At 56.5% G+C, this 139,104-nt stretch overlaps 5 protein-coding genes across 34 annotated transcripts; 2 read left to right on the top strand and 3 right to left on the bottom strand.

Moving 5' to 3' along the window:
* Positions 1-38,193: 38,193 nt before the first annotated feature.
* On the bottom strand, positions 38,194-46,671 carry LOC109439277 (uncharacterized). Of its 4 annotated transcripts, none has more exons than XM_088794871.1 (4): positions 46,402-46,668; positions 46,076-46,214; positions 44,927-45,593; positions 38,194-42,462 (listed from the first exon to the last, which is right to left on the bottom strand). In XM_088794871.1, exon 4 carries the CDS (start codon positions 41,635-41,637, stop codon positions 40,561-40,563), a length of 1,077 nt encoding a protein of 358 aa, XP_088650997.1. In that variant the 5' UTR covers positions 41,638-42,462; positions 44,927-45,593; positions 46,076-46,214; positions 46,402-46,668; the 3' UTR covers positions 38,194-40,560. The 4 variants fall into 4 exon arrangements, with proteins under 4 accessions (XP_088650997.1, XP_088650996.1, XP_088650998.1 ...); XM_088794870.1 differs by lacking the exon at positions 46,076-46,214 and having other exon boundaries at positions 44,927-45,110; positions 45,269-45,593; positions 46,402-46,657; XM_088794872.1 differs by lacking the exon at positions 46,076-46,214 and having other exon boundaries at positions 44,927-45,527; positions 46,402-46,671.
* A 7,998-nt stretch (positions 46,672-54,669) lies between these two features.
* PPP2R3B (protein phosphatase 2 regulatory subunit B''beta) lies at positions 54,670-92,052 on the top strand. Of its 3 annotated transcripts, none has more exons than XM_074323889.2 (13): positions 54,671-55,353; positions 71,097-71,282; positions 82,626-82,729; positions 82,952-83,054; positions 84,387-84,461; positions 85,640-85,726; positions 86,192-86,348; positions 87,760-87,808; positions 88,273-88,362; positions 88,771-88,946; positions 89,819-89,937; positions 90,036-90,142; positions 91,286-92,052. In XM_074323889.2, exons 1-13 carry the CDS (start codon positions 55,024-55,026, stop codon positions 91,434-91,436), a joined length of 1,734 nt encoding a protein of 577 aa, XP_074179990.2. In that variant the 5' UTR covers positions 54,671-55,023; the 3' UTR covers positions 91,437-92,052. The 3 variants fall into 3 exon arrangements, with proteins under 3 accessions (XP_074179991.2, XP_074179990.2, XP_074179992.1); XM_074323891.2 differs by lacking the exon at positions 54,671-55,353 and adding an exon at positions 62,609-63,412; XM_074323890.2 differs by lacking the exon at positions 71,097-71,282 and having other exon boundaries at positions 54,670-55,353.
* LOC109439282 (uncharacterized) lies at positions 91,542-97,766 on the bottom strand. 14 transcript variants are annotated; one of them, XR_016019965.1, is made up of 7 exons: positions 96,445-96,861; positions 96,067-96,202; positions 95,249-95,400; positions 94,675-94,977; positions 94,481-94,534; positions 94,324-94,402; positions 91,694-91,942 (listed from the first exon to the last, which is right to left on the bottom strand). XR_016019965.1 is itself a non-coding variant. In XM_088794958.1 (5 exons), the coding sequence occupies exons 3-5, from the start codon at positions 95,254-95,256 to the stop codon at positions 91,586-91,588; spliced, it is 444 nt and encodes a 147-aa protein (XP_088651084.1). In that variant the 5' UTR covers positions 95,257-95,400; positions 96,067-96,202; positions 97,626-97,766; the 3' UTR covers positions 91,542-91,585. The 14 variants fall into 14 exon arrangements, 7 of the variants coding, with proteins under 7 accessions (XP_088651084.1, XP_088651083.1, XP_088651082.1 ...); XR_016019963.1 differs by having other exon boundaries at positions 94,481-94,977; XR_016019964.1 differs by having other exon boundaries at positions 94,324-94,534.
* Positions 97,671-108,116, top strand: GTPBP6 (GTP binding protein 6). Of its 5 annotated transcripts, none has more exons than XM_088794951.1 (11): positions 97,671-98,091; positions 98,462-98,599; positions 99,216-99,286; positions 99,439-99,569; positions 99,883-99,950; positions 100,750-100,908; positions 102,515-102,723; positions 105,458-105,606; positions 105,987-106,139; positions 106,388-106,553; positions 106,918-108,116. In XM_088794951.1, the coding sequence occupies exons 1-10, from the start codon at positions 97,671-97,673 to the stop codon at positions 106,509-106,511; spliced, it is 1,623 nt and encodes a 540-aa protein (XP_088651077.1). In that variant the 3' UTR covers positions 106,512-106,553; positions 106,918-108,116. The 5 variants fall into 5 exon arrangements, 4 of the variants coding, with proteins under 4 accessions (XP_088651077.1, XP_074179995.1, XP_074179994.1 ...); XM_074323894.2 differs by having other exon boundaries at positions 106,888-108,116; XM_074323893.2 differs by having other exon boundaries at positions 106,735-108,116.
* A 3,353-nt stretch (positions 108,117-111,469) lies between these two features.
* PLCXD1 (phosphatidylinositol specific phospholipase C X domain containing 1) lies at positions 111,470-123,548 on the bottom strand. 8 transcript variants are annotated; one of them, XM_074323896.2, is made up of 9 exons: positions 123,469-123,514; positions 123,250-123,375; positions 122,932-122,947; positions 120,185-120,334; positions 118,054-118,190; positions 115,501-115,629; positions 115,079-115,234; positions 113,847-114,030; positions 111,470-111,916 (listed from the first exon to the last, which is right to left on the bottom strand). In XM_074323896.2, the coding sequence occupies exons 2-9, from the start codon at positions 123,274-123,276 to the stop codon at positions 111,681-111,683; spliced, it is 1,035 nt and encodes a 344-aa protein (XP_074179997.2). In that variant the 5' UTR covers positions 123,277-123,375; positions 123,469-123,514; the 3' UTR covers positions 111,470-111,680. The 8 variants fall into 8 exon arrangements, with proteins under 8 accessions (XP_074179997.2, XP_074180001.2, XP_074180000.2 ...); XM_074323900.2 differs by having other exon boundaries at positions 122,894-122,947; positions 123,469-123,500; XM_074323899.2 differs by having other exon boundaries at positions 122,894-122,947; positions 123,261-123,375; positions 123,469-123,499.
* Between the last annotated feature and the right edge of the window lie 15,556 nt (positions 123,549-139,104).

The following is a 139,104-nucleotide window of genomic DNA, read 5'->3' as shown; positions in this document are numbered from 1 at the left end:
TTAGAGACATCCAAGAATAATAATAAGCTGGGAAATGCAGCCCCGTGTAATTGACATGGCAACAGCTTCCTTCCACGGGCTGCCGGGTCCCGGCGCTTTATTAACACCCTGATAACAAAAGTCGCGTATCAAAAAAGTGAGAAAACTTTTTTGAGGGGCATATTGAACTACGCCTTCAATCCCAAATAAGTCTGTAATGTTAGCTCATCCTGCAGTTAAAACTACCAAACGGCTGCAGCACAGACGAGACTGCCCGCCCGCCCTCCGAGCACGTCCCCCCCGAGCTGTGCCACCTTCTCAGGCGTCAGGACTCCGTCTCCCATCCTTCCCGGACGCGCTCTGAACCCAGAATTCTCCGAGGAGGAGGACGCCCAGGGAATCTGGGCTCCCACGTCCTTCCCCGCGTGTGGCACGCACGGCCTGGCTCCGTCCACCCACACTGGCTCGGCCTGAGCAGCACCCAGCGTCTCCAGCAGCCCCTCTTCTGGCCAGAACGCCCACTCAGCCCCCAGGAACGCCGCCCGCCCCTGCCTTGCCTTCCCCCAAAAGCCCCCGTCTGGACTGTCTGCAGCGCCTCCTGAGGCATCAGACACCCAAGCTCAGCTGGACCCATCTCCATCCTGAGAGCCGGGGCACAAAGGGACCCCGAAGAAACGCACCCCCATCGAGTCAAAACAAGGCTTTGGGACACAGTTAATGACATGTATATCTACTGATAATGTCATAGAATAATATTAAGGGGTTCGTAACAGTGGCATTGTAAGAATTAAACTATCTTACGTTGCCAGTGGCTGACAAATGGATGTGTAGATAGATGGGTGACAGATGGTAGAAAAATGTTAGATAGATAGATATAGATAGATAGATACATTGATGGACGACAGACAGAGACAGATGGATAGAGAGAAAATGGTATTAGGTTGGTGCAAAAGCAATTGTGGTTTAAAAGGTTAAAAATACCTGCAAACACCGCGGTTACTTTTGCACCAACCGAACACATTAGCTACACAGCTAGTCAGACAGGTGTGGGAGTCGATGGGGCTGCAGACGAGGGAATTAAATGACTGCAAACAAACACAACAGCTTTCAACACGTCACCTGAGTGCTCGATAAAATTGAGCAGCCGGGCCGCAGAGGGGAGAGGAATGATTCCCCTGCAGAGCGGGGGCTCCCGTGTGGGATGCCGGGGTCCCGCCCCCGCGGACCCCGCAGCACGGCCGGTCAGCAGGCCGACTTTACAGTAGGTAATTGCTGCTTATTTCCCTGCCACCTGTGTTTAGGGCAGCACCCCCGACATGTGGAATTGTAATTAAACATCGTGAGCAGTGATTACCCGATGCCTGGGCCTGGGCCTGGAAAAATGGGCTGGGACGGGTCCCCCGGGGGGGGGGTGGTCGAGGAGAAAATAAACCACTGTCCGTGACAGGCTAGGGGAGGTCTCCGAGCTGGTGTCCCCAGGACAGGACAGGTGAGAGCGGCCCCGCCGAGCAGATCGTTAGGGAGAAGCCTGTGCCGTGTCCCCTCCCGGGGGGTTGGGGGGGGCGAGGGGAGCAGGAATATAAGCAAATGGTCGGTGTGTGCAGTGCAGCCTGTGAAGCTCCTTCTCAGCCGGAGGAAAGGCTTCCTGAAATGAACCCCGCGGCGGCGTGGAGCTTCCCTAACCTCCAGGCCGTGAGGGCACAGCCACGCTGACTATCTTCCCGTGCTTCCCCTCAGAGCCCCACCCAGCGGGTTCGGGAGGGCGCTCGGCTGGCAGCAGCAGACACGTCCGCGTGGGTAAGAGCACCGCATGGAACGCTGCTCGGTTCCTTGGCACATTCTGCTCCGAAGCCCAAAAGAAAGGGAGGAACGGTTCCTGGCGTGGAAACGGCCAGAGAGACCTCGGCCCCCGGACGCTCCTGAAGGCTTGTAGCCAAAGCCACCGCACACAACGCTCCTTTGATTCTCCCGAGTCTGTCGGGACAGTGCAGGAGCCACACCTGCAACCCCACACACCTCGGGTCTGTCTCACACGCGACCCTTTTCTCTCCATGTCCCAGGGCCACGTCCCAGACCAAACGGAATGGAAACCAAAGCCGGCGTCTCCTTCCCAGGAGGGACGCTGTGTTTCCTCCTGCCCTCAGCCTTCACCGATGGAAGCTCGGAAATGACAATGGGCTTCAGGGCGGTGGGGGTTGGGTGGGTGTGTGTTGGGGATACGGGGGTGACACTGGCCCTCCTGGTGCAATAGCAACAACACAGGCGCTTGGCAGGACCAAAATCCCAACCGGACAGTTGAGCACGGCCGTCAGCTGACATCTGATACCTTCCCGGAAGTGTCACTGGGCACCCAGGCTTCCAGCATGTTCTGCCGTCTGTGCTGCAACGGCAGCCACCCACCGTCCCCCTAATGAAAGGGGCCACATGCGATGGGCGTGGGTGAGGGCGGAAACCCTTAGATGCTTCCGCAAAGCGGACAGAGAACCATGTAGCTTTGAGCATCTTAGAAAAGCATCTTGCTCCCCCCACCTCCTGTGTCACCGCTTGGCAATCACCACAGCTGCTGCTTTTGTTGTTGTCACCGCTTAATTATTCTACGTAACTGAGGTGGGGTGAAGAGGGTCCCCCCCCCCGAAGTCTATTTCCACCTGGAAGCTCAGAATGGGAGCTTCCCGGGACAGTGGGTCCCTGCAGATGTAACGAGTGAAGGTGGGGGCACGCTGGGGGGCGTGGGCCTCAGTGCAGAGCCGTGACAGGTCACCCTACAGGAACAAGGCCCTCTGCACAGACACACGTAGGGACAGAGGTCAGGGGCACGGAGGCAGGTGGGCAGGAGACTGGTGGCTACGAGGCAAGGGGCGGAATCATCGCTGGTTCTGGAAAACCTCCAAAGACTTCCCGCTTCCCAGGGTCCAAGACGCTGGAAGGGCCGGTTCTTCTGTGCAGACAGTGAGCTCCCACCGTGCATTTAGAATTTCCCTAAGTTTATAGCTATGCCACAGAGTCCTCTGCTGGCTGAACCCCTGGACGAAATTCTGCAGCACAAAAAGAGTCTTTGTTTCCACAGGGTCTTTGTAGCAGACCTGAGCGTGCCCCATCAACCTGCCTGTCCCCTCGTACCTGCCGCAGGACACGCCACGTGGATTCCCGGGGTCCCAGGCGGAAGGAGGCAGCGGGAAGCCACCGTGGGGGAGAATTAGGGGCACCAGACTGCAGCGCCTTCCGTCCCAAAGAACAAACCGGAGCAGAATGAACAAACACAGGCTCAAGGCAAAGCATGAGGGACTCGTGTCAGACACGAAGAAGAACTTCCCTCTTCGCAAATACTGGGTCACAAGGGACCCGTCCAGGAAGGAGGCGAACGTGAAGCCGGCACCCGTGCGTGCTCAGTGCAGACAGGATGGGGACAGGGACGGCTTGGGTCCCGCCTCCCCGTTCACCACCTACACGCCTGCCCTGCTCCCCTGGGAAATGGGCAAAACAGACGCGCACACTAGACGCCGCATCTAGTTTGGAGTGTGATGGTTCGTGGAGTGGACGTCGGAGGGATGAGAGGGGCAGGGACGCTGCTGGTTCCTGCCAGGCTGGTCGTGCCCTCCCTGGGGACAGGCGGGCGCCTGCGCGGGGCACACAGGGGTGGCCCTGCTCGCACACAGTGCCCTGTGCGGCCGTGGGACGTGGGCGCTGAGGACCACACGCTGCCGGCCTGGCCTGCGTTTCATCTACTGAGGGGGGGGCCCGGCCTCCAAATCGGGGCCATTATCCTCCTAACGTTCTGGGACGTGATGGAAGGAGCAGAGCCACGAGCGTTACCTGTTGTGCTGCAGAACCCTTGGGGATAACGTCTCAAGGTCCCACACACCCACATTCGGTGACAACCGTCCAAGTAGCACATGCGTGGGGTCAGCCTCCTTCTTCTCACCCTCTCGCTCCCGACTGAGGCTTCCCCCACCACCCAGAACAAAGGGGGCGCCCCGTTCTCTTCCCACCCACTTACTCCTGCTTCGTTGCACTTGTCAAACATTATCGATGATCTCCTTCTAGTTATTCTTCATTTGTCTCGGGGTATCATGCGAAGGTGCTGTGATACATGCAGTCAAAGCCCCAGGAAAGATACGAGACGCGCCCAGTACACACACCTTCAGTGCAGGTGGCCGAGAGTCCCTTTGGGTCCCCAGGGGAGAGGGGCATTAGGGGAGCTTGTCTGAAAGGTCGGGCAGGGGGTTTGCACGAAACGTCCCACGCACGTGGCTCCTGCCACAAGGTCTGGTGCAGGCAAGCCCTCCTCACACTCCGTGGACTTTCAAGGAGCGCCGTGCGCCTGGTAAGCTCTCAGTGGCTTTTCCTTCATGGATGAGCTGACCAACGGGACAGCACTGTGCCGCTGGGTCCAGGGGGTTGTCAAGCATTTTTCCAGGTGCAGGAAGTCTGCAGTCAGAAGAAATGTGCTTGGAAGTGGCCAAACAGGGTGGGATAACGCAGGGCTCCTAGGAGAGGGTGGCTGCATCACGACAACGCACCAGCTCACAGGGCACTGTCTGTGGGGGAGTTTTTAGCCAGTAAACAAGTAACTGTATTGGAACACCCTCCCTCCTCACCTATCTGGCCCCCAGTGACTTCTTTCTTTACCCGAAGATAAAGGAAATATTGAAAGGAAGACATTTGGATGACATTCAGGACATCAAGGGTAATACAACAACAACTCTGATGGCCATTCCAGAAAAAGAGTTCCAACATTGCTTTGAAGGGGGGACTAGGCGCTGGCGTCGGTGCATAGCTTCCCAAGGGGAGGTGGCCCCACAAATGTGGTCAGTCACCCCTGCAGGACCAGAGCCCCCACGGGACCATAAACTCTACGTTCTGGGAACGCACAAGACGCCTGGAGGACGCACACGCAGGCAGGCATCGCATTTTCACACCCACAGCGCTGATTTTGTTAACAGTCATTATGCAAATGTAAACACTTAAAACCTGTCACCGCTCCCCGGGATGTGCCGTTTGGCACATTTAATTCCTTCAACTGGAAAATGTGACAATTACAGGCTCAAACTGGGAATCCACGTGTCACAACAATGGCAGGCGGGCGGTAATCACGGTCTCCGTGTCGACTCTCACCATCGGTTTGTTTAAAAGATGCAGCACGCTCGGGCTTCGCGACTGTCACATACACGTGTTCCAGACACACGCTCTTCTCGAGCCCTTCAAAGCACATCCCCGGCACAATTTGCTGTCCCTTAAGCGTCCTGCTGTGAAGAGGTGATTCATCTTATGGGGGGGAACGGCAGGTTTTGACATCACCCCTGCAGGTCCGAAGGTTAGCCCAGGTCTAGCTGAGAGTCTCGCGGTCTCGCGACACTGAGCCCCTCAGAGGGACACGTGCCAGGTGGCCAGACCCTGTTTCCTGATGAACTGAAGGGCTGACATGATTTACGAAAGAGCCACTGGTGTCCAGGCGCTACCTTCTCTTATCTTCCCTTGTTCGTCTTGTGACTTCATACCCCACAGAGGTCACAGCCGACAGTTTGACCTGGAAAGACATCCTGCTGGTTTTCCTCAGACCCTTGGGGAAATGCCGGCAGAGCGCTTTGGTGCAATTTGGGGTCAAAGGACAGAGTTTCACAAACATGCGCGAACAGCAAAGACCAGAGTATGGCTGTGGTGCGCAGAACGACGTCCCCAAAGGTCGACACCCTAATCGCCGTGTGCTGGACAGAATAACGCCCCCAAATGGCCACATGCGTCCCCCCAGAACCCCCAGATGTGGCACCTTACCTAGCCAAAGGGGCTCTGGCAATGTGACGACAGGTCGGGGGTTACTCGCATGCAGGTGGGTCGTGAGCACCATGAGAAGGAGGCCGAGGGGTGTGACCATAGAGTCCGAGGCTGGGATGACGAGACCCAGCAATGGAGGACGGAGCCACCAGCCAAGGGATGTGGTGCCACCAGAACCTGGGAGACTGCAACATAGCCCTCCCCCCCGGCATCTCCACAAGAAACTCAGCTGTGCTGACACCTTGCTTTGAGCCCCCCGCCCCAGCACTCGTTTCAGATTCCCGGCCTCCAGACCTGTAAGTGAATAAATAAGTGTGGGTTGTTTCCAGCCACCCAATCTGAGGCAATTTGTCCCAGCAGCCACAGGACACACGTGCACGATGGGTGAGGTATGAATCCAAGACACGACATTTCCTTGACCAACCCCTGTAGCAACCACACGATGTGGGTACCCGCAGACGTCACGCCCATCTATCGAGGGGGAAACTGAGGCACAGAGCGGTGCGCCGGCTAGCCCTGGGCCACCTCCCTGGGACTGGCACCCAGCAAGGTCACCTTGTCGCTCCACTGTGGGCCGTCTCAGGGACCTCTTGAGCACGAAATCCACCCCAAGCATACTGTTCCGCTAGGTTACAAAGACTTTTAACTTCCAGAGTGCAAATCCTGGTCTCTGGGACGTCAAGATGCCGTCAGACAGTGACAGGCAGCCATGGGAGCTGGTGACGCCGCCCACTACACAGCAGGGCAGGGCGAGGAGACCCCACAGCCAGTCACTCGTGGAAAGCCACCTTCGGGCACAATTAAGACCAGTGTGAGCTGCGGGCAACCTGGTCGGGACCCCCTCTCGTTCCCGGAGCTGCGACTCGTTTTACTTTTAATAAACTAACCCCTTAAAAAAAAAAAAAAACAGATCAGCGTGAGTTGGGCTCAGCTCTGTGGACGGACGTGGAGCAGCGAGCGAGCTCATGCAGATCTTTGATCTTTCATCGTCTCGTGTCTTTAGGTGATTCCACAAAACAGACCTCTAGATTCTGGTCATTTTCCTTATTACGTCTTATTTCAACTTTGAAGTTAAACTCTCGGAACGTGCCTGACTGCCAAGGCTTCCAGGCAAATCCTGAGCTCCTCCCGAGAACCATCCTCGTAGCAACCCGCTGACTGGTCCCCAACGGAAATAAGGACACAGCTGTCTTTACTTTCCTTCTTAGATAACGTCTTCCCCGGCCACCTGCACCCCTTCTCACACCACCTCTCCCCAAGAACTTGCTTTGCGCCTCCTTGCTAAACAAAGATCACTTCTTGTTCAAGCGGCGTGCTCAGCCACGTTGTCGCAATTTCACTGCCGATTGCTTCCCACCGGAGCAGCTTACGTGTAGCACGAGTGCCCGTCTGCCCGACACAATCTGGGTATAATTTTACTGCCACCATCACCAATGCATGAAGCACGTGGGACTGGAAATTCCTATTGACTTTGGGTGGAATGGATTGAATTGCGTCTCCACCAGCACCACCAGAAAATTCACACGTCAAAATCCGAATCCAGCACCTCCGAATGTGGTCTTGTTTGGAAATTAGGGTCATTACGGATGTAATCAGTCAAGAAGAGGCCATATCGGAACAACATGACTGCTGTTCTTATAAGAAGGGGAAATCTTGAAAACGAGGCGACATGCACACAGCCTCGGAAGACGGATGCAGAGACGGGGTGATGTGTCGAAAAGCCAAGGAACAGCAAGGATTGGCGGCAACCAGCAGCCGCTGCAGACAGGCCTGGAACAGACCCTCTCCTGGAGCGTCCAGAAGGAGCCAGCCCTGCCCACACCTGCATCTCAAACGTCTGGTCTCCAGAACTGTGAGAACTTACTGTGTTTCCCCGAAAATAAGACCTAGCCAGACCATCAGCTCTAATGCGTCTTTGGGAGCAAAAATTAATATAAGACCTGGTATTATATTATATTATATTATATTATACCTGGTATTATATTATATTATATTATATTATTATATAAGACCCGGTCTTATAGTAAAATAAGACCGGGTCTTATATTAACGTTTGCTCCCAAAGACGCATTAGATCTGGTTGTCTGGCTGGGTCTTCTTTTCGGGGGAACACGGTACACTGCAGATGCTTCGACCACGAGTGTGTGGTTGTTTGTCACAGCAGCCCCAGGAAACCTGTACAGGGAGGAACAGAAGCAGAGGCACAGAGCCCCGCTCGGAAGTCATCGCGCCTAGGCAGCGAGGTGAGAGATCCCTGAGCTAAGAAAGTGAGGGAGGACAGAGTCAAGAGGTGGCAAGTGACAGGGGTAGCAAGGCATGGTGAGTGCAGAATGGAAGGCAGAAGGAGACAAAGAAACCTAGAGTGATTCCTGGAATCCTGGCCTGGGCAGCTGGAGAGATGGTGACATCAGCGATGGGTGTTCAGGGGAAGAGAAGGTAAACTGGGAAGGAAGATGCTGTCTCGCTGATTTTGTAACTCAGTAGGTGTTGTGTGGATGGGTGGTGGGTGGGTGGATTGATGGATGGATGGATGGACGGATGGACGGACGGACGGACGGACGGATGGTGGATGGATGGATGGATGGATGGATGGATGATGGATGGATGGATGATGGATGGATGGATGGATGGATGATGGATGGATGGATGGATGGATGGATGATGGATGGATGGATGGATGGATGGATGGATGATGGATGGATGGATGGATGGATGGATGATGGATGGATGGATGGATGATGGATGGATGGATGGATGGATGGATGATGGATGGATGGATGGATGGATGGATGATGGATGGATGGATGGATGGATGGATGGATGACGGATGGATGGATGGATGATGGATGATGGATGGATGGATGGATGGATGGATGGATGATGGATGGATGGATGGATGGATGATGGATGGATGGATGGATGGATGGATGACGGATGGATGGATGGATGATGGATGGATGGATGGATGGATGGATGGATGATGGATGGATGGATGGATGATGGATGGATGGATGGATGGATGGATGATGGATGGATGGATGATGGATGGATGGATGGATGATGGATGGATGGATGATGGGTGATGGATGGATGGATGATGGATGGATGGATGGATGGATGGATGGAAGGGTAAAAGGAAGGAAGGAGAAGGAAGGAAAGAAGGAAAGGAGAGAGGAAGACATTTTTACTTGTCAATTATACATCCATAAAGCTGAAAAAAGAAAGAACGTGAGAGTGAACAGAGAAAGGAAGAAAGATGGGAGGGGGCGTGGATGGAGGAAATAAAGGAAGGACGGAGGGAAGGAGGAGACGAAAGAAGGGAGGAGACGGAGGGAGGAGAGGGAGAGCGAGGGGAGAGGGAGGGGAGGGCAGACAACTACAGGTGATACTAAAACCCCGCACACCCTCCCCAACACTGTCCTAAAGAAGGCAGAGCGGACGTCTTTGCGTTAGTCCCGGTGCCCTGATTCTAACGGCTGCATCTGCTACTGTCAGGGGCCTTGTTACCCACAACATTTCCTGAACCACAGGACAAGCCCCCCCTCCCAACACTGTGTACATGCAGACGCCCCCAAGGGCTGTCACCCTGCAGGAGCCGACAGCCGTCCAGCCACCCCCAGGAGGGCTCCGGCCAACAGCATCAACGCACAGAAGAATGATTTTAAGGGGCCTGGACTGTCTCAGGGGTGTTTCCACCCTTGGACCCCCAGCAGCTTAAAACACCCCCCTCTCGGATCCCCAGCTGCCGGCCTCGCCAACGCCCAACGCACACGGCCAAGCCTCCCTTGCATTTCTCACCCCCGAGCCTTTTCATGGAAGGTGCTGCCATCTGTTTCTCATTTGTTGACACCGGGCTCACGCACAGGTCTTCCTGTACCACCTGGTCTCCAGAAGCTCACGGCCTCTCGAAAACCCTTCCTGGCTCATTCGGGGGCCGTTGTGCAGGCAGCGGGGTTGGTCTTTCCCCAGGAGCAACATGTTTGCACAGAGCCAGACACTGACGGCTCCCTGGACGTGCTTGTACACTGCCCCCCAGATACATGTCCACACAGCACCTGGGAACGGGACCTTGTTTGTAAACGGGGTCCCTGCAGACGGGACTGAGTGAGGCATGTGAGATGAGGTCGTCCTGGGTCAGGGGGCCCTGAACCCAATGACAGTGTCCTCATCAGAGACAGAAGAGGAGGGACACAGACACAGAGGAGACGCCACGTGGAGACGGAGGCAGAGATGGGAGGGAGGCGGCCACCAGCCCAGGGATGCCTGGAGCCCCCAGGAGTTGGAAGGGGCAGGAGGGACCATCCCCTGGGGCCTCCGGAGGGAGCACAGCCCTGGGACACCTTGAGGTCAGACTCCTGGTCTCCAGGATGGGGGAGGATGGGTGTCTGTTGGTTTAACTCCCCAGTGGTGGGCACCTTGTTACACATGCCCCTGCAAATGAAAACAGGGGCCTAGGGTTACATTTTAAGCCTCCAAGAACAGACACACATACACAAGACCCTTGCTCTGTCCCGGGCAGCTACCCCCTGGCCACGGTGGGGGCCTCTGTGCTGTGTAATGAGGCTGTAAGCCCCTCCGGTTTGGGAGGCTGTAGACCCATTTTCAGTTCATGCAAACCGAGGTGGCCCAGCCGAACTAAAGTCTGCTCCTGCGTGGTCGTCACCGCCTCCCCTGGGGCCAGGAGCCCAAGCTCCGTGGAATCTCAATGCAGAGGAAGAAGAGACCCTGTGCGGCTGGTCGGGGAGAAGTCACCAGCGACCGTCGACTTGGACCAAACCTCCATCACTCAACAGCGACCCACATAATTCGTGACGACCTGGGATCCCCATCCCCACAGCCTCAGCAAGAGTTCCCGCACGTCTGGGGTCCTCAGAAAGGGGTGGCAGTGATTAAAAATCCAAGACACGAAAACATCGTCCACGCAGAAACGTGGACATGCATGGTCCTAGGAGCACTTGCCCACAACGGCCAAAAGGCAGAAACGACCAAATGCCCCATCGGTGGATGAACGGATAAACACAAGGGGTCGGCCACACAGGGGAACATTACACGGCCCTGAAAAGGAGGGAGGCGCTGACATTCGCCACCACGTCCAGGGCCCCTGAGGACACGATGCTCAGGGAGTGACAGACACACAAGCCAGCGTGTGACTCTACTTATGTGAAACGTGCAGAACAGGCTCCTCCACAGACAGGCAGCGGGTGCGAGTTGTCAGGGGCTGGGGGAGGGGATGGGGAGTGACAGCTCATGGGGACGGGCCTCCTCGGGGAGATGGAACGTTCTGGAACTAGTTAGAGATGGTGCTTGCACAACACTGTGTCTACTCAACGCCATTCCATTGTTCACTTGAAAATGATAGACTGCCCATGTCATAAAAACAGCAAAGAATAAATAAAATTAAAAAAAAAAAACAACCCCACACTGACTTCAGCAGCCAGGACGGAGCCCGTGATGGAGATTCCTGGCAGCTCGTCCGCCCGAGCTGAGTTGGCCCCTGGCGTCTGCCGTCCCCAAAGATGGGAGTCGCAGAGGCTCCGTGTGACAATCTCTGCCAAGTGCGCCAAAATCGCCAAAGGGTTTGCGACACGGCGTACAGCACCCGAGTGAAAGAGGAGAGCCGGTTGTTTCCACCACGAGACAAACAAAAGGGCTTTTGGAGTAGAAAATGGGGGCCGCCCGCTGCTGTGCCGACACTGCCAACAATGAACAAACCGGGGGAGACGGCTGGCGTCTGGCGGGTATGAAAGGAGCACAGAATATCGCCCAGGACGGCGGCCTTGCCTCAGGCATTCGTATCTCACCAGGCGCCCGACCCCCCCAGATTACAAATGAACGGTAATCAGGTCTCGGGGGCTCTGCCTCCTCGTTCTCCCAATCCCCAACCCAGCATCGCTTTCCTGAAACAGATTCTAAACGTCCCAGATGTGCCCCCCATCAGCCCAGAACCCCCTGTCTTCCTGGACAGGAGACTGGCTACCAAACCACAAGTGCTGTGGAAACGATGGGAGAAGCCCACGGCGCCTCCCAAACTCGCTGCCTCCCCCCTCGTCCCAGCACAGGGCCAGTCTCTCCTTGGACGCCAGTCTCTCCGTCACCAACCCGAGCGCCTGTCCACCCTGAATCGGGGCCAGGGCACCTGCTAATTACAGACACCTGCCCAGGATGCCCGAGCCCGGCTATCACGTCCTCAGAGGACTGCCCTCGTCTGACCTCCTTCCGACTCTGACAAAACATCTCCTTTAGCCCGGACACTGCTCAAGCTCCATCTCAGGCTGGGAAGCTTGAAGCAAATTGGACGAGCCATTTTTGACTTACAAGGGCTCTGAAAAATTAATGTGTTTCTGACTTTTGTGAAAAGTGTCCAAACTTTTCCAGCTCATCACGCGAGAAAAGGGGCAGCCTCAGAGAGTTCCAACTCTCTCTTCACTGGCTCAAAAGGGGAATTTGGGTTTGGGGTGGTTTTTTTGTTTCTTGTTTTGTGTTTTTGTTTTTTGTCTGATGCACAATGTTTGGTGGTCATTGCACGGAGAGTCGGAAGGTGCGCCTGAGTCCCGGAGGGAAGGAACACACTGTGACCCCATTATCGTCCCCTCACGGCATTAATTACCGTTTCTCGGGACCTGGAACACAACTGCAAGCAGGTGTGTGAGATTCTGGTTTAGATTCAGGAAAGAAGAAACGGCACCAGCGGGAGATCTCCAGCTCTGTTTTCCAAACATGCCCCCTCCGTGCCAACTACAGCAGCCACCCCCACCCCTGCCTGCCCACGCTCGGCCAGTACACGTTTCTGCCTCTGGACCCCCTCGAGCTCATCTGTGTCCCCAGAGACCCCACCCCATGTCTGCTTTCCACGGGCTGGTCCTGAGCGGCCAGCAGGCCCTCCCCTCCCTAATTTGACACCCTTCTGATTTCTTTCAATCAGTAGGGTTCCCCCGTGGTCCCTCAATGGACACGTTGCAATTCTGCAGTGCCCTTGTCCTGCGAGAATCTGGACGCTCCTTAGCGTGGGTTCATCCTGGGAGACTTGGCACGTCTTGGTGGGAGGCAGCACCCCCACCCTCGCCCACATTCTGGGGCTCAGACTCGCTCCCTCCCTGCCTGGTCTGTCTGCCCAACCCTTGGGATCTTGAGGGAAGGACGCACATTGCGGGTGGGAGAGAGATTCAGCGATGGCACCAGAGTCTGTGGTGGCTCGGCGAGCTCTTCCTCCTCCCTCCCGGGTCTGTTTCCTTCTGCGACACGGCATCTTCACGCTTCCCACCAAGTGTGTAAACTCAATATTCTTACTACACAGCCCGGCCTCTTTACGTCAGTGCCAAGCTTGTGGGTCTTGTGGGTTCTCGGCAGCGGAGCCAGCCCCTCCCACCGCTCTGCCCCCTCCCCCGTCATAGGTGTCCTCCTTCCCCGCCTTCCCTACTGTGTCCCGTCCACAGGGAAATGGCCCAAAGTGACACTCGGACCTTGGTGTGCCTCGTCGACAAGCTCTGGAATCATATTTGCAGTTGCCCAAACAACTCCTCCATTCGGACCCGTGATGATTGACAAGTGAAGCCATAACACATCGCAAGGGGCAGGGCCAAAACTTAGCAGAACGGTCATAGTTTTCTCAACGCCCTAGGAACTCCTGCCTGCGCAATGGGGGACATGTCGTCTTACATGCAGATTTAAAATAAAGGTGCTTCTGAAGGTGGCCTGAGGAATGTGGGGAGAGCAACCATCATCCATTCAAAGTTGAATCCAGTGAATGACCGAACGCACGCCAGGCTCTCTCAGCACCCAGGCTGAGGAAACTCGAACCGATGCTACAAACACACCAGCCACTAAGTAACCAAGTAAGTGGGCAACTTCTAGTGGCGCTGATACTTCAGCTGGGAAGACCTGTTGTCCCCTTAACTGCACAAGCGACATTCCTAAAACAGAGACTTCAAAAGGCTGAACTGAAGGAAAAGACAAAGAAATCCCAGGCAGGTGGAGACAGGAGGACAGCAGAGGTTAGGATTGCGATAAAAGACAAAATAGAATCAATCCAAAAGGCATTAGATTAGACAAAGGACACTTCAAATGCTGCCAGCGGCATGTCACAATCACGATACCACACTCACAAACATCTATACGGCAGACGAGTCAGTAGCCACTGTACCTTCTCAGAACAGGATGTGCCGGGAGAAACAGAAACCCATTAACCCTAAGAGACTTTGACACACCACTCAGGGCACAGGACAGGGCAAGGGGACAAACAGTCAGAATAGACAAAGGCTAACCACCTGTCCCGGGTCTATGAAAAGCAATTGGAATGTTTGGATGGAATGTATAGCGTCTTACGAAGACATAATGTTCGAAATTAACCCCGGAAGAGATTTAAAAGTGTAAAAATACCAATTTCTACAAAGGAAATAGAGAAAATCGGTCAAGAAACGAGCTCACCCAACACACCAGGACGCTATGGCGTCCAGGAGACGTCCCACCACGCCACCATGGAGCAGACACTCCCAATGCCCCACAAATCGTTCCAGAACACTGAAAACAGAGCAAATGTCCCAAAGCCTTTTATGAAGCAAGTCTATCAATTATACCTAAACTTGATAAAGGTAGCAAACTAGATAAAGATCAAAGGAAATTACATCTGACAATCACTGATAAATATTAACCAAAAAATCCTACAAAAAAAAAAAAAATTGGCAAACAGACCCAAGGCCACATAAGAAAATAAGACACTGGAGAGATCCAAGATAGCAGACTAGACAAACACTGTGCCTGCTTCCTACCGTGAACACATTAAATTACAACTAAATTATAGAGCAATCAACCTGGAGAACCATCTGAAATCTCACTAAACAGAAGCTTTATACCTAAGGCTGTAAAGAAGGAGCCAGGCTGAGGCTGGTAGGAGGGCAGAGCCGCGAAACGGGCCCCACACCTGTGTGTGGTGGATGGGAACCAGCTGGGATATCTCAGCAGCGGAGTTTTCCCCCCAGAGGAGCGAGGGTTCCCAGCCCCCCACACCAGGCTCCCCAGCCAGGAGCACTGGTGCCAGGAAGATGAGCCCCCACAACATCTGACTGAAAAACAGTGAGGTTCCCACCGGAAAGTGGCAGGAAACCCAGCGTCCTCTTAAACAGCCGCGCACAGACCCACTCACTCGCAGGCACTCACCTTGGGCTCCAGCGGAGGGACGGTCACTCGGGGGTGTCGGAGACACACGGGGGGAAGGCTGAGGTGTGTTGCTTCCGGGCGAGGGCTGGGGGACAGTTGGCATTTTCCCTGTGAGGACGCCCTCCTCCCAGGCAGCAGGCTGCCTGACGCCATCTTTCCTGTGTTGAGCCCGCCCCCTACGCTTAAGGCCAAATCTGAATCTGATTGGCCTGGTGAGCTCTGCAGCTCCGCCCTGCTGACTCACTGGGACCCCACCCCACCCAACTCCCCCAATGCCAGAGGCGCTTTCTCCAAGTTGCCAGCTCGGCCTGCATTGCCCTGGTGACTGGCCTTGGTGGTGCTCTGAGACCTTTGCTGAATCACTCCAGGCTCAGTCCTGGCACCAAACCAGAGTCTATGTTAACCTGGTGACCACAACTCTTCCCACTCTGGTGACTCCCTGAGACCCTGCCTCACCCAACTCAGTACTTGCACGAGACTCTATCAGGGGCTGAAACTTAAGGGAACCAGCAGGAGGCAGCTGGCCTCAGGGGGTCCTGGCTTCCTGCACAGCTACCCCAGGCCTGGTATTTGTGGCAGACGTCCTCAGTTCACAGCGTGGCCTCTCCTACCCGCCTCCAGGTACAGAACAGGCAGCAGATCATATTGTAGCTCCTGCCAGGTAGCCCCTGGCTGGTCACAGGCAGCAGGTGAGCTGGGCCTGCACTAGAGCCCCTCCCAAGAGGCCCCAGAACCAACATACTTGGAGGTTGGCTTCAGACCACAGCACAGCTCTGCCCAATGAGCCCCACAGGTGGCACACGCAAAGGGCGGTCTCAACAGGCACCAGGGCCCACTGGGGGGAATCCCCTCAGTGGGGTAAAGTCTCCACACAGCAGCCCATAAGCTGTGGACATGGCCAAACCCCACAGCCAGTCAGCCTGAGGGTGACTCCCACCCATTTATGTGCCAACAGCAACCAAGCCTCAACTATAACACTAGGGGACACACAACACAAGGGACACTCCTGGAGCACCCAGAGCGGGTGACCAGGGAGACTGTGCCAGGGCCCCACAGGGCACCTACATACGGCCACCCGGCCAAGGCTGGGAGACATAGAAGATCTACCTCATACACAGAAACAAACAGAAATGCAGCCAAAATGAGGAAACAAAGGAAATGTGTCCCCAATGAAAGAACAGGAGAAAATTCCAGAAAAAGAACTAAATAAAATGGAGGCAAGCAACCTACCAGAGTTCAAAACAATGATTATAAGGATACTCAAGGAACTCAGTGAGAACTCCAACAGAGAGATAGCAGCATAAAAAATGACATAGAAACCGTAAAAAAAAAGAACCAGTCAGAGTGAAGATCACAATAACTGAAATGAAGAATGCACTAGAAGGAATCACCAGCAGACTGGATGAAGCAGAGGATCAAATCAGTGATTTGGAAAACAAGGTAGCAGAAAACACCCAATCAGAACAAAAAAGAAAAAAGAATTTTGACAAAAGGGAATGGTTTAAGAGACCTCTGGGACAACATCAAGCGTAACAATATTCACCTCATAGGGGTAGGAGAAGAAGAGAGAAAGCAAGGGACTGACAACCTATTTGAAGAAATTATGACTGAAAACTTCCCTAAGTTGGTGAAGGAAACAGACATGCAAATCCAGGAAGCACAGAGTCCCAAACAAGATGAACCCAAACAGGCCCACACCAAGACACATCATAATTAATATGGCAAAGGCTAAAGACAAATCCTAAAAGCAGCAAGAGAAAGGCAACTAGTAACTTATAAGGGAGCTCCCATAAGACTGTCAGCTGATGTCTCAACAGAAACTTTGCAGGCCAGAAGGGGGTGGCACGAAATACTCAACGTGGTGACAAGCAAGGACCTACAACCAAGGGTACTGTACCCAGCAAGGCTGTCATTTAAAATTGAAGGACAGATGAAGAGCTTCCCTCCATTGAATGTAGGAGAAAATGTCGTTTTCTATTGGAAGATAAAATACTTAGGAATAAACTCGACAAGAAAGGCTCCCAACCAATATGGAATGAAACTACAAAACACTCCTTAAGTAAACAAAAGTAAAATGGCACAAATAGAAAGACATCCCTTATTCCTTAGGACATCTCCACATCATCGAATGTTACTTCTCCCTAAGTTAATATGTAAATTTAATGTGATCCCAATAAAAGCAACAGCAAGCTTTCCCCCCACCACGCTACCCCCCGGAGTTAGGCAAGTTTATACTAACATTTATACCAAAAACAGTAGGAAAACACTGAAAAAGAAGATATGGGAGGCAGGAGTTGCCCTACGATATAGTAAAACGTATGACAAAAATCTGTCATTGAAACAGTGAGCTATTGGTGTCTGAATAAACAGACAGACCACACCAGGGTATTACAAGAAAGGATCCAGAAAATGAACACACTTGGAAACCTGGTGTCTCAAATTACTAACAGACATTTCCAATATATGGGAAAGGATAATATTAGCTCCATTTCTGATACTATACACAGACTAATTGATAGAGACCTACATGTATTTGTAAAAAATGAAACTACACAAGTAATAGTAGAAAAAATGGTTCAGTTCCCACGGAATCTGTGTGCAGGAAAGGCTTGCTCACGATGATCCAAAATCTAGATGCAAAAAAATTTTAAAAAGCAGTCACAGATTTGACAACATAAATATATTTTTGGTCTAGTTGACCAAAAGAAAGAAAAACAGCATATGCAACCTCAAAGGCAAAAGATAATAGAGGAAAAAAATATGTGCAGCATATATCACAGGTAAATGGCTGATATTCTTACTATGATAATTTCTTGTTTAATGAGGGAGAGATTTTTTTTTAATTGTGTAAAAAAATGGGAAAATTACAGACAAATAAAGAAAACAAAAACATAAAAATAGTTCTAAAATGTTTGAAAACAGAGATAGGTAAGTGACAGATGAATGGATAGATGATAGATTATATAAATAGATGATGATGATAGATAGATAGGTAGGTAGATAGATAGATAGATAGATAGATAGATAGATAGATGAGAGAGAGAGAGAGAGAGAGAGAGAGAGAGAGAGAGAGAGAGAATGGAAGGATGAATGATGGATGGATGGATGGATGGATGGATGGATGGATGATGGATGGATGGATGGATGATGGATGGAAGGATGGATGGGTGGATGGATGGATGGATGGATGGGTGGATGGATGGATGGACAGAAGGACAAATGAACAGATAACAAAACAACAAAAGAAAAGCATAATGATGTTCACCATTGGTGTATTTGTTTGGCCAGTGACCAGTGGCCTCGGGGGGGCCAGAGGTGAGTGATGCACGTGTCGTGTGGCTGTCTTTCCAGAGACACTGACACGAGCAGAGCTGCTCACAGTCTTTGGGGCCAGTAAGGCCTGGGTTGGAATCCAGTCTGTGACTGTGGGAAAGTTACTAACCCATCTACGTTGTCAGGCATGGTCATGTGTTTTTAAAAACCAAGACAACAAGGGGGTGGGGGGGGAATCACCAAAATGCACAAAAGTATTTGTGTTACGATTTCTCCTCTTTTCAAATTTTTACTTTATATATTTTTTATTTTCATCATGAAAAATTAATTAGTAGGTTTTGCCTCATGGGCCATTGTGAAGCCAGCCGTAGAAAAACAACAGGAAATTAGAAAAATTCCACACTTCTCTGCCATGGAAAGCACGAAAATCTGACAGCGTCAGGACCTTTTATACGGAAAAACGCCAAAATTAAAATTCTGAGCTCGAGCAGGGAAGACCAAAGGGAAAACGCCCTGGAGCGTTTATCTCTTCATTCTCAGGAATAATGACTTGTTGTCGGAGACATATGTGTGTTGTGCAAGCGTCACGTGGGTGTCCACAGACGCACGTCAATCAGCGGCCCTCGCAAAGCCTGTTTGGGCCCCACGAGTCTCCTTCACACGTAGCTCAGCGGAGCCTTCAACAGAGCAGCAGACAAGTCCAAGCGTGACTTCCCAGGGTGCCTCTGAGGTCACGGCCGGGCTGTGGTTGGACTGGACAGATCTTTGGTGATTCAGCTGTTCTGGGCCCGTAATAGCCAAAGTAATAGTAAACGTGTGTGCCAGTGAGCGGGTGGCTTAGGGCGGCCCCTCCCAGAAGGAGGGGATTGGTGGCCGAAAGGAGAACCCGGGCCCAGCAGAGCCAGCCCGTGGCTTCCTGGTCCCACCCTCAGCTCCGTCTCGGCAGACTGCCCTGGAGTGAGTGTGCGTGTGTGTGTCAGGCGTGTGGTAAGTGTGTACTGTGGGTGAGTGTGTGTGTGTGGATATGGGTGTACATGTGTGCATGTGTGTGTACACGTGTGTAAGTAGGTGTATGCATGTGTGGGGTGTTTATATATGTGGGAGGCATGTGTGCACGTGAAGTGTGTATGCATACGTGCGTAGCGTGAGTGTGTATGCTCGGGGGTGTGTGTACGTACATGGGTGAATGTGGGTGTGCAGTGTGAGTTGGGTATATGTGCATATGCGTGCAGAAGGGTGGATGTGGTGTGTGTGTGCCTGTACATGGGTGTGATGCATGGATGTGCACACGTGTGTGTATAGGGGGAGTGTACGTGTGTGTCTGGGTGGGGCTGGATGGTGCACAAGGTGGGGTCACACCTGCCCAAGCGTCTCCACCTTTCCTCCCAGAACCCCCCGCCGGGTGGGTCTGGGCACCCCTGCCTGCTTCCTGTCCCCTGGACGCGCCCTGAGACCCGGGTGTACTGGCTCCCTCGTCACTGTCAATATTTGTTCTCCACGCTCCCAGGGAGGCAGCTTCTCCATGCAAACCAGCAGGCGACCCCAGTGCCCGCTCCCGTCTCCACGGCCCCTGCCCGGCGTCTCTGGGACCCTCCTGGCCGCTGCGTGCAGCTCCACGTCCCAGAGGCGGCACCAACTTCCATGTGACAGCCCCGGCCCTGCGACAGTGACACGGGTGGTCGGTCGGGGAGGCGGCACCCCTCCCCCGGCCCTGCCCCCGCCCCGCTCTTCTTCACGCCCACGTCTCTGCTTTCAGGAGCAAATATGGTTTCTGATTGAACATCAGTGTGTGTGCGGGAACTGTGGGCTTCCCCTGTCTTGTCCCACGTTGCTCAGGCTTTGTGGTTAAATTATGTATTAAGGTCAGTGTCAAAACAGAGCAGATCTGTAACCTACAGGGAACTGGCTTTTATTCGTGATTAGGGGAAGTGTGGGCCGCCTGTCAGCCAGCCCGGCGAGCGCAGCGTGGGGGCGGCCACTCAGCGGGGACGCTACAAAGGCAGCCGCTCCCGCACGGCCGGCCGAGGGCCCCACTCGCCCGCCCGCCGCCTCCCGCAAAGCCCGCTCGCCGAGGCTTCCATCTGAGAGCTGTCAGCTGCACCTACCGAGTCGTGTCATAAATCAAACGCAGAGTGTGTACGCTGGGGACAGCCGGATGTCATGTACCCGCTTGTAGTTGGAGAACTTCTAAAGGAAAACGGTGTCAGGATAAGGAAGACTGGGAGGAAAGTGGGGTTTGGGTTTTTTTTTCCTTTTTCCTGAAAAAAAAAAACAAAAAAAAAAACAACGACAGGACGACGCTTGAAAAGACGGGCTGTAAACTTTCTTGGAAAACGCAAACTTCTGCTCGGAGAGCTGGTTTCTGCCCATGGTAAATACACCCGGGGGTGCTGGGGGCACCACAGGACCTAAGACGGGGGCTTTATTGATTTTGCTTCTCGCATTTGCATCTTGTGGACCCGGGTTTGTCTGGAAGCCACGGATTCTTCTCTACAGTAAGAGGATCGTTTCAGGGCATAGAGACCACAGGTCTTGCATCGGGCCCCCGCCCCCGAGCGTTCTGCACCTTCATTTATGCCCCCTCCCCCCAAAATCCATCTGTGCTGAGGTAAAAAAAAAAAAGATATCACTATGCTTTGTCTAAGCTCTAGTGTCTTTTCGACGACGTCAGCCTTGGGGATAAAAAGGGGCCTTTCAGAGCAGAATCTAAATTGCCTCGTCATCAGAGAAGGTGTTGGTGGTGGCAGCTGCCTATGCAGACAGCCCTGGTTTACAGTGTTTTGCTCCCCACATTGCCATTCTGGGACCCCGAGGGCCTCCCGCTTAAGGAAGGGTGGCTCGGCACTGTGACGGGCAAGCGGGGTGCTGGGGCGTGCTCCAGCTCGTCTCCCCTCACACGTCCATGGACGCTGCAAGCCGCGCGAGAAGCACGGTTTGGAAAAGCAGTGCAGGGTCTTGGTGACGCCACAGACGGCTGCTGCCATCGTCCCTTGTCCACAAGTGAGGGGATGGGCCACCCAGCCACCACCCCCAAGTCCACCCTCTCCAGCTACAGTGTGACTGGTCTAAGACCAACAGGGACTGTGTATCACATCGCATCCCTGACAGGAAGTAAGCCTATGATACAATGTATACCATCATAAACGCGTGACATGTATATATACACACACATATACCGCTGATCCCTCAACAACATGCATGTGTGTCTGTGTGGGGCCAGAGGGTGGGGGGAGCATGGCAGAGATGCACCTGCCCAGGCGTCTCCACCTTTACACCCAAACGCCTCGCCATGTCTGGGCAACCCCCACCGGTGGGGGCGAGAGGCACCAACCCGCTCAGTCAAAAGTCCAGATATAACTTTGACTCACCAAAAACATGTGCTAAGAGGCTGCCGTTGATTGGAGTTCTGACCGATCAGATAAATCGACGATGAGCAGGGATTTCACATGTTGTAAGCATAATACACAGTATTCTTACAATAGCGTGAGCTCGAAGAAAGAAACTGTGATTAAGAAAATTATAAGGAGGAGAAACTACATTGACAGGACTCATTGGAAAACATCCACATGTAAAAGGACCCACATGGTTGAAATCATATTGTTCAAGGGCTGTACAATATACACATCGTACACTTGAAGGAGTATTTCATTTTATATACTGGGGATGCCAAAAAGATGTATACACTTTTTAATAAAGGAAAAAACTGTATTAAAATTGTAATACTCAATATATACTGATAACAAAGGATGAATACAAGTCCCGTGTGACTTCTGCAATTACAAGAGGTGCTCAAAGTGGTTCCCATCAGCATCCAGACACTTCTGATGACGGCGAACTATGGCTTGGGTATAGATAACATCTCTTAAAATTACACTTCTTGGGCACCCCCAGTGTGTGTGTGTGTGTGTGTGTGTGTGTGTGTGTGTAATGAGAAAAGTTTCATAACCTGACAGAAATGGGACCACGGCAGGCGAATCTGTTCAGGAGAGACTGACCGAGAATCGGCGTGTGGGAACAACCCGACTGTTGAAAACGTTCTGTTTCTTGACTTGAGTGATTGTCATGACATAGTACAGGGAAAAAACCACCCGCTGAGCCCAGTGGCGTCTGTGCCTGAGCCAATGTCTGTTTTTGTCCATAGAAATCCGTAATCTTGCAAACACTTTGCATCCTCACAGACGATGCCCTCTCTGTCCTCTGGTCTGTTTTATTTTATCCCATTTTTCTGCAGCTGGTCCCGATGCCATGAGTGGATTCCATGACCCACAGTGGGTCACGACATGTGGACGGAAACATGTGTCTTTGCAATGGCCTCAGGGATGACACGTAAAGCACAGGTATGCCTGACAGAATCCCACGGCCCAGAGAGAAGAGGAGTTAAGAAGCAGATGGGTGCAGGCAGACCCAGCGATGAGAAGCCCCCTCCCCAGCAGCCAGAGGAGGGTGGGGTCCCAGGGGGCCCACCTCCCCTCACGCCTACTCTTTCGTCGAATGACACTTTAATTACAATTGGTCCTTGCTGGGTTAAACACAATTATCCATCCATCACTGACAGAATAAATATAACAATAATAAACTCATCTTTCACTGATATACACAGAGCTATCGACAGACAAACTGATTCGATGCATTGGTTGCTTTTAAAATGTCCCAATGGGAAAGAAAAAAAAGGGAAAACAACAGGAAAGGAAAAAAGGAGTGTGTATGTGTTAGGAACAGGAGTAGGAGAGATGAGAAAGGTAAAACGCGGTTGATAATTGTGGGGACACGTGTATGTGGTTCCTTAGGCTCTTCTCCGTGTTGTGCATGTTTGAAAATAACTGTTTGCGTTTCCGTGGCCACCATGACAAGGACCCCAGCCTGGGCGGCTGAAAGAACAGACGTTTCTCTCTCCCAGTCCTGGAGGCTGGAGACTGAGACCCAGGTGTCCCAGGGCGGGTCCCCCCCCAAGGCCTCTCTCCTGGGCATGTGGACGGCCGTCTGCTCCCCGTGTCCTCACATGGCCGTCCCTCTGTGTGTCTGTGTCCTCATCTCCTCTCCTTATAAGGACACAGTCCTATTAGATCAGGGCCCACCCTGGTGACCTCATGTCACCTTAGTCCCCTCTGTGAAGACTCCATGTTTAGGTCACATTCTGAGGGTCAGGGCTCCAACATGTGAATATTGGGGTACACAATTCAGACCATAAAAACATTTACAGTTTAACAAAAAAAAGTACCAGTCCTTGAAAGATGAGTAAATTGAGACAGGTGGAGTTAAGGGGCACAGCCCGGGGTGATACGGGGTAAAGGGCACCGTTTCATTCCTGTCCCCTGTATCCAGGACCCAGAGAATACCTCGGGGGGGCCCGGGGGGGGCCCACCTCCCTGCAACATCACACTTCAAGGGGACGCACCTCCCTTTCCCGAAAGGTGAGCTCCACAGACCGACGCCCTTGACAGAGATGTTCCAGTGACCGTGTCACCTTCCACGGGGCCCCGCCCACCCTCCACAGGCCCCTCCCACCCTCCACGGGGCCCCTCCCGCCTTCCACGGGGCCCCTCCCACCCTCCACGGGGCCCCTCCCACCCTCCACGGGACCCTCCCACCCTCCACGGGACCCTCCCGCCTTCCCTGGGGCCCCTCCCGCCCTCCACAGGCCCCTCCCACCCTCCACGGGGCCCCTCCCGCCTTCCACGGGGCCCCTCCCACCCTCCACGGGGCCCCTCCCACCCTCCACGGGCCCCTCCCACCCTCCACGGGACCCGTCCCGCCTTCCACAGGGGAGACGCCCACAGGCTTCGTCGCCCTCCCGGTGGCACGTGGCATGGTCCTCGGTGGGGTGTGACAGGGTGCTCAGCTGGACACGGCCACCCAGGAGGGCCGGCGAGCAGCAGACGTGAGCCCCAGCGCCCCCGGGAACAGCAAGCCCACCCGCCCAGCGGATAGGGGCCTTCCGGGCCGCCCTCGCTGGCTCGCCCTGCCGCGTCCTTTCCTTCCGGAACCCACGAAGCCCCTGGTTTCTAGAGGACTGTGAATGTACGAGAGCCAAACTGGGAGGGAGCAGCTCTCTGTCCAGCGTCTTCTCCCTTCCTGGCATCGCTCTGTGTGTGTCTGGGTCTCCTGCGTGCTGGCCACAGCGCTCTTGGACACACACAGGGGCCCTGGGACAGGCCGGCTGCCCCCGGGGGCCGTCCCTGAGCCCGGGCATCCAGGGGCGCCCGCCTTCCCCTCGGAGACGCTGGCGGAGCCTGTGCCTGTGACGCCAGCCGCCTGGCTCGGGAAGCGTTCCTGACGTGCACCCTCATTAGAGGACATGTGCCTCCCGTCTCCTTCCCCAGCAGCCGCGGCCCATCCCAGACAGGCCACGCTGCGGAACACCACTCGGCAGTAATTACGGGGACCCCCTCCCAGCGGGGACGTTTGCTAATGGGCCCCATGCTGGTCCCCCAGGGGGTGGGGGGCCCTCGAGCTGTACCCCATGCAGACAGACGCCAGCTCCCTGTCCCACTCTGGCCCAGGCAGGAGGTGGGTGACCCAGATCGCCTGAACCCTGACCCTCTGAACACACAGGCCTGTGCGTCCACGTGTCCGGTCGGCCTGCCCCACGTGGAGGCCGGGCCTAGGGGGCCTGGGGGGCCCCCTCACACGTGACCCCCACTGTGTGTCTCCGGAGGCCCTGACCACACCATGGAAGGCCGTTTCCTACGCCCCTCCCCTCCCCCTTCATGACTCAGCTCCCCTGCCCCTCCCCCCTCCACGACCTCAGTCAGCAGCGGCAGCCTGATTTCTAGCCCTGGCAGACGCGACAGCATAGGGTGGGCCCACGTGCGCCCTCCTCCCAAAGCCAGTGTGTCCCTGGTTGCTGCCCAGCTTCTCCCTCAGCTGAAGCAGCACGCACCCAGCAACCAGCCCAGACCGACCCCCCAGGGTGGGGGTGGGTACTACCGGCTTTCTGCCCACCCACCCCCCATTGAAAATGTCTGAGGAAAACCGCTGTTATCAGGTATTTGAGACGCAAATGCCCATTCCTGCTCAGAGTTGGCTGGACAGAGAGCTGCTCCCTCCCAGTTCAGCTCTAATTTACTTATCTTAAGGCAGGCGAGGCCCTGTAATTTCATGAGAAAAGCCCCCCCATCAAAGCTACACCTTATCCAGAGGTAATTAATAGAAAGCGTGTTGAATTAAAGATGTGAGTGATGACACTTCGGCAGGGGGTGAGGGCTTGGTCTCCAGGGCCTGCATTACGCCTGAAACAGACCAATTAACACCGCGTGTCTTCTTTTATGTTAACTTTAATTAAGGTTTCTCCACGTTTCTAAAGTTATTTTCTTCCTCACCGGCTCTGCGAGTGTCAGCCGCACATCAAAGGGCCGAGCCCCCACACGGCAGGTAAGCTCTTTTGCACACAGACCAGGAGGGGCAGGCAGCTCAGAGGCTGGAGGCCCAGTGTCCCCAGGGATTCAGGGGCTCAGGGACAGAGGACCCGACTGAACAGGCACGTCTACAAATGCCAACCAGGAAGGGCTGTGGTGGGTGAGCCCAGGCGGGCAGGCCGGGAAGGTCCCTCCTTTCTTCTCTGTCGGGACAAGTCAGGTTGTCCATGCAGGGAGCAACTGACGGCCAGCGAGACCCGGGGCTGGGTGACATCAAGGTGTCCCAGGGCCACGCTCCCTCCGGAGGCAATCGTGCCCATGAAGGCATCCGCTGAATCTGGAATCCGTGGCTGTCACCAGAACACAGAGGGGACAGGCTTCCCGGGCAGGTGGCCTTGAACGTACCTGAACTTAAGTAAGATGCAACCCACCTTCGGGCCTCTTGCGAGGCAAATGCCAAAGGGCTGTCGGCAGACGAACAGCTCTGATTTTTTAAATGAGATGTTTGTAAACCGTGGCAGAACGTAGGCAATGCGTCATGTAGCCTCTAAAGCATTTCCAGTGGACATCTCAGTGTCATTAAGCAGACTCATGTTGTTGGGTCCCATCACCACCGTGCATCTCCAGGACTTTGTCGTCGCCCCTAACTGAAGCTCTGTCCCCAGGAAACCTCCTCCCTGCCCCAGCCCTCACTCCCACCATTCCATGGGTCTGGCTCCTCTACGGACCCGACAGAAGGGGAATCACACAGGGCTCGGCCTTTGGCGTCTGGCTGAGGTCACTGAGCGGTGTGTCCTGAAGGGGCATCCAGGTGGTAGCAGGTGTCAGAATCCCCTTCCGCTTCACGGCTGCGGATTGGTCCACTGTATGTCTGGCCACACTTTATCCATCTCTCCATCCACGGACACTGGCGTGCTTCCTACACTGAGAACTGGCCGCCAGCACCAGGGGTCAGCGTGGGAAGGTGGCCGGCAGCTCGAGAGCAGATGAAAACCGGCCGGTTCTCTGAAGAGCTGGGGCAGCCTCACACCTGCTTACCTGGCAGCAGGACACACCTGTCCTGTCCAGGGCAGTCGGTGGTTAGAGGTGGCCGAGGCCCCACCTGCCAGGACCACCCAGCGGGCAGCTGCTAACCGCTCTGACAACTGTGTCACTGGGGTCCGCAAACCACATGTGGGTCCAGGACAAGCTCTCATTGTCTCCGGTCAGCATGCATGAAAACAGCAAAAGCTTCTAGAACATTCCACCACCTTCTCCTGAGAAAGTAGAAGCACAGGATGTGTGCTCCCCGTGGGGAATCGAGCTGGTGGCCGTGCCCCAGGGACCAGAGACCCTCCAGCTCTCACGACGAGGGGAGAGGAAGGGTTTGGGCAAAGCTGAGCAGGAAGCCTGGGACAGGAACCACCGTGACCCAACCCCCCCCCCCCCCACATTCAGCTCTGGGGACACAGCGGGCCATCCACCCAGGTTGGAGCAGCGAGGAAGTTGCCTGGCTTGTCTTTGACAATTAGGAGCCTGGGTTTGTGACCTGGGCTTGGTCACTGGCTGGGGCCCAGGGAGGGGCGTCCGGGGCGCCCTGTGTCCGCGCAGTTTTAAGCTGGCCTGCGCGGTCATCGTGAAACCCCGCCCGCCCCTGCGTGGTGCGGGGAAGCCAGAAACGCAGGCAGAGTAATGACGGTTTATTAGGGGAAGCCTGCAGGCTGTCTGACATCCGTTCTGCATTAGTGGGTTCACGTGCCCAACTGGACCCGTTAGGAAGTGGGGTGGGGGAGGGGTCGGTGCTGATTAGTAATGAAGTTCAAACACAAAGCAAAGCAGCAGCCTCGTTAAACTCGGGGAGGGGAGGGTGGGGGGCAGGCGCCTCCATAGAAAGAACAACGGGTGAAGTAAGTCATTGCAAACTCTGCAAAAGCCCGAGGCCGCCGCGTTTCCGTGGGTCACACTGCCACCGTGTGGCGGTTCGGGGAATGGCGCCCACAGGCCGCCGGGAGTCCTGGTCCGGTCGGAACCCTCCGGAGCCAGAGGTGGTCACGTTTCCCCCACACACCCCCGCCCCCCGTCAAGGAAAGTCGTCCAGGACACTCGTCCGGGCCGGGCGCCCCGGGAACCTGACTGCGAGGGAAGGACGCGGGCCGTGCAAACGGGAACGCAGGCGGGATGCACGCTGCCTGCTCAGGCATCTGTGGTTTTCTCGGATTAAGTGGGGTCCTAGTTTCAGGAGAGGCGCGGGGTTATTCCGAGCCGTTGGAACGACTGTGTATACGGAGACATATACAGATGCATGCATGCACACGTGTTTACATACAATGCGTGTGCGTGTGTCTGTGTGTGTAGATGGTAAGTCACATGAGGGAGTGAGGGACGCAGTCTGTCCTTTGCTTTCTGTCCACGTCCTCGGGAACCTGCAGCGCCTCCCCCGGGGGCCCCATCTCCCCATGTCTGCCTCACTCCCGTGTCCCCTGTTCCGAGGAGATGTCCCCAGGCAGCCCGTCAGAAGGCCTGCGTCCAGGAGCTCACGGTCCCACCCGGCACAGAGACTCTCCCAACCCCTCCAGCCGTCCCTGGTGGGGCCCAGGGCAGCAGACGGTCTCAGGCCTCCGTCCACACCAGGGCCACTCTTCACTGCCACCAAGGTGACCGCTGGCAGGGTGATGGCCATCAAAATGCTTGCCAATTGGCCAGTGATGGGGCTGAAGCCACCTCCACGTCTCAATACCCCGGTGACCCTGGGCCCCTGTCAGCCAGAGGACCTGCCTCCACCCCCACAACTGCCATGTGGGTAAACTGAGTCACAGCACAGGAAACTCAGAGCGAAAGCCTGGTGTCCTTGGGGCTTCTCAACAGGTCTCAGGAAGACATATGTAGGGCACCCCCGGGGGTGTTTGCCACCTGGGTACCAAGGGACCGTGCGCTGGACGCCTGAGAACCTGTCAGGGAGGGGCACAGGGCCAGAGGTGGACCCCCGCACACTCACAGTTTTATTAACAGTACAGCGAACATACCAGCATACACAGGCCAGAGCCACCCACACTCCTGGGCATACAGGTGTGTCCACCCTCAGAGAAGGGAAAACAGTTTGGTGCCTCCTCAGTCAGCTAAGCAGTTACCATATGACCCAGCAATTCCACTCCTAGGTCGGTCCCCTAAACCACTGGAAACAGGGACTCACACAAAAGCTTGTTTGTCGCAGCAGGATACACTATCACCAAACGTGGAAACAGCCCAAGGGCCCATCAACAGATGAATAGGTAAACACAACGTGGCCCATCCATACACTGGAATATTACTCAGCCCTGACACTCGCCCCCACGTGGAGGGACCTTGAGTGACAGATGCCAGACACACAAGGCCACCCAGTGTGTGACTCCATTTACAGGAAACGTCCAGAACAGGCTCCTCCACAGACAGGAAGTGGGTGCGTGGGTGCCAGGGGCTGAGCGTGGGGAGGACGGGGCTGGTGGAGAGTTACCTCCCACTCAAGTGGGCTCCACCACCCACAGAGAACCCTGAGCAGCATCCAGGAGCCCCAATCTGGGTCTGCATGCCCTGAGTAAGTCAGAGGGAGGGGACTTGGCTGGGCGGACGGCATTTACTTTCCTTCGTCCTCTTAATAAAACCTGAGCTCCTCACCCAGCCTGCAAGCCTCCCCCCGCCAAGATCTGGTCCCTGATGGCCCATAACCCACCCGGGAATTTCCCCATGGCCCGCCCTGACTTCCTTCAGCTCTCAGAAGGCACCCAGCTCTTTCCCAGCTCAGGGTCTTCACACATGCTGCTCCCTCGGCCTGGGTTGCTTTCCCTGCACATGGACGGCTCCCCTTGCCCTTGACGTGTTGGAGTCAAGGTGGTCCCCTGTGCACAGGTGCCTCCATGGCCGGCCCAGGTTCACAGCCTCATTGTTCCCTTAGTCACGGCCTGGAAGTTCAGTTCCCTCAAGGAACCTGCCACGAGAGACAGTTCTAGAGTATTTTGTTTGTCTACTCACTTCCTTCTGTTACGTGAAGCTGCAACCAGCGTCTATACAGCAAACTCAGCAGGGGCAGAGCCATGAGGCACGGTGGAGAAAAGAAAAGCATTTTCTGGGCCCGCTCGCCAGTCCCACAACCACTGCCAGCCAGGGTTTTCCTCCCCTGTCTCCAAGGCCACGTGAGAAATCCGTTGCCAGCGCTGCAGCCTGCAGGGTCAGCTCCCTGCCCGTCGCACCACCAGCCACCTACGTGGTGTGGCTGCAGGGACACCAGGACACCCCCACTCCCAGTGCTGCCACAGGTGCCTGGAAGGCCGTGATTTCTTCTTCAGGGGAGCAATTAAAGGCAGCTGTCAAAATACACGTCTTGTCTGGGTGGCAAAGCACATTAAACATGGGCCCCCGCCGTGAATGCCTTTGCCCCACCGAGTTTATCAGGATTCCCAGCAGGGCCCGGGCATCAGGACAGAAAGACAAAGCTACAGGAGGCAGGCAGGGGTTTGCAGCGCCAACACGCCCCCGCCCCAGGCCGCCGGCTGGGGACCCCCAGCCTGACCCAAAGTTCGGTGCAGCCAGAAGCGCTGCCCCTCGGGAGACATGCCTGCCTCGTGAAGGACACCGCCGTGGATCCAGGCCTTAAATACGAACCCCAAGACTCCGAGAAGACACACGGGAGTGTGTGTGAGGCCAGGAAAGGTTCCAGTCTCCAAAGGCACTGGCCTCGGGTTTGGTAAATCTCGTGACACTCACTTTTTAGACGCGCAGAAGTCAAGGGAGATGACAGGGCACATAAAAGCTTATGGGAGACAAAGCGAGAAAACGACACTTATGGATATTTAACGAGGGGGAACACAATCCACTAAATAATGAGGGTAAGTCTAACCCCCCACAGTGGTCCGAAACTATACAAAGTAAAGCTACATGGAATCCTGTTATGGGATTAACTGTGTCCTCCAAAGAGATATACGTCCACGTCCTGACCCCCAGAACCTGGGAACGGGACCATATCTGCAAACAGGACATTTGCAGATGGGACCGAGTGAGGGGTCTGAGATGAGGTCGTCCTGGATCAGGGGGCCCTGAACCCAATGACAGTGTCCTCGTCAGAGACAGAAGAGGAGGGACACAGACACAGAGGAGACGCCACGTGGAGATGGAGGCAGAGATGGGAGGGACGCGGCCACCAGCCCGGGGACGCCTGGAGCCCCCAGGAGCTGGAAGGGGCAGGAGGGACCGTCCCCTGGGGCCCCTGGAGGGAGCGTGGCCCTGGGACACCTTGATGTCACATTCTTGATCTCCAGGATTGGAGACAACGTTATTTCCGTCGTTTCAAACCCCTCAGCCTTTGGAGCTTTGGGACGGCCACCCCGGGAATCTCACACAAGCCCGTTTTCAATCACTGAGCTGGCAGGCATTAGAAAAAACGATGAGCCAGCGGTACAGCCTTCTGGGAAAGTAATTTGGCGTTGGGTATCAAAGACTTGAAAAAGTTCATCCCGTTGCTTCTTTCCAGAAATCTCTCCCCAAGTCGTAAATCAGAGCCGTGCCCCAGGCTCCATGCGTGGGCACCTTCCCGCAGAGCAATTTCTCGTGTTGAATTTGGAAACAAGCAAAATGCCCAACATCAAGGAGATGGTGGAATCGACCGAAGAATAACCACGCTGTGAAATATTACCCTCGCTCTGAAACAGAGAAACCGTTTTCAACGGTTTTTAGCAGCAAGGGAAATATTCATCACATACTTACAGTGGAAAACTCCTGCATACAAAAGCACGCCCCCAATGCATGGTGACACCCCAACTTATAAGAAGGCGTGTGTTTGCTATTTGCTCCTTTGAGAGTAACTAATATGGGTGTTAATATCATGGCTTTGGGGAAAAAAAAAGAAGGAAACACACCCGGGGTGCTGAGGTTACTGTTGCCTTTATGGGTTTCAACATTGTCTCTGCATTTTTTTTCCTTTATTGTCTTCCAGAATTTTCTACAGGGAGCCTGCCCAGATTGCAGTGCCCATTGGAAGGGAGCGCTTTGTTATTTTTAAAAACCAAGACAAGCTTTGTTTCTATTTTTTATTTCTATTTTATGTATCTACGAGGTCAGACAATTAAGTTCATGAACTCATCCTAGAAAAAGTGCCACATCCCTCATTACTGAATATCATCACGGTTACCTTGGAAGGACTCCCCTTGGGAAGCTGTGCACTGACGCCAGTGCCTAGTCCACCCTTCAAAGCAGTGTTGGAACTCTTTTTCTGGAATGGCCCTCAGAGCTGTCGTCGTATTACCCTTGATGTCCTGAATGTCATCAAAATGCCTTCCTTTCAATATTTCCTTTATCTTCGGGTAAAGAAAGAAGTCACTGGGGGGCCAGATCAGGTGAGTAGGGAGGGTGTTCCAATGCAGTTATTTGTTTACTGGCTAAAAACTCCCTCACAGACAGTGCCCTGTGAGCTGGTGCATTGTCGTGATGCAAGAGCCATGAATTGTTGGTGAAAAGTTCAGGTCGCCTAACTTTTCCACGCAGCCTTTTCAGCACTTCCAAATAGTCAACTTGGTTACCTGTCTGTCCAGTTGGTACAAATTCATAACGAACAATCCCTCTGATATCAAAAGCAGTTAGCAACATCATTGCAACAGGTTTGAGAACTTAAGTGTCAGACCTCGTATTTATTGTATTGTTTTGTGACGTATGCAACATTATACCAGTTTCAGGTGTCTTTCTGTGTTTGTCCTGACCACGGTGAAACATGTCTCTGCCCCTGAGCTGGATCAGCTCCCTTTGCAGGAAAAAAGGCATAACCCCGACCTGGTTGGAACTTCTGGGGCAGTCGGCCGAGCCCCAATGGCCAGCATCAGCGTGACCCGCTGAGCCACACAAAGCATGTCACACCCACGTCCCCTCTTGTAGGAAACATTGAACAGCAACTTCAGACTCTGCTTTGTAGAGTTGCTGGTGTGCCAGACGGCCCCACCGGTGGGTGAAATCGCGTGGCTTGTGGGCTGCTGCTGGGCAGCCTGTCCACCTGGGAGCCCTACCCCCACCCCACGGTCCACTCCAGGGCCCGCCAACTGGCTATGGGGTCCAGCCTGGGGCGCTTATGCAGCGTCCTGAGCCGCGTCACAGCGTCGGCTAAAGAACTGCTGACAGAACGACTTCGTAACAGGTGGGGTCTGGACGCTTCATGGTGACACATGAAATGCATGGGGGGTCATTTCTGTTTCCCTGAGTAACTGGGCCCATTTTCCCGAGCACATGGCACTGAGGGGACAGAGAGGATGGTGACGCTGGTCATGCCTGTGAGGGGCTCAGGGTCCCAGCAAGGAAGGGTCAGCTTTGCACAAATGAGAACAAAGCTAAGTCCAGTTGGGGACACCGCTGCTCCTCCAAGGCTCAGCCAGCTCTGCAGGGGGACCCTCGGGGCCAGCTCGCCCCACACGAGGGACACCCCCAGGACGCACTTTTCAGGGGGTTCCTGCCCCTTTCTATCACCACCCCCACCGTCGTTGCACAAACGGCCCAAACACCGACTCTGACAAATCCCTTTTACAGTTTCACACTTTGTCCAAACGCTTCCGCCTTCAGACCCTCCAGCGAACGCACAGGCTGCATCTCATGGCATCCAGACTTTGGAACATGTAGTGTCGGCCCCTTTTCCAAGGACACTGGGGCTGCCGGCCCCCACACAGTCGGAAAGCCGCCTATGACTAGTGACACCCCCAAAACCTAAGGGCTGGGAGCCCCCTGCAGACCGGACACCTGGCCGATCCCATCAACAGTGAGCACAGCATCTGTACGTTGTGGGGGTTACATCCTGATTTCTTAACATCACGTGAGCTCGAGGAAAGGACGTGTGATTATGAAAATCGGAAGGAAAACACGTTCACAGCACCGTGCGTATTCATAGGAAAAATTCCACAGGAAAGTCGACCCACGCAGTCCAAAGCTGTGCTGTTCCAGGGTCCCCGGTACTGTGTGGGAAACCACGTTGATCAGCCCAGGGCTGGTCCTGCAAACGGAACCAGGGAGCGCAGGCGGACGCCTGACACCAGGGCCTTCTCTGTCCCTCAGGCAGACTGACCCCAAAACCACCTGCCCTAAAATCATGCCAGAAAGCACCCCTCACCCAGGTTTGCCGAAAAGGAGAGCTGACGCTCTCTTGGGAACTCCTCGCCGCCCTGGGGAGCTCGTACAGGACGCGTCACCGAGCCCTAAACGATTTACAAAGGACCTGTCCCCTGTCACCAGCAGACCCCAGAGGCCTGCCATGGCCCTGTTTACAACAGCCCATCCCTGGCGGCCACTCCCGGCTGCGCCCCAGCTGACCCCTCTCTATTTATAACCCGGGCATCTCCCAGCAACCACACAAACACAGCTCCCGGGACACGGACAGCTGAGACGCCGAAGAGGGTCTTAGATGCACAGATCCTGTTTCTTTAGACGGACCCAAAAACCACACAAGGTCCAGAGAATCCCGAGTCCCCCACTGCTGACGACCCAAGGCCCCAGGTCGGGGCAGCTACGTTCTCTGCTGGGAGCCCAGCAGACACAGGACCAGAGGACAAGCACAAGGGCAGAGAGAAAAGGGCTGTGTCACCGTCCGCCCCGCCCCCACCCCGTGGGAGGGTCAGTTCCTTTCTAATTTGGACCATGCCACATTCCTCCAGGCTGAGGTCAGCTGGCCTGCCCACGGCAGAGGGGTGGCCGGCCTCAGGGTCAGCATCCTGGCCTGGGGTCAGAAGGCCGTGGCATGACTGGGGCGGTAGCCAGGAAGGCATGGGGTGCACGCACAGCTGCCCAGGTGCTTCTGTGCTGGGACAGCTCTGTGGACCTTTGAAAGGTACATGAGCCACCCAGCAAAGCAGCAGCGTCTAACGGCGGACACCCGTGTGTCCGCTGGGAATCCTGACCAGGCTGACCCCCTCCACAGCTGCTGTCCTGGCGCGTGGACATGGGTGGGTGGATACGATGCTGTCACCAGGTGAGCTGTCTCAGCTCCCTGCCCCGTGCTATTCATAGCCACCAGCTTTCAGAACCTTTCCCCAGCCAGAGGCTCCCGCCAGCCCCTTAAGCCTCAGGAAAGCAACCCTTGTGGAATTTCGGGCGGGGTCCTGGGCCAGAAGCAGAATGCCCCAGCTGTCCCTGGCCACTGCGTTTTGCATTTTTATCTCAATCTCTCTCCCTGGACCCCTGGAGACGCCAAACCTATGGGGTTCCAATAACCCACGTCCACTTCCTCCCCCTGAGGAAGGGTGTCTGTTTCAAGTCTCACGGAAAAAGGCATCTCACATTCACTGTGAATGAGCAGGACGCTGGCTCTTTCTCAAATGTGTGTCCGGGGCACAGGCCAGCCCTGGGGTCATCGTTTTCCACACGCCCATCGCCAGCCTGCCGGCAAATTCTGGGGACTTTCTCTGCAACATGCACTCCAAGGCCACCCACGTCTTGTCCCTCGGATGTCGTCCTGGGTGAGAGGTGTCTATTCTCAGAGCCAACGGCAGATCCAGCCCACCGGTCCCAACACGCTCCCCAGACGACGGGACCAACCCAAGTGTCTGTTGATGGAGCAGATAGACAGAACGAGGTCCGTCTGTCCACTCATGGGCTATTACTCTGCCCCAAAAAGGAGGGAGGCGCTGACACTTGCCGCCACGTGGAGGGGCCTTGAGGACACTGCTCAGGGAGTGACAGACGCCGGACACACAGTGTGTGACTCCATTCCTGTGAAGCATCTGGAACAGACTCCTCCGCAGACAGGAAGTGCTGCCAGAGGACTTTTGCGCATAAGGAGGAATGATGGATAGTGGGTTTTCTGTGGGGACAACACGAATGATTTGGAACTGGATGGCGGTGACTGTCGCACAAAATGGGGACTGTGCTAAATGGTGCAGAACTGCTCACTTTAAAAGGATCAATTTTGCGTTACGTGAATTTATACTCATTTAAAATAAACGTTAGAAATACCACACACACAAAAAAATCCCCTCTGCCGCCCCCGTCACTCAGAGAAAAGGCCCACCCACGTGCACAGCAGCCTCAGCTGTGCTCCTCGGCCGTGTCACCTCCACGCCGTCCCCACGCACCTGGAGGGCCCTAGTGCGTGCTGCTTTCTGCCTGTGACACTTTCACTCCACGTGGGACCCTCCCTGGCGTCCTGCAAAACGCTGCTCAAATGTCACGTGACCAGGCGTGTGAACGCACGCACACATGCACAAGCACAGGCCCGTACACACATGCACATGCAACCCACACATGCACACACGCGTGTCACCGTCTTCTCGTGCCTGTTTCTGCTTTCTTTTTGTTCATAGCGTGAATCTCCAATGTCTGGATGGGTGATAGGGGATTAAAGAAAGGAAGGGGGGAGGGCGGGAGGGAGGGGGAGGGGGGACGATAGATGACACACGGATGATTTATAGACGGGTAGTTGCTAGGTGATGGATAGATATGTAATGGATAGCAGATAGCTAGAAAAGAGATGAATGCACAGACGATAGATAAACGGATGGATGGCTGGGTGGATGGATGGACGGACAGATGTCTGACCCGACAGCCCACAGCCTGGGAGAACTGACTGGGTATCTCAGCCCCCCTTTCAAAGCTTTCACCCAGAGCCCCCCCCATAAGGGTCCCTGGACACCGTCCCACCCCCTGGAGCCCCTCTCCTGGGGCAGGTTTCCTGGGAGAGGAAACGCGGCTGAGTCACCCTTGCAGAATAGAAGGGAGGATGAGACAGGACATGTCACCCAGGGCAGCCGTAGCGACGACGACGACGGGTAAACAGACCCGCCTGCCCTGCTGAGAGGAAGGAGGCCGAGAGGCCAGCCCAACAGCCCAGCAGGTCGCGCCCCAGCTGTCCGTCCGGCAGCTGCTCGCCCCCAACCCCCGGCCATCGCCTGTCCCGGGGCCACGACCCAGGGGTGAAGGACGCGGTGAGACGGCGAGACACACACACAACCGGGATGGGGGCCCCCATCCCGGTTACTTACGGTCCCAGCATAAACTGATGTACGGGGCAGAATGTTAGAGTTTGGGGCGCAGACACCAGCGTGTGACTGGGGACATTTCTGTGAGGTCATGGCGAGGCTCTGGCTTGGAAGGCTGCGCGACGAGGTTGGCGATGCCCGCGGACAGGGGAGGTTGCAAGGACCCCGCCGAGGGTGTCATGCCCGCCTGGGCCACGAGGTGGCGCCGATCGCCAGCGCCCGTAGCTCGGCCCGGACCGCCCTGTTCCCGGCGCAGGTGAGGGGTCCGGGGCCTGCTCTCCCGCCCAGCACATTCCGCAGCCCTAAGCTGCAGGACCGTCGCATGACAATGTGTCTGTGCAAAGCACTGCGTGAAAAAACACACACACACAAATGTAGTTAACAACAGAAAGATACGTTTGCAGTCCCATAATTTGTAACTGAACTGGAAATGTTTATTGTATATGATGGGTGGGAACGTATAATGGTGCGTTCGCTGTGGAAAGTCAGAAGGCGGCTCCTCAAAAAAGTGAACAGAATGACCTGTGATGCAGGCGTTCCTCTTCTGGGAGTGGATTTAAAAGGATTGCGAGCGCAGTGGCAAAGAGATGCTTCCACACCCGTGCTCACAGCAGCCAACAGGTGCAAGCAGCCCACGAGTGGATGGATGATGGGTGACTGGATAATGGATGATGGATGGATGATGGATGGATGGATGGATGGATGGATGGATGGATGGATGGATGGATGATGGATGGATGGATGAAAACAATGTGGCTCATCCACACGATGGAATATTACTCAACCTTAAAAAGGAAGGACGTTCTGACACCTGCTACAACTTTGGGGACATGGTGCTCAGTAAAAGAAACCAGTCACAAAAGGACAAATCCTGTATGATGCCACTTACAGGAGGTCCCTAGAGGAGTCAGATGCAGAGAGACAGAAGGTAGATGGTGGTGCCATGGGCTGGGGAGGGGAATGGGGAGTTGTTTTTCATGGGGACAGAGTGTCAGTTTGAGCAGATGAGAACGTTTGGGGATGAATGGTGGTGACGGTGGCACCATAGTGTAAATGAATGTGCTTCACGCCCCTTGAGCCGTGCACTTAAAAATGGTTAATGTGGTCAATTTCGTTAGATGTATTTTACCACAAGTTCATTATTTTTATAATGCATGTTTGTTGAATTGTATGCTTGCTGTAAAGACTTTAGAAAACATACCTCAGTAGAGAAAACACACAGAGGAGATGGCACAAGCAGTGACCTTGACCAAGCTCGCACTGTGTTTGGTCAGTGAGATTGGGGGACACCTCCCTTGTCCGAATGGGGTCGGAGGTGAGGGGCCACCAATAGCTATAGAAGGAAGCACCGCCTGGCTAGCTATCTTAGCCCTCCCGGCCGTGGCTACCAGCTGTCAGTCTCCTCCCAGGCCAGCCGAGCACCCAGGGAGGACAGCAGGTGACTGGGATGGAGAAGGAGAGTGGGGAAAAGGCAGACCCGTGGCCCGGAGCCCATTTCTGCCCCAAGACCCTGAATAAACCACTCTCCCTTGCCCCATCGTCACACCTTGAACGCAGAGTGACCGCAACACATGCCTTTCTCCCAAGACCTGCGTGACAACAAAAGGGGGCCACGTGTGCGGAAGCGGTTAACCCAAGAAACACTGACACGTCTAGACCGATGCAGGACGTGTGAGGGAGGGACCCGGAAAGCACAGGGCCTTGAACAGGCTGCCACCATGGTCGTCCCGCCTGAAAAATAGATGTCCATGCCCCTTCACTGACTTTGAATCGTCTGCTGCGAGCTGGTCAGGGGAAAACACAGTTTCATGACCGAGAACAAAGTAGCAATGGCCGTGGAGGAAATGAACTTGGTTTTATGTAACATATGTAACAAAGCAAATGTTACAACAGGCTATTTACAACCAGGCACTTTTTTGTTACTTTGAGAAACAGATTCTACAAACAGGGCCATAATGTTTTAGATCAAAAGAGGGACATAAAGGTCGGTGAAAGCTTTTTTGTGTTGTTTTTTTTTTTCCTTGGTAGAACTTTTTCCCATTAAAACCATTAAGTTTGGTCTGGAATTATTACCTCCTTGGACCAAAAGCACATTTTTTTTTTTGTCTCAGGAAGAAGAAACAATTATGGTATTCAATTTGCGGCTACAAAGATGTACTGTAATATGAAGTAATAAAAAAAGAAAAAAACAATATAAAGTAAGAGTTGGACAGATTAAATTACCTAATAGAAATCTGAGCGAGGGAGGCAAGACCGCTTTATTGGGGAGCTTTCACGAACATGCAATCAATAAGAAAGTTTATACTTCCTGTTTTATGATTTGATTAAAAAATTCTTCCATTTATTAAATAAGTCCACCTCATTCTGAGAAGTAATGAAACAGCTGTGGATCTCAGGTCATTTTTCTTCAGAGAACAGTCAGCATCCCACACGACCCCCGCCTGCCCACGTTTATATATTCCCGCCCCAAACGCCGACTTAAAGACTGAAACAACTGGTGAGTCTACCTCGGGGGTGACTTACGTCCGTTATCATTGACTTTCCTTGAAGGAAGTGGGAGAAATGACACCGGGACACGCAGGTGCCAGAAATCAGAGGCCTGCATTACCCAAAATGTGTCACTGCAGGAATGCAACTGCACGGCTGTGATTGAGGACCATTTCTATGTCCGGGCTGCAGGAACATAACAAAGAGTTTTAATAACAGGGACTCGGTATCTGAGCTGGGAGCCCCTGGGCCACGCTGTCTGACCTGGGCCCTGACTCCCCAACTGGGGGTGCTCAGCTTGCATCTCTGTAAGGTGGCCGGGGGCACCTGACCCTTTGAGAGGGGTGGAGGCATCAGGAAGACTCAGACGCCCAGATGTAGTAACAGGGAGCGAACCTCTGCCCACGTGTCACGGGCCCAGCCTCAGGTCTCAGCCCCACCACCCCCACCAGACGTCACGGAGGCCCAGCTCCTCAGCTGTGACTTTAGAGGGATGACAGCACCTACAGCCAGGCACCGTCCGTCCAAGTGTCAGCTGCCCACCATGAATAGGCCACCATGCTGCCCATCTCCCACGTGGTCCTTGGCCGGCAGCTCACACCCTCTCCTGGGCAGGATGGGGAGCAAAGGGGAGTACAGCAACCTCCCTCTCACGGGGTCCCCTTGGCAGCCACCACCTCCAGGCCGCAGTGACAGACAGACACACACAGACACACACACACTCACACGCACAGGCACACACACTTACATACACACACATTCACACTCTCACACGCTCAGTCACACGCACACACAGACACTCTCGCACACACGCACACACTCACCTCCACAAATACCCCACTCCTGCACCAGAGCTGCAGACAGACAGCAGTGCTGAGCGGTGGCGTTGAGGGCTGACATTTTCCCAACTAGGAAAACACTGACCCTCAGAACTGCGGCACTGGACTCACCCCACCTCCCTCACTTCTGAGAGGGACAGGGCTCTGTTCTGGCAGCCCCACCTCTCGTCAGAATGTTCCAGAATTCGGATAACTTCTCCGTGTGGCAGGAGTGTCCACAATACCCACGGGTGAGGAGGCAGTGAGAACATCGTCATTTATGAACCAACATCTCTTTTTTGCCAACTCACCTCTCCTCCGAATCAGTGTTGTTTAAATGCATAGTGGTGTTTTTTTTTTGGGGGGGGAGGATTGCAGTCTTGGCCTCAGCAGCTAAACACACTCCTGTTTCCTGCACAGACAGCTTCGGTGGTGCTGTTCCCGGTGTGTGGACAGAGGCCGGGGCTCTGGCACGTCCAGGAGAAGCTGCGTCAGCCCCAGCTGCCATCACTGTCTCCAGAACACGCCCTGTCATCTACCTCATGATTCCTTTACTGATCACACCATTTACTAGAAACCTGCCCTGTGCCGGGCCCATTGTAGGGGCTGGGGTCCCAGCAGTGGGAGAAACAGACGAAGCCCCTCTCCTCAGGGGGGACGTTCTAATAGGGGCTGGCGGGGTGGGGGCTGCTACAGTGGGCAGGTCACACCCAGAGTCTGCAAACACCTCATCTTGGGTCACACACAGCGCTGACTCCATTCCCTGTAAAATCTTCACGAGGACTTCCATGCCCCAGCCAGGATGTACCTGCCACCACATGGGGGAGGCCCAGGGGGGCCCTGAGCTGAGGACCCAGAGCTGAGAGGTGGGGACGTCCAGGAAGTAGAGCCTACGAGGCAGTTCCAGGCAGGAGCCAGCAGCAGCCCTGGGAGAGACCCCACACGTGTCGAGACCCCACACATGTGTCCCCCACACGCTTCCTTCCCTTCAGTAACAGGCCAGCCTCTCACAGAGCCCTGGAGGCCGGCTCCCGTGGGGAACTGACTCACTACAGGGGGGAGGAGGGAGAGTGGGGGACCAGTACCCTCTTTGTACAGAAAAACACACCCCTGCAGGACACAGGAAGCAGGAAGCACGGTCTGGGGCCCCGCTGGGGTCAGGCGCAGCTCTGTGAGGTCACCGTGGGATGTGGGCCTGGACCCGGGGTTCCAGGACAGCAATGAGAGGGGTGGCATGACCACAAACATCGGGGTGCTCACCACGACATGGGTGGGGTGCCGACAAGGGCCCCCCAGGTGATGGCACAGCAGCAAGAGTGTGGGGGACCAGCCACCGCAATGCTCTGCAGGGAGACGTGACAAGCCCTCTGCATCCAGGATCTGCCACGAGAAAAAGAACCGACGTTGCCGAAAGCCACGCTGGCCGTACTTCTCTCTGTCTCTCCACCCCCAGAGCAGTTTCCTGCCCCCTGTCAGAAGCTGAGTGGACCAAATCTGAACACTAAAAACATCCACAAGCGTCGGAGCCCCTCCGCCTGCCCACCCCTGATAGCCAGGCCACCCCACGCCCCCTTCCTCCAGCTGCCGTCCCAGAATAGCGCTGGTCAGCACGGCCAATATCAAGTGACGGGCGCACAGGTGTGGCCGACAAATGCCGTCTGCAAGCTGCGTGCGGGATGTTTTTAGAGTGTTGAAATCCAGTCCACTTGTGCTGTGGCCAGAAATAAACTCCCGCTCGGAGGCGAGGCGTCCGGGAGTCGTGGGCTGGGCAGCGTGTGGCTGACCTGCTCTGTCCGCACGGATGGCCGCAGGGCACCGAGGACCCCCAGGCACCCACACCTCACCTCTCATGTCCCCATCTGTGCCTCCAAGTCACCTGGTTGGCCGGGAGGATTCATATAGAAATTTTCATTAAAACCAAAAAAAAAAAACCAGTCTCCTCTCGTCCACACCACTGTGTCATCTGTGTCTGCACCACAGTCTTCCTTTTGAATTCAATTTATTGAAGGAACTAGTTAGTAACTTTGCATGCGTTTCAGGGGTGCATTATAATTCCACACCCTTTCGTCTACTGCGTGCCCGTCACCCAAAGGGCCCTGTCTTCCCTTCACTGTGTATTTGACCCCCTTTACCCAATTTCCCTCTTTCCAGCCCCCTTGCCCTCTGGTCCCTACCACTCCTGAGTCTGCCTTGGTTTGGTTGCTGTGTGTCTGTTACTTTTTTGTTGTATAGTTCGTGTTCACTGCAGCAGAGTTGACAGTAGCCACGGCCTGGAAACAATGTTTCCTTCAGGAGCACCAGCGGGCCTGGAAACAATGTTTCCTTCAGGAGCGCCCACGGCAGCCCAGGTGTCCTCTCACCCCCCTGGGACGTCCAAGGACTTTAATCCCGGCTTTGGCTGTGTCTTCATGGGGCCAGGACCCCACGTTCGCACCCCCAGCACCCCGCCCGAGGCCAGCTCTGAGCTGCAGCGGCCTTGGGGTCAGGCCTCACGGGTCAGCACCGGAACCATCCAGATGGACACGCTCCCACGCCCGGACAGGTGAAGGGACACCGTCTTCCATTTACGTGCAGAGCCTACAAGACAGGGGCGTCCAATGCTGCGGGCACAACCCCCTGAACGCAGGAGGAGATGAAGGTGTGCCCCACCCAGGAAATCTGCGGGAACCAAGGTGTCTGTGGGTAAAGAAGTCACGCTGATGTGGACAAGGGGCTCTCAGCATCAAGGCGATTGCCCCCCACCCCCCACGTCCTCCCTACCTCCCCACTCCCACCCCCCACCCGTGAACATGACAGCATATGACAAGCCCAGCTGGGGACACCCAGCCTCCCTGGGGGTGAGGCCCATACTCACAGGGTAACGAATCTCTGACGGAATCTCTGAGGGGCCAGACGCAGCTCCCAGCCCAGGGGAGGGACAGCCCCGCTCGCCCCCTGGGGGGCCCACCCAGAGCCATCCTGGGGACGCTCACTCCGTGGTGCAAGGCACGGGCTCCAAATCCATATGTGAATCGTGGAGACATCTTCATAATGTGTGACGTCATAAAACAGATATCAGAAAAGAATCAAGTTGCATAGAACACAGCGAACCATGGTGCTGTATTATATATAATATGTGCAGGTGCGTGGGATACCCATGTGATGTAGCACCACTTACTACACAATGTTAACTGTGTAACATCCATCTACGGCAGGCAGGAATACATATTTGCAGTGCAGCACTGTCTTGTGTTAAGCACATAATGTGATATTGTTATATGCATACATGTATCAGGTAAAATTACATTATATAAATGTATTCATATAAAATGTAGTGATTATATATCCTAAAATTATATGATATATTATGCATTGTGTATTACATGTATATTATGTGCATATGAGTATAACACATAATTATAACACATATTATTTTATCTATATATGTGAGAAAGTCTTTGCTGAGCTCCACGCTGATGAGAAGCTTCACACTCCACTTTGCAAACAAGTGCTGTGCTTTGTTTTAAAGGAAACACATCTCCCTATTATCTATCCTGTGTCATTCACCTCTCTGCCTGTCATGTGTATAGGGACGTCATGTATCACCTACGTGTATCTCTCTATTATCTCTATCTGTCCTCTATCTCTCATCCATCAGCTCATCTATCTGGCATCTATGTGTCTTATATCGCTGTGTGTGCAAGGAAATCCGACTCAGTATTTGAGTCACTTCCCAAGGACTTAGTTGTCACCCGTCTCAGTGCCTTTGCAGAGAAAGAACTTAAATTGGTTTAGGCATTGCAATCGGGTTTGGCTTCAAAGTGGGTCAGAAAGGACCCTGAAGTTAATAACCCACTTCTTCCCAGGAACGCACTTCTGACTCCACCACCCTCCCCACCGGTAGAAAATGGCAACTTGACAAAAAGTTCACAAACTGGAGAGGTCAGTGAAAGGCTCACGAAACAGTGCGTGTCTGTCGGGAAGTGCCTGGTGGGGCGGCCGGCTCAGGGTTAACTGTTAGCTGCGTACCCGAAATTCTGGAGTCCCGAGAGCAATGCAGCTTTAATGCCATGCGTGGCTGTCATTTCCTGAAATTTGCTAGGACATAAGTGTGGGGACAGGAACGGGAGCCCTGAAAATAACCCGACTCATGTGTTGCCAACACAAGGCCTGGGTTAGGCTGTGCTCTGCCAGGCGTGCCTTCCAGCAGCTCCCGGGGACAATGCAGCTCACAGCTGTGTCGCGCTGCTCATGAACATGGAGGTGGCGGTCAGAGCAGGCCTGGGGTGCCTGGGACAGCCACGTCTGACCAGTTTGTGGCCAGACAGCCCCCCACCCCCCTGGGCTGTATGTCACCCAGGAATTCTGTGACAGAGAAGCCGGTGCCATGCTGCATTCACTTCCCGCTGTCGCCCACTCTGTGAGTGTCAGGGGCTCCTGTCACAGACAACCACAAACTGGGGCTTAAAACAACGTAAATTCATCCTTCCCCAGGCCTGGAGACCAGGAGTCTGCCATCAAGGTGTCCCAGGGCCACGCTCCTTCCGGGGGCCCCAGGGGACGGTCCCTCCTGCCCCTTCCAGCTCCTGGGGGCTCCAGGCGTCCCTGAGCTGGTGGCCGCCTCCCTCCCATCTCTGCCTCCGTCTCCACGTGGTGTCTCCTCTGTGTCTGTGTCCCTCCTCTTCTGTCTCTGATGAGGACACTGTCATTGGGTTCAGGGCCCCCTGATCCAGGACGACCTCACCTCAGACCCCTGACTCAGTCCCATCTGCACAGACCCTGTTTCCAGATAAGGTCCCATTTCCAGGTGCTGGGGGAGTCACTATGTGCACATTTTGGGGGGGGGACACAATTCATCCCAGTGCCCCCACTCACCTTTCATCGATTACTCCTGACCCAGGAAAGACATTTAGAGGTTTCCATGTGTGCACTCACACACACACACACAGACGCATGTACACACACACTCAAGTGACCCCACCAGTGACTCGAGTGTCTACATCACGTCCGTCATGCTCACTGTTCATGAGCTTGACTGATCCGCAAACACGCGTGCAGGCAGCTCACAGCGCTCGCTAGCCCACAGCTCAGACTCCGAGTCTGTGCTGACCCAGCGTCCCCTCTGCCCCGCTTCAATCGTGACCTTACCTGTGACCTTTACCTCGGAGCCAGCACGACTGTCCCCTGCTCAGCTGTGCGGGCCACCACCTTCCCGGGGCCCCCACGGCCGCCTCCTCACCTGTCCTCCACCCGCACTTCTCCACACAGCAGCTCTTGTCTGTTCCTTTTCAGGGGCTTTCTTTAGCAGCTTTATTGAGATAGAATGCACATACCACACAATTCACCTGTTTAAAGTGTACAATTCGGTGATTTTTAGTGTGTTCACAGAGTTGTGCAGTCGTCAGCAGAATCCATTCCAAAGCATTTCATCACCCCACAGAGAGAAACCCCACAGCCTTCAGCGATGGGGTCCCTAAGTCTCCAACCCTAGGAAAACACGCACCCACTTCCTGTCTGTGGCGGAGCCTGTTCTGGACGTTTCACATGAATGGAGTCACACGCTGGGTGGCTTGGTGTCGGGCGTCTGTCACTCGCTGAGCAGTGTCCTCAAGGTTTCTCCATGTCGCAGCGAGTGTCAGCGCCTCCCTCCTTTTCCTGACCGACTAATATTCCACCGTCTGGATGGATCCCCATTTTATTGATCCCTTTGTCTGTTGATGGATTTTTGTATTGTTCCCAGTCTTTGGCAATCCTGGACGATGCTGCTGGGAACACACGTGTGCAAGGATTTGCACAGACGTGGCATTTCATCTCTAGCAGGCACATACCTAGGAGCAGAATTGCTGGGTCACATGGCAACTTCATATTTAACCCGGTGAGAAATTGCCAGACTGTTTCTAATGCCCTCTCAGAAATACAAGCCAGATGGTGTCCCTTTTCCATGGGACCCCCAATGGCTTCTTGTCCCACTCCTACGAGGCTTTGCTGACTGGCCCTGCTCAGCCACCTGCCACCATCGTATGTCACCTCCCGCGGCCCGTGGGCTCCTGCACCCGGCCTTGGTTCTGCCCAGACACATGGATCTCCTTCCTGCCCCCCACCCCACCCCCAGCTGTTGTCTCTGCCTGGGACCCATCCCCACATTTTCGGGGCCGACTCCTAAGGCCTCATATCTCTGAACGACTCAGCTGAGAGGAGCTACCCAGACCCCCTGAAACACAACACAGAGCCCAGCTCTCTGCCGAACGGAGCAGCAGCCACGTCTGCCCGGGGAAGGGGGACCATCCCGCCTTCAGCCTGTGTGTGGTACCTGGTCCTTAATCAGGCAAGTGCTCACACCTGGAAGGACAAACGTGGGCACTCTCTGCGTTCTCTCCGGGTGGGACACACTCGCCATTTCTGTTGTCTTTACATTTCCCAAATTTTCTCCCATCAGTTCCTATTACTACCTTTGCAACCAGAAAAAGAAAAAAAAAGTTTTCTGTAATATGGTGATCTAAATCCCTAAACCCCCTAGGCTATCAAAAATACAGCTCCACGTCACTTAAAAAATATATATGCATGTCAACAACAATGCTCCAAGGGAAATATGTAGGTCTCAAGCAGGACAAAAAAAACCAGCTTCTGCCAACATACCTGAAATTGTGCTGACTGAGAGAGAAGAAAGTATCGGGTCCGAAATCCTAAGAGTTTCTGCCTCATTTAAGTTCGTGGTGAAAATGTATGTCAGAGCAAAAGTCCTGTATCTAAGGCTTTAGTTAAACTGAAGGATTATCTAGGAAACATCTTTTTTTTTTTTCCTTAAAGAAAAATCTGCACACTCTCTTGTAGAAACACCCGTTCCTGAGGACAGGAAGAGCACATTCCTTCTTTTTATTTCCTCTACTTATTTATAGCCTAACCTTGTCCAAAAATAATGGTAACACAGATTTATTTTTAGCACAGCAGTGCATTCTTATTTGGAACACAGAGAAAATATGTTTTAAATTAGTTATTACTCTACCTCTTTCTCAAAAACGATTTTCGCTTTTTGTATTACTTTCTGGTCTTTTTTCGGAGGTTGTTTTTATAGACCCTGCATTTTGTTTTGCTGTTTAGCTCTTCGTGTGTATATAACAAGCATATGGTCTTCCTCCTCCTTCTGCTCAGCACAGCAGAGGATCGGGGATAAATAAGTCATCACTGACCACCCTCCTTCCACTTGTGGTCATTTTGATCGCTTTTGAATTTCCTCCTCATGATGCACACGGGGGCTGAGCACCTGTGCTCCTTTTAGTGGGGCTGTGTCCTAAAGTTTTGCAGCCTCAGGGTTTTGAGCCAAAGAGCAGGAACCCTCCTAAGCTCTCAAAACCTATTACAAAGTTGCTACTGTCTTAAGACAGTTTTGCATGTTACAAAGTATCTTCTGAAGAGGATGGACCGCCCAAATGAGAGACAATAAAATACCGCAGCAGCCGGGGTTCTGTGCACCCATGTGAGCAAGTGGCCTGGGAGAAGCGTGTCCACAGGACAGCAATTTGTTACTGTGCTCAGATCCGAATCGATGACTAATTGCGTGGTTCTCATTCACTTATGTGCCTCCATTGCGTTTTTTTGTCTCAGTGCAATGTAATCCCCCCAACAACCCCTGGGTGTTACAGAGGAGTGTCTGTTACCTTCTAAGGGGGCTAAGAGGGGTGTTGTCATGGTGAGTGACAGCTTGTGGGTCTGCAGGCCCAGGGGCCACAGAGATTCTGCTGTGGGAGCATCGTGGGCGGCTGTGACAAAGGGCTCCCACTGGGGAGTTAAAACTCACAGACACGCATCCTCCCCACTCCTGGAGACCAGGAGTCTGTCATCAGTGTGTCCCAGGGCCAGACTCCCTCCGGAGGCCCCAGGGGACGGTCCCTCTTGCCCCTTCCAGCTCGTGGGGGCTCCAGGCATCCCTGGGCTGGTGGCCGCCTCCCTCCCATCTCTGCCTCCGTCTCCACGTGGCATCTCCTCTGTCTCTGACGAGGACACTGTCATTGGATTCAGGGCCCCCCTGATCCAGGACGACCTCACTCAGCCACCCCCGCAAAGACCCCGTTCACAAACAAGGTCCTGTTCTGAGGTCCCAGAATGGTGCTGGGCTCTTCCTGTGTCAGCTCAGCAAATGCTCCCTAGGGTCCTGCAGGTGGCAGCTCTGGTAAAGGTGGTGAGCCAGGCCACGTGCGGTGGGGTCACGGAGGTCACCACACCCGGTCCCAGTCACTGTGAGGTCCTGCCTGACAGCAGACCAGGGCTGGGTGGTGTCTCAGAGCTCACCCAGGCCATGGTTTGGGGGTCGTGGGTGGACACGCTCACATGAAGGTCACCTCCAGCCGGGGTTCCCGCCCGCGTCCTGTCTGGGTATCACACTGCGCTTCCCTGTCCAGTCCACACGAGGACGAAACTGACCCCCATTTACATCTGGAACCCTGCACGTCTCACACTTCTCAGTGGGACATTGACAGGAAACCAGACTCTTCCTAAAATTCAGCTTTGTGCTTCTCTCCCTGGGGCAGCTCATTGGTGCTCTTACTTTTCCTCTGAAATGTCTCCCGTTTGGTGAGAATGGAAGAAACAAACTTCACACCCAGAGTTCCCAGTGTAAATAAAAGTTTAGTCTCGGAAAACGAGTTCCCTGTGAGCTCATTGATGGGCCTGTCCATTAGAAATATGGACAACGGTTTTTTATTATCACTAATGACCCCAAAAAGGATTGAGTTGCAGGGGGTCCAAGGAAATGCCCCTGTGTGTACCTGTCCGTCTTCTCCCTGCTCACCTACCAGTGAGAGGCCTTTCAGAGTGACAGGTCACAAGCGTTTATATGAGATCCATGAGAATAGCTACTCAGGAAGCCCTGATTCAGGCAGAAACCCAGATAGTGTTCCGATGGGGACACAAAGGCCAGGGGTGTTTATGACAAAAGGGAGGGGACAATGACGTCACAGAAGGAAGGCGTTGCTATTGGTGCAGATAACATGACACAGGGACGCTGATGCTAAACAGTGTTTTTAATTTTCAGCCCAGAGTCATCAGTCCATTAGCCATGACACCTGCTTTCTTGTTGTCTTTGCAAACAGCTCTTTGGGACACCAGGCTGCTAAGGCCCTGTCCTGAGGTGACTTTGTCCTGCTTCAGCATCCACAGGTTTGAGGCATCAGACGTGCCAGGCTGTCCTCTGGGAGGGCAGGTCCGTCTCCATGTCAAAGGGTCTGTGTTTCTCTTGCCACTTACCTCCCTAACGTCTCTTAAGATAATTAAACAACAGAGCACAGCAGCCTGGATCCATGTCTGCTGGTGCCAGGCTCCAAATTCCTTTCCAGCCAGGAGCTCTAGACCCTGACACACTTTCACGCCCAACCACCCACGTCCTGCGCACGCCTCCCATTTCTGTGGGGACCGGCCGGGAGCGGGAGCCGTCAGGCTGCTAAGGATTTACTGACAACGGTGTGCCTGTAAGTGTCCATCGCCTGGAAAGCATTAATCTCCGCCTGTTCCTAAATCCTTCTGAGGAAACGCACCGCCATCTCCCAGGTCTCACAGCTTCTCCTCGTTTCTTGCCAGGAGACCCACGTGTGTTCACGTGAATAGAAGCAGGAGGCCGCCACCTTTGCTCTGTGCAGCTGTTGCATTTTACATGCTCTAATGTACATGAATTCTTAATTTGCAACCACCTTTTTTTTTTTGCCATGGAGCTGTTACTGGTAAGGTAATAAGAGAACGCGGGGTCTCTGTGCCATAATGTGCATTTCTGCACTTTATGAGAATATTCAATAGACTTCATTATTTCCTCAATGCCGGACTGCATCCTGCCATGTGATTACTTGAACCAGAAGCATTTCCATATGCCATCCATCACCCTGACCAGTGCAAAGCGCTGAATATTCAGATTAAATTGGAACTTTTCCGCTATGAATAAGGAATTTCATTCTATTCGATAATATACACTGTCTCTGGGGACAGGAAATTGAGCTGAAGGTGGCTGAAGGCAAGTAAGGAAATTTTATTATCCAAATACAGAATTCTTTTCCTTATCATCAAAACCTGAAACACCGCCGTGGGGAACCAGGGGGTCAAGACAGAATTCAATTAGAGATGAAAATGGAAAAGGGGCATTTTTCAACTTACCTTTTATGTTCCCAAACAAGTGGCAGCAAGAATTGCAGGGGACAAAGGGATGTTTGTCAAGGTCTGTGACTTGCTCCCCCGGGGTCAGGGAGCAGTCAAGATGAGTTATGAGATGAGGCAAAATGCCCAGAGGGCGCCTGTGTGGGAGGCCAGACTGGGCACGCTGGGGACCCAGGCAGTAAGGAACCCCCCTACGTCTGCAGTCCTGTCCTGGGCGGTGTCTGGAGGAGACACACGGGGCTCGTTGCTACTCCTGCTCCAATTGTCATCTTAAATGTTCCCGCATCTCGGAGGGGGGCGGTGGCCTTTTTCTGCACTCCCGCCCCAAAGCATTAGGCCACTAGACAGTGGAAAGGACACAGCACCACTTGCCCCTGGAAGCCCCCAGAAGGAACCAGCCCTGGAGACATTTCACTTCAGTCCAATGACACTGAGTTGTGGCTTGTGGCCACAAGAGCTAGGAGGGAACACAGTTGTGTTGTTTTAAAGCCATTGGGTTTGAGGCAATTTGGTGCAGCAGCCTGAAGCCACTAACACACCCTCTCAAATCACACAGCGTCCTACTTATCATCCAGGTTCTCATGCCAGCCTGGAATTGCTCTTCTTCCTGGCTGCCACAAGTAAATGCCTCACTTGGATTTGATCCTTTCAATCCCCGGCTTGAAAATCTTCAAAGGCTCTGCGTTTTATGTATCAGTCAGCTAGCAGTGCGTGACAACCATCCCCAGAGCCAGTAGTTAGAATCATTCTGTCTCACTCGTGCATGTGTAGCACGGCTGGGACTTGGCTGATGTGGGCTGGCCCTTCTCTCTAAACTCAGTTTCAGGGATTCTGGGCACATAGGGCTTATCTTTCAGGGAGCCTGTTTGTCCATCTTCATTCTTTCAGACGTCTTCACAAAGGGTGTTCAACCTCCATTGGGTCTTTTCCCCAAGACTGTGTCAGAATGGACACACTTCTGATGGGACGAAAAACCCTGCGATTCCTTTTGCAACCATGCCATTTCCCGGCTGTCTGGAGTGTCTCTAAATTCTGCTTGCAAACTAGCCCTTTCTTTATGAACACGTCTCTTCGTGTGGTAACTTGGCAAAGGCAGCTAGTGACAAGCTGCCGATGGTTGTGATTTCAGGCCCTTTCCGAAAGTTACAGGTGTCCTCGGCACATCTTCTGTCTCCCAGATTATCGCAAGCAATGCTTTCACCAAGCGTTTCCCCCACCACATAACATGGATCAAGCTTAGTTTTGCAGCTCCTAAGTTAATGTGTCACACATGAGAAAGTTCAGGCGTCTTTGCCTGGCACCGAAACCCCTGACTACAGAACGTCTATCTTCCTAGTTGCGTTTCTTGTGAGTTCCTCACATGCATTCTGCTTTCCAGTATGAATCATCCTTAAAAACTTCACTTAGTGCCACCCCTACGAGGCTTCTCTTTCCTCCCTCCCATGTTTGTTTTACTACCATGACCTCACGTCGTACTGTAGAATTGCACACTGAATTAGCTTCTTACATAATTCCCCTCACCCACCCCGTTAGACTTCGCAATCTTTGAGATCATGAACTGTTTTATTCATCTATATCCTCAGGCACCAGCACACACTCAGAAGACCCAATACTAACCTGTTTAATTATGCTGCACTCCAGCATAATACATAAATTGTAGGTAAATTAAAAGAGAAAAGACTGAGAGAGGCAGGCAAGCTGATGGCAAGAAGTTACAGCTAATGACAAGCATTCGGCTGATAGCTGGACAGAAACAACCAAAAAAGGAGTAGCAGTCATCGGTCATTTAGAAGACAGGGGACCCACAAGGCCCCATGACCTCTGAACTCCTGAGCCCCCACCAGTTAGTGTTTAATGCTGGGATGTTGAATCGAGAAAATGAGTGAATGTCTGAAAGGGTTCATTATAAATAGAGAAAAAAAGACTATATACACACACAAAAACCACATGCATACATAAAACTCTCTCCTGTGGATAAAAGAACAAATTTGAGTACTCTCCAATCATTTCTTTTTTTTTTTTTTTAGCATTTGGGATTTTTCAGTTCTCTTTAGTTTTGTTAGAACTGCTATAAGTTAGCTTCGTTTTTCCTGCTTTGTTCTAACCTCTCGTTCTTCTAAAGCTTCTCAAAATGGGTGCTAACAAAATAAAATTCATTCTTTTTAAAATTTACAGGTCCATATGACATTGTACCTAAAACGCTACTGCTTAGATAGGAAATTTTAATGGATTCCCCACCACCACCACCACCACCACCACCACCACCTTTTTTCCTCTGGTTACAGCGAAACGATAGCTCATAAGGAATGACCATAAAACTGTCTTGGCTGAAGAAAACCTTCAAAGGCCATTTGATCCATCCGTTCTGTCTCGAAATGAAACGTATCAGTGAAAATCACTCGGCTTTTAATCCTAGGTTGTCTGAGTGCCGGAAGGGAGGGGGTGCAGGGGGGACTGGATCAGAAGAAGGAACGGTTTTGGTGACAATACCGGAATATGCAGTGTTCCATTAATGGACTGCGAGTTCCGGTCAGCTGCACGCGCCCATTCAGCGCTGTGCAATGGACAAGGCCCTGCACGGGAAAGCAGCGAGAGCCTGCACTTTAGAAAGGAAGGCTTACTGAGTCACAAACGAAACCAAATGTTGAAAAGGAAACCAGTCACCAACAAGGCAAATAAAAACGAGGAAGGGACGCATTGGAGATGGAAGGCATAGGTGGAACCAACAGCTGCCAATCAGGAAAGGACGGGGAAGCAAGATTTCACCGAACTCCCCGTTAGCTACTTGGAGATGAAATCACTTGAAACATCAAACATAGGCACCTTGGTGGCGATTCTGTTTCAAGGAGCAAGGCAAGGATTAGGAAAGAAAACTCATTTAGGCTAACATATGGGCCACATATAAACTCGGTCACTCTTTCATCTTTAGCTGCACAGGCCCCATGGATTTGGAGCCTAGGATCCACTCCAGGCCCAGTGACACTGGGCCCTTAGGACACTTCCTCTGGGGCATTTTTAATTCTCAAGCCCGGGGGACAGCCAACTACCTGGGGCTTAGGTGGAAATGCAGGTTGGGGTTCAGAGTGAGAGGGTGGAGTGGCACAGTGGCGTTTCTGAGCAGTTGCAGGTGCGGCTGAAGCTGCAGGCCTGGGACCACAGAAGGCCCGCTGGCTCAGGTGGGCCAAGGGAGGGGCCGCCCTCCCTCCCACCTCCCCTGGATAACACTCAGCTGTTCCTCAGCCCTCCAGCCCTGCAGAGTCCTCCGGAATACTGCTTCCACTTGCTTGCTCCCTGCCCAACCCCTTCTGGCCTGAGGACCTCCCGCCAACCCTGGATGGAACCCACAGAACTCCCGTTTCTGCAATCTGCAGACTCCTGTTAGGGCCGGGGTGGGCTGGACACATCTCAGGTCCTGCAGGCCTGAGGTCCCACAGCACGTCTTTGTCCTCGGCGGGCAGGGTCTCCCCGAGCCAGCACACTGAAGGTGCATTGTGTTTCGGGCCTGCAGTTTATTTCTGTCCGGTTGGCAGCCCCACAGGCTCTACCTCCCGCCTCCCCACGGTGCCCCCGCAGCCAGCGTATAAAGCCGTCTTGTGCAGGGGCTCAAACCCACCCTCCCCTCCAAACCACACTGAGGAATGGCACAGTGACAGGCAGCTCATTGAAAGACCCAGCGTGAAAGGCCCATTTGTTGTTTGACAAGACGTCTGTATGTGCTAAACTCAAACAGAGATGTGTGTGAACGTGTTTACTTCGCTCCAGAAATGACAGCATCACACACACAAGCGTTTGCTTTCCAAGTAATAGAAGTATCTTCACAGAACGTCTGCTCACAGCGGCCAGGATATGCAAATTGCAACCTCCAGTCACGAAACAAAGTTTGAAATCCTTATACACACAAAATACAACCACAGTTGGAAGAGTTATGTAGTGAGCCTAGCTATATTTACACTGCTGAGAAGCAGGAGCTCCCAGCTCGTAAGACCTTGCAATTATGCCCTGCAAGGGAGCAAACCCAAGTGGAAATTTTAATGAAATTATGTAAAGAAAAAAGAACTCTTCGCCAAAAAAAAAAAAAAAAAAAGACATAATGAGGCGCACGTGTGCCGTGCGGGTAATTGACCGACCGTTACAAGCAGAACCTGACATAAGCTAGTTATAGGGCAAGAGGTTATGTTAAGTAATTGCACCGCCTTCAAAATAATTTATGATTTTCGCAATTACAGAAGCAGCTCCTTCTCGTGCTCAAAGGCCAGCGTCTAAAGCGGTTGTGCGCCTCCAATCCATCGTTATTGGTTGACAAACAAAATGAGCGTGCACCGGGTCCCTGCAGGCTGCACTCGCCCCTTTTATCTAAAAACGGCAGCCCCTGCTCTCGCGCTCGCTCCCGGCCCCCGCTGCGGGCACGCGCGCTCGCGCTCGTGCTCGGTGGGGAAGTACTGCGCATGCTCCACCTCCTCACACACCGGCCCGCCCCCAGCGCGCCCTCGGTGGGCACACACTGCGCATGCTCGACCGACAGACGTACGCCCCGCCCACCCCGGCGAGCACGCAGCGCGCATGCTCGCACCTCCTAGGCCCCTACGGTCGCCTCTGCGGCGTGGGCCGCGCCCCTAAATAGCCTAAAAGTAGGAAAACTCGCGTGGGGCGGCTGCCATTCCGCCGTCCCCGCCTTCGCCCCGGTCCCTAAACACCCTCCGGCCCCACCAAGGACCGGCTGCGCGCCACCGCTGCGGGCGGGAGACGTGCGTGCGTGCGGCGTAGGGCGCCGTGCGCGGCCTGATGACGTCACGCGCCTCGGTGACACGCGACGTCGGCGACTTTCTCTGCGAGCGCGGCCGGCGCGCCCCTTTTGAAGCTGCTTTGAGCGGCTTTCGGCGTCGTTCGCTGCCGCCGGGCCCTGCGAGTCCGCGCAGCCCCTGAAGCGAGGGCGCCGCGTCGTCCCCGGACCCGGGCCCCGCCGCCTGCTCCCCGGACCCCGGGCCCCGCCTCCTCCCCGGACCTCGCCGCCCCGCCGGCTGCTGTGCCCTCGCCGCCCGGGTGCACGGAGGCCGGACGCCGCCGCGGCCGGAGACAGCGGTGCGGGCGGAGGGGGCGCCTCGGCGGCGGGCCCGAGCCGCGGAGATGCCGCCCGGCAAAGCGCTGCAGCCCGTCCTGAAGATGAAGGTGGACGAGCTGTTCCTGCGCTGGCTGAGCGAGCCCGGCACGCAGGCCACGCTGCACGACTGCCTGCGCCGCATCCGGGCGCCCGGGCGCTTCGACGTGGGCGCGGGAGACGCGGGGCGGCCCGGGCGCCCTGTCGCAGCCCCGGCGCCCGCCTGCGAGCCCGGCGGCCTCGGCAGCCTGGGCCCCGGCCCGGCCCCCGCGGCCCCCGCGCTGCCCCTGGGGGCGGCCTCTGCTTCCAGGACTGGCCCGCACGCGCGAGGGACCCGCAGATCCGCAGGGACGCGAGGAGTAAGTCACTCCCTGTGCCGCCGCCTGCGCGCGGGGCTCGGGTCGCACAGCGGGCGCGCGTGGCTCGGGTCGCACAGCGGGCGCGGGTGGCGCGGCGACGGCGGCGGCGGCGGGCATGTGGGCGCGCACACGCGCTCCCGTTTAGTCTCGGTCTCTGCTTTCTCCTGTGTCTTTTATTGTCCCCCCCAGAAAGCCCGACATACTGAAAAACTGTGTCCTCGACGGAATCGCGCGTGGTCTGTGAGTCTGGAGTTGGTTTCGCGTTTTCAGGGTGGGTTTTACTCGGCCGCTTCCGGGCAGTTCCTGCTACTTGGCTTAAGTCCTGAATGGAGGGGTTTTAGCCCTAATTTGTCTCCGATCGTGAGAGCGGAACGGCGGTGTATTAAGAGACAGGTGCTTTCTGCCCTGTAACGCAGGGTCCTTTTGCAGTAATAAAACGTCGCCTCCGGGTGTCATGGGCAAACGGTACGGTTGGTGCATATTGTACACTTAGAATACGTGACTGCAACTTGCTTGTAACATTTGAAATGTTTCCGTGGGAGCCAGTGTGCGTCTAGGTACTAACATATCACGAAATGATGCTTTGTAATATCACGGAGTCTAACAGTTTCCCAGCCAAGGTGGGCCGGCCTCCAGGGGTGGAGCTCAGTCCAAGCAGAAGCCCTTTGGCCCTAAGTTGCTGGGGGTTGTCTGACACTTTCTAATGGCTCTGCAACATCTTCCAGAAAGTAAGTCTCCGAGAGGAATGGGAGTGGACCTGGGGGCAGCTTGGCTTACACCCTCCGGAGAAGCCCAGGGGGCGGCTTGTGGGTCCGCAGACGCTGGTCTGGGACCCATCCCTGAGCCCTGGGCCTCTGCCCTGTCACCTGACCTGCGTGCACAACCTCACACTTCAGGAAACCTGGCCTGAGGCAGGGCCGGGGCTCAGAAAGCTCCCTGCAGCAGTGACAGTTTTCCCTCCTGCAGGTGGCATTCACACCACTGGCATCGCTCATGTCTCATTTCGGGGCCACCCACTTGGTCTTTAAATGTTTTTCCGTGACAAAGCCCAGCTCCACTTGAAGGTGAATTGTTGTATCTCCTGACCCGCAACCGCGTGAGCCCCCTGAGGCCTGGAGGTATTATTCATGGCAGGTCAGCTCTGTGCAAGGATGCGCGTGGAAACAAAACAGGCAGACCGCAAGAGCCAACAGCACGTTCCCTTCAGACCTGCACAGTGCACACAGCCAGTCGTGGTCTTTGTGCTGGTTGGCACCTGGCCTTCCGTTTGTACAAAGTGCATCCCCTGTGACCCGCATCCAAGTGAAGCGCAGAACTCCCCTTGGCAGGCCTTTCCCAGTCAGCCCTGGTCACCCCCACCTCCTGCAGGGCGCCCCTTGGCCGGCCAGCATGCCCACCTGGGGTGGGAGACAAAGGCGGGGAGCAGGGGGCTCCATGCGGAGGGGGCTCGGGGGCGCCTGCCGGTCCTGCACTTTCAGGGGGGACGTTCACTGACGGGGGCCCTCATTCAGGCCGGGTCCCCAAGAACTCTGGTGCTTCCACAGCCAAGGCCCTGGGCGGACACCCTAGTGGGACGTTCCCCCGGCTTCCTCCGCGGAATGTGCCAGCCCTGAGACGTCAGTCACCTCTCCAGCTTTGAGAGGCGGCACAACGACTGTTACCTGTTGGGGCCACGCACTTCAGTGCCCTGTGCAGCGGGAAAGAAACAGCCCCCGCAGGGACGTGCTGGCTGTCGGGAAAGCACGCGTATGGTTCATGTTTTCCCATAGCGTTCAGCTCACAACCTGACTCCCATCTGCAGCCACCCAGGCGTTGCCTGGCACAGCCAGTGTTATTAGCAACTCTGCACCGTGCCAGAGATGTTTGTAGCAACAGCCGATTTAACAGCAGCCAACAGCTGCATTATGGGCAGGTTACAGACCGGAAAGCCCAGGGTTTTCGGTGCAGTTTTCATTCCTTCCGATTCCATCATGTGTGGGGAGGCACCACGTGTCTCCGTCTCTGTTGATGGGTCCTGGGCCTGTTTCCAGTTTTGACTTATCATGAATAAGCCTGCTGACGACATTCGCTTGTAAGCCTGTGTGTGGACATGTGTTTCCATTTCTCTGAGAGAGATAACGAAAGTGGAATTGCTGGGTTTTGCGGCAAATGTGCACTTAACTTTGTAAGACACCGTCAGCGTCTTCCAAGGTGGCCGTGCCACGTCACATGCCCATGGCCCCCGTGAGGGTTCCAGTTCCTGCCCTCGCATGCTCGCCCCCTCGGCGTCCCCTTCCCTGGGTGGAAGGAGGCGTGCAGTGGCGTCTCCCTGTGGCTTTGCCCTCTCGTCCCTGCGAGTCATGCTGCCCTGCACCCCCATCGTCTTGTTCGTTTTATCGCGTTGCTGGACGTCCTTACGTGTGTGTGTGGCTCCTCCATCACGTGCAGGGTCTACCACGTCCCCTGGTCTCTGACCCCGTTCTTACTGCAAGCTTGTGAGGCAGAAAAGTTACAAACAGCCTCCTGGTGGTTTTCCTTGTGCCCCAAAACGTGTAAGCCGTCACCTAAATAGGCATTTTTTGAAATGAGTGTTCTTTTCCCGTTGGCTGTGTTGGCACCCTCGTTGAAAACCAGTTGCCACAGATGTGTGCCTTGGTTTCTGGACGCTCTCTGAGCCGCCAAGCAGACGTCGGTGCTTACCCCGGCGTGTCACCGTCTGGGCTCTGCCACTTGCCCGTGAGCTGGAAACGAGGCCCCTGTTTCGTTCAAGGCTGCAGTCGCTTTTCGGGTCCTTTGCGTCCCACAGACTTCTTAGGGTCTTCTTGTCGGTGTGTGCAGGAGAAGTCTGCTGAGGTTTTGTGACGACTGTCTCGGTCTGTGCGTCCGTGGGGAGAATGGCCTTGTCAGCAGTGCCGAGTCCCCTGGCCGGGAGCGTGCGTGTCTGTCACTCACTGAGGTCCTCGGTTGTCCTCTGCGTGTCTCCTGGTGGGCGTGCAGATCGCACGGTGCCTCAGGCACACGGGCTCCTGGCCGTTTCACTCTGGTGCTGCTGGTGCCGTGGCGTCGTCTCCCTCTGCTCGCTGACGTCTCCGTTGCTCGTCACAGGAACGCTGGACATGGCGCCGTGACCCTGCTGCTGTGAGCGGCTGGCCTCGGCCATCCGCCCCGCCTGTCCGCTGGCGGTGCACGGCTGTGATAAGGCGGTCCCTTCTTCCCCCCCGACCCCACCCCCCGGTCTGCATGGCTGCCATTTGTTTTTCCGCCCCGATCGCTGGGCGGGGACCTGCCGGGCACACGAAGCGACATCGTCACTTTGTCGTCTCGCAGGGGGCACGCTTCCGGTCTCGTCAACAGCCATCGTAGTTACAGGGTGTTTCACAGGTGCCCTTTACGAGGTTGGCGAAGTTTTTCTTTCCTTATGTTCCTAGTTTGTTGGGAATGTTTCACGAGAATAAGTATTGAGTCTTGTCCAATGCTTTGTGATCATGTGGTTAATAACACGGTGTTTTGTCAATTAGTGTTGGGTGTCACCCCAACTGTTTTACTGGGATCAACCCCGTTATGATAGCTAATAACCTCTTTTAGCTGTGGCTGGGTCCTGCGTGCTGACATGTGAGAGGTACGTGTGTGACATCCGTGTGTGTGACGTCTGTGTGTCTCCGTGCTCACATGTGTGTGACATCCATATGCCCGTGTGCTGGTGTGTGTGACATCCGTGCCTGTCTGTGTGCTGGCATATGTGTGACATCTGTGTATGTGTGATACGTGTGTGACATCTCTGTGTACTGACGTGTGTGACATCCGTGTGTCGTGGTCGGGGCGTCCGTCGGGGCTCTCTACTGTAACGCCTTCTGCTTGGGTGTCAGGCCCGCACTGGTCTCAGAAACTGAGTTGGGAATTTCCCCTTTCTCTGCTTTCCTAGGGGCGTGTGCCAGCTCGGTGACTCTTCTTTCTTGAAAAGCTTTATAAAAATTAGGTAGGGTGGTAACTTTAGTCATTTCCCCCGTTTTGTTTGCAAGTGGGAGCTACCCCTTCACTTATGGAAATACTTTCCTGGAAGTCCAATCGCAGACATAGAGCAGTGTGATCAAGTGTCCCTAAGTTCCTGCCCTCACACCACGTTCTCGGCACGCCCATCACTGTGCCCGTCGGTGCTGAAGGAGACCCTCGGGAACTTAACACACGCGAAACACTCGTGGGTCCCAGAAAGCGCGGTGGTAGTCGGGCTGCTGGGAACCACGCACTCCTCCGCAGAACCACGTGTGCTGCCTCAGAACCGCGCGCTCTCCGTGCGGCTGTGACGTGTCCGTCCACTCGTGCAGTGTGGGGCCTGGAACGCTGAGCTTTCCCTGAGCTGGGCAGGGGGATGTGGGCAGAGCCAGGGCCTGTTCTGGGGGCCTCGCCCCCACCCCCACCCCGGCATGTGACTAAATACCACCCTCTTTACACGGGTGTCTGAGCTGATTTGGGGACTAGTGACGCCTGCTTTCTGGAGGCTTCCACGTGTGTAGCTTTGAGAGTGGCTGCCGCAGGGGCTACGGCGTTCTCCACCTGGGGAGTCTGGGTCCAGGCTCGCCACCTGCCTGCCCCAGGCCCGCTCCGTCCCCTAGTGGCCGTGTGACTAGGGGACTTCACGTGTGTGCCTCAGTGTCCCCCTTTGTCAGCGGTAATGTACGTGCCTCCTGCGTTGTCCTGAGGGTTTCCAGTGGCTCGTGGGAAAACATTTTTAAAACTCACTCAGAAAGCGGGGAGTCAGGGTGCCTCCCTGCCTTCCCTCTGCTTCCCGCTCTTAAATTACCTTTGCGAGTTTGCAGAACTGGTAACCTTTCCCCAAAGTCCGTCAAGAGGGGACACATGAATGGCAGGCTTCTTTCTGTTTGCATCCAAATTTCTGGTTTCTGGCCAGAGTTTAATGGAACAGCTCGGTCGGTTTTAGGTCCGTCTTGAGCTTTGTTTCACCTGTAGACACCCCTGAGCACTGCAGTGGGTACACGTGTGGGTGCATGTGACTTGGAAACAAACACTAACCCTAGAGAAAGTGCGTTGCAGTGGGGGAGTGTGGTCTCACCTGCTGGCAGCACACAGCTGCACGGACGGGCGCGTGGGGTTTGGCTCCCCTGCCCCGTGCTCTGGTCACTTCACAGCCTGCCCCTGGCCCGTCTGTCTGGACAGCTCCAAGGGGGTCAGACCTCGGAATCCCAGAGGACAGTCAGACGTGGGAGGAAAGGAAGGTGGGTTAGGGCCCACAGGGGACCTGGCAGAGAGAACACAGGACGCGGCGGCCCCATGCGAGTTTGGGAGCCGTAGGGGTGCTTAGATGGTGGGGAGGTTGAAGGAAGAGAGAGAAACGCCGTCTGAGGAGGCTGCGTCCTCTATGAGCCCAACTAGGCCAGGTGCTGGGAAAGGCCCAAGTGGGGAGCCGGACATGAACGGTGGTTGCTGGGGGGGTGCGGGGGGGGCCACAGGGGATGTTTAGGGCCCTGAACACGCTCTGTACATAACTGTTACGGTGGGTGATGTCACGTCAGGGTTCGTGTGTCCAAACCCAGGGAGCACAAGCCAAGAGCCAAGAGCCAAGAGCGAGCGCCAGTGAGGGACACGGACTGGGTTAGTAGCCGTGTAGGCGCCATCCTGGGGGGTAAGGGAGGCGGCTGGCGGGAGGGGCAGCGGGCGGTGGGCTGTGGGGTGTGTGGTGGGAAACCCGCGCTTTCCGCAGCCTGAAGCTGCTGGGGAAAGTGCTAGAAAGGGAGACAGAGGCAAAGGTGGGTGCAGTCTGGGCTTTGGATGCGTGACCAGGGGTCAGTCATTTCGTGGATGTCTGTGTTCCCAGGGCAGGGAAAGACAGGTAGTATCTACCTGTCGGGAGACAGGGGAGAGTGTGGTTGAGACCTGGGGTCCTGTGATTTAGGGGGGGCTGACGAGTGGCCCCTGGGGTCCTGGGATTTCGGGGGCTGACGAGTGGCCCCTGGGGTCCTGGGATTTCGGGGGCTGATGAGTGGCCTCTGGGGTCCTGGGATTTCAGGGGCTGACGAGTGGCCCCTGGGGTCCTGGGATTTCGGGGGCTGACGAGTGGCCCCTGGGGTACTGTGGTTTTGGGGGGCTGACGAGTGGCCCCTGGGGTCCTGGGATTTCAGGGGGCTGATGAGTGGTCCCTGAGGTCCTGTGACTTAGGGGATGGGTGGGGACGCAGCTCTACACTGGGAGGGAAAGACCCGTCTGGCTCCTTGTGAGGCCTGGTTCAGGACAGGCTGCGTGTGGAGTGCAGGCCCTCAGTCCCGTTGGGGCCGCTCAGGGTCTTTCCCTGCGTGTTCTCAGGACTCCTGTGTTTCCCAGTTTGCTTTCTTAAGCAAGCACTGCGTACGCACTGTGCGTTGGGCTGCACTCGGCATGACACTCGGCCTTTTCTGTGCATGTGGCTGCTATGCCTGACATGTGGTGGGCACTCAGTGATAAACCTGGGGGTGGGGGGTGACAGGGGGAGGACAGGAGAGGCCCGTCCCCTTAGGGCGTGTTACTCAGACGAGTGACGGCACCGATGGTTCAGATGGGAAGAGGCTTCCTGGGGGCAGTGGGGTGAGCAGACCCCCTAGAGCTCCAGGGTGTGGGACCCCAGATGGAGTCTTGAGGCTCGTGCCGTCAGGGGCCCAGTGAGGCACTGCCCAGAGGGCCACCAGGCAGCTTCCTCACAGAATCAGACCCCCCAGGGCCGCCTTTCCCCTTGGGAGGCAGGACGGCCTGGGACAGTGTCCTGTGAGCTGGCCCGTCGCCCCGAACGTAATCCCCACTTAATACTCGTGTTTCTGCCCCAACTCAGGGCAGCCCCGCTGTCCTTGGCTGCAGAGCAGAGCCCCACGCACAGCGCATGCCCAGCCCCGGAGGCTGCTTTCTGGGTGGGCGTGGGCAGTCTCCCCCGTCTCGTATCCTCCAGGATTTTTGTGCCACTTCAGTGGGTGCAGGCTGAGCCCAAGGTTCTGCTCTGCAGCTGCGTGTGTGCTAACTTGCCGCTTACTTCTGAGAGAGTCTTCCGGAAACGGGCTCAGACTCTTGAGGCCGGACCTCTGGGGGCTTTGGGCCAGCAGTGCCCAACGTGGGCCGAGCGCTGCAGCCCCCACAGCCCTCTTTCCTTCCTGGTGGGGAGGGTGGGGGCGGCTGGGGGTGAGCTCATCCGCATTGCAGGCCTGGTCCACCTGCTTCCCTCCGCCCCCTCTGGGCAGCTTCACACTCACCAGGTCACATTCCACGTTCTCTAAAGCCGCTCGCTGGATCGAGTGGCTCGCATGCTATAAAGTCCTGACTAAGTCCCTCCCCGATTTTTGAAAGGAAAACGTCCGTGTGCCTTTGGCAGTTTCAATATATTTTCCCAACTCTGAAAGTGGCAGGAGAGGGGTGGGGCCGCAGACCCCCCTTTGGGCTGTGTTTTTGGGGAGGGAGCAGCTGCTGTGGACTCATCCGGGCCCTGGGCCCAGGACAGCCAGCTCTGTGACAGGTTCCGTTTTGTGCTGGACACACTTCACTTCTCTGGAGCCTGCCTTTGTCCCCTCCCTCCAGAGAACGGCCGGCGGCAGTGTCCCCAGGTCATCTCTCCTGCTTCCTCGCTCTGCCCGGGTCTGAGCTTTCCGAGCTGCGTCTGCGCTGCCCGCATTAGAGAGCAGTTCTGGGAGTTGTGGCCACGGGGCTCCCGCCCGCCTGCCCGCCCCACCGGCTGCCGCTCAGCTCTGCTCAGCTCCTGCTGCCTTCCCCCACCCTCGGCCATGTGTCCTCCTCAGCCTGTGGAATGTGAGTGGCCCAGGGCCGGCCCCCAGAGCGCCTGGCCTGCCCGGCACGGAGCTCGCTGAGCCGGCTCAGCCCTGCACGCTGACCGTCCGGGCACAGCTGCCGCCCCAGCCCGAGGCCCCACAGGCCCACCCCGTGAGCAAGCGCCGTGCCCGGGGGCCCACGGCCCATGCGAGCCGACATGCGGCTCCGGGAGCTGTCCCTGCGCCAGGACCCGGACCTAAGGCAGGAGCTGGCCGCGCTGGCCCGCGGCTGCGACTTCGTGCTGCCCTCCAGGTTCAAGAAGAGGCTGAAGGCTTTCCAGCAGGTGCTGGGCGGGCGGCGGCTGTGTGTCTGTGGTGGGGGCTCCCTCCTGGCCCTGCCGGGTCCCTGTGAGGTGGGAGCTGGGGGGGGGGGCGCACACTGGGGGTGCGTGTTTGTCCCTGTGGGGAGCCAGGTGTGCCCTGCGGCCTGGGGAGTTTGCTCCGGAAAGTTCTTCAGAGGAGCACTCCCTTCAGTCTCCTTTCCTGGAGTGTCAGCGACTGCTGCCCCCAGTGCACAGCACAGCAGTGGGGTGGGCCCGGGGTCTGCAGAGCCGGGACGCGGCAGGGGAGCTGGGCCTGCGGAAACACTGGGCCTTCCCGGTGAGCGCACCGGCCGGCCATGCAGAGATGTCTGTGGCACTCCCTGGCGTGCCTGGGCCGGGGTGCATTCTGTGTGCTGATGCCCCAGCCGGCCCCACTGTGTGTGGCACTGGCGCCTGACTGGACCGGCATGAATGGGTGGCATGCGAGGAGCGGGTGTGCTTCCCAAAGGGCTTTGCTGAGATACACGCCGTGCGCGCTGGAGCTCACCGTTCGGCGGTGTTAGTGACTAGCTGGCTTTTCAGCTTCCTCTTGATTCTCAGACGCGCTCAGCAAAACTGCCCCTCGTGTCTGCGTGTAGACTTCGTTTGAGCAGACCGTGTAATTTGAAAGTAGGGACTTCCCATGCCCACTCTGCAGTGCTTTGCAAGTGGAGGTCTCCGTGGCCACGGAATGTCCCCCTCCCCTGCCCTTCCCCTTGGGTGGGTCCCGTGCAGGGTGCGGGGCCTGGAGCAGGCCTCACGCTGCCTCCCAAGTGCCTCCTATCTCGCTTTACAGACTTTGCCACATGTGACGCTTGCCAGTTTTCTCTGCAAGGAATCAATGTAATCTCGTGGCCTAAAAAAAGATCCATCAATACAGACCGTCCTGTTTGGGGGCAAGAGACCTGCTTTGCACCCGTATTTGAAGCAGAATGTTTTCTAGGATGACATTTCAGTTTTTGCACGACTTCTGAGTTCTTTCTGTCTTCTGGCTTCCCGTCTCCCACATGTTGTCTGCAAGGGGGTTGCAGCTGCCCGTTTAGTGCTTGTTTTTAAGGAAAGTCTGTTTAAACCCACCTTAATTTGGAGACCTGGAAAGTGGAATCAGCAGCAGGACGATTCTGGGTTAGACGACAGGAAGGTGGACGCTGGGTGGTTAATTCCCTGCAAACGGCCGCTAGGGTGTCCCGTCCACCTCACTCCTGTCACTTCATGTCCAGGGGTTCCCGGCAACCCCAGAACTGATTCGTGAAAGTCTGGATTGCTTTCGGAAGCCTGTGTGTCTTACACAAAGTTCACTGTTTGGGAAACAAATTTTGTGAATTCCTTTCACAGGAAGTCATTTCTCGTTACAGAAAAATGTGTTTCAACAATGTTTCTCAGGAGAGACAACAGTGTGTGCTGTAGACTGTGCCCTGCGGTGCAGGGGTGAATCAGAGAGAGCCTTTCCATGGGGGAGTTAGGGCGGGAGGAAACTCGCCTGGCCTCTTTCCTTTACCCCCAGGAGGTCTGAGTGTGGACTCGGCACGTGGCCTTGGGTGGGTCGCAAATGCGGGTGGCAGAGTGGGGCAGAGTGGGGACAGTGGGCGAAGCGGGAGATGGTGGGGACAGTCCTTCAGGTGTGACAGGTGCCTGTAGCCAGGTGTGTCTGTGCTGCCCTGGCTCCGGGAGCTGCCCCACTGCCGTGTTTGCTGCCCACCCGTCCTGCCTGGGGACCCTGGCGCCTGCACACGCTGAGCCCCGAGACTGTCGTGCCCAGCTCTGCAGTGTCCCTCAGACCTCGTCTGGCCCAGTTGGCGGCGCTGCTGCCCCCACCCGCGCAGGACACTGACCGCCCCGCCCCCGGGAGCGAGGACTCGCTGTGCACACGGGACACAGCCTCCACTTCCCGGCTCCACTCTGTCACCTTGCTCGGGTGCAGCCTCCTGTGGGGAGCTCAGGGGCCATCCCCCGTGACTGCCGTGGACATGGAGCTGACCTCTCCTCCGTGTGGGGACCGCCCACCCTCCTGCTTCTGGCCGTCGGGACATCGAGCGAGGTCCCAGGCCCAGCCGGGTCTCCATGCCATGCAAGGGGGGCCCTGAACACCCCCTGGTGCGAGCCCCGGGACCCCAGGATGTCCCTCCAGGAGGCTGCGGACACAGGTGCCCCTCCCACGCCACTCCCTCCGGCTGCACCTGGGGGCACCCCCTGGACTGATTCCACGCGGAGCTCGTCTGCGCCCTGGGCCCGGACTCGCCATGAAGACACGGCGTGGGTTCACACGACGGCTTTGTTGCTGGTGGAGCTGGGGTGCAGCCGCATTGTGCCGCAGGCCCAGGGCACAGCTGGGTTTCCGGGACGTTGGTGTGGCCGCGCCCGCCGCAGAGGACCTGGCCGTGTGCGAGGCAGGTGTCTTCATCATTGCCCTGGTGACACGCCTCGCGGGGCGGCCGTGCGTGAGCCCCGGGGGCCGCGCTCCCGACACCAAGCGCCTCGTGTCTTCCCTTCGTAAGCGGCTGAGCCCCGCCTGCCACGCGCACATTCCTGGTCCTCTTGCTGTCGTCGCTGATGTCCAGTGCCATCGCGTGGCGCTCAGGCGACGAGTCGGCTTCCTGTGCCATCTGCTGAGCCCGGCGCGGCCGGGAGGTGGCCAGCTCCCAACTGTGCCCCGTGCGCAGGGAAGGAATGTGTCCTGCAGCTGTGCTGGCCGCGGTCTATTTACGTCCTGGAGATTAAGCCTGTAAAGCCCCCGTGTCCACACCGGCCTGTTTTGTTGTCATTGAGCAGCGTGGGTGCCGGGGACCGGGGCTCTGCCTCCCTGCGCAGGCTGCCTCTCAGGTCCCAGCAGCTGTACTTTCTCTGCGCTGCAGCCGTCCGCTCAGGTCCCCAGTTTCCACGCCCGACCCCCAGCAGGACGTGCTGACGGTCCCTTCCCAGTAACGCCCAGCCTTCTGCCTCCTCTGTGGGCCTCGTCACCACACAGATGGGCTGCATGCTGACCGGCCACCGTGAGCTGAAACGTCCCAGGGGAAAGTGCCCATAACACGCCGGCCCCCAGCATCCTGGCCCAGCGTGGCCACTGCCACGGAGCACGTCCCACTTTGCGCCATGGCACCGTGGCGACCTGGGCGCCCAGCACCGGTGGGGGCTGTGTAGGGGCGAGGCGTTTCCGCTGTCACCATCCCCTGCTATGTCTCTTCTGTCCTGTGTGTCCTTGGGTGCGTCTCCTATAAATAAATATTATCTTTCCAGTCTGGGCTGGTCTTTTAACCAGAACATTCAGTCCATTGATATTTATTACGCCTCTTGACCCATTTTGGTTTATTTCCACTGTCTTGTGTTGCTTTTTGCCGGGTCCTTTCTGGCCTTCTGTTTATCTTTTCCTCTCCGAGCCTGCAGTTTACCTTGCTCCTAGCTCGCTGCTTCTCCCAGAAATGTCAGCCCCTTAATTTTCTAAAAATACCAGCAGCCCCAAACCCTCACCACGCCCATCTCATCCCCCGTTCATTTCTATGCTGTCGTGTGGTCTGAGAGGCGTGTTACGCAGAACTGCAGTCACGCGTGCTGACTGCCTGACACTCTCAGTGTGCTCGGGTGGACCCACAGCTCCACCAGCCTCCCGGCCCTTCCCTCGGGCCCCAGGGCACCCGCCCCGCCTGACACGCCTTCCTCAGCACATGCTCTGCTCATGGCGGGCTCACTCCTGTGGTCGTTTGGCTCTCTTGGTTTTGTGGTTTTTCCTGATCTAAAAGGGTCTCAGTGTCCCTCTCTCTTGACCTTCAGGGGACGGTGGTGGAGGTGGAGGTTGGCAGCTGTTTTTCTCTGGCTTCTGGTATCTGCTGTTTCTGTGGAGAAGCTGCCTGCAGGTCTGACTGTTTCCTCCTTTGAAGATTATGCCCCCCCCCCTTTTTCTGGCTGTTTCTGAAAGTCTGTCAGGTGTTCTCCAGTCTCATTGCCGTGTGTCGGGCGTGGGCCTCACGGTCGTCCTGCGTGTGGGTCTGTGTTCTGCCCCTCCAGAGCCTGCAGGCTTTGTGGCCCCATCCTGCTCCGTCTCTGCCGGCGGGCGGGCCCTCACGCTGCCTTGTTCCCACGTGTGTCTGCTGATTGCTGGCCGTGAACCGCTCCTTTCCTTAGGACTTTGGGAACTGTTTTGAGCCCTGAGATGAGGATGGGTTTCTCCTTGCACGACCTTGCTGCTCCCAGCCACTACCAGTCTGCACTGGGCGGGAGTGAGGGTACAGATACAGGTGGGGGTGCTTTGTGGTGAGCGGGGTTTGGTGCTGTCTGGTCTCCTGGGTGACAGTTTCTGTGAAGGGGCAGCAGTGTGGAGGTTGGGGTGTGGGTCACCACGGTGGGGTGGGAAGGGACATGTGGCACCCGTGGGGGGCAGCCTCCTGCTGGGGGGGGTGGGGGGCTAAAGGGATCTCTGCAGGGGCCTGTAGAGACCACCACCAAAGCCTCCTGCACTTGTGCGTGTGCAGCTCACACTCCCGGGCCGTCACCCCGTGGCCACTTCGCTCCCCTGTGCAGGTGTCCTCCTCTGTCACCTTCCCCCGTGGGGGCAGGCGATCTTCTCACTTCCTCCTCCCCATCTCCTCCAGGGGTCTGGGTTTCCTCTGTACTGCGTCTGTGCCCAGGATTTGGGCTTCCCGTGCCCTGGTGTCCAGGCTGAACCCTCTCCTCTGGTGGCCTGTCCAGCATCTCTCCTCCCTGAAACAGGGCTGAGCCCGAGACGGCGGCATCCGTCCCCCTTGGAGCTGGCCCTCCCCGTCTCTCACGACCTGCAAGTCTCCCTCCCCAGGTGTGCGCCTCCCCTGGTCTCAGACGCCTCTCAGCCCCGCAGGGTCCGCTGGTCGCCAAACCAAGTTCAGCCCTCGTCCCCAGCAGTGCCCAGTGCCACCGGTTTGCGAGCACGGAGCTCGGCTGAGGTTCCGTTTCCCGTAGCTCCCACATCGTGTGGTCGTTGTCAGAGAAAGGACACAGAAAAGGTGGCTCAGAACTGAAACGCCAGCGTGGCAACAAACACCACAAACCACGCACAACGGCCAGTGGTGCCCGGGGCAGAGCACCAAAGTCCCCACGGTGAACATTTATGGTGCCTTGGAGATTGGGAAGAAAAACACCCCAAGTGCTGGGCACAGCACCTGAGCGGAGAACGCACAGGAAGCGTGACCGCCTGTGCAACCAACGCTGGGCGCCCAACCCCAGTCCCGGGAAGGTGGTGCCAAATGAGGGAACGCAGTGTGTGCCCCTGAGGGTGGACCGCGCGGGGCTACTGGCCGGAGGCGAGCGCGCTCTCGTGGGCTGTGGGCGGGAATTCCCGCGAGAACTGCGGGCCGCGGGACGCGCGGACACGCCCCACGCGTGCCCATGCCTGCGCTGCGGCGCACAGATCGCCAGAGACCGGCCTCCTCGTGTTCCGGTTCCCGGTTGGGGTGAGCGGGGCTTCGCGCCGTTGGCTCGCCTTGCAGTGACCGCAGCCGGTTGCGGGGACGGCTCACCCGGGAGGTGCGCGCGTGGTCACGGCGACCGGACGGCGCGCTCACGTGGCGCTGCGCAGCCCGGGATGCACGTGGGAGCTGCTGGCCGTTTCACTGCGAGGTCACCGAGGCGCAAAGAGTGCGCCTTGTCCCCTGGGCCGAGCTCCGGGGGCGCAGGGCCCAGCCTGCCACCCTCGCCGCGCTTTCTAACCTGTGTTGCTGGTGGTAAAGACGCCGCGAGCCCGGGGCGTGTGCGCAGACACGCGGGGTTTTCCTCGCGAGTGGCACTGAGTTTCTGGAGCCGTTGTCTGTGGCCTATGAGCAGGAAGTGTCCACACCTCTGCACAGAAGGGGGCAGCGTGGGTCGTGGCATGCTGCGTGCAGGGCGTCTCCGGGACAGCCCGCCCTTTTGGGGTTGACAGGGGGACCCAGCAGCGTGCTGTCATCCGTCATCCTGTGGGGAAAGGGCCTGATGGGCCGGCCAGGTGCGCGTCCTGATGTCCTAGGATACAGGCCTGTCCCTGAGATGGGGCGAGGAGGCTGCCCCAGGCCCTATATCGGGGCCCCGGGGGCGGGACGGGATCCTGAAGCCCCACGCAGGTTCCCGCAGCTCCGTGCACGCAGCAGAGGGCGCGGAACGGGCCGTATCGGTGGAAAGTGCTGGTTGGCGCTGCGCTGCGGCCCCTGTGGGTGTGAGGCTGGGCGTCCCTGCGTCAGGAAGGGCGGCTGGGACAGGAAGGGCGATTGGGACGTGTGAGCCCTGGGATTCGTTGCGGGGACCCTGCTGGGGCAGCTGTGTCCTTGGGCCCTCCTGTGCTGTGTGTCCCTACAGGTGTGAGCCATAGCGTGCTCTCCACCATGCGGGCCTGTGAATGCCTGTGTGTCCAGTGTGTGTCCCCTGCACGCCCATCGGTCTGCTGGTTCCCCAGGGGCCTGTCGGGCCCTGTGCACTGAGGTCCCCAGACCTTGTGGGGGGACCGTGTCCCTCTCAGGCCATGTCCTCTGGTCGTCTGGTGACCCTCCAGCCCCCGTCGGTCCCCCCTGGCCTCCGGCATCCTTCTTCACCCCTTCCTCCAGCTGTTACTGCGAGGACCTTGGGCTGTGTCTGCCACGTCAGGTCGTGGCTTCGTGTCCCCAAGTGTACAGAATGCAGGGTGTGGACTGCAGTTGTGTCCACAGGCTGGGTGGTGCTTCCCCGTCACTGCCAGTCGGGGACGACTGGATGCATGGTTCTCGGTGGCCATCTGTGAGCTGCGGCTCAGGGCAGCTGTTTCTGGCACCCAGAGGTCAGCACAGAGACACTTGTGTCCCCTGGGAGCCAGGGCCCACAGTGCCGGGACAGCGGCTCATTGAGCGCGGCCACAAAGGAGCCTTGGTGCGTATCCCCACCCCCCACCCCTATCAGAGCCCCCAGACCCGCTGGTGCCCCGCTTGTGGCGAGCTTTCAGCAGGCGTTCCGTAACAGTACTTCTACTCTGTAGTTTTAAAGCGCAACCCTGTTTTGTCTACAAAGCACCCTCTGACCTGTAAGTCAGCCCGACCAGCCGGTGAGCGCAGGCGTCACGTCCCCGGGCGGGCGTCCTGACTCCACTTGTGTCTGAGGTGCGGCAGGTCTCCCAGCTCGGAGTTAGACCCTGGAACGGGGTCGGCTCTGGGTCTGGGTGGCTCTGGCCACACCGGGCCCTGTCCCACTCCATTCATTGCACAGGATGTGCCACGCGCTTGTGAGAGTGAGACGCAGGCCCAGACCCTTCCTGGGAGGGCCGTGCGCAGGCGGGGGTGGGTGGGCACGTGTGCAGCTGTCAGACGTGCGGGGGTGGGACCCGCGGGTACAGGTGTGAGTTCCACACGAGCATCCCTGTCCCGCCACGGGCACCTGCCCGTCCCCGGGCCCTGCGCTGACTCTGCCAGGCCCCAGGGGACCCTGCCCCCGATGGCTGTGCTGGGGTCCCGCCCGAGGCAGGGGGCCCAGCCCTGCGTGTCAGCAGTCGCCAGAGGCACAGCATGGTGTGTGACCCCGTGTGTGGGGGGCTCGTGACACGTCGGCCCGCAGGGACTGTCCAGAGTTCCGCGTCCAGATTCAGGGCGGGCGGGCTCGGTGCGTTCCTGCTCGCCGGGTGTGGGACCCTCCTCCCGCACGAGTGCAGAGGCCGTCCCCAGCGCCCCCGAGACCTCACGGAGCTGTCCCCTGCCTTCCTTCTCAGGTTGGGACGAAGAAGGAAGAGCCCCTGCCGCCTGCCGCCAGCCACAGCATCCCCGCGTTCTACTTCCCCCGAGGCCGGCCACAGGGCGCCGTGAGCACAGACGCCGTCATCGCCAGGATCGAGGGGACCTTCGCCCAGTTCCCGCATGAGAGGGCCACCATGGAGGACATGGGCCGCGTGGCCAAGGTGCGTGCGTGTCCCCTGAGCGAGCGGCGTGCTCACGGCTGGCGGCCAGGCTCCTGCTCTCAGCAGACAGGCCCTGTGTGCTTTCGCCTCCGTGTTAGAGGTCGCAGCCGCCTGTGTCAGCGCCCAGGTGCTGGGAGTGTGACGGCGCCCGCATGTGACTGAGCTGCCCCGAAATGCTGCCACACTGCGCGCGTCGTCGGGCAGCGTGGCTTCTGCTCCCAACAGCGTGTTTCCTGATAACCCACGTTGGCGTGTGCGGACGCAGCGCCGTCTGCTCTGTCCGAGCGGAACACACCATGTCCCCTGCTGTTTGTGCCACCAGGGACCTGTGTCCCCTGCCTTTGTCTACGGTCACCCTAGAGGTGCAGCCCTGGGGCCCAGGCCGTTCTCACCTGGCCTGAAACAGTCGGATTTGCCAGGAAGAGCCCACAGCAGCATGTGAGGGGTCCTGCCCACCTCCCCTCCAGTGCCCGGGCCCTCCTGGCTGTTTGCTGGGCACGGCCCACCCCCTGCCCGGCCCGCCCTGCCTGTGGGCCACCTGCTTCAGAAAGCGATTCTGACTTTGCCTTTCGGGCTTCCTGCGTGGATTGCTCCTGCCTGCCCTTTGCCTGCAGTGCCACGGGGCGTGCTCTGCCCTCTCTCTCTCCTCCCCCTCCCCCCTCCTCCCCTTTCTCCTCCCCTCCTCCTCTCTCCTTCCCCCTCCCCCTTTCCCTCCCCCCTCCTCCCCACCTCCTGTCCACCTCCTCTCTGGTCTGCATGCTGACCCCGTGTCCATCCTGAGAAGGCTCTCCTGCCGTGTGTGCTCACTAACCGCACGTGCGTCCTCCTGCTTTCCATGTTTAGGGGTAGCCCTTTTTCTTTCTGTAGCAGCTTTATTGGGACAAAATGCCCAGCCACACAGCTGCCCCCTTAAAGGGCACAGCTCAGTGGCCTTGGCGTTTTCAGAGGAGTTGTGCAGCCATCACTGTAGCCCGTGTGGCCACCTGCACAAGCAGCCCTGCACCCTGTGGCTGTCACCTCACGATGCTTGGATCCCTCTCAGGAAACTACTAGCCCTGCCTGCTGTGCACGTCTCACACATGTGGGGTGTCACGCTAAGTGCTGTTTGTGTCTGGTGGTCCCACTCAGCATGCTTTCGGGTCAGGACCTCCCTGCTCTTACTGTTCTTTCTGTGTCTCATCCACTGAAGTGTGTTTGCTGGTTCCACCCGTGGGCTGCCGTGAACACCCACGTGCAGTGTCTGTGGACATGTTTGCGTTTCTGGGCCGTGTACACCCAGCAGCGCAGTTGCTGGGCCCAGTGTCCCACTGCTGAGCCTGCTGAGGCCCCGGCTGCTCTGCACCACCGTGCACCACCGGCAGCCCCCCCCCAGCAGGGCCCGGCGGGACCCATCCTGCACGCGCTCCCTGCCCACGCCGTCTTTCCCGTCTTTCCCGTTGCAGACGTCCCAGCCTAGCGTCGGGTGGCATGTCACTGCGCTTTCATTGGCCTCTCTGTGAGGACTACTGACAGGGCCATCTTTCCATGTGCTGATTGGCCATCGTGCGTCTTCTTTGGAGACATGTCCGTGTAGATCTGTAGCCCATTTTAAAGTGGGGTATTTGTCACGTTGTTGAATTCCAGATACAAGCCCATTGTCGTATATGTGGTGTACAGCTATTTTTTCCTATTCTCTGTGTTGTTTTTTTCACTTTTGTGACAGTGTTGTTTAATGCATGCAAGTTTTTAACTTGGTGAACTTCACTTTAGGTCATTTTTTATCTGTTGCCAGTGCTTTTGGGATCGTAGCCCGCAAGTCATGGCCATATCCCAGGTCATGAACACTGTGGTTTTTTCTGAGTTACAGGATTAGCTCCTGTGTCTCACTCTTTGATCCACATTGAGTCCATTTTTATACCTAGGGGTCCAGCGTCATTCTTTGTACATGGAAATCCCATCCTCCGGCACCATTTGCTGAAGACACTGCCCCTTCCCCAGGGAGTGTCTTGCCCCTTGGTGAACATTGGTGCCCCTCCAGGGCGGGTGTCACAGGGCTCTGATCCGGGCCGGGTTTCTGTGTCCCTCCTGCAGCACGTGGCTCCGTCACTGCGGCTCAGGCTGTCTTCTGCAGTCGGGAAGGGGCAGTGCCCCGACTGTGTTCTGCCAGTTGTTTGGGCCGTTGGGGCCCCTGCGGTTCTGTGGGGTTTTAGGATCCGCTTGCCACTCTCTACAGAGATGGCGGCCGGATTCTGAAGGGGGGGCTGCGTTCACTCCCGACATCACTTGGGGGTGGTGCACCCTCCCCGGCCTACGTCCGCTGGTGCACGGACCTGGATGCCTTCCACTTGTTTACATCTTTAGCTTCTTTCAAACAAGGTTTTGTACTTGTCACATAGGAGTTTTGCACGTCTTTTGTTAAATTTGTTGCAAAGTATTTTTTTCCGTTGCTGTTATAAATGGAGTTGTTTTCCGAATTTTATTTTCAGGGTGTTCACCACAGGTGTTTACAACTACAGTTGTTTTTCATGTGTTGGTCTGGCACCCTGCCGCCCTTCTGCACTCATTTGTTAGTTCTGTTACTTTGTAGTGTGTTCGTCCACGTTCCGTATGTCCGTGATCACGTCATGTGTGAGCAGAAGTCGTTTTGCTGCCTCCTCCGCAGAGCGGGTGCCTTTGTGTGTCTGTCTTGTGTCACGGCTCCCTTGGAACCCCCAGCCCAGTGGTGGGCAGAGGGCAGGTGTGGGCAGTCTTGTTTTGTTCCCGGTCTCGCGGGGCAGGGATGCAGTCAGTGAGCACTGAGCATGAGGTCGCCTGTGGGGTTTTCATAGCTGCCCCTTATTGGCTTGAGGACGTTCCTTTCTAGTCCTACTTTATTGAGTGTTTTTATCAAGAAAGGACATCGTATTTGTCAGATGCTTTTTCTGTGTCTATTGAAACGATCGTGTGGTTTTGGTTTGTTACTTTGTTGATATGTTGAGATGTCATATATTGATTTTTCCAGTGTTAAACCAACCTTGCATTCCTGGAATGACTCCCCCTTGGTCGTGGTGTGTCACCCTTTTCGTGTGTTGCTGCCTTCTGTTGGCTGGTATTTCGTGGAGGATTTTCGCATCTACATTCCTGAGGGAGGCTGGCTTGTCGTTTCCTTGTGACTCCGTCTGGGTTTGGTGTCAGGTGAGACAGTACTGCTCTTAGAGTTTGGGGTGGGAAGTGTTCATTCTATTAGGGATGGCCTTTCTAAGGAGTTTTACATTTTTGTTTTGTAGTTTGTAGAAACATACCTGGTTCCAAGGTTAAAACTGAAGAACCAGATATATTCAGATAAGTCCAGATTCTTTCCCTGTCTGTTCGACTCTGTTCTCTTCCTCTCCTTTCAGTGGTTGTTTTCATAGCTTTGGTTTTATTGTTGTTTCATTTTTAATGTGGGTGCATACATGTGAGTACGTGTGTGTACACACATACTTGTGTTTGCACTACACGTGGTGTCTTGGAGATCACGGCATGTCCGCAGCGGGTCCTCACGTTGCTGCGCAGTGTGGAACGTGAGCCAGGCCGTGCCGGCCCTTCACCTCAGCCACGCGGGCGTGGGGACTTGTGGTGGCTTTGTTGTCCACGTCCCGGACAGTGTGTGAACACCAGCCCACATGTTCATTGCTCATCCGTGTCCTTTCTCCTTTCCTGGTCTCTTCTTTGAGGGTCGATGGACGTGCGATAAACAGCATGTGTTTAATGGGTGCAGTTTACTGAGCTTTGACATACACGGACCCCATGAAACCACCGACACACTCGGGGGACCAGCATTTCCGGCGTCCCCTGAACGGTGCTCCTTTCCACGCCATCACACCCCACCCCCAGGCTGCCTGCTCGGCTTTCTGTCACCGTGGCTGAGTAGGACCATTGTAGAATTTCACATGAGCAGCCACACAGTAGGTGTTCTTTTTTGTTGTGGTAAAATTCACATCAAATTCCATCAGCACATTAACCATTTAAAAATGTACAATTTAGAAGCATTTATTACTTATACGTGTTGCGCAAACATTACACTACTTCCAGAACATTCCATCACCCCCAAGGAGACCCGTCCCCATGAGCTGTCACTCCCCCTCCCTCCTCCACCCGCTCCCCCTAACCCACTGCCTGTCTGTGGAGGAGCCTGTTCTGCACGTTTCACATAAATGGAGTCACACGCTGGGTGGCCTTGTGTGCCTGTCACTCCCTGAGCATGGTGTCCTCAGGGTCCCTCCACAGGGTGGCGAGTGTCAGTGCCTCCCTCCTTTTCCTGGCTGTGTAATGTTCCCCTGTGTGGACAGATGGACCCCGCTCTGCTTTTCTGCTCGTCCGTAGACGGATGTTGGGGCTGTTCCCGCCTTTTGGCAGCTGTGACTCGTGCTGCCGTGAACACTTGAGTACAAGGATTTCTTTGAGCCCCTTCTCAGTTCTTTTCCGGGTGTGTATCTGTGTGTGTGTCAGTGTGTGACTGTCAGTGTGAGTGTGTGTGTCTGTGAGTGAGTGTGTCTGTGTGTGTGAATGTGAGTGTGTGTCAGTGTGTGAATGTGAGAGAGAGTGTATCAGCGTGTGTGTACATGTGAGAGAGAGTGTATCAGTGTGTGACAGTGTGAGGGTGTGTGAGTGAGTGTGAGGGTGTGTGTCAGGGTGTGTGCGTGTAACCGCCGGGTCGCGTGCTGACGGCGGTTGGAGGGGGTGAGGAGCCGCCAGGTGAGCTCACGCACTGCAGCGCTGCTTCCCCGCCGCGGGGCCCAGCTGCCCCACGCCCTCGGCACCCTGCTCTGCTCACACCTTCCCTGCCGCCGTTTGTCTGAGCTCCAGCCTGTCACAGCGCTGCACGCACGGGGCCTGTGAACCCCGACTCCTGATACTCACAGCCTGGAGGCTGCACATCTAGGTCAGGTGCCTGCAGACGGCGCCGTCTCACCGCGGCCTCACGTGGCCGGAGGCCTGGTGACGGGCTCTGTGCAGCTGCTCCAAGGACAGTCACCCCGTCGTGGGGGTTCCTCCCTCCCGACCTGCTTGCCTCCCAAAGGTCCACATTCTGACAGCATCACGTGGGGGTTAGGCTTCCGCATGAGAATTTGGGGAGCCAACCCCCAAATTCCATGAGTGTGGAGCGATTCCTCACTGCTGTTTGAATGGGCAGTTCCCTAAGGAAACAGTCAGCATCTTCGTCTGCTCACGTGTACGACTCCTGGGGCGTCACCAACTGTTGCATGTTTTTGCTGCCGTTGTAATAGCACTTTTACTTCAGTTTCTGACCGTTGAGCTTTTCATGTTGACTGTGTGGCTTGTGACCTCACCGACTGGCTGTTCGCTCCCTTTTTTCAGAGTATGGAGTCTGGTAGGCACCCCCGCCGTCTTTGGTGCAGACCATGGAACCGCTCCGCTGGCCGCCTCGTGCCCGCCTCTCTGCCCTGCCTGCTGCGGTGCCCGCGGTGGGCACAGCTCGCACGCCCTCACCCTCAGCCCTTCCCCATCTCGGGAGCGCCAGGCCGCATGGCAGCTGTGGGGTTTTCATAGATGCCCTTGTGAGAGCCCTTGTATTTCTAGTTTGCTGAGTGCTCTTTTACTTTGAAAATCACGCCTGTGTGTTACCATCGTCCCGTGCTTGTGTGCGTGAACGGAGACGGCTGTGCGGTCGTCTCGTTTGCTGTGTGATCACGTGGATTCTGCGGGAGTCCCGCCTCCTCCCGTGTCTGCTTTCAGACACGTGCTCATGTCTCGTCAGGGGTTCAGGTGCACGAGACACGACGGTCTGTAGTGTTGTTGTCGTTTCTTTGGTGGTTTGGTATCACAGTCACCTGGCCCCACACAGTCAAGGGGAGGTGTTCCTTATTCTTTCCTGCACATTCGTTTAGAATCCATGTTGTTTTACCAAAATGTTTGGAACTCACCAGTCAGCCATCAGGCTGGGGGTTTTCTCTCCGGGAAGGTTCTTCACTGCAGTTTCTGTGTCGTCTAACAGACATGCTGTTTCCATGCTGCTGACTGAGCCGTGACACGTTGCGTCTCTCAGAGGGTTTGCCCGGTTCTTCTAAGCTGGGGATTCACTGGCGTAATGTTTGTCGGATCCCACTCTTCAGGGTCTGTGCTGATGTGCTCTCTGCACTTCTGATGTCGGCGTTCTGTGTCTTCTTCCCTCTCTTCCGCTCACACGAGTTTGACTTCCTCTCTTCCCAGTTTGTTGGTGAGGCCCTTTGCCGTCCAGCCTTTCCCCTGAGCTCAGGTAGCTTTAAACGCTGCACGCTTCGTCCTGGGCACGGCCGTACCAGCGCCCACACGTCCGTGGGTCAGGGTTTCCATTTCCCGCCTATACTCTCATGTGGCTAAGGAGGTACTTAGCATGTGGTTGTTTCCGTTTTCAAAACGTGCAGCTCCTCCAGACATCGTCTTGTTAGTGATGTGTGACTTGTGGGGGTGCCGGCAGACACACTCATGTCGGGCCTTTTTTTTTAACAATTTTTTTTTTTTTTTTTTTAACAATTTTTTTTTTTTTAATGATTTTATTTATTTTTATTTATTTATTTACTTATTTATTTATTTATTTTCCCCAAGTCAAGTTGTTGTCCTTTCAATTTAGTTGTGGAGGGTTCTGTTCAGCTTCAAGTTGTTGTTCTTTCAGTCTTAGCTGTGGAGGGCGCAGCTCAGCTCCAGGTCCAGTTGCCGTTGCTAGTTGCAGGGGGCACAGCCCACCATCCGTTGCGGGAGTCGAACAGGCAACCTTGTGGTTGAGAGGGTGCACTCCAACCAGCTGAGCCATCCGGGAGCTCAGCGGCAGCTCAGCTCAAGGTGCCGTGTTCAATTTTTAGTTGCAGGGGGCGCTGCCCACCATCCCTTGCGGGAGTCGAGGAATTGAACTGGCAACCTTGTGGTTGAGAGCCCACTGGCCCATGTGGGAATCGAACCGGCAGCCTTCGGAGTTAGGAGCACGGAGCTCTAACCGCCTGAGCCACCGGGCCGGCCCCTCATGTCGGGCCTTTTTAATGTATACAGACGGGCTCTGTGGCCGGAGGCTGGTCTGTCCCGGTGACGCCCTGAGCAGGTGGGCATGGGCGCTGCTCCCCAGTGAGCTGCACAGTTGGGTTGGAAGTTTCTGCAGGTCTCGTCCTTGTTTTGTCCATTACCGAGCGAGGGGTGCTGAGCTCACCGACGGAAGGAAGCTGCTTTTCCTCCTTTGGGCCAGGCGTCTGCTCCCTGCCCTGGCGGGCGTGTCGTGTGGGCCGTATCTGCTCTCGGGGGGCTGAGTGTCCATCTGCCGAGGCCGCTTGCTGCAAAGCTGTCTATGTGAGGCCCACAGGTGGGCGGTGAAAAGAAACAGTGTTGATGGGCGGAAGGAAAACTGTGTCCTTTGTCTGCACACTGGGTCCTCGTGTGAGCAGACGTGTTGCCAGACACCAGCTGGGTCCCGCACCACTGCTGCTCAGTTCTCAAACATTCTATCTGCAGAGAGCATCAGATCCCCCACATTAAAGGTTTAGCCCCAGGAAGCTGTCCCCTTTCAGGTGCCTGTCTCAGACCCCAGGTTGTCACCGGTGCTGCTGACCGACCAGCTGTAAGTTCAGGGGGTTCCCACGGCCCCCGCCAGGGTCCCTAATTGGCTAGGACAGTTCACAGAACTCACAGAAGCACCTACACTTACCAATTTACTATGGGACATGCAAAGGACAGAGGGACAGTCCGGTGAGGAGGCTACACGGGGCGAGGTGGCAGGGTCCCAGTGCAGGAGCTCTGTCCCCGGGGTTTGGGGTGCGTCACCCTCCTGGCCATGGGCGTGTGCAAACCCAGAAGCTCTGAACCTGTCACCTCAGGGGTGTTGCTGGCGGCTTCCTCACGAGGACACGACGGCCATCAGCTCAGCCCGCAGCCCTTGGCCTCCTGGCGACCGCCCCACCCAGAGTCATGTCACTGGGACCACAGACTCTCTTGTCGCCCAGGAAAGTCCAGGGACCTGAGGAGCCCCGTGTCAGGAGCCAGGTCAGAGACCAGCAGCTGGGACAAGAGGTGCCCCCAGCAACCCTGAGTCTGGGGACTGCACAGGCTTCAGGAGGCCCGTATCAGGACGCAGGCAGAGAGCAGGTGCGCAGGCGTCACTGTGCCACACACAGGACGCGTACCCGGCTCTCAGGTGTACGGTGCTGAGAGCAGCCAGGCCTGGAGGCCGCAGGTGGCACGAGTCAGCCCGTGGAGGTGACGTGCTGGGACAGGCCACGCCGCAGGGACCGGGAAGGGAGCCATGGGTGTGGGCCTGGGCAGGTGGCTGTCAGGCCGGGAGGGGCTGGTGAGGGCAGCACTGCGTGTCCTGACGGGGTGGACATCGGCAGGTGGCCTGCAGAGGGAGGCGTCCTGTGTGTACGTTAGGTGACGTTTATAGAGGAGAGTCTTGTCACTTTTTTCCCTGTGGGGTGACAATTTCATAATGTTGTAGTGTTTCCTTGTACCCTTTGCATCTTTGAGGTAACGTTTCTCCCACTCAGTTAGGAACATTGTTGCAGATTCCTGGGACGTGACTGAGTCTGCGGGGACCCTTCCTGCTGGCCTGTGGGCCTGTGTAGGTTTGGGGCGCCAGGTCCCCAGTCCTTGTGGGGCCTGGTGACTACAGCTGTCACCCTGCAGGGAAGTGCGCAGAGCCACGAGGTGCCAGTGCCCACACCCCCGTCCTCAGTCCGGGAGGCCCCCACTCAGTCATGGGACCACCAGCCGTGCGACATGCCCACTGTGCTGCTGACCCCCCGCTCGTCCCCCTGTGCATGCTGCCCGCTCATCCCCTCCAGGTGCCAGCAGCGTCTGCCGGCCTCACGGACGATCCCTCCCATGGAAGCAGCACAAACTTCCCTTCCCCTCTCACTGGCACCTGCAACAGCCATGCACGCCTGCTATGGGGGGACAGCTGTCCTGAGCGCTGGTCGCGCTATGACCATGGCTAGAGCTCTGACCCCAATTCTCCCTCGTGCCACCTTCACGGTGACACCCCAAAGGGCATGAATGTTCCCCTGGTCACTGCTGCGGCCATGGGAGGTCCCATGTGGGGCTGGACACAGGAAGCCCCCGGACCATCCTGGGCCCTGTGGGGGCGTGACCCCCAGCTGTGTGGGCTTATGCCTCAGAGGACAGCTCGTGGCTGTGGGGTCTGTGCGTGGGCACTCAGTACACACACGCTGCCAGGCCGGTGTCCCTCCCCCACCGTGTCCCACCCCCGTCCCCGTCCCCCATGGTGTGCCCCCTCCTGGCCCATCCCCCCCCATACGCTCCCCTGCCCCCCGCAGGGCCCCCTCCCATGTTCCCTTGCCAGCGCCTGGGTGTCCTCTGAGCGTGAGCCCCGTGGGCGTGTCCTTGGCCATCTCCTGATACACCCGCTTTACCTGCCCCTAGCAGTGCTGACGTGGAGCCCATTTCACAGCCTGTGGGCACGCCTTTCCTGTGGGGGCCTGTGCACAACCACTGCTCTCTGCTGTCCGCCGTTTTCTGTCGATTTGCAGATTTTAAAAACTGCCCGAGTCCTTTGTCAGAAAAGGCTTTGCAGCTGTTTTTCGTTTTTCTCCCCCTTTTTCCGCCCACCCCCCACTCCGGTTCAAGCCGTTGTTTCTCAGTCTAGTTGTGTAGGACACAGCTCCCTGGCCCAGGCAGGTATCTGCAGCGGGTCCTGAACGCCCTTTGCGTGTCCATAGCAGGTTTCCAGGGAGCTTGTCCATTTCTACAAAGAAAACCCATTGCTGCTTGGCGATTGGCTCCGCGGAATGTCGGGCAGGTCGTTTGGGGAGTGATTGACACTTCCGCAGCGCTGAGTCCCCGCCCAGGAGCCCGGGAAGGCCCTCCCTGGGGGGGTCTTCACCTTCTGACGCCGGGCTTGGCTCCGCAGACGTGTCTCAGGCGTTGGGGGTGAGATTTACCTGTAGCTGATTTTCTTTATGCGTCTCACAGGGGGCGCTGTTAGCAATGTCCGTTTCTAGTGGTTGGTCGCCAGCGAGCGACACGTAAGTGCGTCCTGTGGACCGTCCTAGGCTGAGATGCTGGCTGACTCTGCACCTTGTACCTCTGGGACTGGCGCGCACCCACGCGTGGCGCATTTTAACGCGAGACCTTTGCCTCTCGCTCTGGGACCCGTGCGTGTGTCCCTCGGCTCCCGGCCTGGGATCCCCCACTGGCCTTTCCTGTGGCAGCTCCAGTGGGGGTGGGAGGGCGACTCACAGCTCCGCGTTGTGTGACGTGAGCCTCCGTCTTCTGTGCACACCTGTGTCCCTTCTACGCGTCTTAGTCTCCTGGTCCCTTGTTTTCATTGTGATTGTTTTTTTCTTACTGAGTTCAGTTTGCTGACGCGGATTTGGGGTAGATTTTTGTGTCCGTGTCCATGACTGATGAGTAGCCGTAATTTTCCTTGTGTCCTTGACCCGTGTCAGAGTCTAGGACGTGCTGCCTCGAAACATGACCTGGGCAAAGAAACATACATACTCGTACATACATGTACACATACATGGATTACCGAGTTAATAAACAGGACCCGGCGGCGTCCCTCGTGCGGGTTCTCGGGACACTTTGCGGCCCACTGGCTACCCCCTTAGTACTGGGAAGATTTCGCTGACGAAGCCTCTGGGCTGAAATTGTCCTCGTGGGAAAGTTTAAACTTACAGATTCCTGAAGCTTAGATGCGTGAACCCAGCAGGCTGTCCCTTTCACTCCTGTCGCACCTTCATGGGCACAAAGTGACACCCATTCCCCGAGTCCTGTCAGCGATGCATCCTGGGGCCTCTGTTCGCCGGGGACACTGGGCACCTGTGTTTCCTTTCTGTTCTTGAAGGTTTGCTACGTAAGGGCTCACGCACTGTTTAGAGCCTTTTCAAAGAATTGATTTTTGTTTCTGTTGATTTTCTGTTTAATGTTTACTTTCTTTTTCTTTCATGTCTGCTTTTTACTTTTTCCATCTTCTGTTGCTTTTTTGAGATAGAGGCTTCGGGCTTCACCTAACCCTGGTCAAGGCTGCATTCCGCGAGATGCGATATGTGATGTCACTTTGGTCATATTCACGGTACCCACCCCCCCACCCCCGGTTTACACGGTCATCCACCCGCACGTGGGTCGTTGAGAAGCTGCTTCATTTCCACAGCTGGGGCCCTGCTAGTTGCCAGCTGTGTGTCCTGCTCAGGGAGGTGGTCTGTCCTGGCAGCCGTGAGCCCTGTTTGCAGCCCCAGCCCGTGTCCTTGTCCCCAGTACGCGGAAATGAACGCGGACGCTCACCTCACCTCTGCTGGTGGTGAGGTCCGTGCTTTTTGCTCTTTTCGCAGCAGGGGTCTGGGGCCTCGTGGTCCTTGTGGGAGCACGCGGTGGGCGGGGCCTTGCTCACCGCCTTTTCCCCTGCAGGCCTGCGGCTGCCCGCTGTACTGGAAGGCACCTCTGTTCTGCGGGGCCGGGGGAGAGCGCACGGGCTCGGTGTCGGTGCACAAGTTCGTGGCCATGTGGAGAAAGTGAGTTGTGGGCTAGGGGGTCAGGGGAGGGGACAGGGCACGGCCCCCCCTCCATCGCGGCTGGTCCATCTAGGGCAGCAAGAGAAGGAAAGTGACCTCCAGGCCTGGGGCACACTGTGCTGTCCCTTCTGGGGCCTGCTGTTGCTCACGCCCCGTCCTGGGCCGCGGTGGCGGGCGGTGTGGACACGTGTGTGCAGACACTCGACACCCCGTCTTCTCCAGGGTCCTTCAGAACTGTCACGACGACGCAGCCAGGTTCGTCCATCTACTCATGAACCCCGGCTGCAACTACCTGGTACAGGAGGACTTCATCCCGTTCCTGCAGGTAAGCCCTGTTCTACACTGCACATACCTCCCCTGTCTACACTGCATGTGCCTCACCCCTTCCTGTAGGTTCGTCCTCATTTATACTGCACACACTTCACTCCCCTCATCTACCCCGCACTCATCTCACCCCACCTCTACGCCGCATGCAGCTCACCCCACGTCTACACCGCACCTACCTCCCCCGTCCTGCAGGCAGGCCCTGGTCTGCACTGCACGCACTGCACCCCCTTCCTGCACTTACTGTGACGGGCCAGCCGCCACGAGTCGATAGGTTCCCGAATGGGGGAGTGGGAATGAATAAAAGACACTCTCACATATGATGGCGATCGCGGACTTCAGTGATCCTGAAGATCCTAAGTTTATTTGACTGCTCCCATATAAGCAGTTTGAACACGTGCAAGTATGTATTAACATAACAAATGTAAATTCTTTAACTTTCACATAGAGGATACAACATTCACCGAAACTCTCACAAGTAATTATCTTATCAATTGCCCTGATAGGCATCAGCCTTCTGTGTCCGGGAACTGGCCGCTCCCACCAAATTCCTCAGCAGCATACAAGCTCAAGCTCCCCACAGGTTCAGGCAGAGACAATTGCCTCAGGGGGAGGAAACAGGTAGCATAAACCGAGCCATTCTGTAAGGCTCAGAGTTTCCTGTAACCATGGCTCCCCACAACTTACACCACACGCGGGCTGGCAGTCTGGCTGCCTCCCTCGGGTGCTGCCTCCTTGCTGTTCAGGTCCTACTGGCAGGACAGCGCAGATGTTTCCTGTTCTGTGAACCTGTAGGAAGTGGAGTCCCTGAGACAGAGGGAGGGCAAAGCACCACAGGGTGCGTCCTTGTACCTGAAACAGGTTGTGGAGCTGGTCCTGCCCAGGCTGGTCTGACTCCTTTGGAAGCAGTTCAGTGCGTTGGTTTACACATGGGTGGTGGTCACTACAGACGGTCCCTGTAGAGCGTTACTGGCTGTTCCCTGAATTACCATGAGTGACTGAAACTTCCCAAGCAGTTCGAGGAGAAGGGACAAAGGGCTGCTGGGATTGTACTATTTCGTCAAATGAGGGTGTTTCAGAATTATACATGTCACGGCGGTCCTTGTGTATTCACGTGTCGGTGGAAATTTGCTAAGAGGTGAGGGTGACAGCTCCACATAAACTGTCATGCGCTGTCCTAGCTCACGGACGAGCTGCTTTCACGCAGTCACACATCCGGCGTGGTTTCACAGAGCAGCTGTGTGCTGCACGTGTCAGTGCAGAAGCTGCGTGGTTCCGATGCGTGAGCGCGGATGCCGGGCCGCCCACATCTGTGTCTTGTCCCCGTGTGCAGGACGTGGTGAACACCCACCCCGGCCTGGCTTTCCTGAAGGAGGCGTCCGAGTTCCATTCCCGCTACATCACCACTGTGAGTATGGCGGCCGCTGCCCGCGAGGTTTCCTAGGCGCCTTGGGACCAGGCCCGTCCCGGCTAAATGTGAACCCCGTTTCCTTGCCCGGGAATAAGATGTCGGTGGTTCCTGCTCTGTGGGGCTCATGGGAGGGGTAAACGAGGGGCGACCATCTCAGACGTGGGCAGAAGCTCTCCAGAGCCCGGCGGTCCTGGCTGCGTGTGCAGCGGTCAGAGGAGCGGTCAGGTGGACATGGGGCTGCCCCACTGGCCCTCCTGCGCAGAAACGGTCAGCCTGGGCCCCTTGGCCGGAGGGACTCCTTGTGTCAGGGAGTGCTCACCTGCTCCTTGGAGCACTGTGTGCCGGCCACTCACTGGCCTGCCCCAGGGACACCACGCACAGCCTAGCCCTGCCCCCTGGGACCTCTGCACCAGCCCGAGCAAAGCCTGGGGATGCGGGTCTGTCCTCTACAGTGGGTGTCATGTCCACCCCAGCCCTGCACTGGGCATGAGTGGCCCTATGTGCCGTGCATCCATGCACTGGGTGTGCTCCACTGAAACCGTCACTAGGGGTCGTCACCATACGAGAATATCCAGGGCAGAGCCTAACCCAGCCTTTCTAGCAACATGTGATAGGCACATTGGGTCGTCACTGCACAGGGACAGGTGAGGGGATGTCCGGGGTGAGGAAAGCTGAGGGGATGTCCCGGGTGAGGACAGGTGAGGGGACGTCCTGGGAGAGGACAGGTGAAGGGACATCGTGGGTGAGGAGAGGTGAGGAGACCCCGTCAGACCAGCGCTGAGCCCCTGTATGCACAGGGTCTGTTTAATGGGGATCTCACTGGACCCATAAACTCATGCTTTTCATCCAGTGGTGACTTCAGTGTTTGTAGAAGTGCTCGTAGCGTGTGTGTGTGTGTGTGTTTTAACCAATCCTACTGTGAGGAGGACTCCAGGCCTCAGGCCTGCTGCCCACGGCCCCAGACCGGCTCAGGTGTGTCCCTGTCGTGCTCAGGCCCGAGTGCAGCTCACCTGCAGCCCCTCCTGCTTCCTGATTCGTCCCCGCAGCCGCTTGGAGGTGGGACCTCAGCCCCGCCCAGTTGTCCCCCACGTGTGGGGCGGGCGCCCTCTGCTGGCGACGTGGGGGTTCTGCCGCCCCAGCGTCCGGCGCTCGGCTGACAGCCGTGTCTCCTGCAGGTCATCCAGAGGATATTCTACACCGTGAACCGGTCCTGGTCAGGGAGGATCACCTGTGCCGAGCTCCGCAGGAGCTCCTTCCTGCAGGTGGGCGGCCGGCAGAGGGCGCAGGGCCGCTGGCACCCGTGCACCCACCCATCCGTGTGTCCGTGCTTCCATCCACCCACCCATCCGTGTGTCCGTGCTTCCACCCGTCTGTGCCCACCCACCCGCCCATCTCTCCTTTTGTCTGTCCACCCGTCTGTCCACGCCGTCCATCCTCCCATCTGTGTGTCCGCCCACCCTCCCACCATCCGGGAGGCACGGCCGAGGGAGCCGGGCAGCGGGGCCTCCCACACTGAGCTGTGCAGCAAGGGGGTCATGGGCATGGGGAGCCGACCTGCCCTGGCTGTGAGCGACCATGCCGGACGTGCATCCCCGTCACCGCGAGTGGCCATGAGCTGGGGTCGTGCTCCCAGCTCTGTGCCTTCCGCCCTCACGTGTGGGACCCCCGGGTTCCCTGGGAGGCCCGTGTCCCCCGTAACGGCAGCAGCTCTCTCGCGTGTGTGTCAGAACGTGGCGCTGCTGGAGGAGGAGGCCGACATCAACCAGCTGACGGAGTTCTTCTCCTACGAGCACTTCTACGTCATCTACTGCAAGTTCTGGGAGCTCGACACGGACCACGACCTCCTCATCGACCCGCAGGACCTGGCCCGGCACAACGACCACGGTGCGGACAGGCCCTGGGCGCTGGGGACACCGTGAGGACAGGGACACAGTGAGGACAGGCCCTGAGCCCTGGGGACACCGTGAGGACAGGCCCTGGGCCCTGGGGACACCGTGAGGACAGGCCCTAGGCGCTGGGGACACCGTGAGGACGGGGACACAGTGAGGACAGGACCTGGGCCCTGGGGACACCGTGAGGATGGGGACACAGTGAGGACAGGCCCTGGGGACACAGGATGCATCCTGGGTGCTGGGGACACAGGCTAGGGCAGATGTTACTGTCCCTCATCACCCAGTGGCCTGTGCTTGCGGGACATGCAGGAGATGGGACATGGGGCACAGGTCACTGCAGCGGGACACATGGGGGCACAGGACACGCGGTCACACATGTCTGGTAGCGGGAGGTCCTGGCTAAGCAGGTGTGCTGCCCGTTGTCACCGCTGCCCAACAGCCATGTCTGCCCTCACCTGTGCACCTCTCACTCTGGATTGGGGTGCTCCTGATTTGTCCCTGGTGTTGGGGACCGCCCTGCCCACTGCAGTCTGTCTTCACAGGAGCCCTAACCTGGCAGGGCCCTGGGGCCACGATGCGCCCTTCCCTGTGTGCCACTCCCCAGGCCTGATGGGTCTCTGAACGAGCAGGAGCAGTGACCGTCCTCGTATCCTGGAAGGGACCAGGCGGATGGGGGGTCAGAGCCGCCCCGTCCTGTGGGCACAGCGCTCACTGAGGACTGAACTATGTCCCTCAAAATTGATGTCGACATCCTAACCTCCAGGACCTCAGACTGTGACTGGATTTGGAAATGGTCTCTAGGGGTTTAGGAAAAATGAGGTCACTAGGGTGGGCCCTGATCCAATAGGACTGTGTCCTTATAAGGAGAGATGAGGACACACACACACAGAGGGACGGCCATGTGAGGACACGGGGAGCAGACGGCCGTCCATACGCCCAGGAGAGAGGCCTGAGGGGGGACCAGCCCTAGGACACCTGTACCTCAGGCTCCATCCCCAGAACCAGGAGAGAGAAACGTGTTTAAGGACAGGCCCAGGCTGGGGTCCTTGGTCACGGTGGCCCCAGCAAAGTGACACAGTGCTTTTCACTCTCACCCTTGCAGTCAGGTTGTAGGTGATGAACTTGCACACCCGTCACCCCCGAGGGGGGTGTTGGAAGGGGGCCCTTGGGGGGGACCATGCGTGCTCTCTCGGCCGCTGTCTCGGGGCCCCTGGCTCAGCTGCTCAGTCCGGGGGCTCCGATTTGGGCTCAGTGCCAGGGGAGGGCATGTGCGGGAGAGTGGGGAACCCGGGCTTGCGCCCCACCAGGCCTGGGTCTCAGCGCTCAGACACGCCCCGCTGGCTCTCTGAGGGCGCCACTTGGGCGGTGGCCCCGGTGGCTCACGGCCTGTTGTTGTGTCACAGCCATCTCCACCAAGATGATCGACAGGATCTTCTCAGGAGCCGTGACGCGGTACGTGCCCTCGGGCTTCGGTCTCCTGGTGACTTTGGTGGGTGTGGTGTGCGTGGGTCCAGTTCTGTGTCATTCACACTTTGGCGTGTTCCGAGAGTGTGTCGTCGCCACGTGAGGTCACAGTGAGGGGCGCACACATGCTGTTCTCACGCGAGGTCATAAATAAGGGGACACACCTCTGTCACATGAGATCACTCGTGAGGGGGACACAGGCCCTGGGCATCCGAGTGAGCCCTGGGCTTGGGGCGCTGAGGGCCACAGGCAACTGTGACCGAGCCCACGGCAGCCACAGCTACCGCGCCTGCCTCACCTGGTCCCAGAGCCACCTCTGCAGTCACCGGCCGGCTCTGGGGGCTTCCCCAGAAGGGACCGAGTGTGGCCCTGGGCCAGATGCAGTGGGCCAGCAGGGCCGCGGGCCTCACTGCGTCCCTGACGGCCTCTCTCGCTTCCGGCGCTGAGCGCAGAGGCAGGAAAGTGCAGAAGGAGGGGAAGCTGAGCTACGCCGACTTCGTCTGGTTCCTCATCTCCGAGGAAGACAAGAAAACGCCCACCAGGTAGGCGTGTGGCAGCTGTGCTGGGCCCCACCTGGAGGGGCAGTGGGAAGCCACCCGCTCGCCGTCACCCAGCAAGGGTCCCCGGGGTCCGTCCTGGGGACATCTGTCCCAGGCAGAGTCCTTCCCGGGCGGGTCCCTTGCTGGGTGGCTTTGGTCCTGGCAGGCGGGTGGTGGGGTCTGTCCTGGCCTGTGTGCCGAGCTGCGTGCTGAGCTGCGTGCTGAGTGCGTGCCCACCTGTGTGCCGAGCTGCGTGCTGACCTACGTGCCGAGTGCGTGCCCACCTGTGTGCCCACCTGTGTGCCGAGCTGCGTGCTGACCTACGTGTCGACCGGCCTGTGTGCCGAGCTGCGTGCCGAGCTGCGTGCCGACCGGCCTGCGTGCTGACCCGCCCCCATCCTGTGCGCACAGCATCGAGTACTGGTTCCGCTGCATGGACCTGGACGGCGACGGCGCGCTGTCCATGTTCGAGCTGGAGTACTTCTACGAGGAGCAGTGCCGCCGGCTGGACAGCATGGCCATCGAGGCGCTGCCCTTTGAGGACTGCCTGTGCCAGATGCTGGACCTGGTGAAGCCCCAGAGTGAGGGTACGGTCGTGAGGGGACCCCCGTGAGGTGGGGGGTGGGGGGTGGGGGCTGAGGGGGTGGCACAGCAAGCGCACAGCCCTGCACCTGGGACATCAGCCACCCTTGGGGGGCAGCCACTCAGTTGTGACACAGCTGGGGTGGGGGGGGTCCTGGTCCTTCCCGGCACCCTCAGCTCACCTGTGACGGGGTCCCGTCCTGTACGGTGAGCACACATAGTCCCCAGGGTCAGGAAGGTGGGTGTCCCCCACCCACGTCCACGCCCCTCTGCCTCTGCTCCTCGATTCCCCATCTCAGGGCACGTGGCCCAGGACCCCTGGTGTGAGTGCTGCCGTGTCATGTGCCACTGGGCTGTCCCCTGGTCCCCAGCTGGCTTGAGTCCCAGCCCTGTGTGGCGCCCCACCTGGGGCCGGGACCCCGGGCCAGCCGGGGGTGTCCTGACGGCCCTCACCTGACAAGGCTCCCTCCAGGGGGCGACAGTGGCCCACAGAGGGACCCGGGGACCCACAGGTTGGACACAGAGGGACACGGTCTCTGAGCCGGGAGCCTCGGTCGGTGGTGTTTGTGAGCTTAGAGCCCTGGTCTGGGCCCGGGGCCCGCTGTCCGTCCCGAGGGTCCCCTCCTGCTCCGTGTCACCGTGTTGCGTGGGGGCAGCCCTGCGGCCCGAGCCGGACCCTCCCTGGGCTCTGTGTCCCTCGCGGGCACTGCGACCGCAGGCCCCTGCTCTGCTGCCGTCCCCACTGTCCCAGCTGGGCCCCCCCCCCCCCATCCCCGTGTGCGTTTCCCGCGAGCGCTGGTCGGAACCCGCAGCGTCTCCGAGGCCCGCCCAGTGGTGGGCGTGCCCGGGGTCACGTGTGCACCGCCCCGCTCCTCAGGGAAGATCACGCTGCACGACCTCAAGAGGTGCAAGATGGCCAACGTCTTCTACGACACCTTCTTCAACATCGAGAAGTACCTGGAGCACGAGCAGAAGGAGCAGGCGTCGCTGCTGCGGGTGAGGGGGGCTGGAGGGATGGGTGGGGCTGGGGAATGGGGGGTGCGGTGAGGGGCCGGGCAGCGTGGGCAGCGCCCTGTGACACGCGTGTGCCGTAGGAGACCGAGAGTGAGGGCCCCGAGCTCTCGGACTGGGAGAAATACGCCGCGGAGGAGTACGACATCCTGGTGGCCGAGGAGGCTGCGGGCGAGCCCTGGGAGGACGGGTGAGTGGGGGGCCGGGACGCACGCGCTCCTTCGTGTCCCTGCTGAGCAGCGTCCCCTGCTGGGGGGACGTGCCTTACCCACCAGGCTAGCGCGTGGGTGGCTTGGCTGCCGGTTTGGGGCACGTTTCCCAGAGTAAGGCCACGTGCACGCTGCTTTCCGTGAGTGCCGTCCGCACATGTGTGGGCCCCACACGTAGGGGACACTGGGGCCACACGTGTGTTCCCCCCACGTCACCCTGGTGCTGGGGACGCAGCGTGGGCAACACGGTCATTGGCCTGCCAGTGCCCTCCCTGGGCTGCAGCTGTTGGTCCCGCTCGCTTTGTCCCGGGGCCTCTGGGTTCTGTCCTCGCACTCAGCTGTCTGTGACCGCGGCAGCGTGGCCGCGTCCCAGCACTCTGCACATGCTCAGTCCTTCTTGCTGTTGCGCGTGGGGCGCCAGCACGCGGCGGGTGCCGTGCTCAGGGGCAAGCACCCTGCGTGCTGCTGTCCCAGGCGCCGGACGCACCATCCACCGTGACGCGTGGCAGGCGCAGAAATTTCTGAGAGTGTCTTTATCAGCCTCAGGAACCCGCTCCCCCAGCTTGGGGAGACTTGGGAAAGTTTGCAGGCGCTTTGGGCCAAATAAAGCCCAAAAATCTCTTTGCGGGCTGTGGGTGCGGTGACTTAGTGGCGTTTGATGGCTGCCCACCTCGCGCTCCCCACATACCCCCCCTTGGCGGTGCCGTGTCTTTCTTACACCACACGTGTGTCTCCCACTCACACCTTCCGTTTGCAGACGCTGCCCTTTACCTTGTGACAGTGTTCCTGGGGGTTGGGACGCCAGCCTCCTGGCATGCGGAGAGTGTCCCCCTGCCTCTGTTCTGTGTGGAGGACAGGGGCGTCCCCCCGGGGGGGGGCTTACCACTGATGGGCAGAGAGTTGGCGGCAGCCCGAGGCACAGCTGTCAGGTCGCCGGGGAAACGTCATCTGCTGGTCTGGCTGCCGGAGGGGTCCCCTGCTCTGGGCTGCTGTGTCCCGACCCCTCAGGGTCCCCTGCAGGCCCCCCACGTGTGTTCCCCCCACGTCCCCTGGTGTGTCCCCCTGGGCCACCAGTGTGTCCTCCCTACATTCCCTCCTGTGTCTCCACCGCCCCCTCCCTGCAGGTACGAGGCCGAGCTGAGCCCCGTGGACCAGAAGCTGAACGCACTGCGGTCCCCGCTGGCCCAGAGGCCCTTCTTCGAGGCGCCATCCGCGCTGGGCCCCGTGGACCTGTACGAGTACGAGAGTGGGGGTGACGACCTGCAGCCTTCGTGACCCGCGGCCTCCAGGGACTGTCTGTGGCAGGCAGCTGGGTGCAGCGGCTTCTAAAAAACAAGCAACTGTGTGATGGTTGAGCTCTTTTACGGAAAATGAAGTGCGTTTGTATGGAATGATACCCTGTATTTATTCAGCACGGAAGCTGGTCAGAGATGGTCGTGGGCGCGTGTCCCCACCCGTCCTGCAGAGCCTGGAAGCTGGGCCCGGCGGGCAAGGGCACCTGCGGCCCTGCTGTCCGGCCGTCCAGCCGAGGCGTTTGGACACGTTCCGCGTCCTGGGCGCCGTCCACATCGGAGGGGAACTGGTTTCTGCTCCGAGCGGATCCGCCTCAGGTGAGGGACCTGCACGGGCTTCGGGGCGTCGGCGGCTGTGTTCTTGCCCGGCCGCGAGTCAGAAGCTTCCGGAGCCGGCGTGCCCGCCCGCACACGTCCCGGGCCCAGGCCTCCTGCGGCCACAGCCCCACGCGGTGGGAGGGCGCGACCCCAACTACCAAACGTCTCCACCTGAATGTACAAAGTATGTAAAGTTAGCTTTTATGTGCTGTGTAGGCCAGTTTTAAAATGTTTTACGAGATCACGTTTGTATTTTCAAATAAATAATTTAAGGATTTTCAGCCACAGGCTCTGGTTACTCAGCCAGCACCCCCAGCCTGTGACACAGATGTGGCCCAGTTCACAGAGGGGACGCTGGCACCAGATGGCAGTGTCACTGGGGTGGGGACAGGGAGCCCACTGGGTGCAGGTCACGGGACCTGAGGCCCAAGAGTTCCCAGCAGTGGGACCCTCATCGCCGGTGCAGCTGGCACTGCAGCCAGTGGTCCTGACGCCCCTGCCCCAGACAGTCCGTCCCACGCGGTTGTGGGGAGGAGTGGGGAGACACCGTGACACAAACACTGCTCCTCAGATGGTGACCCCCGAGCCCGGGTGGGTGGAGGGAGGGACCCCGCAGAACTCAGCCTCGTATGGCAACAGGGCTGTCCCAGGACCCCAGGACCCCAGGTCAAGGTCCCACAGGGACATGCAGACTTGTCTCCCGGGTCAGCTGTCATCTGCACAATGGGGGTTGGGGTCCTCGCCTACAAACATGAAATGGGAGACCCCCCCAACATTGCTCCCCAGGGCCCCACGAGGCTGGCTATACAGGCCAGTGCCCTCTGGTCCAGGACGGCTCTGTGCTTCGGCACCAATATGAGAATGACGTGGCAGGAGCAGCCCTTATCCAGAGGGAGGACAGATAACAGGTGTCCCCTGGATAACAGGGGTTCCCCAGCAGGGGCTAGGCCTATGGCAGCAGGCATGACAGTGTTCACACAGCAGGGCCAGGCCGCCAAGAGTCCACAGACCAAATAGCCTGAGCACGTGGGACCACGGAACCGGACCACACTGAGCCGGTAAACACGGGACCAGAAAACACGGATCTGGACCTCACGGAGCCAGAAAACATGGAGTTGGACTACACACAGACCACACGGGGGAGCACACAGAAGGAGGGTGCTGGCACCAAGCTCCCCAGAGGGGAGTACAGCTGAGTCTGGAAACCTCCTTCCCAGCTGAGCTGAGCACAGTGGTCAGCCAGAGCCCAGCCAGGAAGCTGAGGGCGGTAGACACCTGGGTGGGCGGAACCCAGCATGCTGGGAGTCCCCGTTGACAATCACGTGGCCCTGTCCCGTGTACAGGGGACCCGCTGTGTGGTGCAGACAGCAGGGCCGGGGTCATTATCGTTCACCCGGCAGCCTGGAGGCCCCAGGTCATCTGCACACAGGCCGCTGACTCCCCCACCCTGGGAATGGCCGGCTGTGGACACAGCATGGTGATGGAGAGGGACGTCCCAACCTGAGTCCTACCTGGTGTGGTCACCTTCAGTCACACACCCTTGGGGATCGGGAGCCCTCAGGACACATGGACCCACGGACAGATGGGCACAGACACAAGGACAGACGGACACAGATGGACGGACACAGGGACGGATGGACTCAAATGGACACAAGGACAGACGGATGGACACGGACAGACACAGGGATAGGCGGACATAGACAATGGACACACGGATGGCCCAGTTCCCACCACCACCCCCCAGGGTAGTTTTCTGTGAATTCGGGGTCTGTGAGGTGAGCAGTGAGTCCTGAGCAGCCAGACTGGGGGTTCTGCACAGGCCCTGCCCCCACCCCACCCCCCATGAGGACACACAGGATGCAGCACGAGTGGGAAGCAACCCTGAGACCACCACACGTGGAGCCTTCCCACAGGCCGACGCCCCCTCCTGGCACAGAGCCCAGGTTGTGGGGACCCACCGGGGTGTCTGCACATCTGCAAGGGCCGCCCCAGACCTCTCACTCAGGCCCACCTGGGGGTCAGCCAGGTCGGAACCAGGAGAGATGCTGATGACCCCAGGGCACCCTGAAACCCAGTGCCCTGAGGACGGGGACCACACCCCAGCCTCGGGCACCCGAGGTCCCCACACCATGGTCAGAGCACCCAGATGGTCAGGAGGCTTGGGTCCCCCAGTCAGGCCAGCCCCTGGGGGTCCACCCACAGGGCAAACACCAGTGAGCGTCTACACAGCCAGCCCCTAGGTGTTCTGTCCACACAGGGAGCCCCACGTAATTGGGCCCCAGGGCAGCCCAGGTCCCTGTCCAGGGCCCTAGTGCTGACCGCAAAGGCCCCTGCTCCCGTCCCCACAGTCCCGCCCTAGGCACAGGCCTCGAGTCGCCTGGGAGACCCCATGAGACGGGGTGTCCCACCTCCCCAACCCAGGGCCTGGGGCCAGCAGCAGGAAGAGGCAGCCCCACGCGAGCCCCTGTCAGCACCGCACAGCCTGGCCAGCGTCCTCTCCAGCCCCATCCACGCCCCACTCAGCGGCCACCCAGGCCCAGCCCAGAACGTACCCCTGGGGGGTGCACTGTGTACATGTCCTCCGGAGCTCTCGGAGGCCTTGGAGACAGGAACTTGACATCACAGATGTCCCTGCAGGGAGAGGCATGGACGGTGAGGCCTCCACCCTTGGCCACCGGCTAGCCGGGAGCAGGACTCCCCCAGCCTCACCTCCGCCTCCATCCCAGCTGGGAGACTGAGGGAGACCAGGCAGGAGTAGGATCCCTGGGGGGGGAAAGTCCAGTCGGTGGACAGATGGAGGCTGACAGGCAGGGGATGGGGTGTGAGGGGAAGGAGGAAGGGTGTGGAAGAGGCAGGAGGGACCGTCCCCTGGGGCCTCTGGAGAGAGCGTGGCCCTGGGACACCTTGAGGGCAGACTCCTGGTCTCCAGGCTGGGGGAGGATGGGTGTCTGTGGTTTTAAGCCCCAGGTTTGTGGTCGTCAGTGACGGCCCTCACAGGACCGCGTCTGCCTCTGGAAGGAGCAACCACACGGCCTCCCGGACGGACGGATGGAGGAAGGCACGGGCGTCAGGCTGCAGAGGGTCCCAGACAACCCATGAGCAGTGGTGATCGCCTGGGGCAAGCGGGGCTATTAATAATTAACTCCGGCCCTTCCACCAGGATGGGAAGCTCATGTGCCCCGTCTGCAGCATTTCTGGAAACTGAGCTGAAACACAAAAGGCAAAGGACCGACCCAAGATGAGGAAACGGCGAGTGGGGCTGGCTGGAAGGCAAGCAGCTGGTCACCCTCTTCTTGTTCCTGTTCTTCCCCACTGTGTGCAGTTTAAATGACCAGAGACAACTGGACGTGTCTGTGTGGGGACGCAGAGAAAGCCCCACAGGGCCAGGCCCTGGGTCCCAGGCAGAGGCCGTCCTCTGTCCTTCCCTCTGTCCATCCCTACCAGGTCACATGAGCCTGACCGACCCTCTCTCCACACCTGGGCATACGAGGCCGTCCACCGTCTGTCCACCCTGTTGTCCATTGTCAACACCTGGATGAGACGATTCATCTGTCCATCCAACCTGGACAGATAAGGGAGCCTGTCTGTCGCCAGAGAGAGGAAGTGTCCTGCCACATCAGCTCTGGGTCCTGGCACGTGGAAAGGGATCAGTTTGGGGGCACCCTGGGAACTCGCCTGCATGTCCATGACAGTGTGACAGGAAGCCCTGCAGCAAGTGCAGACATCCCCACTGTGACTGTCCAGGGCCCTTCTGGTGGAACCCACCCATGTAAAGATGCCCCTGGGCACCCACATTTCATACGTATCCCCACCCTGGGGCCTTACAGACAGTGGGTACAGATGGTGATGGCAGTGTTGGGCGTCAGTCTGTGAAACGCTGGTTTTCCTCCAGGTGACCCCCTCACCCCAGGCTGAAGCAGGGATGTGTCCATGGGGCCGAGAGGAACCAGGTAACAAGGTGTGTGGTGTCCACTAACCGACCATGGAGGGACCTGCCCACGACCCTGCCCTCCCAGGGGGAAGGGGGCCTTGGTCGTCCCAGTGCATACCAACCCCCTCCCACTTCCCACATCCACGAATGAAATGTCAGCACCCGACTGAACCCACACTCAGGCCTGACCCCTCAACGCACGCAGCCCTGTCGGCTGTGCAGTACAGGGTGACCAGAAGGGACAGGCCGCCTGGCAGATGGCTGACCCAGCCTGATGTCTACAAATCCCCCAGACGCTGTACCCAACACTAGGTCACACAGAGCCCTGGAGGGGATGGTGGCTGAAAAGCTGCAACGCACTCACCTTGAATTTACAGAAGGAATGACCCAAATTCACAGCTGCCTTCCTGCTCATACACAGGTGAGGCAGCCAGTGACCTGTGCTTGGGACAGGACACGCCCCGATGAGACAGCCGGTTCAGGTGAGACAGCGGTGACCTCTGTTGGGGACAGGACACGCCCCGGTGAGCATCCCAGGTGTCAGGAGAGCCCCACTCCGTCACCCTCCATCTCACACCCACGCGTCCCACGAGTCACTGGTGCTCCCATCCCTCCCGAAAGCCTTAAAGGACTAGCTGGGGGCTGTTAGCAGGGTCTTCCCTCAAGTGACTCCCTCGTCCCTCGGCCTCTGCCCCCCACAGCCGGCACCCTGAGGACCCCCTGCGCATGGACAGCGAGTCACCTCAGAGCTCAGCCCGGCCGCCTGCAGCCCATTCCCGCCGCAGTGGCCGTCACCAGGCAGTAGAGGACCCCACGCGGGCCAGGCGGGTGGCATCACACAGAAGGGGAGGGAGCCTGCGCAGGAAGCCACGGGGAAAGACCCTGGCCGACCAGTGTCTCCGGGCCTCGTGGCTCCGGGGCCACCCCACGCGCTCCTGAATGGGCCCTCCATGTCGGTGATGCGGGCTCCACGCGCCTGTCAGGCCCCGAGCCCGTGTGCCCTGCGGGTTCCCGCTTCCTCGGGATGACACCCAGGTGGTCCGCGGTCCCTCTGTCCGCCTGAAGCCCCTCCCCGAGGGGCAGGCCCGGCGGCGCCGGCGCTGAGCGAGCCGTAGGGGGCGCTAAGTCACCACGGAAACGTCGCTCTGGACACCACGTCCCCAGGGGCGGGCGGGGAGAGGAAGGCGGACCAGTCCAGGCCACAGGGCTCTGCTATCGTTTCCCAAGACACAGGGACCCGCTGAATCTGGCGCCCAAGCCCCGGGACTACCAGGCAGCGCAGACCTCAGAACCTGCAGGCACGGTCAGGACCCCGGCAGATGGCATCAGACGCCCAAGACAAGCTCTGGTCCCCTGGGCGTGGGATGGGACCCCCAAGGCAGAGCCTGGGACACCTGGGGAGTCCTGAGCCCCCAAGGCAGCGTCTGGGATCCCGGAGGATGGGTGGGACCCCGAAGGCAGGGCTCGAGACGCCCAGGGATGGGAAGGGACCCTGGGGCCACACGCGGGCCACCAGCGCAGACTTAGGAACCCCTCGGCGGGACCTGAAGTCCCCAAGCAGCTTTTGGAACCCTCCCAAGCCGGACTCGAGACCCCAAAGCAGAGTGCGGACCCTGGGGGACAGGCTCGGACCCTCCCAGTTAGGCTCTGAGGCTCCCGGGGACCGGCTCGGAACCCCCAAGGCAAATCTCGGACCCCTGAGACCGCACTCGGTCCCGCAAGCAGAGTGCGGGACCCCAGCGGACAGTTAAAGACGCCAGGACCGGACCCCAGACCCCGCGCGGAGGCCGGAGCGGGGCGCGGGAAGGCGCTGGGTCGGCGGCAGCGCCCGCCGGCCGTCGGGGACCGGCTTCTGGCCCCACACACCGCGCTACCCGAACCGGGACGCGCCGCGAGTCCCCTGCGCAGACTAGAAGCGCTCACCCCGCCCCGGCCGCGACCGCGCACCAATCAGGGGCCGGCGAGCACATGACGCCGAGCGACCAATGGGAAGCCTGCGCCTTAGCACGACCCCGAGGCCCCGCCCCATCGCGTTCCGGGGGACGCAGGATGTGGGCCCTCCGGGCCGCCGTCCGCCCGAGAGCATGGCTCTCTCGCGTGGCTCCGAGGGCCGCACCGCCGCTGCCAGCCTGCCCCGTACGCGCGCTCGCCGCCTTCGGCCCCGGGGATCCAGGGGACCTGCGGGGTAGAGGGGGCGGAGGCCGGGGCCCACGTGCGGATGGCTGGAGAAGCCGAGCGGGAGAGGAGGACGAGGAGGGGCCAGAAGATGCGGAGGAAGAGGAAGAGGAGCTGCTGAGGAGGGACCCTTTGCTGCCGGCGGGGACGCAGCGTGTGTGCTTGGTTCACCCTGAGGTCAAGTGGGGACCGGGAAAGCCGCAGCTGACGCGAGGTGATCCGGGGCTGGGTCACGGGCGGGGTCTCGGGGGGGCGGGACTCCGAGGGCTGGACCTGATAGGGCGGGGGGCTGAGGGGCGGGACTCCGAGAGCTGTACCTCATAGGGCGGGAGCTGAGGGGGCGGTACTTCGGGGGCTTGAACTCGTGTGGCGGAAAAGTCGAGGGGAGGGGCCCAGGGTTGGACCTCATGGGGCGGGGCTCCAGGGCTGCCAGTCAGAGGTGGGGTTTCTGCGTGTCGGACGCCTTGACTCTGAAGGCGGGCTTGCTGGGGGTGCTAGGGTCCGGGCAGAGCTGAGCCTCCCTCCCGACCTGCCGGGGAGCCTGCCTGAAGCAGCCCTCACCTAGGACGCATTTCTCCCCTTAGCCGAGTGGCAAGTGGCGGAGGCGGAAGCACTGGTGCGCACGCTGGACAACTGGTCGGTGGCGGAGACGATGGTGGTGCCAACCAAAACGCCGGACAGGAAGCTCATCTTCGGCAAAGGGACCTTGGAGCACCTGACGGGTGGGTGCAGCGCTCCTGTCCCTGTCCTTTCTCTCATTTTCCGGAGAGGAACAGAGCAAGTAGACGCTGTCGCTCTGCAGGACTGAGGTGGCCTCAGGGGAAATCGGATCAGATCTGGAACAAGCCTGATATCCCCACGGGAGCTCCTACGAGGCCCCAGGGCGGGCAGCTTAGAGTAGGGTGCAGCCGGCCCCCAGCCCCCCAGCCCCCCAGCCCAGCTCTCCCTCCCAGCCGCCTGACACCCATTTTCAGCACCCGAATGTGGTTCCTGCCTGTGGACTCTGCTCTCCTGGGACCCCCTAGAGCCCCCACCCCATACTGTCGTCTGGCTCACAGTTCAGAGCAGCGAGCACAGCAGCCGAGCTGGAGGGGAGGTGCTCACTGCCTGTCTCTCTCCCCGGGTCTTAGATGCATTCAGTCCCCATGGGGTCATGTGATCTCCATGTGTGTGTTTGTGCGAGTCCCACACCCCTGAACATGGACCCCGGGCTCCCCTCGACCCCGACCCACACCCCAGACGTCCCCAACACCGTGCTCAGAGAGTCCGGTGACACAGCCAACCATCGTGCAGGGTCATCCTGTGACAGTCGTCCTAATGGGACCCTCTCTCCCTTAGAGAGAATTAGAGGCCTGACGGGAATCTCAGCTGTCTTCCTGAATGTGGAGAGGGTGTCCCCGTCCACCAAGGTACTGGAGGTCATGCTATGCTGTCCACCCTCTGCCGAGGCCTTGCTCTGCTTCTCCCACAAGGGACAGAGGACCCAGGGTCTCGGGAGTGTCATGTGCCCCTCACTTGAGGTCCCGGAGTGTTCACCCCGTCACGCACTCTCCTTTGCTAGAAAGAGCTGGAGGCCATGTGGGGCGTGCGGGTGTTCGATCGGTTCACCGTGGTCCTGCACATTTTCCGCTGCAACGCACGGACCAGGGAGGCGCGGCTCCAGGTGGCACTGGCGGAGCTCCCCCTTCTGAGGTAGTGGCACGACACGGGCTCGCGGCCCACAGCGGGACCCCTTCTTGTTTCCACCCGTTTGACTGTGTTCAGGTGTGGTAAGGACGGAACCTTCTGCCCGTGAGGACGTCACCTACAGTGGGACCCTGTGTGCCCGGCAGTGCAGGCCCACGCGGGGCGGGGGGGGGACCCCAGTGCACTCGTGCTCCATGCAGAGTCCCCACCCAAAGTTCTGTCCTCGTCCTCGCATGTGACACGTTGTGCCCGCTCCGTTCTCACTGGATGGGCTTGTGTGTCTTCTCCCGGCTACTGAACTGCCCTGTTGCCACACCAGGTCCAACCTGAAAAACGACGTTGCCCGCGTGGACGGACGAGGGGGCTCTCGCTACATCATGGGGTCAGGTAACATGTCCAAGTTTTTGTCACCAGATGCTGGGAATGGGGGATGTCACAACGGCCACCTCTTGGAAGGGGACAGCATCCCTGAAAGTACTGATGTGGCCAGGGCTACACGTGGGGATTGTCTGCAGTCAGCCCAACAAGCTAGGGATCCAGATGGTCTCCTGGGGCAGTTGTAACAGGACCGCAAACCGAGGGCTTAAAACACCAGAAATGCGTTTTCTGCCAGTCCTGGAGACCAGGAGTCTGCCCTCAAGGTGTCCCAGGGCTGTGCTCCCTCCGGAGGTCCCAGGGGACAGTCCCTCCTGCCCCTTCCAGCTCCTGGGGGCTCCAGACGTCCCTGGGCTGGTGGCCGCCTCCCTCCCTTCTCTGCCTCCGTCTCCACGTGGCGTCTCCTCTGTGTCTGTGTCCCTCCTCTTCTGTCTCTGACGAGGACACTGTCATTGGTTCAGGCCCCTCTGATCCAGGACGACCTCATCTCACATTCTTCACTCACTTAGTCCTGTCTGCAAAGACCCTGTTTCCACATACATTCCCATCCCTAGGTTCTGGGGGTCAGGATGTGGACACATCTTTGGGTCACCACTCAGCCCACTGTGGATATTGGGGGCTGTGTTTCAGAGGCTCTTACTTCCTGCCGAGTAAAGGGGAGCCTGGGTGACCTCAAAGGGCAGAAGTTGGGGGCGACTGCCTAGGGACTTGAGCACTCCTGCCTGTCCCCTATAGGTGCCTGCGCCCCACAGGTTGCTCTTGCCTCGGTCCCCTGGGGTGTGCACTGACTCACCCCCTTGGCTGTTTCCAGGGGAATCTTTCATGCAAGTGCAGCAGCGTCTCTTGAAGGAGAGGGAAATGAAAATCCGGAAGGCCCTGGACAGACTCAGGAGGAAAAGGCAGCTCCTGGGAAGGCAGCGGAGGCGGCGGGAGTTCCCGGTGGTCTCCGTCGTGGGGTACACAAACTGTGGTGAGTGGGGGGCAGGAGCAAGAAGTGGGAGACACAGCCTTGTGAGTGGGGAGGAGTGAGAAGTGGGGACCGCCTGCCCTGGTGCTGCTGGAGTGTTTTAGGCGAATCTACTTGCAAACGCAGCAGGGCTGCAGGACTCACCAAGGGCTGACAGACGGTGAGAACAGAGCGGAACGGGTGATCGTCTGCCCGGGGCTTCTTGGTGTCACGGCATCCCACCCACTCATGTCACTGGCGTGTTTACTCAGTGCCTGGACACCCTCAATGCCGGAAAGCTTACAAACTCAGCACTAGAATAAACTTGAGTTTTGAAGTCCGTTCACAGTAGACACGCTTTTAGAAGATAAGACCAGTTCAGATTTGTGAGGTTTGTCTGTAACGCTCGTGTTAAGTGAAATCTCATGTACGAGACAGAAGTCTGGGTGTCTTCTGGAGGCACAAAGCTCGATGTCACAGGCACCTTAGGTAACCAAAGAGGCACCACATTCATGTGTTTGCCGCCATTATTCACTCAATAAGCATTTGCCGAGCTCCGAGAGGTCCAGCGCTCTGTGATCTCGCTGCACACGGATGGGACACGGCCAGCAACCCATCACCAGCACCTTGTGGTCTGTGTCCAGAGAGGGGTCCCACAGAACCCGGAGCACGTGTAGCTTACAGAAGTCCTGAGTATATGCACACGTGTAGTCACAGCTGCCGGGAAGTGTGGGTGCCTGTGTGTGCCCGTCTGCCAGACAGCCGGGGACTCATCACCGACACTCCCTTTCAGAGGTGGCAGCTCGGTGTCCGGCTGTCCCTGGAAGCTCACCCAGCCCCGGGGTGCCCTCCTGTCTTCTAAGAGCATGTGTGCTGTAAGTGGACGGGGGTGGACACGCCAATATGCATCCAGGCGGCGCTGTCCTACCCTCTCCCTCCACGTCACAGGTCCCCTCCCACTGACCTCTAGGGCAGAATGAACCCAGTGGCCACCAAGAGGTCTTGGCCTGCTAGCCAGTTCCTGTGGTGGCTCCAAACATGAGTCAGGGACATAGAGAGGTCCCTTTTGTCAGGAAAGGCTGACTGGAGGGGACGTCCTCTGGGGGCCACCTCAAGTACACTGCCCTGCCTGTCTGTACCATCACCCCCGTCTACACCATAAACCGTCTACACCATCTATACGGTCTCCCTCTCTGTCTACACCGTTCCCTGCCTGTCTACACCCCCCTCATTTATACCGAGACCCCCATTACACCATCGTTTTCCTGCACCACCACCCTCGTCTACACACACCCCACCCATCTGACACACAGCGTACACCCGGGCTCCGTCATCACTCCGTCTACACCGTCACCCTCCCCGGCACTGGCTGCACCGCCCTGATTCGCACAGGTGCCCACACCACTGGCCCTGCTCCACCTGCTCAGGAGCCTGGACAGCCACTGCTGGGTCTCCCGACGTGTCCCGAGGGCCCTGCAGAGACCTAGGAGCTCAGACCTCACAGGCACTCGGGCCGCCTCTACCCGACGTGTGAGGGTCAGATGTGACGTGGAGCAGCCCCCGGTCCAGCGGCACACGTAGGACACGGGAGGGGCTTCCATGCAGCGTGAGTCCTTGTGCCAACTTGCAGGAAAGACCACGCTGATCAGGGCTCTCACGGGAGACGCTGCCGCCCAGCCGCGGGACCAGCTGTTTGCGACGCTGGACATCACGGCCCATGCGGGGTCACTGCCCTCCCGGATGACTGTCCTCTACATGGACACCATCGGGTTTCTGTCCCAGCTGCCCCACAGCCTGATCGAGTCCTTCTCTGCCACCCTGGAGGACGTGGTGCACTCGGTGAGTGGGGGTGTCAGGGCCAGGTCGTCCGTGCACGTGTAACGGGGCCGGGTCCCCTGACACACGGCACAGTGGGGGGGGTGAGTCCCCTGACACACGGCACAGCATGGGGGTGGGTCCCCTGACACACGGCACAGCGGGGGGTGAGTCCCCTGACACACGGCACAGCAGGGGGGTGAGTCCCCTGACACACGGCACAGCGGGGGGGTGAGTCCCCTGACACACGGCACAGCATGGGGGTGAGTCCCCTGACACACGGCACAGCAGGGGGGTGAGTCCCCTGACACACGGCACAGCAGGGGGGTGGGTCCCCTGACACACGGCACAGCGGGGGGTGAGTCCCCTGACACACGGCAGAGCAGGGGGGTGAGTCCCCTGACACACGGCACAGCGGGGGGGTGAGTCCCCTGACACACGGCACAGCAGGGGGGTGAGTCCCCTGACACACGGCACAGCGGGGGGTGAGTCCCCTGACACACAGCACAGCGGGGGGTGAGTCCCCTGACACACGGCACAGCGGGGGGGTGAGTCCCCTGACACACGGCACAGCGGGGGGGTGAGTCCCCTGACACACGGCACAGCAGGGGGGTGAGTCCCCTGACACACGGCACAGCATGGGGCTGGGTCCCCTCACACACGGCACAGCATGGGGCTGGGTCCCCTCACACACGGCACAGCAGGGGGGTGAGTCCCTGACACGGCACAGCATGGGGCTGGGTCCCCTGACACACGGCACAGCAGGGGGCTGGGTCCCCTGACACACGGCACAGCAGGGGGCTGGGTCCCCTGAGACAGCACAGCAGGGGGTGAGTCCCCTGACACACGGCACAGCAGGGGGCTGGGTCCCCTGACACACAGCACAGCAGGGGGGTGAGTCCCCTCACACGGCACAGCAGGGGGCTGGGTCCCCTGACACACGGCACAGCAGGGGGCTGGGTCTCCTGACACACGGCACAGCAGGGGGCTGGGTCCCCAGACACACGGCACAGCAGGGGGCTGGGTCCCCTGACACACGGCACAGCAGGGGGCTGGGTCCCCTGACACACGGCACAGCAGGGGGCTGGGTCTCCTGACACACAGCACAGCAGGGGGTGAGTCCCCTGACACACAGCACAGCAGGGGGCTGGGTCCCCTGACACACGGCACAGCAGGGGGCTGGGTCCCCTGACACACGGCACAGCAGGGGGCTGGGTCCCCTGACACACGGCACAGCAGGGGGCTGGGTCCCCTGACACACGGCACAGCAGGGGGTGAGTCCCCTGACACACGGCACAGCAGGGGGCTGGGTCCCCTGACACACGGCACAGCAGGGGGCTGGGTCCCCTGACACACGGCACAGCAGGGGGCTGGGTCTCCTGACACACGGCACAGCGGGGGGTGAGTCCCCTGAGACAGCACAGCAGGGGGGTGAGTCCCCTGACACACGGCACAGCAGGGGGTGAGTCCCCTGACACATGGCACAGCAGGGGGCTGGGTCCCCTGACACACGGCACAGCAGGGGGCTGGGTCTCCTGACACACAGCACAGCGGGGGGTGAGTCCCCTGAGACAGCACAGCAGGGGGGTGAGTCCCCTGACACACGGCACAGCAGGGGGCTGGGTCTCCTGACACACGGCACAGCAGGGGGCTGGGTCCCCTGACACACGGCACAGCAGGGGGGTGAGTCCCCTGACACAGCACAGCAGGGGCCTGGGTCCCCTGACACACAGCAGGGGGGTGAGTCCCCTGACACATGACACAGCAGGGGGCTGGGTCTCCCACAACATGACACAGCAGGGGGCTGGGTCCCCCAAAACACGGCACAGCAGGGGCCTGGGTCCCCTGGAACATGACACAGCAGGGTGCCAGGTCCCCTGAACATGACACAGGTGGGGGCCGGCTAACCTGAAACACAAAACAACTGAGGGATGGGTCCCCTCAACTGTAATACAGCAGGGACCGGGTCCCTTCACATGGTATACAACCTGAGGCCACGTCCCCTCACATATGAAATGGCATGTCCTGGGTGGCGTCCCAGGACAGCAGGCTCATGAGGACTGGTGACATCTGAACAAGGCCTGGGGTTTAGTGAGGAGATTGTACCCAATGTCAGCCCCTTGGTGGTGACAAGCACCCCTTAATGTTTGAGGTGACAGCACAGCAGAAGGGGGTGTGATGGCCATGTGCCAACTCTTGCACAGTGTAAGTTGTCTGAAAATGTAAAACTTCTGGAATGAAACCTTTTTGAAAAAACTTAAGTTTTTCCGAAAAAAAGAACCTAGCAGTGAACACCCCAAACCATAAAGGGCGCATTTTTCCAGTGGCTGAATTACATGTAGCTTTTGTTTCCTTTACTGAATTTCCAAATTTTGCTTAAGGAACCTACCTGTAAAATGTTTAAAATTAGGTGAAAAAGCAATGTTTAAAACGTGAAGTAGCACAACTTCTAGGATTCACAGAAGGGGGACCCGCCCACAGCTCTGAATGAATACCCCTGGGTGGGTGGGTGGCCGGTGCCTGCACAGTGGGACGTGGTGCAGACGCCGAGCGGCCCCTTCGTCCGGCTGGACCAGGAGGGGCCTCGTCACTGAGCTTCTACTCTGTGGCCCCCCCTCAGGTGCCAGCCACCCCCACCGGGCATGGGGACTGCGTGGGGGCAGCGCCCACCCTCAGCCGTGCTCCTGGGCGGTCTTCCGTGTGGACTGGCGGGGCTGGTGGCCTGCATGTCTCATCACGTGTCCTGCCTGGTCCCTAGGACCTGATCGTCCATGTGCGGGACGTGAGCCACCCCGAGAGCGAGCTGCAGAAAGCCAGCGTCCTGTCGGCCCTGCGCGGCCTGCACTTGCCCGCTGCGCTGCTGGACTCCATGCTGGAAGTGCACAACAAGGCCGACCTCCTGCCCGGGTGAGCTGTCCCCCCTGAGACTCCCGGGGCCACGTGTCCCCCCCACAGCCCCCCTGTTCTCGGGGAGGACAGGCCACCACGTACCCCCACACAGCCCCCCTGTGCCAGGAAGGATGGGTCAGAGTGCCCGTTTTCCACTGCTATCAGGCGCCTTTCCCTCAGAGCGCGGGCTTGGGGTGCATGCTCTGAACACCTGCACCTCCGCGTGCCCTGTATGTCACCCCCGTCACTGTTCCTGTCATCTGACTGTCCCACGGGGCCCTGTCCTCCCCTGGGATGGGCTGCAGCAGTCACAGTGGGGGCCCCTTGGGCAGGGGGCCTGTGGGGACCCTCGCCCGCTTGTCCTGTGGCTGAGCGGTCTGTGGGCCTCCCCCACACAGGTACAGCCCGGTGGGACCACGTGTCCTCGCTGTGTCTGCCCTCCTGGGGCTCGGGCTGGAGGAGCTGAAAGCTGAGGTGGAAGATGCCATCATGAGGGCGACAGGGAGGCAGGTCCTAACCCTCCGTGTCCGGCTGGCAGGGCCACAGCTGAGGTGTGTCGGGCTGTCCAGTGGGCAGGGTGGTGGCCCTGAGTGGCTGTCGGGCCCTCGCTGGGTACAGGCTGCCCACACGAGCTGTGTCTCTGAGTTACCCACTCAACTGTAGCCTGGTGTCCCCGGGTGACTGACACCACAGGGCCATTGGCAGTCCCTCCCACCAGTGACGAGGGCCCCACTGTGGCCTAGGGCTGCACCCCCGGGGTCAGCCGTCCCACGAACAGGGTCGTCACCTGTTTTCCCAGCTGGCTGCATAAGGAGGCGACAGTGCAGCATGTGGAAGTGGTCCCCGAGGCCGGTGTGGCCCACGTCACGGTCATCATCAGCAGCTCCGCTTATGGCAAGTTCCGGAAGCTCTTTCCAGAATGACAGGTGGCCTGTGGCCTGGGGACCGTCGTTTCAGCCGCAGAGGTAGGCAGGCGGGTGTCACCTGGTAGCTCCCCCCCCACCCAGGTCGGCGGTGCAGGCGGTGCGGGCGGTGCGGGCGGTGCGGGTGGTGTGGGCGGGCGGTGCGGGCGGGCGGTCTGAGGGACCGCACTCGGCAGCTCCAGCTCGATGGCCAGCACGCTGTGTGGGCTGACTTCCCTTCCAGATCTTTCCACTACGAGACATGAAAGCCTAGTTCCTGCGTGTGTAAACCAGCCTCTGTGGCTCCTCCCCGCGCTGGCTGCCTGCAGGACGCTCTGCCCACAGCGGCCACTGAAGGAAGCAGGTGCAGTTTTTTCGTCCCCTGTGTGTTTCCCAGTCACAGCTGCCCGGCCTTGCTCTTCCCCAGCCTGACGTCAGAGGACTCATCCCCAGTGGGTCTCCCCACAAAGGCAGAGGACAAAGAACACGTGTCGTCACGGAAGCAGGAGGCCAGGAGTGCACTGAGCGTCGCAGGAGCCGCTAAGAGACCACACGACGGGAATACTCGCCTCACACAGACGGGACACATGCGTCCATCACACACGTTACTTGTCAACCACAGGAAAAGTTAAACTGGGACATCTCAGTGACCAGGAGGCTCCATCCTGGAGCAGAACTCGCAGGACCCCGTTGCTGGCGCTCTGAGTGCAAACAGCCTCCAGACGACCTTCCTGGTGCAAAGTGGCTGGAGGGCCTGGGCACTCAGGCTGACGAGCCCTCAGGGACACCGAGAGCCAAGCGACTGCAAGTGCCATCCGGAAGAGCTGCAGTGACGGGGTTCTCTTTCTCTCGCCCCCTGGCACCCAGGAAGCTCGTTGTTTAATTATGTGCCTTAGGGTTGCATTCCACGTCACAGGGGTGTCTGTTGAGTTGTCCCAGCACGTTGTAGTTCGGGTGACAGGAAGAGAACGTCTGCCCTCTGCCGAGCGTGCCTTGTCCTGCTAGACCCCTGCCACGCGGCCTGCGGCCCCACCCACCCTCACCCAGGGCTGTCTTCCTAAACCTGCTTCTGAGCTCGGCCACCCTGTGGAAACGCAGCCTGGGGAGGAGTGGAGACACAGTGATGGCGCTGAGACGTCCCCATGAGACTCCCCGTGTGGTGGCCAGGATCGTGTCCCCACAGACGTCCCCGTGCTATCCTCAGAACCTGTGACGTGCTACCTACTGGGCAACAGTGAGGACGTGACGTTGCAGACACGACCAGGTGAAGCATCCAGAAATGCAGGACGGCCCTGCATTACCCCGGTGGCCCTGCCTGTCATCACAAGGGTCCTTATCAGGGAGCAGGAGGCTGAGTCGGAGATGGGAGGAACCAGCCATAGTGAGTCAGACAGAAAGCGAGAGGGCCGTGGTGATAGCTCTGCAGGTGGAGGAAGGGGCCACCAGCCGAGCTGTGCTGGAAGCATCCGGAAGCTAGAAAGCCAAGGAAGCATTTTGAGAGGCGAGATCGCCGTTGTGAGCCGTGGAGCCTCCAGAACCCGTCCTGCCCTCACCTGACAGCCCATGAGACCATGTCAGACTCCTCACCTGCAGAATTGGGAGGGAATAAACCTTGCTTGAAGCGACCGTCATGGCCATGTGTGGCATTAGCCCCAGGACACCCACACACGGGGTCTGGGGGGCGGCACGAGAGGTCCCAGGACAGCCTCCCCAGGACCTGGGCTCCCGGGACCCCCGGCTGCGTGCGGAGCTGCACCGTCTGCTCCACAAGGTGCAGGGAGCTGCCGGCTGCCCAGTGAGGCCGTGTGGTGCAGGACAGCTGTCTCTAGGACGATGACAAGGCCAGTCCCGCGAACCTGGGCCTCAGAGCACCTGCTTCTCGGCCTCATTCAGCCCAGCCCTGAGGACTAGCTCCTACGGGGTCTCTGAGCACAAGGGGGTTCTGAGGGGACCCTGGCAGGTGGGGAGTGTCCTGCTTGGACCGTGCCCCCAGGCTCCCGGCCCAGTTCGCTCACCAGCCTGTGGCCCCCCTGGGTGACCATCCCCACTGTTCACTTGCAGGCACCTCACCCATCTGTCACGGGGGACGCCCATTTCCGTCCAGGTCCAGCCTCCAGGCATCGTCCACCCGACCCCAGGGCCTCCCCGTCTGGGACATGCAAGCCAAAGCTGTGGGGGGTTGTGGTCTCTGGTCCCTGCTCTCCTTGCCCTGCCCCTGACCTCTGTCCCCTCCACACCCCCAGAGTCCCCACCCCAAGGACTCGGGAACAGAGCTCAGTCCCAGAGTTGCCTCAGACACAACCTATGCACTGCAGGGTCCAGACCCCACTGTAGAAGCAGAGCAAGGGGGGGTCTCCAGGAGAAGGATGAGGCAGGGGTCTCAGGGGGCCCATAGAAGGCTGGGGTCTCGGGACCCGGCGAGAGGTCTGCAGGTCTTGGGAGGCCTGGAGAGAGGTCTGGGGTCTCGGGGCCCATAGAAAGGGCTGGGGTCTCAGGGAGCCTGGAGTCAGGGCTGGCATCTCAGGGGACCTGGAGAGAGGCCATGGGTCTCGGGGGGGCCCAGAGGAAGGGCTGGGGTCTCAGGGCCCCATAAAGCAATTGTCGGGCTTCCCGTGGGGGGAGCAGGTACAAAACCCTCCCACCCCTCTTCCCCCCAGCATGCAAAGTCTCCTAAGACCCCCTTTCTGCAGACAGGCTTCTCCCCTCACTGTTCCGGGGTCCACTGTGCCCAGAGGAGCCCAGGCCCTGAAAACAGCCCCATGTGGGTGGGAGGGAGGTCGTCAGTGGAAGAGGTGTGGGCTGGGCAGAGCCCCCGGGGGCCCAGCACGTCTCTGAGGAGGGATGGTCCAAGGATAGTTTGGACAGAGCTGAGATCACTATGTGACTAGTGGCTCATCCACCAACTATTCAGCGATTCCGTAGCCACGCGGGGCGTTGTGAGGACATGACATGAGCAAGACCGGCCCTTGCCCACGGCAGGCTGTCCCCAGGTGTGCACCCGGAAGTCGCCCGGCAGGTACGCGTCATCTGGTACAAGTCTCTGAAGCTCATCGTTGAAATGAAATCCAGAATCCTGGCTTACTGTCCCCGAGAAGCTAAAGATATTACGAAACTCAAAACACTGATTAGTCCTTGCATTCATACAGCAAAGAAAAATGGGAGGAAGGAGGCAGGATTTGATTTTTTTTAATAACACTCCTGAATTAAACAATTCCTGTTGATCCGTTCCTGACACAAATCCGGGGTCCTTGTAGGATTAGAGCGAGAGCACGGTCGTTATGTTAGACACTTGCTATGAGACGTGGTCCTTCGTCTCAAATTGACATCCTGAGCTCCGAGCTCCGTGGGGAGAGCACATGGAGCAGAGGCGGGGGCTGGCGCAGCCAGCAGGATGGGCCCCTGGATTTCAGGGGCCGTCGTTAAACAACAGCATCCTGGCAGCAAACGCATAAGCAGATTTTCTTTCAGAAAATGACGATTTCAATCCCAAAGAGAACACATTCCAGCGCACATTAAGTAGTCTTTTTCATGAGTGACCTAAGAAAACCTCACGTCTGATGCCCTTCCATTTACGAGGAATATTCCAGAAACCGAGCTACACAGAAATTCCTAGGAACCCTAAGGGGTGTGAGATAAAAAGTGGGTGGGACCCATCCTGTGTCTGAGAACTTGAGCCACCTGCTCTAGAAAGCTGTGTGCAAAATGAGGCATTTCTGTGACCTTTGCACTGCTGGGCGTGGGAAGAGAGCCAAGGCCTCTAGGATGATGCCAAGTCTCCCAGAGGAGTAGGGACTCCACGGGAGCTGTCGTTTGGACCCCTGGGGGCAGCAGGGGTGGGTGTCACTTGTACTTGTGGGGTTTTATCCTGTGGAGGTGCCTGAGCCAAGACCAAGAGGCCAACCCACTGAAAAAACAATAGATTACTTCCGTTTCCCAAGAGAAGCCCACAGGGCCATGTTTGCAGAAACGTGACGCCACAGCGTGTCCCTGGGGACAGGACGAACAGGGTAGGATTGGCTAATCTGAAGAATCCCGGCAGGCTCTGAGTGACACAGCTGGCCTCCTGTCACCTGGTCGCTGCCCCGGGGGACGGGGTGTAGGGAATGCTAGACTGGTGTGTGTTGGGTGACACAGTGGTTGGTGTGCATGTGACGGGTGTTCCCAAGGAAATGGCTTTCATCTTAGCAGCCAGCCTGCCCTGGGAGGGGCGTCTCTCCCGGGTGTGGCAGGGCCCCAGACGCACAGGAAGTAGGAAGGTATGGTCAGTGTCATCGGCACTGTGATGAAGCATGGATGCCTAATAGACGATGGTGTCTAAGAAAGACCGTGATGAGGGGAGGGGAGCCATGGCCAGTAACACCCACTGTGGCCTGGGGAGAAAGGGAAGACTTGTGGGGTGGCCGAGCGGCCGCAGGCAGGACCACGCCCATGGCGGCCTGATGTCACCCCGAGTAGCAGGTGGCCCCACTTCTGGTGGAGGAAGGAGGGGGCCTGTGGACCTCTGTCACGGTGGCCGTATGACAGAGCAGGTGCCACACACCTGGGACGCTGTGAGGACGTGTGGACGGCAGCAGACCAGCATGGACACGACACCTGTGCCCCACACCTGTGTCCCAGGAGGCCTCTGGGAAGGGGGAGCGCGTGTGCTCAGCCCCATTTCTGCTCCTCTTTGTAACCAGCTCCCAAATGTCAGAAGAAACGACAGCCAGCAAGGCCCCGGGAAGCCTGCTGGTCGTGGGAACGGAACAACCTTCACTTCACCAGAGTTAGAAAGGGTGGTTCTGTTATTTAAAAAAGATTTCTACCCGTTCAGTCCTATCAAACAACGTGGTTTCATCCAGGGCTTCAAGCAGCTGACGGGGTGTCGCTGCACTGCTTTCAGGAGCCCCCAGGTAAGGGGACACCTCTGAGCCGGCCGTGGGCAACCAGAGCACGGCCAGAGCCCTGCAATTCCAGGTGACACTTCCCTAGAAGCCACGATCGCTTAACCATCTTTAATCATCATCAGGGAATCGCACCCCCAGAGATGCTGAGAACGGTGAGGCCAGGGGCCGCCAATGGGGCACTTCCGTCAGGGAGGACGCTCGGGGACCCTGCTGGGGCTGACGGACCCCATGCTCGCCATGTGTGGCCAAGAGCTGAAGCCGGGGCCAGGGCACGGCCCGCGTGCTGAGCCTGAGAAGGACACGGTCAGCAAAGCAGCTTCTCGTTGAGTCTTATGACGTCGTGGACGAACGTGTCGGCACCGATGAAGTCCCCCGCGATGATGTTGGTGCAGCGTGTGCCGGGCCCCGGGCTCTGCTCCCGGACCCACGCGCTCAGGTAGGGCAGGCTGGGCAGCGTCAGCTTCCTGAGGGACTGCGACGGGTGCGCCAGGATGTACTCCAGGTTCTCCGTCAGGTTGATGCCGGCCACAAACAGCCCGCCTGAAACAAGGGGGAGGGATGCGCGGTGTGTCGCTGCCCGCCTGCAACACGTCACCGCCTGCCGCCGTCTGGCAGCACGGGCTCCACACGGGTCACATTCGTCTTGCTTCCCCTCACAGAGGACAGCGGGCGGGCATGTCCCCGAAGAGGCCCACGTCCCAGTCCCCGTGTGGTGGACAGAATGGAGGCCCCCAACCATGTCTGTGTCCACCTGTGACTGTGACCTTACACGGCAAATGGACTTTGAGATGCGATTAAATTAAGATGGGGACCCCCTCCTGAGATGGGGGATCATCCTGGATTCCGTGGGTAAATCCTAAATGGAATGACAGGGGTCCTTATAAGGGAGGCAGGAGGGAGACCTGAAGACAGAACTGGAAGGTGAAGCGGTGACGCAATGGGGGGTGGGGAGTGAGTGCTGTGATGTGGGGCCACGAGTCCAGGAACGCGGGAGCCTCTGCAGGCTGGAAAAGGCGAGCAGGCAGGGTGTCCCCAGGAGCGTCCCGAAGGAACCAGCCCTGGGGACCCTTCACGTTAGCCCCATGGGACAACGCATTTCTGACTTCTGCCCTCGGAACTATGGGAGAAGACAGCTCTTGCTTTAGCCGCCAGGTTTGTGCTATTTCTCACAACAGGAGACTCATCCACAGACTTTGTCAGCAGTGGTTTTCAAGTGGAGTCCCCAGAGTCATGAGAATACCTGCTGACGAAATGAGGGGCAGGGCCTGGGAGGCCCAGTGTCCACCGACACAGCCACGGGCCTTTGACCATGGAAATAAAATACTTAAACCACGGACTCTGTTAACAATAATAGACATGGAGCCCCTTTGACATGGAGTCGGACCTGCCCTCCCAGAGGACAGCCTGGCACATCTGACGCCTCAAACCTGTGGATGTTAAAGCAGGACAAAGTCACCTCAGGACGGGGCCTTAGCAGCCTGGTGTCCCAAAGAGCTGTTTGCAAAGACAACAAGAAAGCAGGTGTCATGGCTAATGGACTGATGCCTCTGGGCTGAAAATTAAAAACACTGTTTAGCATCAGCGTCATCTGCACCAATAGCAACACCTTCCTTCTGTGATGTCACTGTCCCCTCCCTTTGTCATAAACACCCCTGCCCTTTGTGTCCCCATCGGAACACTGTCTGGGCCTCTGCCTGAGTCAGTGCTTCCCGAATAGCTATTCTCATGGATCTCAGATAAACGCTGGTCGCCTCTCGCTTTGAAAGGCCTCTCACAGGTAGGTGAGCAGCTCCATAATCCAGACGTCTCCTTTCTTCAAGCCAACACTCACATTAGAGCAATAACACCACCGGCCTCACAGCCATAAACAAGAAGGGACTTACCTGGCATGTTTGCCAGGAAAGGGCTGATTTCCTTAAGGAAAGTAACAAACCAGGAAGCCTCAGGAGGAGAACAGAATGGGAAACACACAGGCTGTGGGCACCATCGGTTGGGAGGCTGCATGCGCACACATGTGCACACACAAGTCCACATGCATACATGTGTATACACACCTGTACACGTGCACATACATACACGTGTTGGTACGTGTGTACGTGTACACACTTGCACACAGTAATACGTGCGTGTGCACACAGCTATATACAGGAGTACCTCGATGTTCGAACATCTGTGTTGACAAACATTTTGGTTTACGAACGCCGTAAACCCAGAAGCAACTGCTTCCGTGTTCAAACACGCCTCAGACGTCGAATATGTCACGTGGCTTCCGCTGAGGGCAAGATCCTGAGGCCCAGCGTCGGCTGTTTTCGAACATTTCAGAACGTGAATGGTTTTCCAGAACGGATTACGTTAGAAAACCGAGGTACCACTGTTGCACTGCTTTTAAATCTCTCGCTTCACGCCCAAAGCGAGCGTGGGGCCCAAGAGCCGTGTGTGACCCGCGTCTCGGGCAGGAACGTGCACCCACCTGGGCGGCCGCAGCTCTTCATGTGCTCCAGGTAGCGGACCAGCTTCTCCGGCTTCACCTGGTCCCCCCACCAGTAGGGAATTGCCGGCCACAGCTCCCGGTGTCGCTTCACGGTGCCCTCGTCCTCGTAGGACAGGATGACCTGGTGGCCCCGCGCCCACAGCTGGCGCAGTGTTGGCAGCTCCTGCAAGGGGAGCAGTTGTCGGGGTGCACGTGAGGGAGTGACGGAAGGAGACATTGGGGTGTGTGTGAGAGGACACATTGGGGTGTCTGTGGGGGGACAGTGATGGGGGCAGGGCAGCCTCCATGTCAGTGTCACGGTGTTTGGATTGTCACAAGGACAGACGTGCCCTGACGCAGGGTCCCACACCGTTGGTGATCAGGGAAAGTCACCCAGTGTCCTGTGCTACACGTGAAGGGACCAGCACTGCTGTCCGTCTCAGGCTTGAAGTTAAGTTTCCCACCTCCCTCGTCCTTCCTCTGTGACGTCTCCAGTGACACTCGGAATGGCTGCTGCACCCCCCAGGCAGCGTCTCCCCCATGTGCCCTGTTGGAGACGCGAGTGAGTGTGTGTCCCTAAGCTTAAGGCAGCACTGTGATCTATATTGTAGCCCAAATCTCTGAGGTACCAGGTCTCTTCTCCTGACCTTACAGGAGGTCACTGGACAAACTCCAAACAGATGGGTTGAAATAATTTGATGTAAACTCAAGCTAGATGGTCATGGATTTACCTGGAGACTAAAGGAGGGCACATGCCAGCCACTACCAGCAAACGGAGAAAAGTACCTACTTGATTAAACCACACGTTGCGTTACAGGCTGAACTGTGTCCCCTAAAATTCACAGGCTGGAGCCCTGACCCCCCCAAACCTCAGAATGGGGCTGTATTTGCAGACGGGTCTGTAAAGAGGGGACTAAGGTGACACGAGGTCACTAGGGTGGGCCCTGCTCCAACAGGACTGTGTCCTTATAAGGAGAGGAGATGAGGACACAGACACACACAGAGGGCACTCAGCATGTACTTAGGGAATCAGATGCTGTGGCAACCTCTAAATGGGAGTCAAGTGTGACCCAAGGTCAAGAGAAGCATCTAGAAGACCCTGGTACTGGCACCAGAATTATGTCAGCATCACGCACGGCAGACCCAAGTGAGCAGCTGGGGCCTGTGGTACAATCCCACCCCACCCCTGCCCCCACCTCGGACAGGGATCGGGGAGGCCATGCCCGTCTCACCCCTCGGGGACACAGCATGTCCCCAAAGATGTTCTTGATGCAGGTGGCCAGGTACTCGTGAAGGTCGTCTGTCATCCCCTCGAAGTCCCTGCACGCCAGGATGACCACCTCCCGGGGGTGCTTCTCCAGCCACTCAGAGATCTCCGTGAGCGTGTCCTGGGCAGGGACAGGAGGACGAGTCAGGGACCCACTTTCACAAACATCCATGCGGCCTGTAGGAGCCAGGGGTGAGGTGCGGGCTCAGGAGCACAGGATGGTCAGGAACTCCAAATGACTGACTGCTGGAGGCCAGCCGTGACCCGCCGGGCACGGCAGTGGGTGTCCTCCCCCCTTAGGAGACGCCGCGTCCCCCCAGGAGCGGCCGAGGGTGCCCATCGCTGCCCGAGCCCTCGCCGGCCGTACCCTGCCCCGCCCCCACCTACCTCCACCAGCACGCTCGTGTACACCATGTGGACGAAGTGCAGGTTCTTCTCGGAGCCCTGCAGCATGTGTGCGACACGCAGGTCCAGGTACCGCACACCGGCGTCCAGCTGCTCCGTGACACTCAGCACCTAAGGACAGAGGACGGGTGTGTCTGCCAGGAAGGCTGGCAGCTCCCACCTTGTCTCAGCGCCACCTACTGGTGGCTGGGAGGTCGGTGAGCTGCCCAGCATGGGCCGTGTCATCTGATGTCACCTCAGCAGTGATTGGTGCCTGCCAGGGCTCGGGCAGCCACTCGGGCCTTGCTGTTGGGACCGGCTATCAGGGGACACTGGCCAGGGGAGCCACAGATCGTACATGGGGGGCCCTGTCCTGGGAAGCAGCCAGGCCGGCCCTGTCCCTGCAGCCAATGCCCCTGAGCCCTGACACTGGACTCAGGACGTCCCTGCAGGGTCTCCCTCGCCCTCCTTGTGCCGTCACCAGGACCCCAGAGGGGCCTCCGGGCCTCAGCAGCACGAGGAAAGGCGAGACGGAATGCAGGCGGACTGGAGGGAAGAAAAGGCCCTACTGTGCGCCCACTGATGGCGCAAAAGCAAAGCTAATACAACAGAGAGAAGTAGGAGAAAGTGAAGTGCTCCCTCACCCCGAGTGCTGGTGTGAAAGGAGAAAAGCAATACAAAGATAGAAAACGGGAAGGAAAATGGTACTTTCCTTCTTCCCAAATGATTAAAAAAGCAAAAGGTAATATTAACATGAAAAAGGAATATGGCGCTATGCTCCCTATGGAAAATAATAATCGAAAAAGAATTAATGTAAAAACAAAATAAAGAACATGGAACTGTACCCTGTACACAAAATAATAACGGGAAAAACAAACAATAATATGAAATTGAAGGGAAAGAACATGGCACTACGTCCTGGACATATCAATACAGAAAGTAAAAAAATTATCTCAACATTAAAACGTTGAAGAAACGGTGCTGTGCTGTCTACACAAACTAATGATGGGAAACCAAGAATGTGAAAATAATTTTTCCACCCTGTGGGCCATGCAGGGAGCTCGGGCTGCTCCTCCCCTGTTGCCAGTGGAGAAAAGAGGCCCACTGTGTGCACGGCGGGCCCACTATGTGCACGGCGGGCCCACTATGTGCACGGCGGGCCCACTATGTGCACAGCGAGCCTACTGTGTGGACAGAGGGGCCTTGGGAGGCTCAGCCCTTGGCCAGCGGCCTGAGTTCCAGAGACACAGATGCCTTGTGAGGACACGTCCCGCTGCACCTTGGGGCCGGATGTGCCTCTGATCTAAAAGGCACAGTGAAATTTGCACACAACGCTGTGGCCCACGGCTGACCCTGCTTAGATCTGGGGACACAACCCACAGAGGCAGGACAGCGTCCCCAGCATTTTCCCCAGGTTTTTGTTACAAAATTGAGGGCACCCCGCTGTTCCCTGAGCCAGCTGCCTGGGCGTATTACATATTAAGCACCTTTTGATGACGGGATATTTCACAGAAAAATCACTTTCAGCCAATTGGTAGACGCACCGCAATGGCTGCACTGGATGTGTAAGTACAAAGCCGTGGTTATTTCCTCCGCGGATTCTACGGAGGCTTCCAGCCCGTTCTGCACACCCCCCTCCCCAGATCCCCTCGTTGCCCCAGCCCTGCGGGACCCAGCATAGCACCACTCTTCCCTCCTAACAGGAGTTAGGAATGTGGTTTCCCAACGTTCCAGACCTCGCTTTCCACCCTGGCAGTGGGCCAGCCACCTGGGTGACTGACACTCAGAGCAGAGCAATTACAAAGGGCAGAGCTGGGATGAGCAGAAAATCCGGAAGACAGGGCCCCCAGCGGAGGCTGCGGAAAGGGCTAGGGGTCGGCGGCTCCCAGGTGGGGCCTGCGTGGGTGCCACCTCCGGGCCCCAGGCCACAGCCGGCCAGGCGTCCCCACCCCAGCCGGAGCGACTCTGGGAGGCCCCTTGTCTGCGGCCCCCAAGGGCCACCCCTCCGGCTGGTCACCAGGCCCTACAATCGCCTGCACACACGGGAGAGGGGCTCTGGGTGAGGGGTGACGGGCAAACCCAAAGGATAAAGGGGAGACTTAATTCTCCCGGCCAGAAAATACCAGAGGAGACACTGCCCTCACCCACCCTCTGAGCATTTACTGGAGAAAATGTGTCAGTGACGGTTCTTTCTGCCTTTTCCAAATGGGCCTGAATCCTGAACAAGCCTCTGGCCAGGCTCACAGCTCAGGTGCTTCCTGCAGGTCTTGGGGCGTCAGAAACGTGACAGGATGGAAACGCCTGTCACCGTCTCCTGGGAGGACAGGCCCTGACTCCAAGTACAAGGGTGACACTCTTCCCACCTCTGTGACACACATGCCATCCTGGTGTCATTCTAATGTGATAATACACCGTGTTCTTTCTCTGCCCCCTCTGTGGGGTGGCGCTCTGGGCTGGGAGGTTTGTTTTCAATTCTATTTCCCCAAAGGATTAGGGCGCCACTGGCCCAGGTGGGGACGCTGACCGGAAGCAGCTCCAGAGCCCAGGGCCCCTTACCTGGGTGACGGACCACTTGAGCACGACGGGCTGCAGGATACACGGCAGGGCCTTGGCCAGAAGCCGCAGCAGCCGGGACTCCTTGTGGGAGATGGGGGATTTCTTATTCAGGCAGTACGTCATCGTGTCATGGCTCCCTGCAAGCAACGAGGGCACAGCCACCGTCAGCCCTCCATCCGCTGTGTGCCAGGAGCTGCACACCGGACACACCGAGGACACGCAGAGGACACGCACAACACCGGGCACCGATGGTGGCCTCGAAGTACAGGTCCACCCAGAAGCTGCTGATGGGACCTGATGTGGAAACAGGGTCCCAGCAGATGGGACTGAGTGAGGGGTCTGAGGTGAGGTCATCCTGGATCAGGGGACCTGAACCCAATGACAGTGTCCTCATCAGAGACAGGAGAGGAGGGACACAGACACAGAGGAGACACCACGTGGAGATGGAGGCAGAGATGGGAGGGACGCGGCCACCAGCCCGGGGACACCTGGAGCCCCCAGGAGCTGGAAGGGGCAGGAGGGACCCCATGTTCCTGGGCTCGTGGCCCCTGCCTCCATCTTCAAAGCTGTGTCTGCCCCCTGTCCTGGGGCAGCGAGGGCACAGAGCCCCGCAGGCCCGACCCTGGGCCGCCAGGCTGTGCGGAGCACAGGGCAGCTCCCAGGCAGAGGCAGGGGGGCCGGGAGTCGGGGGCAGGACGCTCGCCCAGGCGGGAGGGGCCGGAGCCTCTGTCACGCTGCTTCCTGTGCCCTCAGCCCCCCCTCCCTCCTGTCCACTCGTCCAGTGGACCAACTTTCCTCCCAGCTGGACGGCCTGCAGGCCCTGCCGAGGGGGCCCAGACCCACCCCCCGCCAGGCCTGGAGCTGCGGTGCGTGGACCCACGTCCTGGGTGGGGAGCAATCCTGGGCCCTTCTCTGTGTGGGGCCCTGCGGACCTGGCACGTGCTGTCCTGCGGTGTCCCCAGCCGTTTCCACAGCGGGAGCACGGGCAGACACAGAGCGTGGGCACGTGACGCTGAGCCTCTGAGGGCCCCTGGGGTAGGTCTGGAGCCCCCGTCCCACACGCAAAGGGCCAGGCGGGCACCACAGCTGTCACCTCTCATGGAGGGTGGGGCAGGCGGCACAAAGTTGTCAAGGAAACAAGCCAAACACGAGAAACTTTGCAGAAAGCAAACGTCCCACTGAAAGCAGTGCTTTCTGTTTGTCTGAAGGGCCCATGAAGGAGAGATGGGCCACGACCATTAGTGGCAGCACAGGGCATCACGGTGGCCAAGGAAATGCTGGCATCGCAGCTGAAGTGACAACAGCCAGAGGCACCTTCACCTCCATAATGTTCGCAGTGGCTGTTGGCAGGCAGGGGGCCCAGCGCACATGCCGTGGTGGCCGGGTGGCCATCTCTCCAGTGTCCCGGGCACGGACGCCTCTTCTTGGAACTGCCCACCCGCTCTGGTCACTGTGTGTCCCATCTGCACTGAGACGTCTGTCCAGTGGCAACCACGGTAGTGTTTTTGCAACAAAAATGGCCTCAAGTCAAAGATTCTTCAGTTTGATCAGAAAGTCCCAGAACCACATAGCGAGTCCTTCTTCTGGGGCCGACCCAACTTTGGACCGTCCAGGTGTCGTGGGCAGAAGACGCTCAGCACAGCTCGGCCGAGAGTGATAAACACGGAGGTGAGGGGCCTGAACTTCCAGGGGGTCCGCAAAGGAGGGACGGGCTGGCTGCGGCAGCCCCCCGAGTCCCCTGCACTGTCATGTCTGCCCGACGTGTCTCCTGGGGTCACCATGCGCCTCCCAGACCGAACCCGAGTAAAGCAGAGAAGGGAGGACTCTCGTGTACGTGTGTGTATGTACATGTGGCTGTGAGAGTGCATGTTATGTGTGAGCATGGGTGTATGTGTAAGTATGTGTGACTGTCCGCATGTGTGACTGGGCATGTGTGTGTGCAGTGTGAGCATGTGTACGTGTGTGAGCATATGCATGTGTGTATGCGTGCATCTGTGTGCGTGTGTGCACATGTGTGCATGTGTGCACATGTGTGTGTGTTGCATGTATACACACACGTGTGCTTCTTGGCTCTCCCCACCCTCAGGAGCCTCCCTGCAGCCCACACCCCGCGGGGACACACAGCTGTCACCTGGGATGGAGAGGTGCTGCAGTGGGACGTCCCACAGCGAGGGGCACAGCGCCGACATCCAGTCTGCGTTTGGGTTCGTGCTGCCCGACAGGCGTGGGTACTTGCCTGCCTCGCTCAGCTGCACGCCCATCAGAGGCGAAGCCATGGGACCTGAGGAGGGAAATGAGGTTGTGGAGACTTAACATAGGGGCGCACGGAACACGTGCTCCTGGTGGCACAGGGCTCGTGGCTTTGAGGACAAAGAACAACAGGCTTCCTTCCAGGGGTGACGGGTGGTCAGGAGTGTGGGGGACAGTGGGGGTGAGAGAGACAGAGAATGACAGAGACAGAGAGAGGAAATGGAGACTACAAAGGAGATATATATGACCAGAGAATTTATCCAAAAGAGAGAGAGAGACAGAGACAGAGACAGAGAGAAATAGAGAGACAGAGAGACAGAGAAACAGTGAGACAGGGACAGAGAGAGAGAGAGATGCAGAATGAGAGAGAGAGAGAGGAAAGGCAGACACAGAGAGAAAGAGGACAGACGGGGGACAGGCAGACAGACACAGAGACCCAGGAGCCCAAGGGGCTTCCCCAGGGTGGCTGGAGCGCGGGTGCCGCCTGCAGCAGCCTCTCATCCTCGGGTCATGCACTAACCACCCCTGCCCCCCCCCCCCGACTGTGGGAAGGAGCTCAGAGGTGAGTCTGTGGGGGGGGGGTGGCACCGTGGGACCCCAAGTCCCACCGATCGCCCCCACGGAGTTCAGAGCTCGGCCCGTGTCCGGCTGTTTGCTCTGTGGCGGGAACTCCGCCTGCGAAAGGCCCCCAGACGGGCGCGGGCCGCTCCCTTAGAAGCACTGGCTGCCAGGGCGAGGGCTGGGGCCAGGTCCCAGGTCGTCGTCAGGGCGGCAGTGCCGTCTCCTGCGCTGACTGCAGGGCAGGTGGACACCCGTTCATCCCCCGATAAGCAAGCCAGGTGAGCGCGCTGCCGGCCGGGCCTCGGGGAACGGAGGCCGCAGACGGTGCGCCCACGGCGGTCCGTGGGGGCCGCGGGCAGGACCTGATCCCACCCCCAGGTCCATCTGACACGAACGGCCGTCTGTCTGTCATCACGACGGTGGCACTCGGGAAGTGCCCGGGGCAGCGCACAAACGGCAGCCAGACGGCGGGTGAGTCCGAATGCCCCGCTGCCCTGGCCGGTGAGACACGGCCGGCTCCCCCTGTGCCCCGCGGGGAGGCTCCTTCCGTCCCACCTGGCACGTGCGGCTGGTGACTGGTGCGTGTCAGACGCTCAGGACATAGTTCTTCGGTGAATACACGGACGGACGGACGGACGGACGCGCGCAGCCGGGGAACCCGCCGAGGGTCCCGCCGGGACCTCCCAGCGCCCCCAACACCCACCCAGCGGCCGGCGGCGCCCGAAGGCCCTGGCCAGCGCGTGAGGACCGGGGCCGCGGTGGGTCTCCAGGTCCTTCCCCTGCCCATCCCGCCGCGGTCGGAGACCCGGAGCCCAGCCGGGCTGCCCAGCAGTGCCGAGCCCGGGAGTCTCCCCGCTTCTGGCCACGGACGCGAATCCCTCCGCGCCTCCCGCAGCCCCGTCAGCTGCTGGCTGCGGGTGGGCAGAGCCTGAGGGACAGCAGAGCGGGACCTGCCCCGTGCGGGAACGCGCTGGTCCTGCGGGTCTCGGGGACTGTGTCCCCACAGACGCGGGCACTCACCTCCGGCCGCCGCGGCAGCGTCTCCCGCAGTTTCCGCCAGCGGCTCCACCTCCGCTCTCCTCCCTCCCTCCTTCCCTCCCGAGACTCAGACGCTTCCCAAAACATTCAGGCCACGCGATTGGCCGCCGCCGGGACACCCACACTTGCGTCAGGGAGCCGCCTCCCAGGACACGCCTGTCCCCAGCCAGGGCCGGCGTCAGGCTGCAAGCCCAACTCCGGAGCAGGACGCCGCTGCGGGGACAGCACTGCCTGTGGGAAGCGGGGCTCCCGGTCGTCACACCCTCCAGTCTGTGGGGAAGAGACTCTCAGGGGGAATGCAGGGTGCCCTGTCCACCGACGTGCGGTCAGTGGTCAGAGAACAGGGACATGCGGACGCCCTGACAGTGACCATGGGTCAGTGGCATGCCTGACCCTCTGACCGCTCTCCATTCTTGTGGTCACTCTGGGCCCAGGCCGGAGCAAACTGGACTTTCATCCCAGACCTCAGGTTGTGCCGTCTCTGCGGCCCCCAGGCCTGTGACCTCCGAGCCGTGGGTCAGCACCCTGAGCCGCTGAGCTGAGCCCTTTACTGAAGTGTCCAGCCCTCTGCAGCCCTGACTGCCCTTGTCCCGGACCCACCCAGGCGGTCACCTCAGGGGGTGGAAGTGGATTTCCATGGCGCATCCACTCCTGCGTACCTGCCTAGCCCTGCTGCTGACCTGTCTGAGCTGCAGGTGGCCTGGGGGCCAGCCCTTCTTTTACTGGGCACCACTCTTTCCTCTCTCTGTGCAACTCCGGCCCCATCTGCCTCCTCCCCGCTTCCCCCATCTCCCCTGCGCCCTCCCCCTCTGACACCTCCCAGATAAAGCCCCTCACTGGCCTCCTGCCTTCCGCTCTGTGCCCTCCATGCCAGGGCCCCAGGTCAAATGGGACCTCCAACCTTGACAACCCCTGAGGTCCCAGTGCCTGCAGAACAGACCCCCCCCCCCTCCTGTCTGGGAGGGCTTTCTGACAGCTGCCTTTCACTCACCTTCCCCAGGTAAGGTCTTCTGCACAACAGACACTCACCTTGGACTTGTGACCTCTGGGATTGTAGGAGAATAAACCTGTTATTGTAGCCACCACATTTGTGGGCGCCCTCCCCTCTATGTCACCCCATTGGGGGCGCCCTCCCCTCTATGTCACCCCATTGGGGGTGCCCTCCCCTCCTATATCCTCACCCCACCGTGGGCGCCCTCCCCTGCATGTCCTCACCCCACTGTAGGCGCCCTCCCCTCTGTGCCATCCCCTCCTACCCCCCCCAGGCAGCCCCTCCCACCCCGCGCCTCCCCCCCCACAACCCCCCAGCCTCAGTACCCAGCCCTATCCCCACTCCTCCTTCTTCACCTCTGTCTGACCTGGCCTCTCAGTCATTCCTGAGGCGTTATTTCCAAATCCAGGAACAGCTCCCCTGCGTCTCCCATCCCTGCTTCCTGACCTTGCCCATGACCCTATCCCTGCCTGCCTCAGTTCCTGTAAGGCAATCAGGGTGTCAGGGCCTTCCCACCGTTCTCCCCAGGTCACCAGCCTGGAGCCCCAGCCTTGGGTTCCCAACACATGACCCACCAGTGACCAGCAGACTAACCCGTCCCTCGCCTGTGGCCCGGGCAGCAGGATGTTGGCCTGACCCTTGTGGGGTGCACGTCAGGTGCAGCTGAGGGGCCGCTGGCATGATCCCCAGGCACTGCCCCGCCCTGTGGAAACGCACAAGTCTCACAAGAGGTGCTTGAGTTCAGTGAGTTTGCTCGGATCTCTGTTGGCAGCTTTGCACAGGATGTTTCAGACCCTCCCCAGCTGGCAAAAGGGGACCAGTGCTTTGTCCCTGACTTCCGGCCTCAGAGGGCTCTTCTGCCCCCTTCCGAGAGTTCCCGTGACAGTGAAGAGCCCTCAGGGCTGCTGGCCGCCTGCCCATCAGCCTGGGCTGACCCTGGAGGACACTTGAGCGAAGGTCACTTGAGTGGAGGTCACTTGAGCGGAGGTCACTGAGGAGGAAGGATGGGGTGACCTGCAGGGGTGTGGGGGTGGGAGCGGAGGTCACTGAGGAGGGAGGATGGGCTGACCTGCAGGGGTGTCGGGGTGGGAGCGGAGGTCACTGAGGATGGTGGGTTGAGCTGCAGAGAAATCCATTACCATCAGCATAACCTCCAAGTGTCAACTGAAAGGACTGAGGGTAAACCAGGCATTGGTTTGGGACCAGGTTGCCCCGTGTGTTCTTGTTCTATAAGTTTATGCATGTTACGTGGCATGGGTAGTACTTTTTTGTTTCTTACGTTTAGAATGAGAAAAAATACCGTGAAAATACGTGGACACCGTCCTTAAGGCGTGGAAGCAGTCATCTCTGCTGCCATCTGCTGTGGGTGTTGGGAATGACACCTGATTGCGCGTCAGCAGGAAAATATCTTCTCTGCTGCCATCTCGTGGTCATCATGGGAATCACACCTGAGCGGAAGTCAGGAAACGCTCTTCATTCCAAAGGCTTCTGAGCCAAGGTGTCAGACCCAGGGCTGTGCCCCAGGTGCAGTCATCTGTGCCCTGGCAGCTGCCTGCAGGAATGTAGAGTCCTGGAGGTGAAACCCAGCACTGGGCTTTGCATACCTGAATTAACTACCTTCCCTTACCTGGCTCTTACCTATGCTGCCTTATGCCACCCTCCTCTCTGGCTCCTGACCTTCCCCAGAGCCGTTTTTAAACTCCCAGTGTGCTTAGAGAGCCTCTGTAAGTCACCACAACTGGGGGCAGTGGGGTGCAAACCAAAGATTTATTTTTCGTGTAAGAGAGGCAGCCCAGGAGGACCACTCAGAGGGAACCCAGGTCTGAGACCCGAAAGCCTGGGTATGGAAAGGCCACAGGGAGGCCTGCAGGGACAAGACTGTAGCCCCCAGGGAGAGCTGGGGAGGCAGGCTGTGGTGGGATCCCAGGCTGTGGCCTGGGCGCTGGGGCTGAAGGGGCTTTGGGGCCTCCACTCCAGGTGCAGCATTTGCAGGGGGAGCTGAACACCAGGCTCCTGGTGGTAATGGAGGGGGGGCTCTTCTTGGCGCTGTGTGCAGGTTCTTGGTGTCTCGAGCGAAGAATTGAACGAGACACACAAATAAAGTGGTTAAAGAGTAGTTTATTAGAAGAGATAATACACGCCAAAGAAGTAGGACTGTACCCAGGCAGAAAGTAGTGGCTCAAGGGCCATTATTAGAAGGGACAGCCCACTCCAAAGAGTTTGAATGGAGCCCTGTGGGGACAGAGCCCCGGGGAGCAGTTTCCAGGCTCTCGGCCTCATGTGGAAAGGTGCTGGCTCGGGTAGTAGATGGTCATCAGCTGTGACTAGTTGGCCACCAGCTGTAACCAGTGAGCCACTGGCCACGGATATAACTGTCGCGGCTGCGCTGGGGGTTGGTTGGCAGAGACGCAGACGGCAGGTAGCGGATCATGTGGCTCCTGCTTCCTGTGTCTCCAACCCAGTCGCCAGCGAGAATATAGCGGTGTGACTCCCCTACCTATGGCTCCGTGGGTGTTCCTTTTTGGCCTCACTTTGTACTGCGTTCTTGTGTGGGGAGCGGGACCAGAGACCCTGCTTTACAGGCCCCAAGGAAAGTAAGAGGCTGAACAGGCTCAAAGGCCCAAGGGCCAAAGGCCTCGCTCAAAAAAGGGGCCTGACTGGTGAGCACTTGGAGTTTTATCCTTTTTCTCTCAAATAGGCGGCTGCTTTCTGGGGGTGGGACCACTTGATTGACACCTGTGATTGAAAGGAGGCTATTACCTCATCCTTTTGGACTGTGCATGTTCCTTTCCATAATTCAGTCTGTTATAATGATATTAATGACCTTCCAGGCATATGCATGATATTATAATGAGGGTATAACGAGGCCCAGGTGAAACGAAGGTCGTTGTGGCCTTTACTGCTCTGGTGTGAGTGGCCGGTTTAATCTAGGTGGGTATTTTGTACCCATTTGTTCCTCATAGGGGTAGATAATTACAATGAAAAGGGGAAGTTTTGGGCGGAAAGGGGAGGTCTTTTTGGGAGGTCACATCCTGTGGGTGGTGCAGGAATGCAGAGACCCAATGCCTGTCTCTAACCGCCTGCCTTTTTTTACCCTTGAGAGGCGTGATCCCCATAGAATCTCCATGGAAAGTTGAGGGTCATAAGCTTTTTTCTTCTGTATCTGCTTCCTGCTGGACAGGGGCGTAGAGCCGTCCCTACCTATTGGGGGATTCATGGAACTTTCGTCCTATCTGATCTAGATGAGAGGAAGGGGTCCCGAGATCCGCCTGGAAGACCGCATTGTACTGCCAATCTTGTTGGGGTATCTGTATCCCCAAGGCCCCTGATTAAGGAAAAATAGATTTTTTTGTTTTTTTAGATTTTATTCGGGAATGGGAACAGGACTTTATTGGGGAACAGTGTGTACTTCCAGGACTATTCAGCTTTAAGTTTTCCTTTTAGTCTTAGTTGTGGAGGGCGCAGCTCAGCTCCAGGTCCAGTTGCCGTTGCTAGTTGCCCCCTAGGGGGCGCAGCCCACCATCCCTTGCAGGAGTTGAACTGGCAACCTAATGGTTGAGAGGATGCACTCCAACCAACTGAACCATCCTGGAGGCAGCTCAGCTCAAGGTGCCATGTTCTATCTTAGTTGCAGGGGGCGGAGCCCACCATTCCTTGCAGGACTCGAGGAATTGAACTGGCAACCTTGTGGTTGAGAGCCCACTGGCCCATGTGTGAATCAAACTGGCAGCCTTCGGAGTTAGGAGCACGGAGCTCTAACCGCCTGAGCCACCGGGTCGGCACCAGGAAAAATAGATTTTAATTAATAAATCCGTTAGCTCTATGGAGCCTGGGGCCATTCAAGCAGTCATTTAGGTGGCCTCAGTTGTGCAGGAGGTGGGCCCAGAATGGGTTGGAAACAACATCAGCAAATATACTGGCCTGGGGGTCCGGAACGGCTTGGGGGATATTGGGAAGTCACAGGCTTGTAAGTAGTTTTCTAAAGCAGGGGTGAGAGACATTCTGTGACGCAGGCTAGGAGGAATCTTTAGATTGAGAAAGATTCAGATTACTCTTCTAATCAGTTTCTGAAATCTAATTAGAAGAGTAATGAAAGCCAGGGGCTAAGGAGCTAAGAAACTGGGGAAAAGGAGACTTAAAATTTCTACAGTGAGGGAGGCTTAAAACTTCAGTAGTGAGGGAGCTAGTTCTCCCATATCACTGGGGCAGCTGTGCTGGAACAGGCTCCCCCTGCACAGCTGCGGGAGCTGCACCTGTCCTGAGGGTTGGGGGAGAGTCCCTCAGCTTTGCCCTGACATAAGGGTCTCGTCCATGGCTGGGTCCACCCTCAGGTCCAGAGTGTTGGGCTGGTGTGGGAACTTTAGTCTTGGGGGGCCTATAGTCTTATACGGAAGACCTGGGAACAGTGCAGAGTCAGCCAGGGACACCCCGAGAGACCCCAAACCCACAGGTCACGTGCAGTCAGACACCTTGGGCTGGTAGCAGCTCAGCACCCCACACCCCACATTCTTTGTTTCTGTCCCTGTCCCTGACCTTCTCCTTCAGTCTCAGTCAACATACGTCTTTGTCTGACTTGCTTCAAGATATTCATGAAACATCTGCTCTTGTCACCCCCCTGCAGGGACACTTTCAAGCGCCCAAGGGACCTTACTTCATCCCTAGCTCACTACCCGTTGCCTATGTTCCTATGTCCCTACCTCTCCTGCATGTGTGGTCTCTGACTCTGCTGTGTGAGGGGTTCCCATGTGTATGTATTAAATCTGCTTATTTTCTCTTGCTAATCTGTCTCTTATGTCTATTTGATTATCAGAGCAGCCAAAAGAAGCTCGAGGGTAGAGGAAAGTTTCTGACTCCTCCACCGAAGCAAGTCATCAGATAGTTAATAAAAGTGATGGAGGAATATTTTCCTGTGATTCCCCAAATGACGTAGATGATGTTGGATCTGCCGGCAGTTTCTGGGTACAGGCCAGATCGTGTCTCGTGAGACCCAAGAATGGAGTCACGGACTCAAGAGAGGCAAAGAATTTTAAAAAGAGGATAGTTTATTGAAAGCAAAGAGTCAGAGCTCCCGAGCTGGAGGGGGTCCCGAATGGGTGTGGCCCCATGACTGAGGCAAAAGCCCTTACTTTTATACCTTCCCTGCCTGTTTGGGGAAGGGGAGCTGTTTGAAGAAGGGAACTGGTGCCTTCTAATGAAATTCATCTACCAGGTTTGCTCTGCTTGCCCATCCTGAAGGAATTAGCAAAGTTACCCACCCTGGTCTACCAGATCTGCTCCATTTGTCAGGCCAAAAGGAATTTTATGATTAACCTCAAGGCCTTGTTACATTATGTCCTGGAGCGAGGGAGTGATTTCAAAACCTGGAGTTTTAGGATATGGCTGTCTTTGTTTATTCCACCAGGGACCTCCCTGTCTGCCTAGGGACATGCTAACTAACCCGTATCAAAAGGTGAAATTTGGGAGTATATCTGCATCACGGTGGCATGAAATAAGATTCAACAATTTAAACTAACTTCTTCTCAGGACTGGGTGATTAGATCAATGAAATATGGAACAATATACCAATTTAACTTCTGGATGTGAAACTTGTATTAAAGTTACAAAGGTGGGAATGAAGAGGACCAAAAGTTTTGTCTTTGTGCACATTGACTTTAAGCTCCTTGTTAGGGAACAAAAGACTCTGAAACAGCCTTTGACCCTCCCCCCTTCCTGTCTAAGAGATTCAGATGGAAAGACCTGGTTTAGGGAGGGACCCTTGGCATAAACTCCTTAGCATAAGGCGGGAAGACGCCCAGTGGAGCCTGCTGACCACCCTTCCCCCATTCCCATTATTTTCTGGGTTGCCTAACAACAAGTTACCTCCTGAGAGTGTGCCACTCTCCCTAAATTACCTGCCAAGCACCCAATCTGACCTCGCTGCCTTTGGAATTCACGTATATGAACACACGTATGTGAATTCCCCATGTGCACGTGTTAAAATTTGATTTAATTTTATTAATCTGGTTCTGTTAATTAGATCAGGTAGAAGTTGTTACCATAGGCAGAGAGAACAGTGCCTGGGGAGAGGGGGGAGGAAAGGAAGGAAGATGTGAGGGGAAACAAAGAAAAGAGAGGAGATGATATTATTCCTAAGAAAAAGTGCAGCTACAGCTAATTGTAATGGATTATAACATATTAGCATTGCAGGCTGTGAAAAATCTCCACCCTGTGTCCTCAGGACAGTTCCTACAAGGGAATCCCTCTTCCTGGTGGGAGGGAGTGGTCAGCAGAGACGCACCCTGGGAACGCCCTGGAAATGCCCTGGGCTCACCTGTGACTCCATCCTTGAATGTTTTGCGCCCTCATTCAAATATCATCCTAATTTTTTTTTGTTCCGGCACAGTTGCTTTCCTCCTGGGCCTGTCCATTCCTGCATTTTGGGAATATGTTTTCTTTCTTTTAATGAATCCTCGGCCTGCTTACCTTTTTCACCAGACATTGTTCTTACATCCTGGAATGCCTTCCTGTGGTGACTCCGACCTGCTCTCCGATAACACACTTACTAAGTTCGAGCAGAAGAATTAATTCTTTAGAGCCCCCACAGTATTGGGGTGCCTGCGAGGAGAATTAATGGCTGGGGCACTGCTAGTTTCTGGAAACCGCTGCAGCTGAGAGCTTGGGGATGTCTGCTGGCAAAGGTAAGTGGTGTTTTTGTTCACCCTGTGAGCCTTTCTGGTCTATTTCTGCAGGGTTTGAGAGAATTTAGAAGTGCTGCATGTCCTTTTCCCCTCTTCTACGTGTAGACTGGCAGGAAAACATGTTTGTGAGGCTAGCTTCTCGGGAGCAGCGACTCACAGGTTTTCTTGATTGAACCTTCTCTCCCAGAGATGGTCATTTTATATGTGTAAGTCTCTTGTGTCATTTGTCACGACAAGGAAATACCACAGGGACAGAAAGCCTTTGGCTTCCTTGGTTAAGCTGTGAGAAGGCTTTTTGGTTTGAGTAGCTATTAAAATCCTACCATCAGTGGCCAGAGTATGAATCCTTTGAATTCGAAAAACTTCTAATTGGAAAGTGTGTCAGAGAACTCTTGTGACAAACAGGTGTTTTATTGGAACCTAAAGAAAGACCCCATTTTTAATACTAATGGATACAAAGAAATAAATTCTTAATTATTTCAATGAGTTATTCAGCTTCTTAGGTCTTAGCAGATGCTAATGTCAGCATTAGGTTTAAAAAAGGCAGAAGGGAAAATCAAAAGATGTGCAAATTTTAAAAATCTTTCTGGAGATTTAAGATTTTTAGAACTTATATGTTGAAACAGGTTTTAAAGGATTTAATAACAAATCGTAAACTTGAGAAAAATGGAAGCTGATTTTTTCAGTCTGATAGAAATGACAAAGTCTCAGCATAACACCCCCCCCCCCCCCCGCCAGGAGATCTGAAATGCAAACACAGCCCACAACTGCCCCAGGCCCGCTGAGGTAAACAAAGGAAAAGAAAAGGATAAGGGGCAGCTTTCACCACACAAGCCTCCCTCATCCAGCCCGGCTCCCCTTTTCCTGCCTCCTTAAAGACTGTGAAGCACAAATAAAACCCTGAGCACAATCCCCTTAGCAGTAGACAGGAAGAGTCCATGCAGGAGCCTCACCAAATGTACCTGCCACGTGTGTTCAGCTTTTCCTGAATTACCTGTAAATCTCCCATTTTTACATCTAAAATCTAAGAGTCCACTCCCATCCTTGTCTAAATGTCATATTTACCTGATTTCTGCTCGCTGTATTTGGAAATTTCATGGTGATGTGAATTCTAGGTGTGCATGTATCATAATTCCTGGTCTCTGTCTGTGGTGTTGGGTAGAAGTTAGAAGGGGTGCGAGGCTTTTGTCTCTTTTCTGAATTTAGATCGTCAGAAAAAAATACTTGTGCAGCTAACTTCTTGCACCTAGACACTCTATATTCTTTCCTCCCAGAGGTGTTCGTTTTTTCTTGTATCTGTGTCTGTCCTAAGACACATGTCGTTTGTCCTAAGAAGTCACTACCACGGGGACGGAACACAGGCACAGGCTCCCGTAAGCCTGTCGTTGGAGCCGGCCCCACAGGCTGGGGAGTTAAGCGGTTCTGTCCAGACCGGCGTCCCCACCATCGGCCAGGTGCACTTACTCCATTGTGCCTAGTAGCCAGTGGGATAAGGTGGGGTTCCATATGCGCCTCTGCCTGGCTGTGCCAGCTCCCAGGGGAGTGTGTCCTGAGGGGCCTAAGCCCATAAGGGGCAGCTGTCCCCCTAGCCTTCCTCACCCGTTAGAGCTGGACAGATCCTAGTCTAGTAGCACCTCCCGGAAACCACGATTTAGTGGGTTGGGGCTGGAGGTGCCTCCCATTTTGTGGGAGACCGGAGACACCCTGTCCACACCTCCATCCTGACCTCCTGGTTGACGAAGGTCTGTACTTTCTCTGACTGTCTTTGGGGGTGACCCTTTGGCCCTGGGAGGGCTGCTTCCTCTGCACTCAGTGTGGAGGGGCCTCTGGCTTCCTGGCCGGAGCTGTAAGCAGGCTGGTTGGTTGTCTCACTATTTAGTCCTCACTGTCCTTTTACAGACGATGGATCCCGGAATGGTAAAAACTTCTACATTGAAATTGTGTTACAGAGCTCTTGTGACAACCAGCTGTTTTCTTGGTGAACCATCTTGTGCGTTCTCTAAAGTTATTACTAATTCTGTTAATTTGTGATTCCTGTGTGAAACCAGTTTGTGTGTGGTAAGATGTTTTGTATCTGTGGATGGTGTTACTAGTGTAATATTTGATCGGTTTGAAGAAATTAAATGCTTACATAAATTAAGAAATAAAATACTAACTGACCCAAGTGCTTTTCAGGATCAGATGATGTGGTGAAATATTTGATATTAAAGCTGGTTTTAGTTTGTGTTCATCACATAGTCGTATCTGTGAAAGTCAGTAACATAAAATATTTATATTTTAACTGGGTTTCTAAAATTAAGTTTGTTATCTGTGTTACAAAATGTGTCCAGAAAATAGCTTCGGTAATAACTGCTTTTGACATCTTTAATTTTTAACTAGTATGTAAGATAGATACAATGGAAATAAAAGATATTTATGTAAACTTTTCAGCGATAATTATATTGTACATAAGCTTTGAAAAGGTTTTCTACGTGTATTTGGTAATTTGAAACTTAACAGTTTTGTTATCTAAATTAATGATGGATATGTATTTAACGTCTAGATTACTTCCATAATAGGAGAAAATAATGAAACACTGATTACTGAAGACAGATTTATCAACTTTTTGGGTATTTATTGTAGAGGAACTAAATATATTGGTGTATTAGTAAACATGCCATGTGGTACATTAAAAGTCTTTGTGTGTGCTATGGGGATATATGTTTCTAGAAATTATTAATATGTTCATAATTATATCAATCCAAAGAATCCTGGAGTAGCTGCACAATTACTTACTTAGTTTTCACTGCTGATTAAGATGGTCATTGGATTGTTTAGGCCTCTGCTGTTGTGAACAGTGCTGCTGTGGATTCATGTATCAGTGTTTGTTTGAACATCTGTTTTCAATTTTGGGGGGTCTACTTCTAGAAGTGGACTTGTACCACATGGGAATTTTTTTATGGGTTAGAAATTCCCAACTATAGTGCACTCAGGCCACCATTACATTTTCAGAAGGAACATTTAAGGGTTCTAATTTCTCCACATTGTTGCTGCCATTTGTTTTATTTTTCTCAATTGTAGCCATTCTGTTTCACGTGAAGGGGTTTCACATTGTGGTTTTAATTTGTATTTCCATCATGACTAATGATCTTTAACATTTCAGTACCTGTTGACCGTTTGTGTGTCTACTATGGAGAAGGAGCTATTCGGGTCATTTAAAAATTAAATTCCTATTTCCCCAAGTTGCTCACACACTGAAGTGCCGCAAACTTAGAAGAGCATGAACCGAGGAGCCCCTGTGACATTGGGAGGGTGACTCCTCAGCATCTTCACCATTCCCTTTTCTACCAATCAGATGTTGAAAAGACTTATTTAGTCATTCAGACATTAAGTAATTTGGGTAAACCTATAGACACAATTCTGCTAAGTGTTCTGCAATAAAAGCTTACGTTTGTAGACCTCTCCCCATTTCCCAAAGCCCTTTCTGTATGCACTACTCTATTTGATTTTTGATTACGGATTCAATCTCCTTATTTGTTACAGGTCTATTCAGATTTTCTATTTGTTTGTGATTTAGTCTTGGTAGGTGTTGTGTTCCTTGAAATTTAACCAAGACCGTTACTACATTTTTAAGAAATTCCACATACATCAAGATTATTTCCCACTGCGTACATATTCTGTGTAAACATGATTATAAATGGTTGCGTATATGCCATCACGTATATATCGTCTTTATAGACTTCCTCCCGTTAAATCTAGGTTGACTTCAACTATTTCTCTGCAATGAATATTCTAACACTGTCCACACATTTAATATCAGTTCCTCAGAGTATACTCCTAGCTGTAGAGTTTCTGTATAACTGGGTCTGTAAGCATTTTTTCCCGCTCTGACCACGTTTTTCTGAGGTGATGCCAGGAAGAAGATTAGACTCAAAGTTTAAATTACCAGTCGAGAAAAGAGAACAATGCATACACACAATTTTCTCAGTATGTTTCTATTCCAGTTCTACTATCCAGTACACTATCTGCTCAATAGATGGGAAAATATGAGTATAAATATTAGTCTTGTCTAATAGCAGTAAGTCTCAAGTACAACTTTATTTAAAAAAGTTTTACCATTATTTTTAATATGTTCACTCATGTGAGTTCTAAGTGTCATCATCAGAACTATTAATGGCACCTATTCCAGAGGCCTAATGCTGGAGTTCCCTCTCTCAGAACTCCTGCAGTCTCACATGAAGAAGTGACGATTAGAAAAGGAGCCACTCTGGGCTAAGTAACTAAAAAGATTTTTTCCCCCCGTGACTGACAAGAGAGCAGGCTGGTGATCAGAGGAGGGGTTGGACTTTGGGCCCAACCAGGCCCCCCCACCCCAGTAGTATGTTTTCGTGGGAAATAATCAGGTCAATCCAGGAGCTTGTTATCTCATATATAACATATATGAGCTCCCACGAGTTCCAATGAGACTACTGGCTAGTCTGGTTCTCAGAAGGCCTGGATTCTAGTCCTTCTCTCCCTGAGTATGGGATTTAATTCACAGAGACTAAGGTCTCAAGACTCATGTGGCACAACTCTGCTGCTGGTCTGTGGTCATCAGTGTTTGGTGGTGGCTTTTGTGTGTGCCAAACCTTGGTTGAGTTCATTCAGCCGCTACATGTGCAGACTCAGCACCAGCCCTTCTGGGCTCACTGGTACCCAAGATGCTTTTCTGGAAGCAAAATCTGACCCAGACCTAAGACAGCCTCCTGCTGCCCTCCCCTCCCTCCAGCTGCTGTGCTGCGTTCACAGGAGTAGCACTGAGCCCCAACTTTGAGAGGTCAGCATGTCTGGGACTTGGCCTTACTTGGCACAAGTCATATGTGCGGCTTTTGGAAATATTGTAAGTTTGGAAATACCTCCCCTTACACTGTTAACATTCCTGGGCTGATCCACCGCCTTGTGAGCCCCTGGTTTTCCAGTTGCTTTGGTTACAGTAAAAGCAGCAGTCATTCTGGGCTTCAGATCAGGCCTTTTCCTAATCCACCGAACCTTACTTCCATCATGAGCTGTGCTTTCTGGGTGATACAAAAACATGAGACACTTAGATAAATGTAACGAAATGAGGATGGTCTGTACAGTGAGAAGTATAAAATGTCTCCCTTATAACTCATAAGTTATGTAGTAAGACAAACCAAAAAAAACAAAACAAACAAACAAAAAAAACCACAATAAAAATATGTTACCAGATGCTTCACTTAAAAGAATACATAGGACTGACTGTCCATTAAACCCATGTAAAGAGGCTCAGCATTCATTAGTCACTACGGAAATGCAAATGAAAAGCCAAGGAGCTAGTACTTCACAGTCAGTAACAGAACTAAGATAAAAAGTGTAATAATTGATGAGTACTGGAGCGAACCTCATCCGTGGCTGACGGGATTATGAAATAGTGCAGCCTGTATGGAAAACAGTTTGGCATGTCTTTAAAATGCTAAACGTACAGTTATATGATCCATCAAGTCCATTTATCGAATTGAAACCCTATGTACATGTAAAGAACAGATGTCACGTATAATAATTCACAACACGTGACTGGATAAACAAATTGGGGTATAGCCATATAATGGAATTCTACTCAGCAATAAAATATAGCAAACTAATGACCACTCAACTGCATGGTTAAATGTGAAAAGCATTCTAAGAAGAAGTCAGACAGACAAGAGTACACACTCTGTGACTCCCGTATATGCCAGTCTAAAACAGATAATGTTTAATGACAACAGATAAGCCCGTGGTTGTCTGTGGCTGGGGGTGGGAGAGCAACGGACTGCAAACAGGACCACCATGGAACCACTGGGAGCGATCTGTCTGTTGATGGTGGTGGTTCCGTGACTATTCATTTGCTAACACTTTAAATGGACCCAGTTTGCTCTCTGTAAATTGTACCCTCAGTAAAGCCGATTTTAAGAAATACTCAGAAAAACGGATTTTGGGGAAACAAATCTTCAGCTCCAAGTGAATGCTCATAACAAGTTGTACTCATCATTGCTTATTTTAAAAACTACAGACACCTGACTATGAGGTACCCGATCTGCTGAGCCCTTTACTGCGTTATTTCTATCTATAACCGTACGAGGAACATAATATTCTCCCCCCTCTAGTTAAGGGAACTAGAGTTTGGACTTTTTAATATGCCCAAATTCACATAGTTAGTAATGGTGAAGCTTCAATTAAAAAATAACTAGCTAGTGTGTGGCTGGTCTCAATACTACAATGCCTGGCACATGGCATAGCATCTTTTAAAATCAGCTATTCTAACTGAAAAAGTAAGTATGCCCTACCATCGTTATTCTCTTGGGAGAATAATAATTCTCTCTGAAAAATCACTCAGAGCTCCCTCGAACATTGTCCCGTCTCCCTCTGTCATTGTGTTGATGTAATAACTTAAAATGCAACGGCTACTAAGTAGAAATTAGAATTTGAAGGGAAGGAAGTAATTATGTTTTAAACGTTATGTGGCATGTGAGTTACACGCACCATCTCATTTAAATTTCACGGTGAATCTGTTCATACGTATTAACTTCCACTTCATAAGCTCAAAGTGACCCGGGCCAGGTTGCACAATAAGAAATAGAGGGGCCAGGGTTCACACCCAGATCACTTTGGCTCCATAATCTAGAGGCTGCACTATTTTCTGAAACTCCTTGCTGCCTCCACATCTGGCTAAGGATCTTGGCGGTTTACTAAGAGGAATAGAAAAGCCCTGAGGAATTAAAAAACCCCAGCATCACAGTGTCCAAAGCTATAGGCACATGAGGGGTCAAAGTATCTGCTTAACATTCATCCCTTCATTAAGCATACACTGATGAAAACGGTGGCATTGGTTTTCTTGTTACACGGCAGGAAGGGAAAGAAATTGATTTAGTTAACTTCGTCCTTAGCTGAGTTCCAAACTAACTATGTTGCTAGTGTCTCAGCAGCTGTACAGGAATCAAGTAAAAACAAAGTAATGGTGTATAAAACCAGCTATTGGTTGTAGTTGGCAAGTTACTCCAAGAATGAGATGAATTTAAGAGATGGATGGCAAGGGAATAGAGATTCCACAGATTTTGGGCTTCAAACAGTTTGAAAGACCAACCGCTTTTGGTTACGTCCATCAGCAATTACAGTTTAGATATTTTCAGTGACAAAGTTCACTCAATCACACAGTCCTATGGAAAAAGATTAGATTTAGTGTGTATCACCTTACAAATTAATGAATTCTATCCTGACTGTCTGTTAAGCATTGAATTGTGTCCTCCCAAAACTCACGCTCGGAAGTTATATCCCCCAGGCCCAGAATGCGGCCTTTTTTGGAGAAAGGGTCTTTACAGAGGTCATCAAGGTAAAGTGAGGTCATTAGATCACCAATCCAATACCTCTTGTCAAAAAAGGAGAAATGTGGACACAGACACACATAGAGTAAAGATGATGTGAAGACACAGAGAGAAGACAGGTCTACGAGTGAAGGAGACAGGCCTATAACACATCCTTCACTCACAGCCCTCAGAAGGAACCAATGCTACCAACACCCTGATTATGGGCATATAGTCTCCAGAACTGTGACACAATACATTTTTTTTTAAGTCCACACTATGTGGTACTTGTTACAGCAGGCCTAGGAAACTAAGGCACTGCTTTATTTAACATTGCAGCTACACCACTGGCACTGCCGATCCCCTCTAGTTGGTTTTTTCTATTTTTTCCATAGTACTTGTTACCTTTAAAAAAATCAATATTTACATCATTTGTTATGTGTTCCCCGCCTCAATGAATTTATCACAAGGAACATTAGTTACCGATGTATCTTCTGTGCCTAATAATCGTGGCAGGCTCATACCTGACATTTGAGAAATATTTCTCAAGTGTTGAATGAATCAATGAAGACATCAGCCTTCATCCAGTGAATCACAAATGGGCAGGTGTCATACATTTATCACCAACCAATAAGTAAAGACATAGTCATCTTTTAGCAAAGAGGAAGGGGAGAGGATAGTCCTTGGATAATGAAGACACCGTGCTTGGCACATGGAGATACATCCTAACAGACATCACAATATACATAAAGGGTGGTATATGTCGAAGTGGGTAATCAGAGTCTAAAATATCATGCAAGACCAAAGGAATTAAAATAACCGAGACCACTTTGAAGAAGAATAAAAAGTGTTTTGACCTACTACTTGTCACGGCTCACCGTAATGCTCTAAGAACGAGACAGTGATGTATTGGCCTAGGGTAATTCACCAGGACTTGGCAAACAATAGATCATAGTCCACATCTGTCCTGCTGTCTACTATATTTCTCCCCCAATGCGTTATTATGAAAAATTTCACACATACAGAAAAGACGAAAGAATTTTACAGTTATCACTGATAATCCCAGATTTAACATATTTGTTGGATTTCCACCGATTATTTGCATTATTTCCCTTGATTTGCAAAAACTATAGTCAGTAAAACTATTGCCACTCATTATGCATCAAGCAAATGGTACTAGAGTTGATTAATCAGTAGCTATGTTATTATTCTTCGTGACCACATTCACAGTTTTAAGAAATGTGACATATTTCACTTCAGAATGTCCTCAATGGAGTGTTAAAAAATAATTTTATAAGATCTCAACTTTTGATTACCTGTCTTATAATATCTATGTAACAAATATTCTACAATTTGTATTTAAATTGTCCCCAGAAACAGCACTTGTGTGATCATAAGATTTGGAAGCTCAACTTTGCATGAAGGAAAATTCATGCAAAATAAATAACAGCGTTTCTTGGCAATATAAAACTGAGCTTCAAATGAAAAACAGAATTTTGGAAAAGTTGTATCTGCCACTGTGAACGTCACAGCTTCCAAGTACTTAAGACTGATGATAGTGATGAATATGATTATTGATGTAAAATGAAATGTGTTCACATTCGTGAGATCTGCATAGGTCATCGAACCCATAGTTTTTTGAAATAACCAGTGCATGATGTTACAAAATCATGCACGAAACTACGATTTAAAGTGCACGTTAGACCAATGGATTGTAATATAATACAGCAAAAAAAGTTTGCCTGTGTAAAAAAAAATACAGACCCTCGCCAAAGACTGGAATGGGGAGGGTATAGTAGGGGGAGCTCTCACTGCTACATGGATGACAAAGCCCTACAGGAAGAGCCCCTTGGTTATCACAGCTCTCCAAACTCCTAGAAAAGAATCTCCGCTTTTCTGCTGGGGACTGGCAGCACGGCTGTCCACGGCTGCATGTCCTGGGTGTGAATTCTCCCTTTTCCCCCAAATAAACCTTTTCTTTGGTTGTCGAAGGAATATCTAGTTGACTTTTTGTTTAAGGTCAACATCTGTATGATCTCAGACTGTACATTGCTAGTAAATGATCCGTTGTTCAGTTTTTACTGTCTAAGAGCAATATCCACAGTTACTGGATAAGTATATTAAACTACCTGTCCTTTTTCAACTACATACTTGGGCTTGTCCATATTTCCTTAATGCATTTCCACAAGTACAAGATGTAGATTGAATGCAGAAGATACTA

This window comes from Rhinolophus sinicus, chromosome 18 (assembly GCF_057876585.1).
Source record: "Rhinolophus sinicus isolate RSI-liver-muscle chromosome 18, RSI-T2T, whole genome shotgun sequence".
In the NCBI taxonomy this organism is placed as follows: Eukaryota; Metazoa; Chordata; class Mammalia; order Chiroptera; family Rhinolophidae; genus Rhinolophus; species Rhinolophus sinicus.
This window is presented reverse-complemented; position numbering and strand designations above follow the sequence as displayed.

Coding starts and splice junctions, on each gene's coding strand:
- PLCXD1 (XM_074323903.2), bottom strand. CDS start 121,651: ATGGGCAGGGGAAGGACCTGGAGACCCACCGCGGCCCCGGTCCTCACG. Junction 120,335..121,419: donor TCACCAGCCGCACGTGCCAG/GTGGGACGGAAG, acceptor TTCCCTCCTCAG/GTCCCATGGCTTCGCCTCTG. Junction 111,917..113,846: donor GAAGAGCTGCGGCCGCCCAG/GTGGGTGCACGT, acceptor CCCTTGTTTCAG/GCGGGCTGTTTGTGGCCGGC.
- LOC109439277 (XM_088794872.1), bottom strand. CDS start 41,637: ATGAGAGGTGAGGTGTGGGTGCCTGGGGGTCCTCGGTGCCCTGCGGCC.
- PPP2R3B (XM_074323889.2), top strand. CDS start 55,024: ATGCCGCCCGGCAAAGCGCTGCAGCCCGTCCTGAAGATGAAGGTGGAC. Junction 83,055..84,386: donor ACTTCATCCCGTTCCTGCAG/GTAAGCCCTGTT, acceptor CCCCGTGTGCAG/GACGTGGTGAACACCCACCC. Junction 85,727..86,191: donor GCAGGAGCTCCTTCCTGCAG/GTGGGCGGCCGG, acceptor CGTGTGTGTCAG/AACGTGGCGCTGCTGGAGGA.
- GTPBP6 (XM_088794951.1), top strand. CDS start 97,671: ATGACGCCGAGCGACCAATGGGAAGCCTGCGCCTTAGCACGACCCCGA. Junction 98,600..99,215: donor GACCTTGGAGCACCTGACGG/GTGGGTGCAGCG, acceptor TCTCTCCCTTAG/AGAGAATTAGAGGCCTGACG. Junction 100,909..102,514: donor CGTGGGGTACACAAACTGTG/GTGAGTGGGGGG, acceptor GCCAACTTGCAG/GAAAGACCACGCTGATCAGG.
- LOC109439282 (XM_088794958.1), bottom strand. Junction 91,943..94,323: donor ACACAGTGCACCCCCCAGGG/GTACGTTCTGGG, acceptor TTGTACATTCAG/GTGGAGACGTTTGGTAGTTG.